Source organism: Onychomys torridus, chromosome 10 (assembly GCF_903995425.1).
Source record: "Onychomys torridus chromosome 10, mOncTor1.1, whole genome shotgun sequence".
Classification (NCBI taxonomy): Eukaryota; Metazoa; Chordata; class Mammalia; order Rodentia; family Cricetidae; genus Onychomys; species Onychomys torridus.
The window spans coordinates 83886187-84030365 of record NC_050452.1 but is presented as its reverse complement, the minus strand read 5'-3'; the positions used below and the strand labels follow the sequence as shown (position 1 = coordinate 84030365).

Sequence of the window (144179 nt, the reverse complement as noted above, 5' to 3'; positions counted from 1 at the left end):
ATACACATGACAGCAGATTCCTACACAGTACAATCTACCTATATACACGACAGCAGATTCCTACACAGTACAACCTCCCTATACACATGACAGCAGATTCCTACACAGTAGGACCTACCTATACACACGGCTAGACAGTGGACCTGCTGTACTTCTTTTAACTCTCCCGTGGCCCCATGTAGATGATGTTCCATCTCTATTCTCAGAATGAGAAAATAGATACAGGCAGGTTGTCAAAGCAACCCAGCAACATATGATTAGAAGCAAAGCTGGTACTGAGACACAAAAACCTGTTACCTATGCAGGCTCATAACCCATTAACCCCTGCTTGGGACCCCCAGCTTCATCTCTATTGAAACCAACAGAAAGTGATGCATTTGCTGGGGCATTGGAACACTTCTCAAGGCGAGCCATTCAAGGGGTGCAGGAGTTGGGATTAGGTCTATGAGAGAAAATTCCTTTGCCTGCTGGGACTAGATCTTGCACTAGAATGGAGAGCCAGGAATGGCGGGCAGCTCAGTGGCTAAAAACAGAGTTCCCAAAAATCTGTTCTGACTTGAAACCTGTCCTCTCCAGATGTAGTCTGTGGGAGCAAATGAGGTCTGATTGTTTTGGAATGGCTTCTCAATTCAGCAAGGCAAGGCCAGCATATTACAGAATGTCAGTGCTGACCGGCTCCTGGGTGTTGTGAAATCAGGCTGAAGAAGCAAACACAAGAATGCAGGTATTCTTTGATGAGTCATTTCGTCAGTGGAAGTGTTGAAATGAGGGTTCGTTTATGCGGTCTCTCCTTCTGAGGGAAAGACAGGAAGAAAGGAAAAGAAAGTCGTGGGTCAAAGGGAAGCTTGTCAGTCCCAGATGGTGGCCAGTGGCTATTTAGGCATGAAAAAGGATATGGTAAGGGGACCAGCAGATAGCGAGCTGGGGTTAAGATAATAATGTTAGTCAATTGTATGGAGCAATTAGATATACCCCAAGAATAACAGCCTCAGGAAACAAAGGTTTATCTGGACTCAGGGTTTGAGTTTTGGGTCCGTGGCCACTGATTCCCTTGCTTCTGGGATGTGATAAGGCAGAGACCCAGGGCAGAACAGGGTGAGAGAACAAAGTTCCAATTGCATTTATTTAACAAATGTTGGGGGTGTAGATTTGTTGTTGAGACAAGGTCTCTGTACCCCGAAGCTGATGTCAAACTCACAATGCAGCTGAGTGTGGCCTTAATCTATCTGATCCTTCTGCCTCCACCTGACATTTGGGGATTAAAGTGTGTGCCTCCAGGCTCTCTGGTCTTCAAGATAAGCAGAGGTAGAGGCTGAGCATGTCTGGTAGAGGTGGCTGTCTGGTCAGGCAGCATCATGTTGAACAACACTTTCATTTTGTACATTGTATCTCCTCTCCCCCTCCTTTTTTTCCAGGAGGCATGAACGTCAATTATGTTTACCCAAGTAGGCCTTCTTATCTTTGTAAAATTGATAGGAGAATGCCCGCGGCTCTTCCCTCCCGTCAGCCTGCCTGCAGTCGGCTGCTGGCTGTCTGAGTTGCTGTAACACAACCCCCTAAACCATGTACCTTACAAACAGGAGAGAATTTACTTCCTACAGCACCAAAGGCTGGGAGTTCTAAGATCAAGGTGGCTCAGGTTTGTTTTGTTTTGTTTTTAATCTGGTGGTGGCCCAGTTTCTGGTTCATAGATAGTGCGTTCTACTGTGTCCCCACATAGTTGAAGGACTTGCTAACTTTCTTAGACACCTGTTACAAGATCACTAATCCTTCATGACCTCTGTCCTTATGACCTCATTACCATTCCAAGGCTTTCCCTCCCAGAACCTCACTTTAGGGGCTGGGGAGGGGTGTCAGGACTTCAACATAGGAATGGGGCAGAACACACAAACATCCATCCTTAGAGTACTTAAGAATGGTATATTGGCCAGGTGGTGGTAGTGCACACCTTTAATCCCAGCACTCGGGAGGCAGAGGCAGGCGGATCTCTGTGAGTTCAAGGCCAGCCTGGGCTACAAAGTGAGTTCCAGGAAAGGTGCAAAGCTCCAGAGAGAAACCCTGTCTCCAAAAAAAAAAAAAAAAAAAAAGAATGGTATATTGATCAGTTTATTGCTGTTGTCAATTATCTGAGAAAAAAACTTAAAAGAGAAAAAATTTTATTTTGGCTCACTATATCAGAGGTGTCAGTCTGTGGTCACATGGTTCCATTGTTTCTGGGTTACAGTGAGGCAGAGAAGCGATGGAGGGACTAAGGACAATGTCACCCCTCAGGCTTACTACTGTGCCCATTTCCTAGGAGCACAGTGGCCAGAGAGAAAGAACTCAGTGTTTTTATTTGCTCCTAGGAACCTGTTTCTTCCAGCTAAGCCTATCTTCCCAACAGCACATTCAGCTAGGAACTCCTCAATGAATTCATCTGCCAGGGGAATTAGAGTCTTCTCTAATTCATGATCCAGTCACCTCTCTAAAGTCCCACCACTTTGGGAACAAGTCTTCAACACATGAGTCTTCACGGGGAACTTCTGTCCACGCTATAATAAATGGTTGTGGTATTACTGACACTTGCTCAGTGCTGGGCACTTTCAAATTTTCATCTCATTTAATCCTTAAATCTTCTGTAGGAGGTACTATTATCATCCCCATTTTATAGCTGAAGAAATTAAACCCCCGAGAGGTTAAATAATATGTTTGCTGTTTTAGCTTTGTCACAGTGGGTTCGCTTAAAGCTATTAGCACCTGGCTACTAGGGCCGTAGCCTAGGGGGATTTCTGTCCCCCCAGACAGTGGCTGTAGTTAGAGTTTTTCTGCCTGGCCCACAGTCAGGACAAATCTCTCTCACCAACCAGGCCCATAGACGCTCAGACCCAACCAAGAAAACACACAGAAACTTACATTGCTTACAAACTGTATGGCTGTGGCAGGCTTCTTGTTATCTACTTCTTCTATCTTAAATTAACCCATTTCTGTTAGTCTATACTTTGCCACATGGCTTGTGGCTTACCAGTGTCTTTACATGTTGTTTCTCATGGCAGCGGCTGCCAGTGTCTCTCCCCTAGCCTACCACTTCCCAGAATTCTCTTCTCTCTTGTCCCGCCTATACTTCCTGCCTGGCCACTGGCCAAACAGCATTTTATTTATACAGAGCAAAATCCACAGCACTTACCCTTTTCTTTTTTTTTTTTTTAAAGGAAGGTTTTAACTTTTACGTAACAAAATTACATATAACAAAACAATTATCAAGCAAGAATTATAGTTACAATATCTAGTCTATTTGTTTTGGCAAAATTAAACAAAATATTTTATCTATCCTATATTTATGAGTCTAAGGTTTTCATATCTAACTTATCTTTTATCAGAACTGAGGAAAATTATAACTATCTAGTCTTCAACCACATCAAAGACCTCAGAAGGATATAATATTACCTGAGAACCGGGAGAAGGATGCAAGTAACTTTCAGGAGTCTTGCAGGGTAGACAGAGACAGCTGGCAGCCGCTGCCATGAGAAGCAACATGTAAAGACACTGGTAAGCCACAAGCCATGTGGCAAAGTACAGACTAACAGAAATGGGTTAATTTAAGATAGAAGTAGATAACAAGAAGCCTGCCACGGCCATACAGTTTGTAAGCAATATAATTTCTGTGTGTTTACTTGGTTGGTTCTGAGCGTCTATGGGCCTGGTGGGTAAGAGAGATTTGTCCTGACTGTGGGGCGCCAAATGTAGATGTAACCATCTTGTTAAATAAGAAACACAGAGCCAGTTGCAGAGTTAAAAACCAAGAGGTCAGAGCAATAGCTGAGAGCCTTACCCTTCACTGCTTCTGCTCTCTTTCCTCTCTGCAAGAGACCTACTTCTATGTGTCCTGTCTTTTTTATAGACTTTCTGTTCTGTTTTCTCATTGGTTGTAAACCCAGCCACATGACCTCCTCATCACTGCCTGTCTGTACAGACCTCCAGGTCTTCTATGGTTGGTATTGAAATTAAAGGCATGTGTCTGTCATGCTGGCTGTATCCTTGAACACACAGATATCAGCCTAGCTCTGCCCCCAAGTGCTGGGATTAAAGGCGTGCACCACCACCACCCAGCTTCTGCTCTGGCTTGCTCTGACCTCATTGCAACTTTATTAACATACAAATAAAATCACATTTCAATACAATAAAATATCACTATATAGAAAAGCAACTGGCTAACTTTTTCTCTTCACTAGCATCCTGGAGGCCACTCACCTTCTACACTGCCCCCCAAAAAACCCACTGTAAGCTCCTCCTCCCTGCCACTTCCTGTCAACTAGTTGCTAACCCCATCTCTGAGTCTAGTTTATTTTTATTTAATTAGGGCAAACACAACACATCTTTACATTGTTATGTTATGCCCATGTTGAGAGACACCCCCCACTCCCCACCCCCTAACCCTCCCACCCCACCCTGAGCAAGACCACCACAGAGCCAATATCCGATGCAAAGCACACAGGGGTTTACTGGTAACAAGCAAGCTTGACCTTGGTCGGATTCCAACTGTCGACACAGTGGATGGAGTAGGACGGCCCTGAGCTCTCAGGGTGAAGGGGTTTTAAAGGGAAAAACCGCAAGCAGGGTGGTACAAGCCTTTGCATCATATGATTGGGTGAGGGTGTGTATTCTTTGCATTTACTGGTTAGGGGCTACAGTTATCATTTTTGGGCAGGCCTGGACAAATCCCAGGCTTTGTCCTTGAGCTGCCATGGAGGCTGGGCTGGCCTCACACGTTCACACTGACCCATGCACGGAGCTCTAAGATGGTGAGGGGTCCCAGACAGTAAACAACTGGCTGAACCTTGATCAGTCAGAGTACGTGCAGAAAGGGAGCTACTGCAAGGACTGTGTCTTTTGTTCATGGCCCTCCCCGAAACTGCGTGCTCAAGTCTCGGGACACTGAAATTAAGGCCTGATCTCTGAGAAGACTGAGCAGCCTGTTATGGCCTCTGCTTGGTCCTTTGAGTGAAACAAATTCAGCATAAACAAATGCAACACATCTTTACATAGTTAAACAAATTCAGCATAAACAAATGCAACACATCTTTACATAGTTAAACAAATTCAGCATAAACAAATGCAACACATCTTTACATAGTTAAACAAATTCAGCATAAACAAATGCAACACATCTTTACATAGTTAAACAAATTCAGCATAAACAAATGCAACACACCTTTGCCTAGTTAAACAAATATTCCACAACACTTGCTGCTGGTGAAACAGCCACTAAGGTGTGGAATCATGAGTCAAACACAATCAGGCTCCATGATTCACTTAGCGTTCCGGATTTTATCTGGCATAGGAGTGTACACTTGGAATTCCAGCACTCTGGAGGCTGATGGAAGAATCATGAGTTTAGAGCCAGCCCAGGCTACGTAATGAGACCTTGACTTAAACAAAGAAACAGAAGCAAAACAAAATATTGAATTGTATCTGATCAACGGTTTCATGTTTCCTAGGCTGCCCTCCAACTGACTATGTGGCTCACAATGACCTTTAACCTCAGTACCGTTGCTCTCCCTTCGGAGTGCTGGAGTAACAGGCCAGCTACCATCCTTGGTTGTATGTGGTGTTGGGGATCAAGCTCAGGACATTGCAAGCTGCAAACATTCTATCAGATGATCACTTTCCCCCTGTTGATACCCCAAACAAATCATCCCGATACATCCTGCCTTTTGTCCTCATATCAAATCATCCAATGAGGATAAAGCCCCTAATGTAAAACCAGTCTGAGGAGTCCTAAACCGCCTCCAGCCAATGCTTCTGGTCAAGCGGGCCACCTGCTAGCCTCTTACTACCACGGGTCCAGCTGCTCAATACCTAAAAGCCCATACATAGGAGGTAAATGTTGGTGGAAAGGGGGTCAGATTTTCTTTCAGGGGCTGGTCATGAGAAGGTAGCAGGGCTGTCCTCTTCAAAGAGCCATCTTAGGAAGTTCAGGGTTTCAAAGGGCTTTTGGAGGCAGGGACAAGGGGAACAGGTGCTGCTGTGCCCAGAGGAATGTCATTCAGGTCAGTGTCCCCCTTGGTCTCCGGATTTAATATCACCCTGAGTCTTGATTTCCCGGGGGCCAGTCACAAGACCTTACTTTTCAGCAGATTAAGCATCACCTTCTTTTACAGGCCTTGTGTTAGTTAATGCGTAGGATTAAAGAACAGGGAACACAGCGCGATCAGAAGGTGATCAGAAGTTATGAACTTGTAAATCTAAACAAAGATTATTTAGCAGTTGACATCTTAACAATTCAGGTGGAGCTTTTCTTTAGAATTTAGACTGCCTGGCAAAGAAGGGGAGGCAAAAATTACTCCGCCAAGCAACAACTTCCAAAGAAAGGGCCACTGTTATGCTCACATCCATTTCCAAACATTTTACCCACAGTAGAGAAGGCAGAGCCTGAGGAGAGCACAGCAGGTAGGTACACAGAAAACTAAGAACTTGAAAACAGTCTATGAAAGCGCTTACTCCTGTAACCCCGGCTCTGGGAAAGCTGAAGCAGAAGGACTGCCACCAGGTTGAGGCCAGCCTGGCCTATCCATGGAGTCCAAGGCCTCCCACAACTTAGCAAGACCCTGTATCAGGCAAGCAAAGTTGTAAATGGAGTGTTCTCAGTGGACGCTGTAACTGAGTTTACAATGCTTCCGTGCATTTTCTACACATCACTGAGCGTGTTCCAGAGCACAGGAACTAGTAACACTCCTATCTGGGCCTCACAGAGTTCATGCCCAAAACAGAGCTCAAGTCCGGTAATATTTCACCCTGATGCTCTGTGTGTAGAATTCCTTACTGAAACACACTGGATGGATGAGGCTGGGCGGAGAGGGAATATTCTAGACTCTAGAATAGAATGGGATCTGGAATGGGATCTGGAGCATCAAAAAACACTAAGCACAGAGATCCATGACTCTGACTAAAGCATCATTTCTTTTGAACACCTAATTGCTCCCCTAGCTACACACACACACCATGATGGAGATTTAACCCAGAGCCACATGCATGGTAGGCAAGCACTCTACTACTGACTCTATCCCTAACCCTCAACTATCCTCACCTCTTACCTAGAATCCACACTCCTAAAGGCCTCTGTCTTTAGTATTCAGATTTCAGCCAGTACTAAAAACCTACTATGGTCTAGAACCTCACCCAGCCACCACAGAAACAATCTCATGGTTGAAACTTTCCTGTGCTTTGGTTTCTTCTCCACATTTTAGTAGACCAGGTAATAAACACACACACACACACACACACACACACACACACACACACACACACACACACATAGAGTAAGAATGGCCTATCCTCTTTAGCATGATTTTCCATTTCCAGTAGAGAAATCTGGAGACCAGACAGCAAAGTATCTCCATCTTATTTTCTTAATTCTACCATATCTGGTTACAGTAGTATCTAAGATGTCACTCTTGTCTTGTTTTGTTTTGTTTGTCTGAGAGCCAAGAATATTGGAAAAAAAAACCAAACCAATGCTTTGCTGTTGGTTTGTTTTATTTTAGGGATACTGTGGGATTAAATCCAGGGTCTCATACATGCAATGAAATTATTGCACCATTGACTTCTATCCCCAGCTCCTAAAGCTAAGTATTTGTATAGTGTCCTTTAGGGGGAATTGAAATTAATCTCTTGGTTAAACTAAGGAAAATATTGAGAAAGCGTGAATGAGTATCAACAGGCCATCATTGGAGCTCTTCTGTGTAACTATTTGTTTCTTGCTGTTGCTCTTGTTAAAGATATATTTGGGCTACACAGAAAGAGAGACCACCACTCTTTATTTTTGAGTCAGGGTTTCTCTATGTAGTCTTAACTGTCTAGGAACTCTCTTTGTGGACCTGGCTGGCCTTGAACTCACAGAGAGGCACCACACCCAGCACACATTTACTCTCAAGGACAGAGAGTGCATTGTTTTTACTCTAATGCAGATGGTGATTGTGTCTCTCCCATTGGCTAGAACCCAACCTCACAGTCTCTATTGGGTCTGCTAGTTTGAAAATAATGCACACACAGGGAATGGAGGAAGTTGGGCAAAGACCACTGGAATACAGCAGTGGAGTTCCATGTAATGAGGGGAGGTGAAACATTTTCATGAAAGTCTTTTAAGTTAGGAGAGATAAACATATTTGAATCCCTTGTCTCAAACACAAGTTTTATATATTTGATATTAAAAAGTCATACTTAACATTTCTTATATTCTGCTTTATTGTAAAACTTATGGTTTATATCATGGCTCAAATCATTTCCTAGGTTGGGCTTTCACTTTGCTCAGCATATTTCTACCCATCATAGTTATCATCAGATTTTAAAATAGTGGTTCTCCACTTGTGGGTGGAGACCCCTTGGGGATCGAATGACCCTTTCAGGACTCGCTTCTCCATCAGCTGCAGCAGTGGCTGGCTGTGTCATTGTATGGCAGCCTACAGGGGCACACAAAGCACGCCTGCGCATGGGCTCGGCAGTGGCTCACCCCACCTCCCTGCCCAGATGGACCTGCTGGCACCCATTTTCCACTCTCTCCAGCCTCGCCTACTGGCTTTACCCTGGGATTTCACTTCTGCCTCTGAGACTACTTAGCCAAATTAGCCTGGATGGGGGAATGCTGCCATAGAGTAGCCATCTTTATGGTGTTCTTGGAGGATGGGCAATCCAGAAAACACAGGCCAGAGAAGAGGCAAGGAGATGTTTACAGGAAGGATACAAATCCACAAAGAAAGAAAGGGGAAAAAAGGTTTTCCTGGCTGTGGTGGTATAAATGAGAATGGCCCCCAGAGGGGCATAGATCGGAATGCTTAGTCATCGGGGAGTGGCACTATTTGAGAAGGATTAGGAGGTGTGGCCTTGTTGGAGGAAGTGTGTCACTGGGGGTGGGGCTTTGAAATTTCAAAAGCCCAAGCAAGTCCCAGTGTCTTTCTCTCCCTGCTGCCTGCGGATCCAGATGTAGAACTCTCAGCTCCTTCTCTAGCATCATGTCAGCCTGCATGCCACCGTGCTTCCTGTCATGGCCAAAAATGGGGTAAACCTCTGAAACTGTAAGCCAGCCCCAATTAAATGTTTTCCTTTGTAAGAGCTGCCATGGTCATGGTGTCTCTTCACAGCAATAGAAACCCTGACCAAGACACTGGTGCAGTAGAGAAAGAGAATCTCCTTTATGGCCACCCATCCCTGACTTGATTTAGATCATCTACTATAGCAAGCTTGCAGCCAGGTGTGATAGCACATGCCTATAATCCTAGGGCTCATAAGGTCAGAGAAGAAGGATTAAAACGGGTTTGAAGCCAGTCTGGGCCACATAGAGAAGAGGAGGAGGAAGAGGAAGAGCGGGGACCAGGGGTGGGAGGAAGAAGAAAGAAAGGCAAGAAAACAACTGATAGACTATAGTCAGAACTGCCTTCTCTACTCTGTAATGCAGGGGTTCTCAACCTTCCTAATGCTGCAGCCCTTTACTACAGTTCCTCCTATTGTGGTGACCCCCAACCATAAAATGATTGTCATTGCTACTTCATAACTCTAATGAATCATAATGTAAATATCTGATATGCAGGAATGGTCTTAGGTGACCCCCCAAAGGGGTCACAACTCATAGGTTGAGAACTGCTGTTGTAAGGTATATGCAAACCTTAAGAGCCTTTGAAAGGTCTTTGGCTGACTTTACAGTCCTGAAATGTCTTTTCTCAAGTATGAACCATTTGCCATAGAATCTTGAGAAAAGGTTGTGCCATTTCCCAGTTTCTGTGGGAGAGCAGGAACCCAACTTGCAGGTGCCAGGGCTCCAATTTTAAAAACTACCTTCTGCCTTTTTGGTTTTTCCTTTGGAGAAAAGTAATTAGCAACCACATCAGGCTAGTGCAATTGCCAGGTGCCTTTAGGATGAACTATGTGACAAATGGTGCTGGTGAGTCCTGTTACCCGAGGAGATGTGTGTCGGGAGTTTATCTGCTTGGGTATACACTCCGATTTCTTTCTGTCTTTGCAGGCTCCTTAGCAGATTTCCTGTGTTGCTCCTCAGGCTCAGGTTTAATGCTTATTCAGTCAAAAAACAGTTTTCTTCCTCATCTGCCCAGGTTTCCTAGAATAGTAGGAGATCTTTTCCTCCTAGTTTCTAAAGATTGAGCCCAAGACACTATATATGCTAAGCACACATTCTACTGCTGAGTTACATCCCCAGTCTTGGAAATGTTTATTTTAATGACCTTTCCCCAACATCTTTAGGATCTGGGACCTCCCAAGGCAAGGTAGCTGTCCAAAGATCAAATCTGAATGTCCTGGGACATGCCAATCATCTGTAAAAGCACACCAGAGATACCTTGCACAGCCTTGATGCAGGAGCAGGGGCTTGGACCTGCCTCAGCTGAATGTACCAGACTCTGCTGACTCCCCATGGGAGACCTTGACTTGGAGGAGGTGGGAATGGGGGGTGGGTTGTGGGGAAAGGCTAGGGGGAGGGAAGAGGGGGGAATCTGTGGTTGGGTATGTAAAATAAATAGAAAATGTCTTAATAACTTTTTAAAAAGTACAAAAAAATAAAAAGGAAAGAAAAAACAGGTCTTCTACTCAGCCGAGAAGATGGGCCAGATGGTGTGCCTCCTCACATTAATGTGCACATTGTATAGGTGGTTCTGGGTCACATCCATGTTTGGATGCAGTTGGCGCACACGTGGGCCCAATAGATTATTTCTAGCAGACTCCAAGGTGGTTCTGATGCTCCATATCTTAGGAACACATTTTAAGTAGCAAAGAAGAAGTAGAAAAAGAGGAGGAGGAGAGAGCAAATGAGGAGAATGAAGCAGGAGCCAGAGGCATGGGGCAGGGGACCAAATGTTACCACCTGCTCCTAGAGCAGCGGTTCTCAACCTGTGGGTCATGACCCCCTTGGGGGGGGTTGCATTTATATTATGATTTATAATAGTAGCAAAATTAGTTCTATGAATTAGCAATGAGATGATTTTATGGTTGGGAGTCACCACACACGAGGAACTAAGTATATTAAAGGGTCAGAAGAAGGTTGAGAACCACTGTCCTAGAGGACCCTGCTGCTGGTGGTGGTGTTCCTTGCTCAGGATCTGGAGAGAATACTAATTCTGGATTGTACAGGGTCCTTCTGTCTTCCCTTAGCACACAGACTATTTATTCTCCTCAAGACTCTCCTCTTGGACTTCTGGCTAATAGGACTACATGAATGCAGGTTTCTCAGCCACTTCATAGGGTACAAAGAACCCAAAATCATCCAGAAATGCACCAAGGACACAGTTTGTTTCCCAGAGACTCTGTGTTCCTGAGCACTGCCTGTATTTGGAGAATAAGTGGATGAGTTTCTTGGAGGTTGGTGATGAGAGACCAGGAGATCTGTGAGTTCAATAAATATAGTGCCTCCTGGAGGGTCATTTCAACCCTCAACTATAGGATCTCCTCACTGGATAGGACTCACATGGTTCCAAAGCTGGACTGTACGAAAAGGTGGCTTTTGCCACTAGGCATCTGCTTCCAGCCCCCACAAAACCTTGTCTTTCATGCTAAGCAAAGCTATAGCTTTGGAGTATTGCAGATAAGCTTTGAAAGTGGCACAAAATTTTTGTCTGTCTGATGTACCCACCTGTCTAGATTTGATCATGCTGGAAAGTGTTCATATCTTTTTTAAAAAAAGATTTATTTATTTATTATGTATACAGTATTCAGCCTGCATGTATCCCTGCAGGCCAGAAGAGGGCACCAGATCTTATTACAAGTGGTTGTGAGCCACCATGTGGTTGCTGGGAATTGAACTCAGGACCTCTAGACCTTTGGAAGAGCAGTTGGTGCTCTTAACCACTGAGCCATCTCTCCAGCCCAGTGTTCATATCTTGATGGTCCATTTCCATGCATCAGCCTTTCATCTGGACGCTTTCCCACCTGCCTTTCTTCTGAGCCTTAGTTTAGAACTCATGGCTGCTGTGGATATTGCTCTGTACAAATAAAATGCTGTTTGGCCAGTGGCTAGGCAGGAAGTATAGGTGGGACAAGAGAGAAGAGGATTCTGGGAAGTAGAAGAAGACTGGGGAGAGACACAGCCAGCCACCGCCATGAAAAGCAACATGTAAAGACACTGGTAAGCCACAAGCCATGTGGCAAAGTATAGACTAACAGAAATGGGTTAATTTAAGATAGAAGAAGTAGATAACAAGAAGCCTGCCATGGCCATACAGTTTGTAAACAATGTAAGTTTCTGTGTGTTTACTTGGTTGGGTCTGAGAATCTATGGGCCTGGTGGGTGAGAGAGATTTGTCCTGACTGTGGGCCAGGCAGGAAAACTCTAGCTACAAATGGCGCCCAAAGTGTTGGCAAGAGTTTCCACCTAAAACCTGAGAAAAAAAATTCTAAAACAGAGCTAAAAACAGCTTCCTAGTTGTCTCCCTCAAGTTAGCGACAGCCTGCAGGTTTGAGCTACTATGGCGGGTTCCTGGCGTGTGCGTCTGACCTGCAGTGTGGCGGAAATGAGGAATCGACAAGCAACACTTTACTCTGCTGCATGGTGGTTTAGCCTTTGCTAGTTTTAAAAAAAAAAAAAAAAAAAAAAAAAAAGGTTTCTGGGCTATGCGCTGCTTTAATAGAACTGCTTCTGATAGTTGATGGTACACATGGCTCCAGACCCAGAGCTGGTGGTAACTGTACTGCCGCCATGTTGGGAAGCTGAGGTGGGCGGAGCCAGCAGCCACAGCAGCGTTTCAGGCTTACAAAGATGGATATTACACAGAGAATCTGGTTTGTCTTGTCTTTGGGATTTTTAACTGCAAAAAAAGATTTGACCGTAAAAGCTGTTGAGTTAAACAAATATGTAAATTTTAAAGGTACCTTGACTTCAAAATTTGGATGTAAGGATATGTTGCTTTGGAAAAGAGTCTCTGCTTTTGTTTCCACAGAAAGCCAGAGGCTGTGGATTTGTTCCAGATTAAGACACATCAGGTTTCATCAGCCAAGACCACCTGAAAGGTCTCCAATGACACCATGGCCCAGATGATCCAACATCCAGAATGGTTTCAAGGCAACTGGCTCAGAGGTTCACCCTAATGGACTACTCCATAATCCTAAAATTTTCTGTGTCCCCATAAGATACAGCGCCCCCCTCCAGCAGGAAGTAGTAAGAGAAACTACGCCCACATTCCCAAAATGATCAAGCTGGCTTTGGAGATGGAATTGGCTCACTCCTTCTCTAAACCCAGACATATTGTTAAAAGAAAAGGTCAAGAGTTTCTTGTGTCCCAAATCAGAAGAGCCCTCTGGTGTGGGACAGAGAAAAACCAATATTTTTATTTAAAACAGGTTGATTATAAATGTGATCTCTTTCTAAAGAAGAAAAGGGGATATGATATAGATATAATAGGATGAAAGGGTAGATTAAGGAGGAACTTACTTCTAAAGAGCAACAACTTGTTCAAAATGTTTTACATTGGTATAGATTTTAGTTTATTGATACAAACTTAAAGTTAATTTTGTTATACTATGTATATATTTCTACTCATGTTTAAGGTATTATGTTTGTATAGCTCATTTAAAATTGTAATGGATAATTAAAAATAGATTAATAATTAATCATCTGTGATAATCATACTCATAGCCATGTTAGTTAAGTCTTCTGGGTATACATAGAGATATTTCAGATAGATAGGTAATCTTCAAATACTTCAAAGACCTTCAGAATATGGCATTTAAAATATTTTTAAAATTTAGACTTTCTGGACAGTGAGACATGTCTGCTCCTGGCAACACCGATTTACTTCAGAGACAAGGATGGGCATTGAAGACACTTCATATCTTATCTTCACCTTGGCAAAAATAGCCATTTGGGCAAGAAACTGTTCTTGCCTGGACTGCTTGATTAACTGGACATGCAGGACCCATAGAAAGGTGACCACTGAACTTTGCTTGAAAAAATGGTCCTTCAGCTTCCTGCTTCACAGAGGAAACTGCCAGACATTCTACAGGACACTAAAAGAAGTGACCAAGAGATTCTAGCCCTGTGGGCTGAAGACAAATGCCCCAACTTTACAAAGGAACATTAGGTGACTGTCCAGGCTGCCAGCTGTCTCTGTCTACACTTGCAAGACTCCTGAAAAATGCTTACATCCTTCTCCTGGTTCTCAGGTAATATTATATCCTTCTGAGGTCTTTGATGTGGTTGAAGACTAGATAGTTACAATTTTGCTTAGTTATGCTAAAAGATAAGTTAGATATAAAACCTTAGACTCACCAATATAAGATAGGAAATCTTCTTTAATAATGTAACTATAATTCTTGCTTGATAATTGTTTTGTTATATGTAATTTTACTATGTAAAAGTTAAAACCTTCCTTTAAAAAAAAAAGAAAAGGGGAAGTGCTGTGGATATTGCTCTGTACAAATAAAATGCTGTTTGGCCAGTGGCTAGGCAGGAAGTATAGGCGGGACAAGAGAGAAGAGGATTCTGGGAAGTAGAAGGCTGGAGAGAGACACTGCCAGCCGCCGCCATGAAAAGCAACATGTAAAGACACCGGTAAGCCACAAGCCATGTGGCAAAGTATAGATTAATAGAAATGGGTTAATTTAAGATAGAAGAAGTAGATAACAAGAAGCCTGCCACGGCCATACAGTTTGTAAACAATGTAAGTTTCTGTGTGTTTACTTGGTTGGGTCTGAGAATCTATGGGCCTGGTGGGTGAGAGAGATTTGTCCTGACTGTGGGCCAGGCAGGAAAACTCTAGCTACATATGGCTATGAAGACTACACTGCTTAGCTAGGGTGTGCTCCTCTGTGAGGTTTTCTGTCCCCTGCCCAGATAATGTTTTCCTCCCCAACTCAGACCTTGCACTTCACTAATCATCTTGTGCTATGTGGCGGTGTTGGAGTAAGTGAAAGACCAGACCAGTCCTGTAGATTTCACTACTCAGCAATGACTGAACAGTGTTTACGTGCATACATACTTTGAGCTTGGCACAGTGATAGTATAACCGAAATGACTAACTCTGTTATTGGGCGATGCATGGCTGATGTATAAAGTCCTTGGAGCAGAGACTAATATATTGCGAGAATTATTTACCTTTTAATGAGAAGGTAGAGGCCTTGAGAGGATTTTAGCAGTAGTAGGAAAAGTCTGGGTTTGTGTTTTAGAGCCCTAAAGAATCTGAAGGACCCCTAAGCCTTTTGGTGTTGATAGAAAACTGTGTGGCACTCTTCAGCATAAAAACCAGAAGGCAGAAAAAGAGTAAGGAGAAGGCAGGAGCGATGCCGCACTGAGAAGGGCATAGGAAGGGCTGGAGGCTGGCTCTGGACACTTGTATTTTGTGTCTCCAACCTTCAGACAGCCTGTGCTCAGGCCCCCAACCTTGTACTGGGCATTTGCTAAAAAGGGTTTGGTGTCGAGTCCAGCTCCAACCTGTCAAAGGGTTTTCGGGGCAGAGGAGAGAGGAATGAGGAAGTATTAGATAGAAATATAGGCAGAGACAACAAGAACGACAGAGACACAGGATAGCTTTGGGAGGGCCCTGTGTCAATACCTAGCTGCCCAAAGTTTTATCCCAATGGGCTTTTTATACAATGCCAAGAGGAGAGGTTAAAGACCTCCCCTTTCAAAATCAAAGCACAGCATACAGCCAAGTGTAGATCCTTCAAAACAACTGGTAACTATACCTGTGGCCAAATCATCCCATTATACAGCCCTGCTGGGTAAAGCAAGCTCAGATCCTCTGACCTTGAGTAAGTTCTTACCAGGGAGCCTCTGTGGGCTCCCACAGTTTGGTATGGTAGATATGTATGTCTTGTAACTCTGCAGCATCTCTTGGGCATCTGAAAGCCATTCCCTGCTGTGGATATGTTCTGTATGCTGAGAGTGTGTTGCTCTGATTGGTTGATAAATAAAATGCTGATTGGCCAGTAGCCAGGCAGGAAGTATAGGCAGGACAAGCAGAGAAGAGAATTCTGGGAACAGAGGAAGCAAGATGTAAAAGTATTGGTAAGCCACAAGCCATGTGGCAACTTATAGATTAATAGAAATGGGCTAATTTAAGATATAAGAACTAGATAGCAAGAAGCCTGCCATGGCTATACACGTTATAAGTAATATAAGCCTCTGTGTGTTTACTTGGGTCTGAGTGGCTGCAGGCCTGGTGGGACTGGAGAAATCTCCAACTACAATTCCCCCAAAAAACGGCTGTGTAAATAAGTCCCCTGCCTTGGAGATGCCAGTGAGAGCAGAATCCTAAGTCGCTGCTGTCAGCCCACAAACAGCCCAGCACCTCATGGCTCTAACCACTCCTTTGGGTTTATTCTCACTTCTCCGACTCTTCTGAGTCTCCCCCTTTCCAACTATTAGGCACTTAAAAAGTAATGAATTGCTCACTTGGGATCCTGGGAGGCTCCTTGAAGCATGACATGATGGGTTCTTCCTACCTTAAAGCAGGTATCAGAAGAGGCTTGTTCATAAAGGAGTATTTGTACATGTATGTATGTATGTATTTTCATATATTATATCTAGGGAATAATATCCACCCCACCCCCTTTTTATAAACAAGATTTGATGAGAAATGCCAACTCTCCTACATCTAGTGACCTGAGGACTATAGGTTGTCCTGCCCAAGTATCCTACATTTAGAGATTGAGGGCTATGGGCTGTTCAGCCCAAGTATCCCTGCTGTGGATATCACTCTGTATAAATAAAATGCTGATTGGCCAGTAGCCAGGCAGGAAGTATAGGCGGGACAAGCAGAGAAGAGAATTCTGGGAAGGGGAAGACAGAGGAGAGACACTGCCAGCCACCGCCATGACAGAAAAGAAATAAGGTACTTGGTAAGCCATGAGCCATGTGGCAAAGTATAGATTAATAGAAATGGGCTAAATATAAGAGTAAGAGCTAGACAATGGTAGGCCTGAGCTAATGGCCAAGCAGTTTAAGTAATATAAGCATCTGAGTGATTATTTTATATGTGGGTTATGGGACCGCGGGGGCTTGGTGGCACCTGGAGAGAAGATCTCCAGCTACATATCCCTATATCTAGAAATCTGAGGGCTATGGGCTGTCTAGCCCAAGCATCCTACATCTAGGGACCTGAGGGTTGTTCAGCCCAAGCATCCTACATCTAGAGAACTGAGGGCTATGGGATGTCCAGACCAAGTATTCTACATCTAGTGACCTGAGGGCTATGGGATGTCCAGACCAAGTATCCTACATCTAGGGAACTGAGGGCTATGGGAAGTCCAGACCAAGCATCCTACATCTAGGGAACTGAGGGCTATGGGATGTCCAGACCAAGCATCCTACATCTAGGGAACTGAGGGCTATGGGAAGTCCAGACCAAGCATCCTACATCTAGGGAACTGAGGGCTATGGGATGTCCAGACCAAGCATCCTACATCTAGGGAACTGAGGGCTATGGGTTGTCCAGCCCAAGCATCCTACATCTAGGGAACTGAGGGCTATGGGTTGTCCAGCCCCTGCCCCATAGGGAAGTAGTGAGGACAAGGATGAAGCCACTAGCCTGCTGGAGAGCCGAGTGGCAGGTATAAGTACTGTCTCTACTCTCTACCCCTGGGGTCTCAGCTGACTCCAGGTGAGCACCCAGACCACATTTAAGCTTCCTGCTTATTATATAACACAAGGTGCACCTGTGATGATTAACCCTCCTATTCTCTCTGCAGGAATCCTTCCCATAATTGAATTTTCATATGATAGGGTGTATCACTAAAGACAGGAATCATATTTGCGAAAGGGGAAAAAAATCCTCAGAGCATTTATATCCATACATTTCCTTCTCATCTGTCTCCATCCTTAAATTTATCCCAGGATTTGCATTGATTTGCATTTGTTTCCATATGAAATAAAAGCATTTTGAAGTGAACACTTTAGTAGCTGTTAGTACATTCTTGGTTGTCAATCAGCGTCTCTACATGGTTCCAAAACAGGTTCTCACCATCAAGGAGGAAACTATGTACCTACTCCCTGAAAATGAAATTCTGTTTTCTGTCCCCAAAGATCTCCTTATTTTATATGTTTCATATAGTGTGTGACCTTTTGTGTCTGGCTACTTTGAATTGGTTACTGTGGGCAAGATATACCCATGATGTAGCATCTATCAATACTCACATCCTTCTGTTGGTAAATAATATTCCACTGGATGTTGATGCATATGTATGGGCATTGGGTTGTTCTCACCTTTTAGCTATTTTGAGTGCATGGTTTATTTATTTACTTATTGCTTGTATATGAAGGAATGGAGTGACTCTTTAAAATAACTCACATCTTTCGAATCGATCTCTAGTTTGAATCCAAACAGAGAAAAACCTTTCCTGGGGTACAGATACCATCTCTGCTCCTTTCCCCTGGGGTCCCACCTGGTGCCATGCATGGGCCAGCACAAGGTAGGTTGCAAGGCAGTTGAGGCTCTCACTAATCCTGAAGACTCTGTCACAGTCTTCCTTGAGGCTGAGAGAGTATTTCTTCATCAAACAACAGGATCTCCCCCATTCCCATCCCTGTCTACCTGTGGGGGAACCTGCCCCCACTTTTTCCCCAGGGTGCTTTTGAGAGAGAGATAAGAGATACTAGGTGGAAAGATAGAGGGGAGAGAAACAGAAACACAGGATTACCTCAGGAGGGCCTGGATCAATATCCACCAGCCCCTCCTGTCTCTTCTAAAGGTCCTTTTATAAGAATACCAAGTGGTGGAGCAAAAGACCTCCCCCTAGCTCAGCCAAGTGAAGACCTTTCCAATCACCTGGTAACCACACACATGGTCAAGCAATCCTCTAATGCAGCCCTGCTGGGTAAAGCAAGCTCAGATGTCACTAGGAAACCTTTGTGGGCCTCCACATCTACCTCCTGCCTCCTTTTCTCCTTCTCTTCTTTTGCTGGGGATTAAATCCAACCCGTGGATGCTAGGCAAGCACTCTACCACGGACACAAATAGAACTAAAAATGTGCCTGAGCAAGTTTTAAAGTTAACTGAATACAATCTTGGTCAATACAGGAGGTTTGTGGGTAACAGTAAGTGCCGGCTCTTGTTGTCTTAGTCAAGGTTTCTATTGCTGAGAAGAGACACCATGACCATGGCAATGCTTGTAAAGAAAAACATTTAATTGGGGCTGGCTTACAGTTCAGAGATTTAGTCCATTATCATCATGGCAGGACACAGTGGTGTGCAGGCAGACATGATGCTGGAGAAGGAGCTGAGAAGGATCCTACATCTCGATCCACAGGCAGCAGGAGTCTGTGTCCCACACTGAGTGTAGCTTGAGCATAGGAGACCTCAAAGCCCGCCCCCACAGTGACACACTTCCTCTAACAAGGCTGCACCTCCTAATAGTACCACTCCGGATCGAGGCCATTTTCTTTTGAACCACCACAATTACTGAGCCAGGGTTATCTGATTACGGGAGAAGTGTCAATCAGGTTGGGTCAGAGGGGTCTCAGCAAGACTGAGGCTGAGGCAAGTTTGTTGCAAACAATTAGACTTATCCCATCATCAGAATACAATGGCAGTTGCCAGGATACAATGATGTTTGCAGGCTATACAGGGGACACAAGATTAATGTCTAAAACTAATTATTCAGCCAAATTTGGAAATGCTTTGCTGACTTCTAAGGAATGCAGAGAAACTCTGGCATCACTGCCTAAGGAGGTATCTCAGTTTCTCAGAACCAAAAGGCACATAGTGCCCCAGAAGCCACCGACTATAACCTGAAGCACCTATGATGAACGCCTCTCAAGGCAGCCAGACCAGGCCAACTCCATGATTCCCTGCACATTCCAAAAAGGCTCAGGGAATGTGGTCAGAAGACATCGGGAAGGTGCAGGTCCCATTTTCTGTGTCGAACAATGCTATGATTGTGTATGGATTGCCTCCCTCACCCTCCAAAGACTCTTGTGTGGAAGGCTTAGTCCCCAAAGAGTGGCATAACCAAGAGCTGAGTGCATCAAGAATAACTTCCCAGCAGAATGGACTCTTAGAAGATGGGACCTGACAGAGGAAATTGAAGAGGCCTAACTTAACGTTAGTGCAGACAGGCTGCAGACTAACAATACTGGGAACTGGGCCTCATCCTTACAATAACCAGGAAAGGCCACAGGCTGTACCCTGCAGGGGACCAATCAGAACTGAGACAAAGTGCTCTAGAACATGAAGGATAGCTTACATCACTTGTATACAGGTTGCCAATTTCCTCACAGCAATGCCAGTTCCAATTCCTGTTTGACAAAGTTTCTGTTACCTCACTCCTGCACCGTCAGGAGTTCAAGCCCTATCTGAATCCAGAATTCCCCTACCCCCATCTTTTACTCCTTAGAAACCCTGCCTCAACTGAGCTCAATGCTCTCTCTGATCCAACCGCTATGTTGGAATGGACAGGAAACCCAAGCTCAAGCTTGCAATAAAGGCTCTTTGCTTTTGCATATGAACTCGGACTCCTGATGATTTCTGGGGGACTCATGACATGGGCATAACGTGAGTGTGTCTCCCTGGCTCCGTTCTCTAGGTGTCTGGGCCTTAGCTGCCAGGTGAGGAGCTCGCTCACAGCACCTTTCTGTCTCATGAAGGGTTTGGAGAGATTAAATTGCTTATCCAAAACCAACAGAGACCTGTCATGTGGGCTATTCAGGTTTAAATCATTTTATAATGGTCACAAGAAATTTGTTTTATTTTGGAAAAGGGCCTGTAGCCATTGAAAAGGATTTTTTGATTGTTTGATTTGACTGTGTCTGGGATTCCTACTATGCTTATGTCACGTAATGAACTGATAGAAGGCAGTATTTGAGGAGCACAGGCTAGACACTGACGCCACCTGATGAAGCCCGACATGGCTTGAAGAACAACGAAGCAAGTATGTGTGACCAAGGCTTGCTTTTTCTTACGTCTGAGTGTCCTGGTTCCATTCCCTAAGTCCTAGAAACTGAACCCAAATTTATTTATTTATTTATTTATTTATTTATTTATTTATTTATTTATTTATTATGTATACAGTGTTCTGTCTGCATGTGTCCCTGCAGGCCAGAAGAGAGCACCAGGTCTCATTACAGATGGTTGTGAGCCACCATGTGGTTGCTGGGAATTGAACTCAGGACCTCTGGAAGAGCAGTCAGTGCTCTTAACCTCTCAGCCACCTCTCCAGCCCCTGAACCCAAATTTAACCAGCATTTGTAGAATTCCTTGGCAGTTCCCACGTGCTGTGGTCTGAATACTTGTGCCCACCCCTTTAATCTGTTGATATCCGGATCCTGACCCCAAGGTGATAGATGGTATGAAGAACACCATTGATCTTAGTCCTTTTCTGTTGCTATAACAGAATGCCTGAGACTGGGCAACTTATAAAGAATAGTGGTCTATGTTGGTCTGTGGTTCCAGAGGCTGCAGTTTCAGAGCAGGTAGCTGCATGGTGAGGGTCATATGGTGTTTTAACTCATGGTGGAAAGAAAAAAGGAACTGCCAACCCCCCAGCAGTTGAATGAGCAGAGAACTGGAGTTCAGTTCCAAGCACCCATGTCAGGCTGCTCACAACCACCTCAATTCCATTTCTAGGGGATCTGGTGGCCTCCCCAGGAATATACATATGGACAGAGAGACAAAAGTAGACACATAATGGCAGGCGGCAGTGGCGCACACCTTTAATCCCAGCACTCGGGATGCAGAGCCAGGTGGATCTCTGTGAGTTCGAGGCCAGCCTGGGCTGCCAAGTGAGTTCCAGGACAGGCTCCAAAGCTACACAGAGAAACCCTGTCTCGAAAAACAAACAAACAAACAAACAAACAAACAAACAAAAAGACACACATAAATAAAATTAAAATAAATCTTAAAACAAAAAGCAATAGCCATTCAGTAGCTCTAAAGGAAGCGTACATCATCATTGCTTCTGTGTTGTTTAAAGTGGCTTGTGTCTGGCTTTTTGTTGTGGCCAGCATTTCTGGTAACCCTTCCGGGTGTGACCTTCTCCCTTAGCCTGGGTCTAGGAAGTACTCATTAAGGAGGTGTTTGTGTGTTCCTAGCTAATTTTAGTGTTCAGCTAACCCAGAAAGGAGACTTCAGTGGGCAGCCTCTGGAAGGAATGCTTCCCATGAAATCAGGACTCTGAGAAGTCGCAAGCAAACATAAAATAGAAACATACTCTCCTGTAAGTGATGTTTACGGGAGACCTTGCTTACCAGGTCGGCAGTATGGTAACACTGGGTGTGCCGAGCGGTTTGAAGTTGACGAATTTAAAAACACAAGAGTTGGGCGGGGAGGTGGTGGCGCACGCCTTTAATCCCAGCACTCGGGAGACAGAGCCAGGTGGATCTCTGTGAGTTCAAGGCCAGCCTGGTCTACAGAGTGAGTTCCAGGAAAGGCGCACAGCTACACAGAGAAACCCTGTCTCGAAAAAACAAACAAACAAACAACAACAACAACAACAACAAAAACACAAGAGCTGGAAGGGACCCTGGCTGGACATCATTTGGTGGCTAGATACAAGTGCCTGAGACAGAGGAAGTGCAGAAAGCCTCTGCCAGTTAGCTCCTGTTCTCTCTCTGTCTCTCTGTCTCTGTCTCTGTCTCTGTCTCTCTCTCTCTCTGTGTCTCTGTCTCTCTCTCCCTCACTTCCCTTTCCTCCGCCCCTTTTTTCCTCCGCCCCTTTTTCCTCCTCTCTCCTTCCTCTTTGGTTGCTTCTCTGCAGTAAATATTTATTTAAAAACCAACGAACAAAAATCCTCAGGTCTCCAGTAAATTTCTCGGTAGGAACGCCCCTTTCCACCAGGAAAATCTGACTAAACCGAGGTCTGAATCCTACCCCCTCACACCAGTTGCACACAGGAGAAGGTCAGCGCACCCCCTGTCCTGCTGGACGCCCCAGTTGGGACTAAGTGGGCAGGTCCGGGCAGAGCAGGGCTGTGCTGGTCTCCTAGCGACCTGGGAAGCCGTGCGGGGACGTGCCACCCGCGACCCGGCAGGGGTCCTGCAGCCGGCGGCGGCGCCATGGCGGCGGAGCGTGGGCAGAGGCTCCAGCCCACGACTTTGGCTCCCGGGCTGCTGCAGGAGCACCGGAACCGCGGGCGGTAAGCGCGGAGCCACCGGGGCTCACGCAGCAGCTGATGGGAAAGCCGGGATCCCGGGGCTGGGGCCAACATGGTCCCTGCTCCTTGAGAAAGGAGATGCCTTTCTCAGTGTCCCCATTGCAACAGAGTAAAAGGCCCAGTGCTGGGTCCCCTGGCCCGCAGAGGACACAGCCTTTCTTTCCTGTTTGATTTTTGCCACAACCCCTAGGAGATGTAGTTGAAAGTTCCCAGGCCAGATAGGAAAGCAGCGGTGGCACACAGTGGCCACTAGGGAGGCAGTCGTAGCCCAGGCCCTGAGCTCCTGCCTCCAGCACACTCTTGGGGGTAGTCAGCTCTCTGAACAGATGCTCTGGGACCCCTGGTTCAGCTTAAGGCATTTGTGACGTCTGGAGTCTTTAGCCCTCCAGCTGGAGGCTCCGGTCGAGCAGAACCCTTGGTGGGAGATTGCTTGAGGTCCTGGGAAGGCAAGTCACTACTTTGAAGGGTTTGGTGGGGCAGGAAAAGGAGGATTTTATTTTCTCCTTGTTTAAGAGTAAGTTTTAGCTGGTGAAGAGGCGCTTCAACGTGGTAATGGAAATAAGGCAGCAAGCCTAAACTCAGAAAGGCTAGTAGCTCAATATGTAGCCTAGGCTAGCCTTAAGCAGGCAATCTTCCAGCTGTTCACAAGCATTTAGAATATGCGTGCATAAATGCTCTGAGCATGCGTGCCGGCAAAGGTACAGCTCCATCCAGAACAGTGGTTGACTTAAGCAGGCGATGGGAGCAGGCTGTGAGGACACAACAGAACACGCAAGGAAGGGGCTTGTGGAGCATGATTAATTCAGCCTCCTGTGACCCCCTCTTCCTCTGCTTCGCCAGTCCCCAACCCCCACAATAGATGGAGACCAGCCTTCTTATACCCTCCTCCCACCTAAATCCCGGGATGGGCATCACCTGGCCTGTTTTCTTCCAGGTATCTGGAAAACCTGCCTTCCAAGTGTTTCACAAAACACAAGAGGCTGAAGTTCCTGGGATCCTTGAACAGCCAGCGCTGGGTGTTCGTGAGAGAGGAACTGGATGACTTCAGGAAACGCTGCTCCCCACACCAGCACCCCAAGGATGTCTTTTTGCCTCATATTCATCACAGACTTCCCCAAGCGACCCCCAAGAAGAGGCAGGATGGGCTGTCCAAGGGGGCAGCCTTGTCCAAGCTTTCACAAGCTAGGAAGGCATTCCTCGAGGATGGGGAAGATAACATGGCTCTGCACCCCCTGGCTCTCTGCCGGCATCTGCAAGAAGCTCTGCCTGCTGAGGTGATTGGTCTGGGATTGAGGGGGGACCTCTTGCGGGGCCTGAAAATAATTCTCTCCGGGCGCCCAGGAGACCCTGGAGCTCATATTCGTAGGAGAGGTGGTTGTACCCCCAGGTGACAGTTCTTAACTAGCCCTTCCTTTTTTCTACTGAGGAAATGCCAATGGTGGGACACACAGCTGTTTCCTTTGCTTCCTGTGCAGCCATCAACTCACCAGAGTGTCCAACACGGGCACTTCCGGCTCACCCCCTCCCGCGCTCTCTGTTGACTTTGCCTTGGTACTTTCTAGGTACAAGAAGCCATGCAGGGAACTGCCCAGTCTCGCTTATGTCTGTTTAGCCTAGGACAAAGAGATCTCTGTAGGAAGCCACTAACAAATGGATGAAGAATCTGAACACCATGGGCATGGGGGTTGCAGCCCACCACAATGCCCAGGCCAGGCCTGAACAGGAACTCTGCTGTGTCACCATGTCCAGGGCTGCTCCTGATTCATCTCCAGACCCCTCAGCACAGTTACCTTGTTTTTATATCTCAAAATGGCACCAAGTTTGTCTTTCCAACAAGGAAGAAATAAATGGCTGTCTTTTGGGGTAGTTTTCCTGGGAGTGGCTTCTTCATTTGACCTCCCCTTCCTGCTAGAGAACCTAGAAATGGTTTCTTACTTGACCACCATAGCCTTAAACAAATCCTGGGCTATGTGAGATCTGAGGAAGAAGGCAGAACGGATGAGGCAGGGCGTGAGCAGGAGTGGCTCCCCACCCCCACCCCCGCAGCCTGTCCAGGGCTGAACAGGCAAGTCTGGGTGCACCGTTCCCTTGCTCAAAGCCCCCTCTCCCTCTGTGAAGCCCAGCCCCTGCCTGGCCCTGGGGACCCTCTAGCCTGCCACTCCCCCAGCTCTGCGGCCCAACTCCTCTTCTCCCATTCCACTCCAGCTGAAATTTCTGATCAGTGATTTTCTCCACAGCTCTTTCCTTACTGGGTCTGGCAAGCCAGAGGGTCTGAGTCTCAGATAAAGAGGTGATTATGCCACATCTCGTGGCACATGGCCACGGCACAGGAGCGTGGCTCTCACTTCCCTGCCTGACTTCCCCAACTAGGTCTCCTAAGCTTTGTTTTGAGGCAGGGTCTCTTTATGGTGCCGAGCTGGCTGCCTGCATCTCCAGTTTAGGTTTGACTTTAGAACTTCAGCAAAGACACGGCACTTCTTTTTTTGTGTGTGATCCCAGAAAAATCCAATCCCGCAGTCTAGATTCTGTGGGTCCACTTGATTCATGAGCCTGCTGCATCCTTGAGTTAGTCACTGTGGCTCTGGTGTGGTCTTCCCGAGAATGGAGGTGAGGTGAGGTCAACCAGGACCAAGTGAATGGGGGTGAAGGGAGAGCTGGCTGTGTGTGTGTGTGTGTGTGTGTGTGTGTGTGTGTGTGTGTGTTGAGATGTGTGTGCACGTGGTGCCTGTGTACTAGAGGAAGAAGACAACCTGATCTGTTGTTCCTTGGGTGCTGACCATCATTTTATTGAGACAGTGTTTCCTACTGGCCTGGGACTCACTGAGCTGGGTAGACAGGTGAGCGTCGTATTTACCTTAGCCCTAAGATTACAAGTGTGCACCACATCCAGTTTTTGTTTTTGTTTTTGTTTTCTTAAGTTCTGGGGGTGAACTCAGGTTCTCCTGCTAGCAAGGCAAGCACTTTACTGGATGTGCTATTCCTCACAGCACGTGAGTGAAGTGGTTCTTCAGAGGAGAATGCAGACACCATATTCATAGGGGCATGAGAGATGCCTGAGATACCAGCAGTCAAGAACCACAGAAGTCCAGAAGAGACACTCCAAGCTCTGGGGCTTTGGGGGCCTGGCAGAGGTTCACAGGCATGTTCTGTCTAGAGGAGATGGAACCATAACACAGCCTGAGCTCCCAATATCCAGGTGACAGACAACCTGCAAGGGACCATAACACAGCCTGAGCACCCAATATCCGGGTGACAGACAGCCTGCAGGGAACCATAACACAGCCTGAGCACCCAATATCCGGGTGACAGACAGCCTGTAGGGGACCATAACACAGCCTGAGCACCCAATGTCTGGGTGAGAGACAGCCTGCAGGGGACCATAACACAGCCTGAGCACCCAATGGCCGGGTGACAGACAACCTGCAGTGCAGGGGACCATAACACAGCCTGAGCACCCAATATCCGGGTGACAGACAACCTGCAGGGGACCATAACACAGCCTGAGCACCCAATATCCGGGTGACAGCCTGCAGTGCAGGGGACCATAACACAGCCTGAGCACCCAATATCCGGGTGACAGACAGCCTGTAGGGGACCATAACACAGCCTGAGCACCCAATGTCTGGGTGAGAGACAGCCTGCAGGGGACCATAACACAGCCTGAGCACCCAATGGTCGGGTGACAGCCTGTAGTGCAGGGGACCATAACACAGCCTGAGCACCCAATGGTCGGGTGACAGCCTGCAGTGCAGGGGACCATAACACAGCCTGAGCACCCAATATCCGGGTGACAGCCTGCAGTGCAGGGGACCATAACACAGCCTGAGCACCCAATATCTGGGTGACAGACAGCCTGCAGGGGACTATAACACAGCCTGAGCACCCAATGGCCGGGTGACAGACAGCCTGCAGTGCAGGGGACCATAACACAGCCTGAGCACCCAATGGCCGGGTGACAGACAGCCTGCAGTGCAGGGGACCATAACACAGCCTGAGCACCCAATGGCCAGGTGACAGACAGCCTGCAGGGGACCATAACACAGCCTGAGCACCCAATATCCGGGTGACAGACAGCCTGCAGGGGACCATAACACAGCCTGAGCACCCAATGTCTGGGTGAGAGACAGCCTGCAGGGGACCATAACACAGCCTGAGCACCCAATGGCCGGGTGACAGACAGCCTGCAGTGCAGGGGACCATAACACAGCCTGAGCACCCAATGGTCGGGTGACAGCCTGCAGTGCAGGGGACCATAACACAGCCTGAGCACCCAATGGTCGGGTGACAGCCTGTAGTGCAGGGGACCATAACACAGCCTGAGCACCCAATATCCGGGTGACAGCCTGCAGTGCAGGGGACCATAACACAGCCTGAACACCCCAATATCTGGGTGACAGACAGCCTGCAGGGGACCATAACACAGCCTGAGCACCCAATATCCGGGTGACAGACAGCCTGCAGTGCAGGGGACCATAACACAGCCTGAGCACCCAATATCCGGGTGACAGCGTGCAGCACAGTGCCCATTGCAAGGCTCAAGAATGGCGTTTGAAAAGGAACATTAGAGAAGCGACTTGGTGCATTTTGTTATAGCCCTGGGGCCCCCTTTCCTGCAGTCTTCCCCCTACCCTACTCCAAGTCTGCTTTCTCTTTGTAGCTCTTCCTGCAGGTGCTGGAGGCACTGGACCCTGAGAGGAAGCTGGAGGACACGTGGGCTTGTTGTCAGGATACCAGGAAGTTAATGAAGGGATCCGCAAAGCTGGAAGAAAAACGCCCTTCTCCAGTGTGCCCGTGAGTACTGCTGCTGTCTGTCCCCTGACAAACATTCTAGGATGGCCTTATCATCTTTAGACTAATCCTGCTCATTTGGGATTTTTGTTTTGCTCGTTTAAAAAACAACAAAACAGAACAAAAACCTCTCAGCCTCACTTAGGCCAACTCATCATGGATGCCAGGGTGACCGAGAGTGCCTGATCTGCCTGCCTGCTTTCCCAGGGCTGGGATTTTAGGTCCGGGCCTCCACCCCGGTATCTAGAAGACTTTAAAGAAGCACTGGCAATAAAGACTTGCGGAGGAAGACAAGCCTTGGCTCCCATGGCTGTACAAACACGGGCACCCATCTAGCTTTTCTTTGACAAGATGAGGGCAAAAAGCCCCATGAATTGACTTTATTCAACATGGCAGCCCAGTGGTTGGTTGGAAAATCATATGCATGTGTATGCATATGTGCATAACATAGGGAATTGTCAAAGACACACTCGCTAGCCTTTTTTTTTTTTTTTTTTTCTATTTTGAAACAGGGTCTCAGATAACCCAGGCTGGCCTGAAATTCTTCATCTTCCTGCCTTGACTTCCAGAGTGCTGGGATTACAGGCTTGGGCTACCACACCTGGCTACCTGCTTGTCATCTAAAGCAATCATAAAATCTTCTGTTTGGAAGCCCTGCTCATTTTTGCCCATATAAACCATGCCCATAATTGCTTCCTTCTCTGAAACTTTCCAAAGCGTGAAACTTAGTAGAAACTCTTTTGTATCACACCCTTGCTCCCCCAAACCCATATTATTTAATAATATAAATGTCAACATAAGTTAAGTATTGACATAAATAGATTTGGGATACATTTACTTATGAAACTGGATGAGCTCCCCAGTGGGTGCTGAGGAGGAGGGTGACCTAGAGGCCTTGGGTGACAAGGATACTGTTGTTGCATTTCTTGCTCTCTGCTGTATCTGGGGGGAGCTATTCACTTCATTTCTGCTCTTCTCCCATTGGAAAGGGGGGGGGACCTGTGGGAAGCACAAGTTCTTCTCCCTCTCTGTGCTGGTGGGAGAGTCATCCCTGGTGGGGACTGGGTAGGAGAGCCTGCGGTTTATGGCCATCAGTGAACAAGTCCTCTTGGACCTAACGCCACATCCTCCAACATGGCAGCCACTTGTTACAGAAGTGATGCTTTGGCTTCTGTCTTCACTGTTTATGTTGTCTTGCAAGCTGCTCAGAACCTGGATGTGGAAGAGAGGAACACTGGATGTAGAGATATAATGTACAATATTGTAAGGTGATAAAGGCAGCATCTGTCTTTCACTGTGGACAATTTACATGGTTAAAACCCAGAAAAATCTCTAAGGCAGTGGTTCTCAACCTTAACAGTAAAACCCTTTAATATCCTTCTTCATGTTGCCATGACCCCCCAACAATAAAATTATTTCACTGCTATTTCATAACTGTAATTTTCTACTATTGTGAACTGTAATATGAATATCTGATACGTGAGTCCTCCAAAGGGGTCACAACCCACAGGCTGAGAACCACTGCTCTAAGGTCAGACATTGCAAACAAGTGGGAGTTCATTACCCACCCACTCGGAAGAGGTCCGACAGTGATATATTAATATGTTAGCACATCATAAAGGAAATGTGCCATTTCACAGAGGTGAGCTGGGCTGTTAGCATATGCATTCCTTTTGATAGACAATTACACGCTTACACGGTTGGGCTTGCTGCGGGGAACCGCCTAACTATTTCCGGTGTAGAATAGCCATCTCCGGGTCAGACATCTCGCGGGACCAGGACTCTGGCCTTACGTGGTTGCGTAAAGCGCGCGCAGCCATGTAATCTACGCGCATGCGTGGAGTACACACAGGAGTCCCTGTACGCATGCACGGCCCAACCTTTAAAAGGCCAGCGCCATTTTACATGAGCCCCCTTCTCTCCTCATCCATGTGTGTTTCACCCAGGCCTGTCACCTCTATCCACTTTAATAAAACTCTCTCGTGGTCTTGTTGTGTTCGGGACGTGTTTCTAGCGCCAAATAACTAACACCTTTCCTTTGGCTGCTGTGAAATTTTAATGCAAATGGTGTCTTAAAACAGTGGAAGTGGTTTTTTTGTTTGTTTGTTTGTTTTTATTTTTCGAGACAGGGTTTCTCCGTATAGCTTTGCACCTTTCCTGGATCTCGCTCTGTAGACCAGGCTGGCCTCAAACTCACAAAGATCCGCCTGCCTCTGCCTCCCGAGTGCTGGGATTAAAGGCGTGTTCTACCACCGCCTGGCTAACAGTGGAAGTGTTTTGACAACATTTAATAACAGCTCTGAGGCATACAGTCTGAAATGACTTGTAGCTAGAGTTTTCCTGCCTGGCCCACAGTCAGGACAAATCTCTCTCACCCGCCAGGCCCATAGACGCTCAGAACCAACCAAGTAAACACACAGAAACTTACATTGTTTACAAAATGTATGGCCGTGGCAGGCTTCTTGTTATCTACTTCTTCTATCTTAAATTAACCCATTTCTATTAATTTATACTTTGTCACGTGGCTTGTGGCTTACCAGTGTCTTTACATGTTGCTTCTCATGGCAGCGGCTGACAGTGTCTCTCCGCCTCAGCCTTTACTTCCCAGAATTCTCTTATCTCTGGTCCCGCCTATACTTCCTGCCTGGCCACAGGCCAAACAGCATTTTATTTATACAGAGCAATATCCACAGCAATGACTGTCACAGCTGAAATCAAATGTTAGCAGGGCTGTGTTCCCCCCAGAGGCTGCAGGGAAATTTGTTCCTTGGCCCCTCTCGTCTCTGGTGGCTGCTTGTGTTCCCTGGCTTGTGATGACATGGCTCCAAACTTCAAGGCCAGTAGCTCTGTGTCTCCATCTGGTGTCCTCGAGTGGCCCACTCTTGTGTGTCAGCTTTCCCTCCTGTTCTTCAAGAACACCGGTGATGGTGTGTATGACCCGGCGAGATAATCCAGCATAATCTCCTGGTCTCAGAAGTGTGGATGAATCACACCTGTGGAGACTCCTTGCAAGGAGAGTAACACAAGCTCTGAGGATTAGCACCTGATCTCTTCAGAGGCCTCCATGACCCTACCAGAGCGTGAGGTGACACCACCACTCTCAAAAATAAGTTCCCTTGGCCAGATCCTCTATCCTTTCCTCTGAGAAGAACCTTTGAAGGAGGCATCCAAACTCACTTCCCTCTTAATCCCACAGCAGTCAAGCTTCCTTCAGTGACCTTGCCCTTGGTGAAGGTCACATTGACACCTCTGCTGCCACATCAGCAACATTGCCTATTGTTCTGACAAAATATCCAGCAGAAGCAGTGTAAGGGAGAAAGGATTTATTTAGCTCATGGTTCGAGAGGGTACAGCCCATCATGGCGGGGAAGACATGGGGGTAAGGCAGACTCACAGCCAAGGCAACAGGAATGTACTCCAGCTGCCTGTCACCTGAAGCCCAACAGGAAGTAGAGAGCTTGGGTCAAGAGTAGGGTCAGGCTATATCCCTCAAGCCCTGCCCCCCACAGTGTCTTCTACCTTCCTTTCAGAAGTTCCATACTCGGAACAGCTCCAGCTATCGACCAAGTATTAAATACCCGAATTGACGGGGTGCATTTCCCATTCAGACCCTAACAGTTACTAAACAAGTGTTCACTGACCACCACGTTGTCATCGAGGGTACCATGAAGCACCAGACTGGACCGCTCCATGGGTAGAAAGGTTTAGTGGGGTGCCAAACTACCAAAGCTATCTCTGGGGGGCGGGGCAGAGAGAAGAGCACAGTGGGGGGCAAGCAAGTGGATTTGCTATGACAGCGAACAGGATGGGGGCTTTGAGTGAATGCAGGCTGCTCAGACTGACTGGGAACTAGATGTCCTTCTTGCCAGAGGGGGTCTCCCTTTGGGGCTGGCTAAAGGAAAAGAGATTCCTGCTGGTTTAAAGAAGGTTCCTGGTAAACAGTAACTGAATCTAGGCCTCTGTTTACCTAACAGTCCTTCTGTTTACCTGGCCAAAGTCCTTCTGTTTAGGACGTCGTCACCAGCACTATCATTTGGAGACAGGGGCTCTGCCTGGGACCCAACACACTAACACACAACTGTTTCCGTAGCAACTGACACAATTGATGACCTCACCTTTCCCATAACACTTTCCTTTTTCTTTCTGAGACAGGGTTTCACTATGTAGACCAACCTGGTCTTATGAGAATCTTTCAGCCTCTGCCTCCCCAGTGCTGGGATTACCTGTGTGAACCACCACACCCAGCCTCATGACCTTTCTTCCTTTAGCTTCTGGAACATTCTTTTCCCTTAGTTTCCTCCTATGTCACGGTCCTCTCATAGTGCTTTGACTGGTTCCTCCATTTATTTATTTTTATGTCTTTATTTTGGTTATTTTGAGACAGGGTTCCCTATGTAGCTCTGGCTGTCTTTTTTGTTTTGCTTGTTTTAAACCTTGAAGAACTTCAGTCTCTGATGTTTTCCCTGTACATTCATACCCAAGTGATGATCTTGGCCACTTACAAGTATGCAATCCGGGATTTGTCCTTGGACCTGTGGTGAACATCACAGACTCTGCAGATGGCAACCAAACTCCTTTCTCCCCTCTGCCTTTCACAGCTCAGTAAATAGGAAGTAAACAGGAACCAGTTGCTTCTAGAACAACAGCAGTCTGCCAACAAATGGCAATGGCGGTGTGAAATCGACTCTATTTTACTAGTACTACTAGTATTACTAGTACTACTAGTCTATTCCAGGAAGTCACTGTCTATTGTTTGTATCATCAAAATAGCTGGTTCACTTGTGCGGCAGTCTGAATGAGAATAGCCCCATGGCCTCATATGTTTGAATGTTTGGTCACTAGAGCTTGGGAAGGGTTAGGGGGTGTCACTAGGAGTGGGCTTTGAGGTTTCAAAAGCCCACACCATGTCCATTCTGTCTCTGTCTCGCTCGTCTGTCTCTCTGTCTGTCTGTCTCTGTCTGTCTGTCTGTCTGTCTGTCTCTCTCTCTCTCTCTCTCTCTCTCGTGTGTGTGTGTGTGTGTGTGTGTGTGTGTGTGTGTGTGTGTGTGTGATAGGGATGACCATGCATGCTAAAGGCAGACATACACATGGCAGAGGACAGCCTCAGGTGTGGGTCCTCACCTTCACCCTGTTTCAGGCAGGGTCTCTTGGTTGTTGGCAGCTGGCTTGTGAGCTTCTGGGTAGTCTCCTGTCTCCACCCCCTCCCTCCCTGTGAGACTCGTACTGCCCAGCCTAGCTTGTTGTTCCTTCTGAGGATTTGAACCTCTTTTTGATGTTAATTTTATTAAACATTTTTTTTTGTTTGTTTGTTTTGTTTTGTTTTTTGATTTTTCGAGACAGGGTTTCTCTGTAGCTTTGGAGGCTGCCCTGGAACTCACTTTGTAGACCAGGCTGGCCTTGAACTCAGAGAGATCCACCTGCCTCTGCCTCCCGAGTGCTGGGATTACAGGCGTGTGCCACCACCGCCCGGCTTAAAAGTTTTAATTTATTTTAGTCTGTGTGGGGTATGTGTGCCACAGTGTACACATGGAGGTCAAAGGACAGCTTGTAGGAGTTGGTTCTCTCCTCCTCCCACGTGGGTCCTGGGGATTGAACTCAGGTTCTCAAGCCTGGCCAAAGGCGCTTTCAGCTGCTGAGCTGTTTACCAAAGTCTGCTTGTCACACAGAGCCTGAACAGATCCTCTCACACACTTGGCTGTCACTCCTGTGCCCAGCCTTCCCTGGTACTTCCTAATGCAGACTAACATCACACTGGTCTACATGTGTCGTGTATCCACTTTGATATTTGATATTCGTCCACTTTGCTATCTAAGTGGTCCCGTGCTTTCCCCTTCGGGGTCTGTGCTCGGTGTCGTTTAGCAGAGAGACTTTCTGTAGAAATGAGACGCTTTCCTGCATCCTCGCCAGCCCTTTCCCTCAGTTACTATTTCTTTCCACTGTTCATGAGCATCTTGTCTGCCCCATTCAATCTGTCCATCTTGCTCAGTTGAAGGCATGTGAAGACAGGGATTTTGGCTATATTTACAGTTGAATAGTGATTCCTAATGCCTAATCTCCAGCACATATTTGGTGCTTAAGGAATATTTCTGAACTGGATGGACGACAAGTTGATACATGGATATCTGAGGAAAAGGGTAGGCTCAGGGGCCATCTTGTGGGAATGCCTTCCTCAGGAAGGGATATGTAAACTGGGGTTGTAGCTCAGTTGTTAAGAGTGCTTGCCTATTGCACACAAAGCCTTGGGTTTAATCTCTGAGACCAGATAAACAGAATTCGGTGGTATGTGGCTGTAATCTAAGCTCTTCCGAGGTACAGGAAGGAGGAACCGAAGCTTAATATCATCCTCTGCAGCGGCTCCCAACCTTATGAGTTGGATGATGGGTGACTGTGTTTGACATGATCAGACTCATATTTAGCAATGAGCCCTTAGCCTGAAATTTAAATAAAGGATTTGGGATTGGGAGGATAGATAGAAGATACAGAAACTTCAGTGAGAGCCTTTCACAGAGAATCAGACAGCTAAAATCGACCAGACATCGATGAACTGGACATCAGAGGGGTGTGTGTGTGTGTGTGTGTGTGTGTGTGTGTGTGTGTGTGTGTGAGGGGGGGGGAGGAGAGAGTGAATGTCAGAGAGAAAAGTGTGCTGCCAATGATTCTCTGTTTTCGTAAGGTCAGCTTCAAGTGCAGTGCCTTCTGCATGGTACTTGTATTAATACATGGCACTCGTAACTTTAAAAGCCAACATGACACTGGATTTAATGTTCTGAGGTTTTGATCAGTATGACTAGCCATGACACACTTGTCTTTCTAGCATGGCAAGGGGAATGTGATCTTTGAAGCTATAATTCACGTGACCTTTTAGAGACCTTGAGAGGTCTGATCTCATTCCAGGGATACCGGTTGAGATTCACTGGGAGTCATCGATCCCTGTCTCTAATTCTTTGACGATCTCATTGTCTTTAGACCCAAGAAGATGCCGGTGTCACATTCAGGCCAGTGGCTTTGTGAAGAAAAGCCAAGCCAAGCGAATTCCCCCTGTAAAGACAGTGTCCTCCAGGACAACATACGCAGAGGAATCCGAGACTTCTGCAGCTGGGCCACAGCTTTTGTAAGTTAGCAGAGATTCCGAAAGTTACTGTTGCTCAGTGTGCAAGAGTCCGAACTCAGTGCATGGGGGAGGCCCTGGGCTCAGGCTCAAGTGCTGAAGAAACTTATCCAGCTCAAAGTCGCTTCTAGTAAATATTGTTAGAGTCATTCGGATTGGAATCGGTCTGTACCATCATCGGCAGTAGAGAGTTTTGGGAACAGGCAACTTTTGCAAAGTCTGTAAGCTTCGGAGCTGATTGGAGTATTGATGTTTCTATCTTCACGTGGAGGTGGCTTTGAAGCTTCCCTTCTCACGTTAGTGGCAGGACTCATCCCCATCCTTCATTCCCGGGTTCTGTCCTGGGTCCTCTGCTCCATTAAAAGAGAGAGAGAGAGAGAGAGAGAGAGAGAGAGAGAGAGAGAGAATAAAGTCAATTTCTGGAGAAGATAACTGTTTCATGGGATGACTTTCTCCAAAACGTCTTTCTAGAAATCTGATCTAGAGCTTTGACTTTTTTTTTTTTTTTGAGCTGAGGATTGAACTTGGGGCCTAAATCCCTAACCCGAGCTTTGACATTTGAAATGCAACTCCTTAGTTCTCATTCATTCATATTCTCTCTCTCTCTCTCTCTCTCTCTCTCTCTCTCTCTCTCTCTCTCTCTCTCTGTATGTGTGTGTGTGTTGTATGTACATGTGTATGCATGTGTGCATGATGTGTATGTGTATGGTATGTATTCTCACAAATGTGAGAGGTCAGCCTCAAATGTTGCTCCTCAGATGCCAAACACAATTTTATTTGACACAGGTCTCTCACTGGCCTGGGGGTTGCTGATTAGGCTGGCCTAGCTGGCCAGCAAGCCCCAGTGATCCATCTGTCTGCCCACGCTGGGATTACAAGTGCACACACACCAGCATGCCTGGCTCTTCTCCACGGGTTCTGGGGACTTAAGTCCTTATGCTTGTGCCGTGGCAGGCATTTGCCAGCTAAGCTACCCTCCACTCCCCAGTCCCGGCAGCCCCTTCAGTGTTGGCTTACCCACAGCTCATCTTCACAGCTAGCTGAGTGGAAGAAGCTGGGAGGGTTTGAAGAAACCCAGGTCATTAACGTTCTTTGTATAATGGGAAAACAAAACACCCACCACAGGACCAGCCTGGAGACGGCACTTCGGCTGCTCTGCCAACTTGCTGTGTTTCCAGTCTCAGTGACCAGAGTCCTGCATGTCCCTAATTCTCCTTAGATGGCGTGGGTCTGTGGTGTGAGTCTCCAGCACCAACTCACACTTTTCCTTCTGATTTTTTTTTCCATGTCATCGATTGTGCCTGCTGTTTCTTCTCTGGCCCTGCTATGTCCCTTCAAGGCTCTGGCTGATTCATGGCTCCTCTCCGTAAATACTACTTCATCTCTGACTCCAGTTCATCCTTTCTGTTTCCCAATTTTTACCTCCCAAAGTGAAATTCTTCTGACTGCAGTTTATCCTTCAGTGTTAGGCCACATCACAGGATAACAGTCACCCTGCTGAACCACTCAGTGAGTCCGTTTCAATCCCTCCCAACTGTCCAGGGGGCAGGAAAGGACAGGGTTACTCTGAGCACAGAATTATCCTTGAAATGGCATATTTTATCTGGGTCATGGAGAGACCAGCTGTCCTTAAGAGGGCCAGGACAGATGGCTCAGTGGCTAAGAGGACCTAGGTTCATTTCCCAGTACCCACATGGCAGCTCACAACTACCCACAGCTCCTGCTCCAGGGCATATGGCGCCCTCTTCTGCCCCCTGAGGACAACTGCACAGATGGCATATAGCAGCATACACATGTACCTTTTTTTGTTTTTTAAAAAGATACATCTGGAAAGTATTCTAGGAATGTCCTTGCTACAAAGTGCTGGAGAAATTTGCTTTTGGTCACACAGTATTTCCCCGAGGACTCATGACTTCCTGCAGGTTCTAAGTGGTCTCTCAGGTTGCCAAAGCCATCCTGTCTCCTGGTACTTTGGTCCCCAGTGAATGCTCCTGAAGCATTGTCTTTTCCTCCAAGCTCCCTGCTGCCCAGGAGTGGTCAGCACCTCCTGAGATGAAGCTACCTGCTCTCCATTCATGCCCTGCATTGTCCTTGCAGGGAAGTTCGCCCATCGATGAGGAGTTCATTCTGCAGCAGTTTGACATTGACTATCAGACCAGACGCAGCTGTGACGCACTTCCTGTGATGAGGCAAAACCAGGTACATTGAGAGCTGAAAAAGCATTTGGGACTAAGTCAACTGCAGGAGGCAGAGTTGTGCCATAAACCAGACCATGAGAAGCGACTTCAGAAAACCCAGGCGACCACAGGAAAACAAGCAAAAACCTAAAGAAACTGAGTTGTGTTAAAGTGTTCTTGACTTCTGGTCCTCTGGGGCTCTGGCCTTTTCAGTAGACCTCTCAGAGTATCATCATACTAAATAAATATTTGATAAGAGAATTAATATTTAATATCTATGACAGTGGTTTATATGAAGAAAATATATCATTTGGAATTGTTACTGACTACCCACTTCCAGAGAATCTTTATGTGTTTCCTATGTTAAAACTGTAACATCTATAGGAATATTAATGAGTGCTTATTATTTATAAGCAAGAGTATTACAGTAATGATTGTGAACACTGTAAATCTTATGCCCAAAGAGTTCTTACTTGAATCAAATTGACCACACATCATTTTTGTTAAGAATTTTTAAAAATTAATTTTAGGGGTGTGTGTGTATGGATATATACACATGGGGGGGTGCCTGTGGAGGCTGTGGGCATTGGATCCCCTGGCATTACAGGTGGTTATGAGTCCATGTCAATCTTCTGCAGGACAAATTCTTCTTGGATGGTCAGCCTTCCCTGAGAGAACATAGTGGATGCTGGAATGAACCCCTGCCCTCTGGAAGAACAGTAAGTGCTTTTAACCTCTGAGCCTCTCTCCAGGCCATAGCACCTTTCCTGATCACATTCTTGCCCAACATAAACGAATGTTGCTCCAAATTTGGAAGCTGGACAAAGAAGAATTGTAGCAGGATTTTGAAGAGAAGTGTCATGGGGAGCCCCAATAATACGGCCTTTTAAACTTTCTGTTCAATTGCCGATGCAAACAAACGTACCTGCCTCATTGTGTGAGTGAGCAACAGACTTAAGTACCTGTGTTGAGTGGGGAGTGTCTTCCCTCAAAGTCAAAACCAGCACATTATCTCTAATTAGCTCTGAATCACCTGCAATTTTTTTCTCCACACGTCTTACCATGTAGTTTTAGTTCTCTGAAGAGAAAAACAGAATCGAGTGTGTGCAATTTTAAAGACTTCTCTCAGGGTGAGGCGATAGCTTGGAAGGTAAAGTGATGTGTAAACATAGTGAACTGAGTTTAAGTCTCTAGAACCCATCTAAAGCCAGACAGCGGCATGTATCTGAGACCTCAGCTCTCCTGTGGGGACATGGTGGCATCAGGGTGTGTGTGTGTGTGGGGGGGCGTTCCCAGAAACTCAGAGCCAGATAGCCTGGCATCTCAGCAGTGGGCAAGAGAGACCCTCACTCAAGTAGTAAGGACTGGCGAAGAGTTGTCCCTCGGCCCTGCACATGTGTGCAGAAACATGTGCACTTCCACCCACACGCATGCACGGGCACACACGCACGCACGGGCGCACACGCACACACACACACACACACACAGTCACACACACACACACACACACACACACACACACACAGTCACACACACACATACACACACATACACACAGTCACACACACACATACACACACACAGTCACACACACATACACACACACAGTCACACACACACACATACACACACACATACAGTCACACACACAGAGTCACACACACACACACACACACACACACACACATACACACACACACACACAAACACACACACAGGGTGCTTTGTGGGTACAGAATTCTAGGTTCACAGCTTGTGCTTTTGTTTCAGTATCCTGAAGCTGTTGCTCCACTGTGTTGACTGAATTATTTCTGATGCATCTTACGAGATGCTTGACCTGTTCTTTTGAATGTGCTGTTTTCTTTGGTCGCTTTAGATTTTTCTTTTTGTCGATACTTTTGAACACACATACTCACTCACACCTTTCTTTTCAGATTTATTGTGCTGGGGTTCACTGAGCCTCTTCGATCTATGAGCTTATAATTGCCATAGATTTTTTTGTTTTGCTTTTTAAAATTATTAGTATATATTACTTGTACAAAATAATATATGTGTTTTGACATTTTCATACATGTGTATAATGTTTTTCTTTCTTGACCTTTAGAAAAAATTTTGACCATAAGTTCTTCAAGTTTGTTTTTGGTTTTTTGGTCTCTTCCCTACATTTGAATTACACATGAGGAGGCTTAAAGCTGTGTCCCGGCTCTATTCTTCTGTTCAAGGGTTTTCTCCATTGTTTATGTTTTTCTGTTGATAGGTCTTTAAATTCTGTGACTTTTCCCCCTGAAACGTTTGTGGTTTCGTCTCCTAACTACAATCTTCATGTCTAGACATCCATGTGCGTCTGCTTTCCACACCTCCACTTCATCTTTGGGAACGTATGAGATGCTGTTTCAGAGACTGCTCTGCCATCTTCTCCTCAGAACCCCTGTATCTGCTGTGTCAGTTCCCACAAACTTGTCCATTCCTCGAGATACACTATGATTTCCTGCATGTCTGGTGGCTTGGGGAGTGGATGCTAGGCATTGTGGATTCCACTGTGATGGGTGTTTTGGATACTTATGCATTTTTATAAATATTTTTGAGACTTGTTCTGGGATTCAATCAAGTTATTTGGAAAAGTCTGGTCTTTGGGGGTCTTGCTTTTAAGATTTGAGAAACAACCAAGGGCTATTTACTTCCTAGTACTGAGCAAGACCTTAAGTGTGTTCTTCCCAGGGGTCCTGTGAACATAGAAGTCTTCCAGGAGGAAGAAGCTACTGACCCCAACCCTATGTGACTACTAGGCACTTTGCCTCTATGCCTTCAGTGGGTTTTTCTCTTGATCTTGGGTGGTTTCTTGAGCATGTGCAGAGAGGGGACGACCCCCACCCCACCTCACCCCTGCCCTCTGCAGCCTGTTCTGCTGTGAGCTGTGAACTTCCGCTGCCTGACTCTTCCTGAACTCCGGTTCCCGTTTCCTCAATTCAGAGAGTCCCCCAGGCTGCTTCTGGGCTCCCCATGCCTGCGTGCCCTAGGGACTCGTTCTCTGCAGTTGGCAGGCAATTATGGCACTTATTTTGTTTGTCCCTTTTCTCCCAGGAATTACTGTCCTGGTTACTGGGGCCCAGTGCCTTGCAGGCTATTGTTTGTGTGTGTGTTCCAAATGTGGAAAGTAGGAAGGAGAGTCAGTCTGTACTCTGGAAATGCAAGTCCCCGTCTTTAGTCTCTATTGCGCATGAAGATCACAGCACTGCTGTACTGACCCTCTGATAGTCTCTAGAACTGGTTTTCCCTCTCCCACCTTAGCTCTGCTCATGGATTTGTCTACCTGAAGCTCCCTTTCCCTGTGGGGGCCTCTGTCTCCTTTTAGACGAGGGCATATGTTCATTTTTGCTATGGAAGTTTTTTCCCTCTAGGTCCGTTGGCCGAGATGATCGTATTCTGGCTTTCCATCCCTCATAGCACCATGTGCTCTTTCTTACTCTTCCTTTTTTCTCTTCTGTTTGCCGACTCATCTGTCTGCTTATGGATTCATTCAACAAGCATTTCTGAGCATCTGTGTGTTCAAAGGTATCGGTGGCAAATGGCACAGACCTGGAGTCCTACTTCATACACTCGGGATTCACAGTCCAGCAAAGTCAACAGGCAATGTTTAACTGCAACCGTGTGATGTCTTGTGTGTACACATGTAAGGAGAAACGGTCGATCCAGCAAGCACAGAGTGTGGGCAGCTTCGTTAAAGGCTTCAAAGAGGAAATTATGCTTGTGCTGAATTATGGGAGGTCACTGGGAAATGAACAACTTCTGTTCTTCAGTTGGGACCCATCCTTCTGCCCACTCTTTTACCCCATCCTCAGTTTCCCTTCTCTTAAGTCAGTGGTTTTTAGCTGAGGGAGATGTTGCACCCTCTCCCTCCCGCCCAAGGATATTTAGCAATGTTTGCAGGCGGCATTTTGTGTTGTCCTAACTCAGTGGCTGCCACTCGATTCTCACAGAGAGAGACCAGGAACATCCCACTGTGAGGAGGCCAGCCACCTCACCTCAGCAGAGACTGATCAAATCCCAAATGTCAACAGTGGCAGAGTTAAGAAACAGCACTGTAATTCAGCAAATATTTGTAGAGCACCTGCTATGTCCTACGTGGCCCAGATGCTAGGGAGATACAGTGGAGGGCAGCCTCTAAAGCTTGCATTCCAGGGGCGCAAAGAGATACAGACAACGACAATAGACATAGCTCAGAATGGGACAGTGGCCAGTGCCGCTCTGAAAGCCGAGGCAGGCGAAGACGACAAGGTGCATTGTGGGGTTTGCAGAGTTTTAAATGGGGTGGTCAGGGCAGACACTACCAGAAATAGCATGAACTAGGTACAGGAACCTGCAGTACAGGAGGAACCAATGCAGGAGTGTGATGTGTGTGTGTTCTGGAATGGGGACGGAAGTCAGGATGCTTGGAAAGAGGGTGTTAAGTGCAGCCCTAGGAGGGTCTGCCCCCCATCAGCTGCCATATTTGACATTTTAGACAAACCGTGTAACTCCCAAACATCCCACACTTTCCATTACATAGTTTAAATGTGGATAACAGGAACTGGAGAGATGGCTCTGCTCTTCCAGAGGACCCGAGCTTGGTTCCCAGCACCGACATCAGGTAGCTCCTGACTGCCTGTAACTCCACTTCCAGAGAAACTGATGCCCTCTCTAGCCTCCTCAGCACCAGTCCTCATGTGTACATATCGACACATACACATAATTTAAAGCAAGTCTTACACACACACACACACACACACACACACACACACACACACACCCCTAGAGAAATGGCTCAGTGGTTAAGAACACTTGCTGCCCTTGCAGAGGACCCGAGTTCAGTTCTCAGCGCCCACATGGTGGCTCCCATCGATCTGTGACTCTAGCTTTAGGGATCTAATGTCCTCCTCAGCCTCCACAGGCATTAGATACACACACCTACACACATGCAGGCAAACCCTCACATGTGTAAAAAAAAAAATCTTAAGAACATAAATGTGAGGACAGAGACAGAACTGTGCCGCCATGATTCTGAGCTCCCCCCAGGAGTTAAATCGATATTTGTGATAAGACAGCTTGCAGCATTGTGTCCACAGCGTCTGGCTGGGGGCCAGCTTGAAGTTCTCTTTACATCCTTGGAGCACAACTGTGGAAGCAGGAGAAAAGAGAGTGAGGTCTTCCATCACACTTCCTCTTTCCACTAAAGGGGTGGAAGCTTAGGGATAGGAAGCAGTCTGATCCCAGGTAACACAGTGATCCCTGGGCTCAGCACAGTGCTGGGCCTCGTAAGTTGAACTTAGTAGTTTGGTTCACTTGGGTCTTGTTCATCAGCCGTGGGTGACACACGTGATTTTTACTTGATTTCTACCTGCTTTGCATATGTTTGCTCCTATAATCCTCAGGACACTCTTATGGGGTTAGTACCTGTTATCTCTGTTTCACTGAGAAATAGTTTAAGTGGTGTGCCCATGGACTCGTAGCTACTGGATTCAAGCCTAGGTCTGTCTGCGTCCAAAGGGCATGTTCTAGGCATTACTCTGTTTTCCTACTTTATGAATACTTTATGCTTCTTTTGTAAAAAATCCAAGCACAATGAAACTTTGTAAAATAATTGGCAAAGACCAGCTACAAGTTCTAAACAATGATATGCCTTATAAGATGAGCCTTACATTATGGAAATGTCCAACCAACCAATAAACAAGTAAGTACTGGCAGCTGGAATTATGTTATCTTCTCCAGAATCCTCGTAAGCCAAAGCGGGTGAAGATGAGGTATGGAGCCTGGTATCTGAAGACCAACTTGTGGAAAAAGCGAAGAGCAGATGAACCTTTGGTGGACCCCAAGACCTCACACAAAGCCCAAGATGCTGACTTCAAAAAGCATCTTCAGGAACAGGTATGTACACATGTTGAGATTTGATTGTCTGAGCCACAGATGATCACTGCCTGGTTGGCCACAGAGGTCCCTACAAAGTCTCAGTGTGTGTGTGTGTGTGTGTGTGTCAAATTCAGGAAAAGCAAGATGAACTGTGGAGAGCAAGCACATAATGAGCAAGACTTGAGTTCTGTCTTCATGGTAGGCACCAGAGCCTCTAAACTGGGGCAGCACTCCTGGCATTATGTGTTCGAGACAGGATCTCACTGTGTAGCCCTGGCTGTCCTAGAACTCCATACATAGACCAGGCTGACCTCAAACTCACAAAGATTCCCCTTGCCTCCTAAGTGGTGGGATTAAAGGTGTATGCCTCCGCCTTCAGCCCACTACTACCATTTTGAACAATGTGTTCTATGAATAAAGGCTTAAAGGGCAGGTGACCAGGTAGGACCACCACAGTGCTCAGAACTGGTGTCATGGCATGATGTTCCCGGAAACTAAGTTTAGAACTTGTTTCCTATCAGCCAGAGATAACAAAGAAGCCAAACCTGCACCTGGGAAGTTTCATTACTAGAAATCAGTTGCCACAGAATGGCTAAGACAGGGGACACGAGTTAAACACTTGGATGTGACAGAGCAGCAAAGCCACGCCACTGTGGCCCTGCTTCACTGCAGATAAGCTGCGTGCTTGTCTGTCCCTTGTGTACATGCATGTACGGGAGCAAAGGTCATCGCCGTCCCTCTGGAAACAGGGAGGTGTTGACACATGCTTCACAGGACTCTGATGAGCACTTTTTTTTTTTTTTTTTTTGTTTTTTGAGACAGGGTTTCTCTGTGTAGCTTTGGAGCCTTTCCTGGGTCTCACTCTGTAGACCAGGCTGGCCTCGAACTCACAGAGATCCGCCTGCCTCTGACTCCCGAGTGCTGGGATTAAAGGTGTGCACCACCACCGCCCGGCTTGATGAGCATGTCTGTGGATCTCTTCTCATTTACAACAGACCAGAGTATCTCTGGATACTAGGTGGGAAACACATGCAAAAGTAAAACCGTGTACAGATGTGGATGTTTCATTAGTAATTGTCTGTCAAACTGCTGTGCAGACTGGAAAGCTAGGACAGCTGGTGGGTAGACATTTTTCTGTTTCCCAGTGCTGGGTATAAAAAACTGTTTTTTTAGGAGTGAGGCTTGTCATAAATCTGTAAGCACAACATGCTTGAATAAACTTCAAAATAATACAAATGACACTTAGTAGAATTTCTGAGTGCATGAATTTAGGAGTGCCCAAATGTGTGGGAATTTAATTCATCACATATTTTATTCTGACAGCAAAAGCTTTTTATGGTGCCTGTCAGCTAATGAAATAGTATCTTTTATACTTGGGCAATATGGTTGATATAATTATTACACTAAAAATTATTCATTAGGAAATCTAGACACAGGGAGGAGTCAAAATTATAGAATTGTTCTACATTTTTTTTGGAGGCCTAGTCTTGCATATGTAGTCCAAGCTGGCCTAGAACTTATGATCCTCCCAAGCGCCAGGATGACAGGCATGCTCCACGATGCCCAGCCTGCACTGTTGTTGATAAGTCACGCTTTCATAATGCTGAAGGGAGAGGATTTTAGCTAGTGCACAAAGTACTGGCTGCTATCGTGGGGTGTTAGCAGGGGACAGTCACTGTGACAGTCTTGCCAAGAACTCAAGAGTTTTCACTTTGACTGACTGGGTTTGGATGGTGAAATGGCCTTGAAGAATTGAATTGCAGTATGTAAATTTCTCCATCCACTTTTAGAATTCAAATAAATGCAAAGAAAACACCATCAGAGGGGTGCTTGAACATTCCGAGGGTCTGGAACCGAAAGCAAGTCTGTTTTCATTGTTGTGTCCTTTGTAATTGAGATCTATAAATTGTGGGGCTGCTGAGATTCCCTTACTAGGTCAATATAAAAAAAATTAAAAGTTCAAATCTATAAGTTGTGGATAGATTCTCTCAAGTTAGATTCTTGATCTCCCAAGTCAAAACTTTTCAGTTGCTAAAATCTGTTGCTTATCCTTTATACAAGTGTAAGGGGAAAAAATGGGCAAGAGGGTGAAATCGGAAGTCTCTGAAAGCCCTCCTTCCTTACCTGATGAACCTCAGAGTGAGAAGGAGGTGCCTGCAGTGAGGCCCGCAAGCACAGTGGCTTCCCACCAACGTCTCTTTAAACTGCTCTTTTAGGCAGAGCTGCTGGCAGGCCTGCACGGAACCACCGCCTTTAAGGACTTCATTCTACGCAGGGGTTACAGGATGCCCAGGGTGAGTGAAGAGTCCTTTTGCAGAACTCTGCTGAGGGCTTTGAAGAAGACAGCTGTGGATGAGAAGTAACCTGACATAACCAGATAGTCCTCTCCCAGCATCCATAAGCCTCCAGAAGGAGTGGTCAAATAAAAACTCAATGTTATGAGCCTGGTGGTGGTGGTGGTGGCATACGCCTTTAATCCCAGCACTTGGGAGGTAGAGGCAAGTGGATCTCGGAGTTCGAGGCCAGCCTGGTCTACAAAGAGAGTTCCAGGACAGTCAGTGTTGTTGCACAGAGAAGCTCTGCATTGAAAAACAAAAACAAACAAATTCATCATCACTTTCCAGATGGAGCCCTTTGTGTGGTCTTCCTGCTGCTTTGAAGTCCACCCTCCTTGGGACCAAAGGGAATGGAGTCCAGGTGCAGAGCAGGTGCCCGGCACAGCCTGTTACTAAGACATTCTGAGTTCTTCAGGAACTCTTTAAGTCTCCTATACTTTCAGGATGAAGGACAAAGTTACGCAGCATGGGTCAGCATGAAATGGAGTTGGCACTTAGAATGTGTCACTATAGTGTGAGCTCTGTTCTAACAGAAACACAGAGCGGTTAAAGTTCTATCCAGGGGCCTCCAGGCTTCTGTTCTGCCCTCTCCCTGTTCCAGAAGGTTTGACCTGTCATGTGTAAAGGGCACTCCAGCCTTCTCCCACAGTGTGCAGGTTCACACACACACACACACACACACACACACACACACACACACACACACACACCCCTCCATCTTGAAGATCACAGTGGGAGGTCAGCTGAGCAGACTGCACAAAGCTGTACACCCAGACAGCTGGACATAGGCACATGGGACCAAAGTCACAGCTAATAACAGGCTGTGCCCAGCCCATCATCACACCCCTCAGGCTCCTCAGAGGACAGAAGAGCCAAGGTGCTCAGACATTGTTAGGACCACACACTGGATTTCTTTTTGCTTGCTTGCTTCTTTTTTCTTCCCCAACCCCCATGGTTATTGTTTTGAGATAGGGTCTTATGTACCCAAGCTAGCCTCAGAATCACTATGTACCTGAGGCTGGCCCTGAACTTCAGATCCCTCTGATCTGCCCTCACACCTGACTTGGATTTCTATTTCCCAAGTAATAGAACTAACAGTGGCTTATATTTAATGTCATATAAATGAACATGTTGAACATGCGCAGAGTCAGCCTGGCTTTAGGTAAGTTTATAGCATGAGACAGAGACTGAGAATTAAAACAATCATAGAGTTCAATGGGATGTCACCTTTAGCCCTGAGCATCGGTGACAGACTCACTAGCTGTATTTACTCTGTACTCTCTCTCTATATATATACTCTATACATACTGGGCTTGACATACTCGCAGTAGCTCCTTAATCTGCATATAAAGTCCACATAAGTTTGTTTATTTATATGTAGGGTATGTAAGGTATGTTTAATACTTTATTATGTTGTGCATTTTATATACTTTTGTGTATTATAGAAGTGTATATATATATATATATATATATACATATATATATGCTTTTATTTAATTTTGGTGGGTTGTTTTGTTTGTGATCTTGAACTTAAGATCCTCTTGTTTCCAATTCAGTGCTGGGATTATAGGCATGTGACACTATGCCTGTTATTGTGTAATATATATGTGTATATATACATATATACTATTATTATATAATATATATTGTTATTGTATAATATATTAAAAATATTTTTAAGGGTTTGTGTGTGTGTGTGTGAGAGAGAGAGAGAGAGAGAGAGAGAGAGAGAGAGAGAGAGAGAGAGAGAGAGAGAGAGGGAGGGGGGGGCTCACCGAGGCCAGAGGAGGACATTAAATGTCTATCACTCTTTGCTTTATTCTCTCAAGACAGGGTCTCTCACTCACCTTGAAGCTCACTATTTTGTCTAGGTTGGCTGGTGAGCTCCTGGGATTCACCTATTCCAATGTCTCCCTCTCCAGTGATGGAGTTCCAGGCATGCCGGCCCAGAGGTCATGCTTGACTTTTTCCTGTGGGTGTCAGCAACTCCAATCCATATTTTTGTGCAGCAAGCGTTCTCCCTCCCTGAGCCACTTTCCCGGCCTGGGCTGTATCTGTCTCACTACTTACACCGCAAAGCTTCCTTCTTCCATTCAGGTCTGTCCCTGATGCGATACTTCATTCTCTTGATGCAGACATAGATCAACTGGGGACAGACAGGGAAATCCCTGACACACTGGCTGTACTCTCTGCTGCACGAACTCCAAGAGATGGTGTCCCTGGAAAAAGCTGACATCTGAGGACACCTGTCCCCCAGACTCTCCCACTTTCCCTTTTTCTCATATCCTATAGCTGTTATCTTACCGACAACATTTCATCTAAAAGAGAGGATCCATTATAGAAAATGAAGTCAGATGTGGCCAACAGTTGGTATCCCAGCACTCAAGAGGCTGAAGCTGGAAATTGCTGTGAGTTCAAGGCCAGCCTGGGCTGCAGAGTGAGCCCGTCTCAAGAAAATGAAAAAAATAATTAAATGTAAATTAGATACATAGGCATACATGCACACAAAACATATCTATGTGTATGTATTTATATGCTGTCACTTAAATATATGTGAACATTCATTTTTTTCCTAACCCATAATGTATGTGAATTCTGTGTATACATGTATTCACATATGTCATAGGGTGTAACACGAATTGCTAAATGGCCTTAGAATTGCTAAATGGCCTTATTAATAAAAAAAAAAACAAAAAAACCCAGAGCCAGATATTGGGGCGAAAGCTGAAAAGATCAGAGGAATAGAATAAGCCAGCTACAAGTTCTTACCTCTAGGAAATCCTCAGCCCAAGAGAGCTACTTCCTGTATACTTACACCTATATACCTTTCTGTGCCCTGCCATCTTACTTCCTCTCTCCGCCCAGCTACATCACTTCCTCTTTCCACCCAGCTACATACTTCACTTCCTGTCTGTCTGTACAGACCTCCAGACCTCTATGGTTAAATAGTGCTGGGATTAAAGGCATGTGCTAACACATCTGGGTCTGTTCCCAGTGTGGCCTTGAACTCACAGAGATCTAAATGAATCTCTGCCTCCCAAATGCTAGGATTAAAGGTGTGTGCTACCACTGCCTGACCTCTATGTTTAATATAGTGGCTGGCTTTGTCCTCTGATCCCTAGGCAAGCTTTATTTGTTGGAGCACAAATAAAATATCCCCACAACAGGGGACCATGTTCTTATGTACATATACCAGTGTCTATTCATTGTCCCCAGTGACCCAGATAGATCCCAGGCCTTTAACGGCATAAGTCTTTGCTGAGCTGAGTTAGGCTGGGGCACAGGATGAGGGTGAATTCAGTCAGAGTATTTCTGATGCTGAGCATCTCCTTCCTAAAGACCAACATCGAGTTATCAACTTAAAATTTTATCTAGTGTAAGGAAATCTGTGGAAGTGAAGCTTTTAAGCTGGGGTATTATAGCAGGAGGGTTATACAGCTTTTGTTTGGCTTTCTAATGAGGAATTTTTTTTCCTGTAGTTCCTTGAGAAGATATATGCTGAGGAGAAAGGTAAATCTGAACATATTAAGATCCCTAAAAACCTCATGCCAACAGAGAGGAACCCTGGGAGAAGATGAGGCAGCTTATATTGACTGCGAACTTAGGCATTGCTTCATTATTTTAATTATTAAGTAGGATATGGTAAGTGCCCACTATGGAAACTTCATCCTGGCAGCATCTATAAATATAAAACCTAACACAAATATTTCTAAATGGCTTTCTAAATACTTTAATCAATTTTTGTATTATTTTTTATTTATGTATAGTTGTGTATGTCTGCATGTGGCTATGTATGTACACGTGACTGCAGAGGACCTCATAGGCCCCAAGTGTTGAGTCCTCTGAAGCTGGAGTTACAGACGGTTGTGAGCTACTATGTGGGTGCTAGGAATTGAACCTTGGTCCTCTGGAAGAGCAGCAGGTACTCTTAACCCCTGCCTGATCCATTTCTCTAGTCCCCATTAATCAGTGTTTTGTTTGCTTGTTATTTGTTTGTTTTTCAGGTTAGGCCTTCTTCAGGCAGAGTTTCACTATGTAGCCCAGGCTGATGTCTAATTAGTCATCCCCCTCAACCCCTCAGGGGCTAGGGTTACAGTTGTCCACCAACATACCTGACTTAGCATTTTGTGTATTACCAACTATGGGATCAGTATTCATGTACAGTCTTCTCACAGTTTTGTGTTATGAAAATTGCATAAGTGTATTAATTTTTTGTAAAAATAAAATCATGACTAAAGGCAAAAATCACTCTATTTTTATTGTTATGGCTTTTTGAATGAGTACCTCTTTCTTTACAGGTTTGTTTTCTTGCATTTTGAGTTAAGCTAACTGGGATGTTTTTTTCTCTCTTCTTAGGCATATTAGTCTTGCTAATAAATGTATATTTGCAGTGGAAGGTCAAAAAGCTTAAAAGAAAATCAAGCTAATGTGTTTTATTACTTTTTAGAGATTCAAAAAATTATTTGTGTATGTGTGTGTAAACATGCACATGGGTATCCACAGAGGTCAGAGAGTATGTCGGATCCTCTGGAGCTGGAGTTACAGGCAGTTGTGTGTTGTGTTATGTGGACAGTAGGAACCAAATTTAGGCACTTTACATGAGCAGCGAGTGTTCTGAAACCCTGAACCATCTCTCCAACCTCTGCATTTTATAACTTTAAAAAAAATTACTGGAGGTGGGTGGGGTTGGAGAGCTGGAACAGTGGGTAAGAGCACTGGCTATTCTTCCAGAGGACCAGGGTTTGATTCCCAGCACCCACATGGCAGCTCACAACCATCTGTAACTCCAGTTTCAGTGAATCTGACACTCTCTTCTGGTGTCTGTGGGCACCAGGCACACATGTGGTACATTGACATGCATATAGGCAAAACACCTGTACAAGTATAAAATAAAAATTGAAATTGAAATAAAGAACTTTAGAAATGAAAATAATTATTATTTTTGTGTACATGCTTATGGTCATCCATGTTGTGTGAAAGGTGCATATGGAGGCCAGAGATGTTCCTCATAAGCCATCTTGTTTTCTGAGGGAGGGTCTCTCTCTTGGATCTGAGCTCATCAACTCAGCTAGGCTGGCTAGCCAGTGAGCTCTGAGACCTGCCTATTTCCTCCTCCAACACTGAGGTCACAAGCCAGGCCAACATGGATTTCTACCTAGGTGCTGGGAATCAACTGTGGGTCCTCAGGCCTACACAGCAAGCATGTTGCCAACTCCCCAAGTCCATCCACTTGAATCTTAAGAGTCTTATACAGAATTATGTTTTAAATTTGACTGCTGGTAACACGCCTTTAGTCGAGAAAGAGACAAGAAAAAAGTTTTTGAAAATGTGTACACATGACGTGGCAGGGAAGAAAATGCATATCAACACAGCGGTATTCATGTCTACAACTGGTTAGGAGGTGTGATTTCTGTACAGTTTCCTCATCCATTTCCCACTCCATATGCTTGCTCCCTTCAGCCCACCACTTGGCTGATGGGAATCACTTGCTCAGTAGAATGGCCCAAACTTTTATTCACAAAGGGCCTGAGCCTCCATGGCTCTCACACTGGGGTTTTTATAACTAGACACGGTAGAAGCCCAAGGGACCCTCTGATTTCCACGACTTTCTTGTCAATCATTTTCCTCATTAGTGACATCTCACTGCGACACCAGAGTGTTCTTCCCAGTTCTTCAAGTATGAGGAGGCCATACTGACCAGGTGGTACTGCCTGCTGCTAAGTCAACACAAGTGTTTTCTGCCAGGGAGGGGGGTGACTTTTCTCAAGCTTTCCTATGCACAGCTCAGCCCTGGGGCCTTTGAGGAACAGTAGTTCCAGTGGCCATTACGGAGGTGGTCCTCCTGATGTCACCCCTTGCATTCACTCAGTCCTGCATATCCAGAGAACGGCACAAAGAGCAAGTGTTGGTTCAGGGTGGACAGCCATTGCTCAGTGTCTGTGTGGCACTGGCGCCAGGCTTCTCTGAAGTCTGCTGATGTGCTCGAGTCCCTTACATGAAATGACAACGGGTCTGCATATGACCTGCCATGTCCCACCCCCCACCTGTAATCATCACCACATCACAGTGCAACGCAAATGAAGAAATGGTTGTTACTCTGTGCCGAGTAGGGAGAAGGACAAACAGTCCGTCGGTGTTCAGTAAGGACAAAAATTGCCTGACTCTTTTCAGTTATGTCTAACCAGCAGGGTGCGGAACCCACAGGCATGCACTTGGAAAACATTGTCTCTCGAGTGGAGTTTGGAGTCTGACCTACCGCTTCTATGTGCACCAAAGTGTCAGGATTGCTTTCTCGTTTACTATAAAAATCATCCCTGCCTGTATCCCAGAACTCTGGAGCTGAGGCCGAAGAAATGCCAGGAATTTCAGGCTAATGTGGTCTGAGGGTTGGTTGAGACCTTGTTCTGTTCCAAATTGCCAAATGATGGTGACAATGGTAGATCAAATTAGTTTCTTCCTGAGAGCCAGTGTCGAGTGGGAAACGCTGGTGGTGAATAAGCACTCAGTAAGTCGATAAATGTTCATGTGGGTGGATGTCTGCTAAGCAAGGTCAGCAAATCTAAACCCAGAAAAACTCTCAACAAAAGATAACTCATTGCTTCCTCCTGAAGACTACTTCAATTGCAGCCATTATGGTCCCTTCTTCTTCCCCCACTCTACAAGGGTCACATTTCCTAAACGCACTCATCAAATAGCCTCACATGTGTGGAAGCCCACAGGTGGCACCAAAGGACAGTGGGTCTCCTGAAAGCCAGTGGAGGAGGCATCCAGTCCTACCTTGCGGGACGGGATTTTGGCATTCGGTCCTCAGATTCTGGCATGTAGGTGATGAGCTGCAGGTGGTGCGGGCTGTGCCGCTCTGGAGAGAATCCACGCCTTTCTGGGGCGCCTTGTTCCTGGCTTTGCTGCAGTCAGGTCTAGTCCATTTCAGGGTCCCATGACCCTGTCTCCAGGTTTCTATTGCTGTGATAAAACACCATGATCAAAGCAGCTTAAGGAGAAAGGTCTCATTTCAGTTAGTAACTCTCAGAGGGAAGTCAGGGCAGGAACTCAAGCGGGGCAGGAACCTGGAGGCAGGTGCTGAAGCAGAGGCCCTGGAGGAATGTTGCTTACTCCCCACGGCTTGCTCAGCCTACTTTCTTTTAGTGACAGGACCACAGCCAAGGGATAACACCTCCCACATCAACCAGCAATCAAGAAAATGCACCACAGGCTTGCCCACAGGCCAATGTGGCGGGAGCTTTTTCTCAACTGAGGTTCCCTCTTCCCAACCAGATGACGCTAGCCTGAGGCATGTTGACACAAAACTCGTGAGCACACAGCTGAACATGCAACAGAAGCAGCCACCAAATTGGCTGTGATGAGGGAAAATCCAAGTTGCTGAGGTCATATATAGTCTGTGTTCACGAGGCACTGGGCAATATTGGGATGTCTGTAGACAAAAGTGGTTGAAATAAAGAAAAAAATATACATATATATGAGTACAGGTGCCTTCAGAGGCCAAGAGAGGGCTCCCTTGGAGCTGGACTTACAGGTGGTTGTGAGCTACACAATGTGGGTGCTGGGTACTGAACACGGGTCTTCTCCAAGAGTAGTACATGCTCCTGCTGAGCCATTGGGTCAACTTTTCACTGGTTATTGAATTCTTCCTGTAGATTGGAGCCTTTTGATGGTGTCACAAAGAATGAGTCTCTCCCCTCTCTCTCAGACATTCCTGTCACTAGCCTTGCCAAGTCTCTAGCTACTGAACTAAACCACTGGTGATTCCTGACCCACAGGCCATTGCTCATTCAGATAGAGTAGCCAACAGGGTCTGTCATCTTGCTTTCTGCTGCCATCCTGAAGAGCACAGTTGGGGAAATTTTCTAGAAATAGTTTATTCAGCTCATGAGTGGATTAAACAGGATTGCACATTCCTCTCAGAAAGCACCCAAATTCTGTCAGTTTGAATGCATTTATAATAAGCTCTGAGCCACCAATAATGCATAGATGTTGCAGTAAGGAAAGAATGCATTTCCTCTCAGTGTCATTTAATCACGGTCGAGCCCAGATTTGAATTCTCTAATTTATGCATTCTGTCTTCCATCCTCTTCATTGCCTGAAACTGACTCTGTCATGTGACTCTGTCCCAGTGTTGGGCTGAGTCCGTGTGTGTGTGTGTGTGTGTGTGTGTGTGTGTGTGTGTGTGTGTGTGAATCTGTCTGTAACAGAAGGCTTTCTTCTTATGTATTGAACAGCATGGAAAACATCTCACAGGGAAGGAATGAGGGACACTATAGACATCTTTAACAGAGTTCTACAAGAGATTAAGTAACTGATTCCAATGGACCCCAACTGGCCCAGATAATAGTACTACAAATGTCATTGTTCATTAAGCCATATATGAATGTTGTCTTCAAGATTTATGGTGGATATTCAATTTTATAAGATTGCTTTCTACCACTATTTTGCTGTTTTCAGCACATGATACACATGCAAACACACATGCATTACTCTGGGTGAGGGCATGGAAGAATACATAAAATTGCATCTATGCATTAGCTTTGGTAGTAAAGTTGATTATGTGGGAAATCCAAGGCAAGTAAGGTTGGCTGTTACATTGTTTTCTTTTCTTTTCTTTTCTCTTCTTTCTTTCTTTCTCTCTCTCTCTCTCTCTCTCTCTCTCTCTCTCTCTCTCTTTTTTTTTTGGTTTTTCGAGACAGGGTTTCTCTGTGTAGTTTTGGTGCCTGTCCTGGATCTCACTCTGTAGACCAGGCTGGCCTTGAACTCACTGCCTCTGCAGTGCTAGAATTTAAGTCATGAACCACCATGCCAGGCTACAAGGCCATTTTTCTAATAAAGTCATGGAACTATTGGGTTAGGACCCCAGTTTTATGGCCTCATTTAACTCTCAAACGTCCTGCCTCCAAATTCCAGCCTGACTGTGTTTCTACCCTCTTAAAACCTCACAACAGACCCTCAATTTAAAGATAAGTCTTATTAGGAGCTTCCAAATCATAGAAGGATAAAATGCTTAAAATTCTGGAAAGTTTCTGTCCTGATTTTTCAGCACCGCCCTGGAACTGGCTCTTCACTCAGTTAGTTGGACTTAGAGAATATCCCAGGAGGAGAGAGAAGTAGGCTGCAGAAGGCATCACAATCGTACGAATACACACTGTACAACTGTGTCTTCAATCTCTGCTCAAACCCATCCTATATAGAACTCTTGCAGGGGCCCGAGAGAAGCCAGGTGATCAGGTGATTCGATGTGGGAATTTGCATCAAGGACCCTGGGTTCTAACTGAACTCTGGCACTTACCAGCTGAATGACCGGACACTCATTTGTTACCCTGTCTGCTCTGGTCATCTCATCTCCAGCAGGAATAAGCTCAGCAATAACAGTTCCATCTCCAGCGATGTGGCGAGGATTAGGGAAATGTTACAAGGGCCGAGAACAGACCCTGGCACATCCCTCACACGTACTGAATGTTAGCTGACGTCCAGGCTTGGTGGATCAGATAACCCCAGCCTGGTTCATGAGGAGCACCTGTCACATGGCAACCACCTGTCTCCGGATCAGCCTGCTGTGTTTAACTCCTGCCCAGCAAGAAGCCAAGAGAACACTTTTGAAACACCAAGTCTGTGGCTCAGCTGCAGCACACCAAGTGCCCAATCTAATACTCTACTACTCTCCCTGGACTTGTTAAAAACTCAATTCAGAGGCCTGCCTGCTGCACATGCTTCAAGCACACTAGCTCCATGGGCTTAGTGGGGCTAATGTGCCTTTTTGAGTGACATGCTGGGCTCAAAGCTGGCAGCTTCTCAGGCTAGTGAATGAAGGAGCAGGGACAGCATATCTAAACTTAAACTCCTTGTCACTTTACAGCCTTTGGGCTAAGAGCAAGTGTAATTCTGGTCTCCGGAATCCAAACAGAGGGGCAAGCAGCACACCATTATATATATAGCATTCCCAACGTCCAGATGAAGTAGACATAAATAACCGGAGAGAATAATATTAAGTTGTTGAGCTAGGGAGAGGTGAGATTTTTACTCATTGTCTTTGACTATCAGCTACTTAGCTGAAGTGTGTGTAACTGCATTTTAGAAATGGCAATATGCACCAGCCAGCTCACTAAGTTCCTTAACGGCTTTGTGAATTGGCACCCTGTCTCTGGAACATTATCGATCCTAAGAGGCGAGGCTATGATGCACATTAGCAGTGAAGCCTGGAGACAACAGTTTCCTCTCTCTCAAAGCTGTTTCCGCAAAGTTCATGCCAGAGTCTTCATGGAAGCTGAAGAGGCTTCTGTGTTGCCCAGGGGTCGGGGCATTCTGTGGTAAAGGAAAGAGCTCTAGTTCAGTTGGCTGGGAAACAAACAGGAAGGTGGGATTAGATGTCCTCAAGCCCAATTTAAGGACAGGTGCTGGAAAGCTGTAAGATGTGGTCTGATCTCGGGAGAGTGAGAACTGAAGTTAAAAACAAAACAAAAACAAAAACCTTGGCACCAACTCGAAGCCTTGTGGAACACTCCCAATATTTCTAGGTCTCCCCATGTAGCCAGGTGGCCTGCAGGCTTCGAGTGCTGAAGAGGGCTGGGTGCTGGGGTACATGCTCCGTTCCTTTCATGCAAGGCTTCCGACTGTGCCCGTTAACGTCCCGTAAGTCCCGCCACATCTTCTTGCTAATGTTTGCTTCTGGGATAGAATCAGACTCCTTCTTTGAATTTGCCTTTTCTGATTACCAGTGGCTCTGTAATCTGTTCCTTCGGCCTCTGAGTGCCTGTTGTCTGCTCGGTCCAGACGTGCCGAGAAGAATGGCCCTCAAGTCATTTTCTTGTCAATGTGCAAGAGCTTGTTGGGAATCTGGCCGTTAATCCTTTGTCTGGTTGACGATACAGCTAGCTCCCTGCCCTTGTCTGGAGCTGTCTGATATCGTTGTCTAGCGTGCTCCATTGGATGTGATTCTATCAAAATAGCCCCCTGTGTTAGGTACCATCACTGTGGCAGTGTCTTGGGTTTTGTTACCTCAGCGTTGCACTTATACCATTTTCATTTAGGGCTTTTATTCCACCCGAGACCTACTATTCAATGCAGCACACCTAACCCAGCTTCCCCTCCTCCCCCTTTCTCTATACAGCGGGCTAGCTCATTTGTCCAACACAGTTTCTCAAAGTTTCATCATTACCAAGCTGCTCAGCCTGGAGTCCAGCCGGGCGCCAAGATGAGTCAGAGGTTTGTGAACAGTTGCAGTTAGAAAATGTCTCTACGAAACCTGAGGCTGGGCGGCTCCAACGTGACTGATCCGCAGAGAGGGTTTGCCTGCGGGGAATGTCATGTGGAGACACAGGCGCAGAGTTTGACAGAAATGGACAGCTGCTGCTGGTACCTCCCCAGAGAGCCAGCGCTTGGAGAGAGAGGGATTAGAAACCAACGAACCAAGCTACACTTTAGCAGCGTGCTGGAATATTCCCTAAATGCCCCTCTGATAACACATATCCAAATTCACACGCTCACTTCTAAAACACATGTCTTGAACCAAGAATGTGGTTTAAGCAGGATTTGGTGTAGCTAGAGGCTCAGAGCTGGGGTCCTGGGGTCAGGATGCTGGGTTCCAATCCTAGCCTGGTCGGCTATCCGCTGGATGACCTTGAGCAGATCTCGCCTCTGAAGGCGTTGTATGAGATAATCCCAATGAAGCACCAGCCAGGGGCCAGCCTCAATTACATCAATTAGGCATGCAATAAAAAGCAACAATATGAGGGTGTATTAGGTGATAGACTTGGCATTACATGGAACACAAAGAATGAACTGCTCTGACCCCTAAGGGATTTGTGAGCTAAAGAAAGAGGAGACAAGTTCCAAAAATAAATATATCATAAGAGAAAACCTCAGATTCGTATGTTCATATCATAAGAGAAAATCTGACTTTGCGCTAAGAAAGTTTGGATGTTCAGAATTCAAATAAAAGAATGGCCTCTCAGTTTGAGGAAGGCGGAGGCGCTGAAGTGGAATTCTGAGCCGGGGAAGGCAAGGCCAAGCTTTAGGGAAGATTTTGAGCAGGGCTGAGAATAGTTGGAGAATAGGGGCAGGGTGCACCAGAGCCCAAGCCAATGGAGGTACACAAATGAGGCCTGTGGGTGCAGACACTGAGACTGGTAACTCAGAGGTCAGAGAGAGACCCGGGCTACTTTCTCCTCCTCTCAAGAATCTCTCTCCAGGTGGCGAGACTTGGTAAGTAGGGAGAGGTGTTTTTCACACCAAGCAATTCTCCAACTCATAGACATCAACTTGATGTCCTATAATTTAACACAGTTCTAACACTCTCTACCTGAAGTCAGTTTGGATCCCATAAGTTAAAGGGCTCAATGTAAGACTCCCCATCTCAGAGGTTAGGCTCAAGTCCGTGCATTTCCTGCTTCTGATTAGCTGGTTAGGAATCAGGGATCCTGCGACTTTTTCCTTGGGTTTTATAATTTGCTAGAATGGCTCACAGAACTTGGAGACCCTGGGCTTATGCTCAGTGGTTTATAATGGAAGGTACATGTCATGGTCTGGATGATCACGTTCACCACTGAATCCTTAATTAGTCTAAGACAAGAAATGCATTTGACAAAGAACACCCAAAGTCCTATGTAAGTTGTGCTTGAAGTGCATGTAAGATCTATGTAAGTTGAGGAAGCCGCTGTGGGTGGAAAGCCAGAGGTCATGAGGACGGGGTTTGGCTGTGAGATGTAGAGCCATTGAAGAATCTCCCGTAGAGGCTGGACATGATTGCGGTGGTATCCTCTGACACTTAGTCAGGCAGCCTGTAGGGGCTTGTGATTTAGTTTAGCGGGCAGTGACATCTTCATCTAGTGAGCTGGACTGGGGACATTCATTAGGCAATTCCTCCTTTCTCTTCTAATTAGGTTTCTATATATTATCAGGGTACCTCTCCCTAGGCCGCCTGTCTTTCATCTGTCCGTTAGTATTCTGACCCGCCCCTTGGTACTACCCTGCGTCCTGATGTCCTGACATAAAAGCCACATTTTGGGGAAAGGCCCCTCCCCTTCCTCTCTCTCTCTTCCACTTTCCTCCCAGGAGGTCTGCACTCTCGACCCCCCCCCCCTTTCTCTTCTCTCCCTCTTTCCTATGGCTCTCTTCATCTCTCTATTAAAATAAACCATTTTGCTTGGATGCAGTGTCTGGGTTGTGAATGAATGTCCACCGATGCCCCGCCACTGCATCTGCCCAGCACGGCAGCATGTTTCCCTGCACATGCGGAACACACTCTGGGTCCCCTGTGCAATACATCACAACACTATCTCTGTCTACTTACCTGCCTACTTTCTTACCTATCTTCCTTTTTCGGACCTTAAATTATTTTAAAATTTTTTATTAATTTTTTATATATTTTGATCATATCCTCTTCCCTCTCTCCACTCATTCCAGATCCCCTATCTTCTTACTACCCAGCTTCATGCTCTCTTTCTTTCTCAAAAAAAGAAAAACACCAAACACCAAAAGAACTGAAAATCAAGGCACCAACTTGAAAAAAAAGAAAGAAAATTAATAAGACAAAAAAAAAATCAAACGAAACAACACATGTTGTCTCCTGGAGTGTGGCTGATACTCCCAGTGACTCTCCCTTGGAGAAGACTGATTTCCGTCTCCCAGCAGGTATCGATTGCAAATAGCTTCTTGGTTAGGGCGGGACTTTGTGGTCTTCTCAGCGCTGGGTTTTGTCCGGTTTGCACTTGAGCAGGAGGTTGTTCACTCGGTCATAGTCTCTGTGAGTGTCTAAGTGTCTCAAGTTCTGCTGTGTCTGCAAGACACTGTTTCCGTGGAGTCTTCCACCACCCCTGGCTCTCAGACTATTTCTACCTCTTCCACGTAGCTCCCTGAACCTTGAGGGCAGGGTTAATAGAGCCGTCCCATTTGGGGCTGGGTGCTCCCAAGTCTCTCACTCTCTACACTTGGTCCAGTTGTGGGTCTCTGTTAATTACCTTCTACGGCAACAAGCTTCTCTGATGAGGGCTGAGTGATGCTCTCATCTATGGGTAGAGCAGTATTTAATGTTAATATTCGATAATTTAATAATAAGACAGGAGTTATTTTATTGCTGCGTTCTCTACCTATCTACCTTCTATCTTAGGAGTTGCAGCCTGCACCAAGATAGGAGCAACCCACCAGGAAGTGCCTGTCCAGAGCTCTTGTGCGATCCCAGTAAGGAGAACTGTGGAGTGATTGATCCTCCCACAGGGAGCCAAGTTGGCAATAGCTCCAAGGCACACACTTTCCAGCTGTGGCCTTAGCAGAGGATTGTGGGAGGATGCATATAAGGGAAAGCCTCCAGAAATAAAAGGCCCTGGCTCGTTAACCTGGAGTAGGTGTGCACATCGACAGAGTAGTGTGGTCAAACTTCCTCCATAGGACTTCTAGTGCATGAGAATCAATTTAAATTCATACACAAAACACTTTTAAAAAACGATGCTTGATAAAGGGTCGCTGGTTTATTAATATTTACTTGTAGGGGCTCCACCCCTGGACAATATCCAGTTCAGATTGGGTGGATGTCCATTGTGCAGCAACACACGCAACAAAAAGATGTGAAAGAATCGGGATGAATCAGCAGGATCTTGAGTTTGAGGCCAGGCTTAGATGTATAAAGAGTTCTAGGCTAGTCTGGACGCTTCTTTTAAAAAGGAGGGAGTAGGAGGTTCGAGGAGGAAAGGGATTGGTTGAGGTGGTGAGCCTTTAAGTAGATTATTACATAGAAAGAAGGCTATGCGCAGCTGGGAACCTGAGCGGAGCTTCCTCTAGGCCTTCACGTCCGTCCTCCCAGCCAACCCCGCCCTCTCCACCCCTGCGTGACTAAGGGTCCAGGTTCCTAAGCTCGGAGCTCTGGGAATCCCTTGCCCTGGCTCGGTGCTGTGCGCAAGCGGGCTCTTTGGATGAGGGATCCAGTGGCGCAGGACCCAGTGGAGCGGGACCCCGAGGTGGGCGGGGCGATGGGAAGTGGGCGAGCTCCCAGCTGCGGGACGGGGCGGGGCGGGGCGGGGCCGGGAGTTCGCGGCCACCGAGGACTGGCTGGCCACGGTGGAATCGTAAAAAGCTGGGGCGGGCGGGGTGGGTGTGGCCGCGCGGGTGAGCGGAGCCCTGCACCGGGCCGGGTAGTCTCCCGCAGCCTCTCAGCCATGGGCGCCGTCTGGTCGGCCCTGCTGGTCGGCGGGGGTTTGGCCGGAGCGCTCGTCTTGTGGCTGCTGCGAGGCGACCTTGTGGCCCCGGGGAAAGACGGGGGTGCGAAGCCGCAGAAGGACGTACCTCCAGGGGAGGCTGCGGCTCCGGGAGGCGGTCCGGGTGGCGGTGGCGGTGACGGCCTGAGCCCCGGACCTTCCGAACGGGTGCTGGTCTCCAAACCAGGTATTCTTCCTCCCCGGGGCTCGGGGCAGATGTGCCCGGTGTCTGGAAGTTCACTGGGGAAGGGGAAGACAGCTCTCCAGGTGGGTCCCTGTGGACCAGCTTCCCCGACCTGGGACTGAACCCTCCTCGGGTCCCGTCGCGTTCCCGGGCTGTACGGTCCTGGAGAAGCCACGCGGGTCCTCCGGAGGCCGCGCCTAGCTCCTGCCGCTCCTGCGGGCACGGGCTCCTCCGCCTGGCTGCGCTTGGCGCAGGGCGAGAGGCTGGTTTGGGAGAATCTCACAACCCTCTCCAGTCTCCGATGGAGCTGGGAGGGGCATCCTCTGAGTCTCAGTCCCATAGCTTCAAGCCCTGACACCCCACCCCCCTTCTTAGATATGAGTTTAGAGCAATCGACCGTTGAACGCTCACTTCCTACTGTCCGGACAGTTCTTTCAGAAAGTAAAATTCAGCTTAGACGTGGGTCGTGAAAGCCACTGCAGCTGGGGCTGTGCGCTGGCCGTGTGCACTTACAACAGCCCAGGCGGCCTAGTAGGGAACCAAACTCTGATGGGAATTGTCCTATAAGTTTAGATCTACGTTCTAGAGACCCCGCACCAGGCAACCAGTGCGCACTTTGCCCTTCTTTGGCAAGTTGTCGTTGCCTGGCAGAACTTATTTTTAGTGGTGGTCATTTGTAGCCATGTAAAAATCTTTCCCAAGGCTGATTTTCGATAAACGGTTCATCTCATGTTTTCAGCTGGAGATCGGGAATTCAGAGTAATATTTGTTGACCTCTCACTCTGAAGCTCACATTTAAAAAGAGGCGAAATGAAGCACCCCTCTCCCCCGTGCTGAGTGTAAGAATTCAGGCTTTGGGAGCTATTTAGGTAGCCAGGAAAGAAACCAAGTCTTTAGGGGACCTGGATTGTGGGCTCTTAAGAAAGTTTTTAAAGTGTGTATAGTATGTGTTGGGGCTGGGGGAGCTCACGTGTCTTTGAAGAGATTTCTCTCCCCTCAAGTTCACCCCAGCGCTACTCAGTCATGCTTGGTACTCCTGACATTGACCACGCTGCCTTCCAGAGCTGGCCCCTGCCCTGCACTCTCTTCCAGGGAGTACAGGTGTGCACTCAGGAGCAGGGTAGCATGAGCAGGGTAGCATGCAGTCCTTTGTCCCACACAAGCCACCGTGTGTGTGGCTGGGCCTCCTGCTAAGCGCCTGCCCTAACCCCTGGACAGCATTTTTTTTTTTTTTTTTTTTTAAATGACAGGAGCCAAGTGACTTAACTTTGGATCTCTGCCAACTTGGTCTGGACTGTGGTAGACCTTGCAGCCTGCCACTCCGTTCTCTTTCGCACTGGGCACCGAGATTCCCGAGTGTGTTTTGGTTGTTGGCTCTACGTGCATGCTCTTAGAGCAGTGTTGGGAAGGTGCAGACAGGTACTTGATTCCTACAGAACTTGAACTACACATAGAAACGAAGACAATAGCAATCGATGATATCAGTTTTCCTTGGTGAACCACCTAATGTTGCTACACTTTCCTCTCTTAGAGCAGTTTCAAGAGCGCAATGGCCATTTGCTTTCCGAGACCAAAGATCCTGGTGACCTGCAGGGAGCACAGAGACTGCAGAACGCTGGAGCAGACTGCGGCAATGCCAGAGAGTATGTTCCTGCTGCAAAGATTCTAGACACACACTCCAGGGCCAACCCAGAAGTGTCAAGGAACCAATGCCCGGAAGTTCATGGAGGAGAAGGGAGACCCTGCAAAGGACAAGAAACAGCTGGGAGTGTGGCAGAGAGGCTGCCCTCCGGCTGCCTGCTCGGAGACATAGCTAAAGCAGCCGGCCTTGCGCAGGCCAGTCAGGACCCGGCAGGCCACGAGGACTGGGAAGTGGTGTCTCGGCACTCATCTTGGGGGGATGTTGGTTTGGGTGGCAGTCTTGAGGGCCTAAGGCAGGGGATGGATGATGGCAGAGGCACTCTTGTGGGAGGAAGAGGCTGGGAAGCAGATGGGAAGGCGGTGTCTCTGGAACCTCCGAGGGTCAGCATCCAGTTCCAGGTGCACTACACCACGAGCACCGATGTGCAGTGCATTGCAGTAACTGGAGACCATGAGAATCTTGGGGGATGGACCACCTACGTCCCCCTCCACTACTGTAAGGATGGGCTGTGGTCCCATTCCGTCTTCCTGCCTGCAGACACGGTGGTGGAATGGAAGTTTGTGTTGGTGGAGAACAGGGAGGTCACTCGCTGGGAAGAATGCAGCAACAGACTCCTGCAGACTGGCCATGAGGATAAAGTGGTTCACGGGTGGTGGGGGATTCACTGACTCCCTCTGCAAAGCATCCGAGAGGCTGCGGCAGACCGTGGAAGAGGCTAAGGCCGCAGCGCACACTGCATAATTTAAAGGCAGTGTGGTTCCATATGTAGCCATCAGAGTTCTTTCAGAGTTGCTAGTGTGGCTTTTGTCCAAAACGTAGGAAGATGTATGCATGCAGTAGTGCCTCCTGTGAGCTGGGACTTGCCCTTGGTGCCTTGGCTGGTTTGTGCTGACACATCATTACTTGACAGATTGATCTCCCTGGTTAGTTGGTTTGGCTAAGATTGAGGCATAGACTATGGGCAAGGAGAAACTACCCAACCGCACAAGTACAAGGCAGAGCCTGTAGGAGCTCTTAGAACAGGGAGGTGTCAGCAAGCCTCATTGAATACAGCTAAACAACGCTGTTTACATTAACAATGACACCATTTCGGAAATGTTACCAGTCAGGACCTGAGTGATGCTGGAAGACTCCCCATTAGTTTTTGTTCCATTTTAAGTGCTGAGGGTGGTGCAGAGTTAGCACGCATGTCTTTGTCTTGACGCTTTCAAGTCTTAGTTGGTCATTCAGGAAGTGGAGCATGAGTGGGTTGGGTGTGAGGCAGTGAGGTGGCCTGAAGGGGACACCATATTTCTTTGAGGACTGGGGGTTAGAGGTCCAAGTCTGGCTCCAGCAGCGGGTGCATGCACTCTTTACCCACAGTGCCTGTCAGACCATCTCTGTTCACTTCCGAGTCCCAGTCCTGCCAGGTCTCACAGGTGGGCTGCCCTAGAGAGGGTTTTCCACCTGTCACCTCTTCACTGGCCTGTCTTACCAGTGAGTGAAAGTCTATGTAGGACCATGATACAGAAGGATATCCTTGCTCTGAGAAGAAGTAATTATTAAGCTTTAAGTTATAACTGGATAATAAATCCTGAGTTGCAACATCCTTATAAAATGTCTGAATTATTTGTTTCAGTTTTAGCACCATAACCTAGAAATAAAATAACAGTATAATATTTTACATATAGAGAAAAGCAAACATCAAATTATAGCAGATGAAATATGGAATCTATTTTCCTTTTTGGAAAAAGTTCTCAATATTTTTTAAAACTTTGCATAGACGGGAACTCAGCAAGCTGGTATTTAAAGATGAAATGTTTTTGAGGGAGGGTTTCTTGTAGCCCAGGCTTACCAAAAAATTCACTATGTAGCCAAGGATGCCCTTGAAACTGCCCTCCTGTCTCCAGTCTCGCAGGGTGCTGGGATCGCAGGGTGCTGGGATTGCAGACACATGCCACCACACCCAGTTTTATGCAGTACCAGGCAATCATTCTACACGAGCTACATCCAGTTCTTTGTTGTTACTTTGAGACGGGATAGCCCAAACTGGCCTGGAACTTGATCTCTAGCTAAGGATGACCTTCAACCCCTGATTGTCCTACTTCTACCTTCTGAGTGCTTGGATAAAGTGAGTTTTTATGTGTTAAAACGGAACAACATCTATTGAAAGAACAGTATTCAATTCTAGCTACAGCAGCATCAGACAATGCTTAGCAGGCTGTTTGCAAGCGTTGGGCTCCCAGCTCTTTGGGATGAAATTCATACATTCTGCTCTGTCTCTCATAATGAGGTCTGCAGAAAGAAGGCACTGGCCATTGCTTCACAGTGTTCAAGAATCCCCCTGAGAAGTAAAGCAATTTAAACAAAAGTCTCTAGAATTCTATCTATAGTCACCTGATGAAATAAAAGTTAATCTTTCACTAAAGCCAACTGACTTAGGAAACAGATTCTGCTATGTATATAGACATACATTATTTATAATTAAATGTACATCTATTTTAGCCATCCTTTGAAGTTGGATGTGCTTAGAGTGCTAACTGTCATTGCGGGAGCATGCCACTGACTGCTGGGTCAGGGCTCCTGCTGGCACCAGGTAAGAAGGTAGGAACCACACACACCCACTTGCCCCAAAGTCTGGGCAGCAGCTGCCCTCCTTGTAGAGTCCCCCAGAACCCCTTCGGCCCTGTGGTACCACCATCCTAACGGCCCTCTCCATCCTCTGCATCCGGCCTGTGGGAGGGAAGTAACTCAAGAAAAACCACACATGCAGTATTAACACCTGGACCTGAAGTAGCACACGGTTCTCTGTTTATCTTCCTTTCCACCCGCGAGAACTGGTCAGGTGACCGCCCCATAGGTGAGGGACACAGGGCTGCAGCACGGCCTCCAGCGAGGCAGCTGTGTTCCCATGACAACTGTGTACCAGGGAGTGGAAGATGAGATTCTGTGAACAGCTTGCCACTGCCACTTCGTCTCTCATGTTTTGGCCCCAGAAACACTGCTGTGACTTACCTGTCCTCCTTGCCTCATTATTTCAGTTTGCGCTCAAATATGCCCCAGTTTATTAAAATTTCATGAAGGTAGACTACATTAGTTCAATCTAGAACTTACTTATTCATTTTAAAGAGTGACCAAGTATTGTCTTTCTTTAGTTTTATGTAAGGAGAGAGATTTCTAAAAGTTTTGTTGATTACTGATATCGACAGAACAAACAGTGAATTCAAGGTCACCAAAGAAGGCTGGTGTTTGTCCAGCACGCTGGAGTTTGTCCTGTCTTGGCACTGCGCCCCTTTACACCATAGGAACACTCTTTTTTTTTCTCTTCAGGAATTTGTTTAAGCTGAAAAAAAATGGCTCTACTATCTCAGAACCAGTAAAATAATTTAAAACAGCTATACCAGTTAGCATAAATCAATACAGTATAATATATGAATACTCTCAAATCTAGCTGGTAGTGTTCAAAGTTTTACTGTGAGAGCGTTCAAGAAGTTTATTTCAAAATAGAGTTTACAGGACAGGGTATCTTTTATTAAATTTTCACATAAAAAGAAAAAGTCCACAGGGCACTAATTATAAGTAACATCACAATTAATCAGGTGTTAGCCCTCTGTAGAGAGCAGGCAAGCAATGTGTCATTTTAGTAACATTTTTTCCTGGTCTTTCACTTTCTGAATTCTCTTTTCTTGATTTCTGATCATTGAAGACATTGCTGAAAATAACAAAGAAACAAAGTTAGATTGGAGAGTCATCTCTGGTTTTAAGCCCCTCCACACTTGTCTTTAAGGATGAGCCTTTAGCATGCAGAACAGCCTCACTCAGCCCAGAGGTGTGTAAGACTTCAGTGCAGTGCACTTTTGTAAAGGCCGTCGTGACAGCAAGCTTACAGCCTCCCTAAGCAGGAGGAGACAGAAGAAGCAGAATGCAAGCACCTCCAGAGGGTAGGCAGCAGAGGAAAGCCTCCTGACCTGCCTTCTCAGGGGTCAGCAGTCATTACTGTATAAATAGTGTGGGAGATTTCTCTTCTGTGCATGTACACAAATGGAAACTGTACACAAATGGAAACGTGTGTATGGTTTTGAATTTTGGTCATGCTGGGATTGAACCTCCAAACTATTTGTTCAGAACTTCAATAGCCACCCTACTAGTCACTGCTTCTAGTCCAAGGTAGTGTTTCTGTTAAACAAATGCCAACATCTCCCGATTAGATGATTCTAAGAGGACATGAGTAGACGACCTCAGAAATAGAAATCGAAGTGTGGGGGAAAGGTGGGCCAAAAGCCCCCCAAAACCTACATTCCTTAAAAAAAGTGCACAATAATATAGGCAGCTCTAACTATATTTGGTAGTTAAAAAAAAAAGATACAGAGTTGGGTGGGTAGGGAAGGAAGGGCAGCTCTGGTAGGGAGAGAATGCGATCAAAATAAATCATATGAAATTCTTCAACTATGCCTTCGGAAAGACTCAATAATCTAAAAGGAAATGTGTTCTTACTGTTTAGGGGACTTGGGATTTCGTTCAACAGCGATGTGGATTGACTTGGTGTGTTAGGAATTGCAAGGATCAAGTCCCAGCTCTACCGTTGACTAGGAGACACAGGACTGGCGGTGTTGTCTTGTGCCCTCATTGTTATGACAACAGTAGCAGCTCCCACACTCCCGTGCTGTCCTGAAGGCCCCATGAAGACAAGAGCAGCACTGGATTTAGGGGCTGCACACAGGTGCAAGCAGAGCCTATTATGACTAGACTTACATTTACTGTACATATGTCTGCTGTTACAGAAACATTTAGTGTGCGTGCGTGCGCATGTGTATGTGTGTGTGTGTGTGTGTGTGTGTGTGTGTGTGTGTGTGTGTATGTGTGTATATATCTTTTTATGAGTTTTCCCCCCAGTTCTGAGGACTGAACCCAGCGCTTTTGTTAGTGAGGAAAGCGCTCTATCACTGAGCTAACCCCCCAGGCCTGAGACCTCTCTGGACGGTACCTTGGTTCTTCAGCTGTAAATCTTCTACCAGGGTTTGCAAACTTTCCAGTCTGTTCTGCAGTTTTCGGCATGTTTTTCCTGTTGTTTCTAGTGACGGAGACTGTGAATCTATTAGGAAATTGCTTAGATGTGATATTAAAAGTCTATTCAATATTGCTTTTAGAAATCTTCAAATTATGTGCTAAACAACTTTTCCTAAGAAAACTTTGAAACATTATTTGAAAATGAAAAAAAATCCATTTAAGTGTGGCAACACTAGCTTACTTGGTTTTGTTTCAAATCAGTTTGATTTACTGTTATTCAACCTCATAGTGCTGAGCAGGACTCGTGAGAAAAATACTTCAAGTTAGTGACACTTTGTCCAGCAGTCATTTTCACACAAACTGAGCAGATCCTCACTGAATTCAGACCCTGGCCCACTTTCCCACGAAGGGCTGTCACCTGAGTGTGGATGGTCTATGTGGTGGGCAAGGGCTGTATGGAGGCTGGCACAGCACGGCAACGCTAGGATGTGTGGCAGTAACTCATGAGGCCCAAGAGGCCTGAACGCTGTCTTCAGTAAGTGTGTAAGTTCTGTCCAGTTTTGAAGTACTTGGTTAGCAAATGGAAGAGGTGAATTTTGATCTTAGCCCCCAAGTAGATGAATAATTTTGAAAACATTTTTGCTTACTTTTTATTACCAAATACCCTTTTTGTTGTAATTATAGTATTAAAAATAATTATCTAGGGGTTGAGGATTTAGCTCAGTGGTAGAGCGCTTGCCTAGCAAGCGCAAGGCCCTGGGTTCGGTCCTCAGCTCTGGAAAAAAAAAAAAAAAAAAGACAAAATAACAAAAATAATTATCTAAAAGGTTTTCAATTTAAGAGGATGAGAAACAGCATCTTAGAAATATTTGAACAGAAATAGTACACAACATGATGCTTGGTAAGGATCTGAAATGGGGGAAGATGTCCTGTCACCGTGTGGCCTTTTGGGTACTGCCCTCCGCCCAGCTAGGTGGTTTTGCACTTGCTTGCTGTCTGTTCGCCGCCTTTGAGGCAGGGCCTCACTGTGTGGCCAGGGATGGCTCAGAATTTACATGTAGAGCCCGGCTTGGACTCTGGGACCTCCTTTCTGTGTCTCCTGAGTGACTAGATGACACAAAGAGCTTGGGAACAAAAGGCACAGGACACAACTCACACAATAAACAGTAGAGTGTGGCCAGGCGGTGGCGCACGCCTTTAATCCCAGCACTGGGAGGCAGAGGCAGGCGGATCTCTGTGAGTTCGAGGCCAGCCTGGGCTACAGAGTGAGATCCAGGAAAGGCACAAAACTACACAAAGACCCACCCTCCACACCCCCCCCCCCAAAAAAAAACCAATAGAGTGTACTCAAATGTGGCTAGATCTTGATGTTTGTAGCCGCTTTAGATTCTAGAAATAGGAATGGCATAGACTCTGGAAAGACTCAGAAATGTTTTGACAGAGACACAGCACCTTGTGTGACTTATGCCTCATCAGTGAGAATGAGTCCAGAGTGCTGGGCTGGTTTTGTTTGTTTGTTTGTTTTGGTGGAGCTGAGGATCGAACCCAGGGCCTTGCACTTGCTAGGCAAGCGCCCTACCACTGAGCTAAATCCCCAACCCTGCTGGGCTGGTTTTGATCACTGTTGTGTAGAATGAGAAACATTTCAAGTCCGATTCAACATACTTATAGGTAATTCAATATTCTAAGGCACTTACTACAAATCACATTTTTTAAAATTATAAAACAAAAACTGAACTTAAAAAGTTTGATGAGATTTTTTACAAGGTTGTATAACAGACATCTACACTTAAAAGGTGTTGGCTGAAGGAGAGCCATGTTTTAACTAAGCAAGAGTGGAAGGTCTCAGTACGTAGATACAAAGTATTAAGAAAAATAACAGAAAATAAATTCATTGTTGATGGCAGACAAGAGTAGAAAGGCATTTATACACACGGCCTAAGCTTCTATTATCCTGATGCATAAACAATCGCTGTCTAATTTAAAGACCACATACTTACAGCGCCAACTGCAGGCTGTGTATGAGAAGAGTGTGCAGAATCTTGCAATTCCCTGCTGTGAGAAATCAACCCCATCAGCCACATGAGGCCATCCTTACCTTTTGTAGAGTTGGGTGAGTGGATGGGCTTGGCGGAGCGATACTGAGATGTGGAGCCCACTGACTCCTCAGCAGAACTAGTCAGGAGGGAGTGTACTGGAGACTTCTTCGGGGAGGAGGTGAATGACCGGGAGGCTGAAATCTTCACCGATGGACTTGCTAAAGTCGTGTAAGGACAAGGGCAAAAGATAAAATTAGCCAAAATTAGCATAGTGCACTTATAAAAAACATCAAGCCTTTCACAAGCAAACACCTCCAATGACAGGGATGGAACAGTTACAGTGGGTTTAGTTTTGATACTGCTATTACCTGGAGACATCAGTGTCTTCACCCCTGACTCTCTCTCCAGCAAGCCTCCATGCCTCAGCCTTGCACTGAGGTAGAATCATTGCCCCCTGCTATTAGCTTGCAGATGGACTTGTAGGACTACCCAGGCTCGACTCATCTGGAGAACCCTGGTTTTAGGAATGAGAAGGTGTAGGACCCTGAGATCCAGAGTTCTCCATTCAGATCAGATCTACTGCTCATTTGATCAAACTGGTCTGGGACTGTCAACACCTCAGCTGTCTACAAAAACAAAGCCACAATGAAGTGTCTAGAAGAAGGTAACCTCATCCAAGTCTCACCCCGGGTGAGATGACATGGTAGATGACATGGTAGATGACATGGTAGATGACATGGTAGATGACATGGTAGATGACATGGTAGATGACATGGTAGATGGCATGGTAGATGACATGGTAGACAACCAAGAGTAAACATGCAAAGAGCAGCTCATTGGTACACAGGGAGACCAGACAGTGGGGCTGTCAGGCAGGGACTTCCATAGATTCAAACCCTGTGACCTCAAAAGCCGGATGTGCTCTACTCGTAGAAAGAAAATGGATGCATGGTTAAGAACTGCTAAAACAAGCAAGCAAACAAAAGGCGAAAGCATATTCCATTTAAATATGCGTCAGTTAAATTTACAGCTGACTTCACAGCAGACACACCAGGAACCCTAAGTGGGGGAAATTACCCACATTAAAAATGTGGTGAAAAGCCGGGCGGTGGTGGTGCACACCTTTAATCCCAGCACTTGGGAGGCAGATCTCTGAGTTCGAGGCCAGCCTGATCTACAGAATGAGTTCTAGGACAGCCAGAGCTACATAGCAAGATTCTGTCGCAAAACAACAACAACAACAACAAAAACCCCAGAACAAACAAACAAACAAATAAACAAAGCCCTGTCCTGTTTGACTCTGTCAGATAACACAAGCTACAGTCACCTGAAAGGAAGGAACCACAGTTGAGACCTGTGGGCAAGCCTGGGGTGCACTTCCTTGATTAATGATTGATGTGGGCAGGCCCAGTTCCCTGTAATGATGTCATCCCTGGGTCCTGAGTTGTACAGGAAAGCAGGCTGGGAAGCCATGAGGAGAAAGCCAGTAAGCAGTACTCCGCAGTACTCCTCCCTGGCTTCTGCTTCAGTTCCTGCCTCTAGTTCCTGTCCTGACTTCCTTTGATGATGGACTGTGCTGTGGAGCTCTAAGCCAAGCAAATCCTGTCTTCTCTAAGTTGCTTTTGGTAACCATGGTTTGTTGTTGTGTTTTTTTTTGTTTTGTTTTTGTTTTGTTTTTTGTTTTTTGTTTGTTTGTTTGTTTGTTTTTTTGGTTTTTTGAGACAGGGTTTGTGTAGTTTTGCACCTGTCCTGGATCTCGCTCTGTAGACCAGGCTGGCCTCAAACTCACAGAGATCTGCCTGCCTCTGCCTCCTGAGTGCTGGGATTACAGGCGTGTGCTGCCACCGCCCGGCAGGTAACCATGTTTTATCACAGGAATAGAAAGCTAACTCAGACATAACCAACTGTGTTTATATTTGTAATTACGGAAAGTTGGATACTGAATGGGGTCAAAGTATTCTAAGGTATTCAGAATATGTGGAAACAGGCAAATGCTCTAATTTAGAGTACTCTAAGAAGGCAAGACTTTTACTCTCATGTCCTGACTAATCATTAGGATAAAGGACAAAGGGCTGGAGAAAGAGCTCAGTTGGAAAATGCTGGTTGTGTGAACAGGGGCACCTGAGTCTGAAGGCCGTGACCCATACAAAAAGTGGTGGCATAAGATTGAAACTTCAGCATTGGCAGTGCAGAGGAGGAAGAACCCCTGGGGATCCCTGGCTGGCCAGCCTAGCCTACTTTGTGAGTTCCAGGGCCAGTGAAAAGCTCCATGTCATAAAGCAAGATGGATGGCATCCTGGAGCATGACACTCAAGGTTGACCTCAAGTCTACACACACACACACACACACACACACACACACACACACACACATGCACTTGCATATACACACAAAAGCATATAATGTTTGATTTTAACTATATTAACACTTCTATAAATGAAGCTCTTCTCACATTATACTTTAATTTTCCCTATTTACATTAGGACTGGCCAGATTTATAGCCATGTTTTTATTGAGTAACCGTCATTTTCTTTCTTTCTCAGTGACTTTCTCTTCTGTAAGTTAAGTAGCTAACTCTCTTGCCTTTGCTTTCTAAATCTAACATACTCTCTATAATTTTCTCCCTGTTAAACGGCCTTCTGTGATTTGTTCTTTGGCTATGTTTGAAGTCATTCTCTAACATTTTTCTTGCCCTTTCCCATTCTGAGTCTGAGTCATGTGACTTTTAGACAGTCTGTTGTTCTTCCCATCTCTCATGGCTCTTCTTTTCAGAAGCTTGTTTTTATGGAAGTCACTTTGTAATTCACTGGAAATGACACAGAGAGCCTCGATTCTCCTTTTTTATTCCAGCCATTCAATAAGCATTTAATTAGCAGCTGCGTTGCCTCAGGAAGGGTCTAGATACCTGGAGCGGATCAGGAAGTTGAAGACTGTAGGGCTTTACTTCCCAGGCTGTGCCAGGGCTTCCAGTACAACAGGAAGTAGTGAGTTACACGGTATGATAGAGGATGGTGTGTATGTATGGTGTGTATGTAATCCAAGTGGAAAAGGTAAGGGGAACTGGACAGTGTGGGCAGTTGTGATTTTTTTTTTTTAAGTAAGTGGTGAGTGTTAAGGGTTGCTGGGGAAGTGACATTTGAACACAATACTACAATTTGAATACAATAAGGCCATGTTTGCGGCAGTAGAGATGTAAAAGCTTCAACAGGGAGACAGCCTAGCAGGTTCAATTACCAGTTCCGGGTAGGTTGTAGGAAGTGAGACCAGAGCTAATGGGGCTTCACCACTGCTGTGGTGACTGGCTGCCTTCTCTTGGAGTGAGGACCCTCTGCAGATTTTCCTGGAACTCACCTGTAGACGTGAATGTGAAGCAGCTAGACGGATCTTCCAGGTCTCCTGTGTGCAGTGTGACCGGCTCTCTGGAACATAAGAACAGTGTGCTGGTTAATTCCGCCAGTTCGACTGGACTGAGCAACACCTAGGCGATTACCAAGGCAGAGCGCTGGGCTGGGGTGTCTCTGATGTTTCCAGAGATGTTTGCTCATGCAGGCTCTGAAGAGATGATGCTGGAGGAGGAGGAAGAGGCGGAGCCTGGTCATGAGAAGGAAGCTGATGGGCTTGGCTTTGAGGATCCCTTCCAGCATTCTCCCCAAGTCTACTCTGCTCCTGTCGTAGAGTTCTGTCCAAGCACAGCCTGAACCACCACCACAACCAAAGTAAAGCCTTCCTCTCTCATGTTGTTTTGTTCAGGTAGAAGAGTTAGAGAAGCTGATACAGATGCCAACGCAAAGATCTCCTGTCTGTGTGTATGACTGCAGGCCAGAAGAGGGCATCAGATCCTATTACAGATGGTTGTGAGCCACCATGTAGTTGCTGGGAATTGAACTCGGGACCTCTGGAAGAGCAGCCAGTGTGCTCTTAACCCCTGAGCCATCTCTCCAGCCCCCAAAGATTTCCTTTCTAAGGCATAGTACAGATATATGGACCAAGGCAAGCCAATACACATAAATGTGATGGCTTGAAATATTAACTCGAGATACCTGATCATAACTGTAATTTGTAGAGATTTTGAAATATTGTAATGGGAATTAATTTATGTTACAGTTTTGCATTCAGTACTCAAAAATATTTTTTTTCCTTTTTGAGACAGCGTCTCTAGCCTAGGCTGGTCTACAGCTCCCTAGGTAGCTGAGGATGACCTTGAACTTCTGAATCTCCTTTCTCTACCTCCTGAGTGCTGAGGTTAGAGGTGTGCACCACCATGGCCAATTTATGAGGGGCTTTGTGCATGTTAGGCAAGCACTCTATTAACTGCTGAGCCATATCCCCAGTCCACTCACTACAATACTGTAGGGCAAATTATATTAATAGAATCTTGGTTAGAAAATTAATTTTTGTGCAATAACAATTATAAATCCAAGTCATCTTCTCATGTGTTCTATAAGTTGCAATTTTAATCACTCATTTAAAAGCGAAGAAACCAGCTGAGTGTGGTAGCACACACCTGTAATCCCTGCACTTGGGAGGCTGAGGCAGGGGAATCTGAGTTCCAGGCCAGCCAGGGCCACGTGACAAAGAACAAGGAAGAAACCAAAGAGAGTAACAAGAATTTCGCATTGGAAATTCAAGTTTACCAGAGGCAGGTGGATCTCTGTGAGTTCGAGGCCAGCCTGGTCTACAAAGCAAGTTCCAGGAAAGGCGCAAAGCTACACAGAGAAACCCTGTCTTGAAAAACAAAAACAAATAAACAAAAAAACAAAACAAAACAAAACAAAAAAACAAAAACAAAAAAAAAAGAAAGAAATTCAGGTTTACAAGATGCGGCCACATTGGTAAGCTCTGGGTCGGGTCTGAGGGTGGCTGAGCTCACAATGACTGTCACTGTCACACAGGGACGCCATTAGCTCCATTTCATTGCTGTGCAGTGTTTTAATCACAGGAGTCGTTATGCATGATACAAATGAAAGAGATGGCCGACAGAAGTGCAATGCTGGAGGTTACTTTACCAGTTTCCTAGTAATTTTGAAGCAGGGCAGAACTGGAGACCAACAGTGTTAGTTAGGGTGGATGTCTAAGAATGTAACTACAGCAAAAGAAACCGTGTGAGGGCAGCGGGTAGCTCCGCAGGGGAAGGCGCTTGTTACCGCCTTGGTGACCTGAGTTCAATTCCTGGGCATACAGTGCAGGGAGAAAACTGGCTCACAGGCTGTTCCCTGATTGCCACATGTGTGCTCTGGCGTGCACACACACACACACACACACACACACACACACACACACACGCATAATGAATGTGAAAATTTTGAAAGGAAAAATGACTTCTTAGACACTTTGCAAGTCTCAGTCTCTGAAGGCCAAACAGTGGAGTTCCCTGGAGACTGTACTGGCAGTTGGTTATCACAGTATAGTTTATGCAAATGCAGATGTGAGAATCCAGATGTCTTTGTCTGTGCTTGTCATTCAGTTGTAAAGCAATATCTTCTCAGTGACTTTTTCATAATAAGTATTGACAATTTCATTATAAAGAAACAGATTTTTCTTGTCACAGAGAAACTCCAGGGGAGCTTTGGTTACCTCAGGAAATAACTCTGCCCATGCCTGTGACTGGCATCTTCCCGGGTAGTCCCCAGAGTCCTCAGAGACAGTACACAGGAGTGGCCACAAACACACACTTTGAAGCTCGAGTTCAATGTGGCCTTCAGAGTTTACAAGTTGAATGACCTTGGCAAATGGCTAAACAATCTGGTTCTTCATTTCTAGTCTAAATATAGGAAAATCATAGCCTCCGTATAGATTCATCAGACAAAATGAGTTAACTCTAAAGCAAGTAGAAAACAGAAGGGATGAAATGATAATGTAGTTATTATTCATAGGTACAGAGTGGTACTATATAGCCAAGTAAGGAGGAAATCAGCACATCTTTTCTGTTTAAAAGACACATTTACAAAGATTCAATGTGTACTGTGCTCAAGAAGCAGACACAGAAAGCCCATATGACATTGCCTTTATTCGGTCACTGAAATATATTTACCGACTGGTTACTTGGTAGGCATTGTGCTCCAGTTCTGAGGACACAGGAAAAAGGAAGCCTGTCCTTAACTGTCTTAGGGTTATTACTGTTGTGATGAAACACCATGACCAAAGCAACGTGGGGGGGAAAGGGTTTATTTGGCTTACACTTGCACATCACAGTTCATCATCAAAGGAAGTCAGGACAGGAACTCAGGCAGGGCAGGAACCTAGAGCCAGGAGCTGATGCAGAGGCCATGGAGGGTGCTGCTCACTGACTTGCTCCCTCATGGCTCGCTCAGTCCTCCTTCTTATAGAGCCCAGGACCACAAGCCTTGGGATGGCCCCACCCACCATGGCCGGGACCCTCCCCCATCAATCATAAATTAAGAAAATGTTTCACAGGCTTGCCTACTGCTGGATCTCATGGGGGCATCGTCTCAACTGAGGCTCCCCCTCTCTGATGACCCTACTGTGTCAAGCTGACAGAAGACTAGCCAGAACATCAACTACGATTTAAGCAGGTCAAAGGGTGTAATCATTTTTGTACTCTTAAGACACAAAGATGGTTTAGATAGCTCTATTTTTATGGATCATGAAAACAGAAAAGATTAAAGTAAGGATTTTCTATATATAGTCTATAAACACACATAATAATTTTATACAACTGGAGGATCAGAACCCAAGTCTGTCTGCTCAGTGTTATCTATTCCAAGGGCATAGGGCAGCACATCGTACAGTACAGAGCTCCAGTAAGTGAACAGAACAAAAAGGACATTTTGTAACTTAACGACAGGGAAATAATTTCTCACCTGCTAAGAGTTTCGCTGGACTTGCTGCCTTCAGTGGATTCCCTCAGGGAATTGTTACTTCTGTTGGTAGAAGAACAGAGAAATTAAAGACACAATGTTATAAAGCTGGTCAGCGTGGCCTAGGCCTTTAATCCCAGGCTTCTGCGAATTCCAGGCCAGCCTGGTCTACATAGTGAGTTCCAGGACATGAGACCCTGTCTTGAAAAAATAAAAACAAAACAAAGATAGAATGTTATTTTCTTCTTAATATAACAAAAGTCTGTGAGAGAAATAATTTACTCATCGTTGGAGGTAGGTGCTGGAAATTGAGCCCAGGGTTGTGTGCAAGAACGCGCTACACCCTAAACTCAATGTATTCTTAACTGCCGCCAGCTTTACGGGAAAGCAGTTGCACCAGAGCACCGATTGGGGCAGTTCCAGACACACGGTGGAGGGTGAAGCTCACGTCCAGTCAAAAGAAGAGAGCTGTGAGATGCTCAGCAAGAAAGGAGCTGCCAAGGCCAATGCCTGCATTTGATCCCCGGAGCCCACACGGGGTAAGGAGAGAAGGGACTCCTGCACGCTGTCCTGTGGCACTCACATGAGTGCACACCACACACACACACCACACACACATACCACACACACATAGCACACACACACACCACACACACACACTCACACACACATACCACACACACACACACACCACACACACACACACACCACATACATACACATACCACACACACACTCACACACACACACTCACACACACCACATACACACACATACCACACACACACACACCACACACACACACACCACACACACCCACACACACCACCCACACACACCACACACATAAACACACACCACACACACACACACACCACACATACACACACACCACACACACACACACACACCACACACACACACACACACACCACACACACACACACACCACACACACACACACACACCACACATACACACACACACACCACACACATACACACACACACACACCACACACACACACACACCACACACACACACACACACACACACACCACAAATAAATACATGTAGGAAAACTATTTTAAAGGGGGAAATGAACCATTGGGAACTGAGAGCAATCAGCTGGGGCCTAAAGACAGCTTACTTAGTACAGTGCTTGCCTGTGGGTACAAAGATCTGGGTTTGCTCTCAGCACCACGTAAACTGGGAACGTGGCCCCTGCCTATAATCGTAGCAATCAAGTGGTGGAGGCAGGTGGACCAGGAGTCCAAGGTCACCGTTCCTGGCTGCGTACAGGAGAAAGAGGACTAAGCTGGTCCAGGCTGTGATCAAACACCATGACCGGCAGCAGCCCTGAGGAAAGTATTTATTTGCTTTCACATCACAGCTCATCCTTGAGAGTCAGGGCAGGAACTCAAGGTAGAAACCTGGAGGCAGGAACTGAAGCGGAGGCCATGGAGGGGAGCTGCTTACTGACTTGCTCCTCATGACTTGCTTTCTCAAACAACTCAGGACCACTAGGGATGGCTCATCATCATCATCATCATGAGCCTCCCACATCAATCAATCATTCCTCAAGATGGGCTTGCCCATAGGCCAGTTTTATGTGGCATTTTCTCAGCTGTGGTTTCCTCTTCTCAATCAACTCTCATGCTATCAGGTTGACTTAAAACCAGCCAGCACAGGCTAGCGCTACAAGTCAGGGAGTTTTCACTGTAGCAGGCAGAGATGAGGGAACAATGGGTTTGGTGTCTTCTCTAATAATGGATTAATATTAGACTTTTTTTTTCTTTTTTTGCTAACATTTTTCTCAAGAATTGTCCTCTGTAGGGTTTTATAGAGTGCTACAAGTTTTTTTCATGCTATTTTTTTATGATTTCATTTAGACTTCAACTTTTCAATTATTGATGAATATAGGATTATCTTTAAGTAAGAGTCTTACAATCATACATTGATGTTGTTGTAACTTCCTTCTGGATCACCCTTCAAAGTTACAGAAACCACTGTAAATATGTGTAAATGTAGACAAAGTACTTTGGTATGGAATACAGTTCACATGGATAAACATCAGTGCTTTTGTCTGGATGCTGAATGTCCTCCTAAATCCTGTGAGTTAAGACTTTGTCCCCAGCATGGAACTACAGCGGAGCCTTCAGGAGGTGGGGCCGTGTGGGCAGTTCTTAGGTCATTGGGTGGGACATCCAAGGGAGCTGTGATCCCTGGCCCTTCTCTGCTCTGCTTCCCAGCGGTGAGGTGAGCAGTTGGCCTCAGTCACCTTGCCTTTTGCCTTCTGATACCTTCAATGGAGTCCCAAAGCTATGGGTATACCTGACTGTGGGCTAGAACCTTCGGGATGGGGTGGGTGCACATCAACTTCTGCTCTGTTAAGTTTCTCAGACACTTTGCTATAGTGACAGAAAGCTGAGGGCCACAATCAGCAAGGTTTAAAATAAGCAAAAAAGGAAAGGAAAGGCTTTCAGTTGATTTCTAGACCCTGAAGTCCTTTTTAGAGTTAAGCATTGAACAGCTTTCCTTCTCTGAGGCCAATATGCACATCAAGTTCCATGAGAACTATGCAAACCCACTTCCCAGCTTACCAGGCCACAGAAATCATTCTTGGATAGTGAATCCGACCGAGTCTGATGCTCTCACCTGTGGCAAAGTTCTGATCTCAGGCTCGATTCCGTGATGCAGTCTCTGACTCTATCATCTCTGTAGACAGATAAACTCAGTTAACTGCAGACACATGCATTTCTGCATTCTTAGTCTGTTAGAAAGAATCACTCACTTATGCCTAATTTTTCTTTAAGTTACAACTATATTTTAAGCAACCAAGCAAATTTAACAAAAGCCAGCTAGTGCTGGATTCAGCTCAGATAATGCTTTCTTCCAGGGATGGTTTGGGGGTTTTAATTTATTGTTGTTTTTGACAGATTGGAGCTGTATAGCCCTGGCTGGCCTGGAACTCATTATGTAACCAGGCTAGCCTCTAACTGGCAGCAATGCTCCTGTCTCTGCATCACAAGTGCTAGGATTCCAGGCATGCATCACAACAAGGGCTTTCTTTCATGCATTCTTCAGCATTGGGCAGATGTTAGATGTTAGTGACAAGGCCGTTTGTAGGGTTACAGAAAATTGACCCAAATTCTCACCAAATACGTTTTTTGATACAGTCCTGATACAGTTCAGGTGCAGAGATGGGAACGGACAGTGACTGATGGGAAACCATGGTACCCTGTAGGCTCTACAGTGTCACATCATGAGTGCTCAGGACAGAGCTTGTCCTTCTGGCATTATCTCTTAGCTTCATCTTAGGTCAGTCTATGCCAAAATGTATCGCGTGTCAGCTGGCCTCACAATACCGTCCTGCCACAGATGGCCATCAGAGTTACAAGAAAAGTGAAGTGCCCAGCCACATTTGATGTTGAGGCAGGAGGATCAAGAGTTCAAAGCCAGCCTGGAATACATAGGAACACTCTGTGGTAGTGCATGCCTTTAATCCCAACACTCAGGAAGCAGGGCCGGCAGATGACTGTGAGTTTGAGGCCAACCTGGTTTACAAGGGAGTTCCAGGACAGCCAGGGCTACACAGTGACGATGTCTTATTCCCCCACACACGGAAAAGAAAGTGTTCTGCAAGTCAAAGACTTCTCTGCTGGAACAGCCAATAGAACATTTCTGACATTTTACGACTGAGGTAACACAGTGTCATGATAGGTGATCAATGTATTCCTAATGTTTTTATTATTAACAATTAGACAAATTCAGCTAATGCTGGCATTTGGGTTAAATATACATTCTCAGAATATCTTAAGGAACTAGAGATAAGTTATATAGAGATATTTCTTCAGAAAAAATTACTTTCAGATATTTGCCATATAAACACATTAACACAAAAATAAGATTAGTACCAACATAGATACCACATTAAATTCTTCAGTAGGAGTTAATTTAAACGACAACATAGAGCATTTGAAAAGCACACAGGAGCCTCGCTGACCTCTGCTGATATGGGCAGGAGGGCTGGTGAGCTCCCCTGTTTTGTATGACACATCCTATTAATTTGTCAGGACTAGCCAGAGACCTCGGCTTTTCCTATTAGCTTATTCCTTGACAGTGTTCGTAGTTCCCAGTGTGTATAGTTCTAGCTTCACAAGGGACTGGGTGCTGCCCACAAATCAGCTCTTTGGGGTTTGTTTTTCATTTGTAAAATGGGATAAGACACATTGTTCCACCCTCTCACAACTGGCAGTGCACCCTTAATATGATACGGTCATGCGATCTCTTGGGAATCGTAAATCACTACAACTGAACACTGACCAGCACTGTGTTCTGGTCTCTTTCTGGACTGACTGTGTGTCCATTTGCCTGTTGGGGGTTGGCCTCTTTGATTGGCTTAATCTCTCCACCTTCAGGCTGCTTTCCTGGTGACTTCACATTAACCCTTGACCTTCAGATAGGAACATGTGGATAACTCAGCGGTGGCGCCCGAGAGCAGCCCTGCCATTACAAGCATGTAGTCTCACACAGCCACCTACAGTGCTCCCAGGGACGCTGTCCTTCCGTCCTCCTCCGTCTTGCTCAGAGGCATGGCCGGCTCCTCATTGATCACACTTCTCAGCTCTTGGAGAAGCTGCTTCAGGTCCCTGGTCGGGTCTTCCTTCAGGGTGTTGTTTTTCATGGAGTGCTGGTTGAAGCAATGCACAGAGACTTAGTGTTTCCTATCTGTACCCTACATTCTCTTCTGAAATGAATTCGGCTGCTTAGACTTAGGGAAGAGCAGCGTCGTGATGGTTTACTCTGCAGTGCACAAGTCCATTTCAACTGCTAGTCACATAGATGGCACCGAACTTTATTAAATAGTACCTGCAAGGGTTCTGATGAGCCTGTGCCACCCTGAAGACAGGACTTTAAAAAGTAAGAACATGAGTCTTATAATTGACAGAGGGAACAGGTCTTTTCCTGTTTTGTCTTTCTTTGTTAAGGGTTAAGCTGGCTTCTGACTATAAGGAATTTGTACATCTTCAGAGAACGCCTGAATTTATATTGTCCGTGTGTGTGTGTGTGTGTGTGTGTGTGTGTGTGTGTGTGTGTGTGTTTTGAAAGTATAAAAAGTTAAACTAAAAATTTTACCAAGCTACTAACATTTTAGTTAGTAACCAGGGGGACTAAATAAAGGAATTTTAGGGTTAATGAAATATTAAAAATAAGTTTATTAGGAAATGCTATAAAGCCAACAGTTTTTGTCTTGGTGAAGTATTAAATACGCTGCTATACTGCACTTAGCATGTGATAGGCTATTTACTTTACCACCTGTGTTTCTTTGTTATATGAAACATGCTTGTGCTGGGACTAACTGGAGAGCTGGATCTAATGCAATTAAATAATTCACTTTAATATGTTCTCTTATCATTAATCCCAATGACTTTTTTAATCTTTTCTAAGAAAATAACAGGGAAGGAAATATTTTTTTCATATGGACTCCATCGGATTCCTAGGAAATTGTATAAATCTGAAGTCTAGTCATTGAAAATGCTAGGTATAAACATTATTTCCATAAGTGACTTTTTTCCAACTTAAATTACTCCCATATTATGCCATTCATTTTATGGATTACATGATAGGTTACTAACATGAGACAGGAAGCTGGCCGTAGACTGGGAGGATGGTACATTAGAATGAGACCGAGCTACGGATGCCTGCTGGAGAAGGCGAGGTTTCATTGAAGGGTTAGAGGTGTATCCAGGGCCCTGAAGTTCCTACAGGCAATGCACATGTGAACAAAGTAATAATGTTAACCTACAGCTACACAGAACTGTGAGATCAACTGTTTTTTAATTTCACAGGCAATATCTACTATTGAAACTTTAAAATACTGAGTAACTTAAAATATACTTCTGAAAAGATACACATTTCATTATAAAAGTACTTTTTAAAGAAAACATGTTTTGTTATGTAAATTATTTCACACATAAGCCAAACATTGATCCTTTGGGTCTTTGTTTAACTCGACATCTGTGTGGAAAACTCTTTCCTTACCTATTCCCAAGGCAGGCCCTTGTGGAACACTGTTTCGCTTGCTTATTGTCAACTAAGACTAAAATGTGATGTTTCGGTGTTATCCTATATGAAAAGTATGGGTATAGTGGGTAGCCATACTTCTACAGACTGTATAAATATAGCAGATGGTACAGAACATATATTTAAATGTAAAATATATAGGGACCTGGGAAGCTGGCTCAGATGGTAGAGGGCTTGTTGTTCAAGCATAAGGACTTCAACATCCAGTACTTTAGGAATAAGCCAAGTGTGGTGGTATGAGTCTGTAATCCCAGTGCTGGGTGGTGGAGACAGATGGGTCCTGGGCCTTGCTGGGCAGTCAGCCTAACCTAATTAGTGAGTTCCAGATTCAGTGAGTGTTATGTGATATTTTGTGTTCTGACAAATAAAGCTTGCCTGGAGATCAGACGGTGGAGCTAGCCACTAGTTAACCATAGAGGCCAGGTGGTGGTGGCAGACACCTTTGATCCCAGCACTCTATAAGGCAGGTGGAGACAGGATCAGCCTCCCTTTCAGTCCGAGGATCTGGGGAGGTAAGAAGTCACTAGTGGCTGCTCCTTTGCTTCTCTGATCTTTCAGTTATTACCCCAATATCTGACTCCTGGTTTTTATTGATAAGACTAATTAGGTTCACGCTTCAGGTGAGAGATCCTGTGGAGTAGTGACTGAGGAAGAAACCTAACACTGACCTCTGACCTCCACAGTGCTCACTTTAAAACATATCAATATGTACACGCATTCACATGGTGGGGGGGCGCACACACGCGCACACACTCACTCACACACACACACACACACACACACACAGAAATGTACATAAAGAAAATATCAAAGAGTATCAAGCATAGGCACTGTTTCTGCTCAGATCATATATGATGAAAACCCCCTTACTTTCACATCCAGAGTGTGCTGAAGTTTTAGACGCACTGATTCTTGCTCCTGACGCTGTATGATGTCCTGGCATTCTGCAAACTGCAAAGACGCCTACAATCAAGCAACCATAAGTGTTTATTCTCTATTCTTTATGCACGTGTATTTCCTTAACCTGTAATGTAGAGTTTCCAGCACTTCAAGGAAAGCCACCCTCCACCCCGACACACTATTCCAATGATCCATTTATCTGCTGCATTCAGCCAAGTGGCCTATTTTATCCAGTTTATCCTCGGCAAACACACAATAATTATTATGAGTGAGTGAGCAAAGGATGAAATTAGCAAAAAGCTTTATCAAAGAATAAACTTCATAGGCTGGGCTCAGAGGTCAGGCCTGTAACCCTAGGACACAGGAGGCAAAACCAGGAAAACCAGGTTCATGCTACCCTGGCTACTGAGCAAGTTTGGGGCCATATTCAAAAATCCAAAACTACAGCTCAAATTCAGAAGAGCATGTTTCAAGAAACAAGGCTGGCATAGTCAGATCACAGATTATTTTATCTAAGCAGAAAGGTCTGATTTCTTAGGAATTAATGATTGGGTTTGATGCAGTTTCCGGTTTTCAGGGTTTGGGAGTAACAGGGAGGCGGTTTTACCCTGTGTAACAAATGACCAACACAGGGATGGGCTCCTCTCCTTTCGCCTGGTTCCTCCCTGCCCTTTCCAGACCCAACACAGTGTCAGACATCAGCACTATCACCTTATTACCGTTTAAGAGGCCGTATTCCGACCAAAGTCCAGATTACTTCTGATGGTACGTTAGGTGCTCATGAAGGCATGTTACTAAGGATAGCAAGGACACATTATCCACTGCTCCTCTGACTTGTGTTAGCCTGAAAATGGTTATTTTTCTGGGGAAAAAAGTTTTCTATTATGACTGGAGTCTAAAATGTTCCTCACAGAGCATGGAAGCTTTAGGAGGTGGGCCCAGCAGACAGAAAGGCCTCTAGAGACAGGACAGGCCTTTCCTGACTCTAGCTTCACACTTGGCTCCCTGGTCTGCCATGATGTAAGGTGTGGCTGCCATACTTCCCACTACCGTGGGGGGCTGAAAGAAACATGAAACTGTGAACAGCCACCCTGAGCACCCACTGCATATGCGTGGCTGTGAGTTTTAAACTGAGTCTCTTCTTAAGTGACAGCTTGCCTCTGCTGTAAGATTGGGATATGATGAAAGTTGGTGGCACAGAACTTCCGCTGAGAACTACCCTATCTGGCTGTTATCTGGGGGCTAACCCCATCCGCTCAGTCAATAACTACCTTGTCAAGAGCGACTTCCATGTTCGCAACCTTCTCCTTCAAGCGGCGTTCCTGAGACCGCAGCACTTCGAGCTCCCCGGCCATCTTGTTTTTTTCTGTTGCTACGGTACTCAACTCCTGGCTGAGCTTACTCTTCTCCTCTTTCAAAAAATGTTTCTCCTGTAATTACAGAAGAGAATGTAGCAGGGATAATTGCTGAAGCCTAAAACGCCCATCAAAGGTCTCCGAGTTAAATACATTTTCATCTCTGCTAGTCTTACTTCCTAGGGTCCACAGGTCTTTCCACACATCTACACAGTACGAAGCAACCGTGCATCACAAAACAAAGCACTTTGGTGCAGTGGGACTGAATAATGCATACTAAATTTCACTGAAGTTTACCTTAAATAATTTAAAGAAGATGCATTTATTTGAAAGTCTCATGGTTTCAATCTCGCTTCATGGTTGGCTATCTATTTTATAAATGTTTACTATTTTATAAATGTAGGCTGTGTGAAAAAACAGCCAGGACAGGCAGCTCCTGCCCTGAAGTCACTGTCAGTGGAATGGTGACAATAAACTTGCTAAGACAGTGCCCTTGACATTCAACGACAATGTCATTCAATTTAGTTTTCTCCTTTAGAAAAGCACTGTGGGACAAATACAAAAACAGGGAGCGGTTGACTGTCAAGGTCAAACACAGGCATCACGTTCTCTAGTCTGCTTCTTTGTATATTATTTTTCATAATGAAAACTCTTGCTATGAATGCGTCAGAAAGTGTTGTCATGGCAACACACTTGATATTGCTTTTTTCTCCTTTCCTGATTGGCTTGGGCAGGAACATCTGTAGAATGAAGGATGATGGGTTTGCTTTACAAGTCTCCTCTTGTTCTGTTTGGGAGATTTCTCTGAGCTGAGGGGACACCTGTTTTACGTGGAGGCAGGTGTGGGCTGAGGGACACCTGTTTTACATGGAGGCAGGTGTGGGCTGAGGGACACCTGTTTTATGTGGAGGCAGGTGTGGGCTTACTTTAGGCAGTAACTTCACAAAGCCCTAATTACCATCAATCGAGAAAAGCACTACTTTAAAGTTTCAAGGGGAAATAGGAGAAAGGGAAAAGGATATATTCAGGAAAAGAGAAAAGGAGGAGGGAAAATGGGAAAGAACAGAGCAGAGAAACAGGTAGGTCCATATGATGAAGGGGCATACAAATGTATATACCTTCTAAAGTACTCCAGGGGCTCATTGTTGGCAATAAACTAGTTAGTAAACTATAAATAATAAATATAAGTAACAGATAAAGTAATTAATTTAGTAACTGATTATTTTTACTTATACCATTTTTAAATTTGTAATGATTTATTTTATTTTACGTACATTGGTGTTTTGCCTGCATGTGTGCCTGTGTGAGAGTGTCAGAGCCTCTGGAACTAGAGCTACAGACAGCTGTGAGCTGCCATGTGGGTGCTGGGAATTGAACCTGGGTCCTCTGGAAGAGCAGCCAGTGCTCTTACTGCTGAGCCCTCTCTCCAGCCTCCATGCTATTTCCTTTGCATGTTCATTTCGGTCAGTTCTGTTACAAATGTGAAAATGTAAGTCTGTGTCAAGCTGACATCAGATAGCATGAACATAAACGCACAAATTTCATGTTTGCTATTGAACATTTTTTATTCAATAATAGTGAAAACTCCATCTGAATAACCAGAGCTGTGTAGGAATACACCAAGAGCCCCCACATACGTTCTTCAAACATATGTAGCAGCTACCTCAGTTTACCCTAGATGATGAACATTTGGTCCTTTACCCCTTCACAATAATGTACAGTTTCATGAGCAAATTCCAGTTCTCTTTTCAAGATAAGGCCACCTATACCGTAGTGTGTGTGTGTGTGTGTGTGTGTGTGTGTGTGTATTTTCATTTTCTTATCTGGGGACCAAAACGGGGCCTTGCCCTTGCTAGCTAAGTAGGCAAGTGTTCTGTCCCTGAGCTAAGCCCCGGCTGCTCTAGTACTGGACAACTTCATCCATGTCAATCTGTGTTACTCTCTATGCGCTCCTCCAGAACTCACTGTTCCTCTAAGTCCGGCAGTATCTATTGCATAATTCCTTACATCATCGTTTTCAGAAGACATCGGACGGCATTGAGTATATGTTGTTTATGACTCTTTCCTGCCTCTACCAGCAATGTCCCTTTGACCATCCTGCACTCGACACTGGCTGTTCTGTAAGATCCTCTACAGGGCCTGGAGGTGGCTCAGCGGTTCAGAGCATTTGTTGCTCTTGCAGAAGACCCAGGTTTGGTTCCCAGCTCACAACCACTCCATTCCCGGGGCATTTGACACTGTCTTCTAACCTGTGCACACACATGGGACACATACACAAATACATATATATGGGCAGGCCAAACAGCCATATAGATAATAAATCAAAACCTTACAGTTAAATTTAAAACTCCTCTCTGACGTTCCTTTGGGAACTTACCCTCACTCTCTCCACAGAGTTCCCTGCTGCACTTCCTGCACTGTGCCCTCTGCTGCCGTGGAGTGTGTTAGCAAGCAACTTTGCTGCTTTCTCAGGACAGAGACTCACCTTGTTGGCACTTGTTATGGCCTCTTCTAGAAACTGTACCTTGCTCTGCAGGGCATCTATCTGACCCCTCTTGGCTGTGATTTGCTTCTGCATGCCCATTGCCACCTTCATAGCTGTGGGAAAGATGCAAGTCGTACATTTTGAGAGGCTACTGTAATGTATGACAAGGTGACATGTGAGTCACTGAGGCCCCAGAAGTGTCAACTAAAATATCAGGGAACAAAGTCTCTAGGGTTACATTGCCATTGCTGCAAGTGCCCACAGATTCCGAACTAGAAAATCTATGTGGTGATGTGCTGTGGGTTCTTGGCTATTGGAGTTAATTTCAATGACTGCTATTAGTTACATGTTTTCATTGGTAATAATCACACTGAACAAATTTATATACAAATAGGGAACACACATAAAAACAGTCATATATGTTTGACCAAGATGATTTTTTTCAGAAATCCTCGTTTAAAATATCATTTAAGACATGTACTATTAACAAACTTTTAAAAGACTCCAGGGATAACACAAGCATTTCATTCTCCGAGTTATTGTCACGTGCTAGAACTCACTACAGTCTTAATAGTAAAAATGCCACAGAAGCACAGAAATGGTTGTTTTGGGAAAGCTGAGGGTGTTTTAATTTTTAAAGATTTATTTCTTTAATTTTATATGTTGCCAGGCGGTGGTGGCACATGCCTTTAATCCCAGCACTCCGGAGGCAGAGGCAGGTGGATCTCTGTGAGTTCGAGGCCAGCCTGGTCTCCAAAGTGAGTTCCAGGACAGGTGCAAAGCTACACAGAGAAACCCTGTCTCGAAAAACCAAAAAAAAAAAAAAAAATGTTTTATATGTAAGAGCTTTTCTGCCTGCATTTATGTGTGTCTGGTGCCTGTGTGGGCCCGAAGAGGGCATCAGATCCCTTGGAACTGGAGTCATAGGCTGCTGTGAGACACTTATGAGCTTGCTGGCAATCACACCCTGGTCCTCTGCAAGAGCAACATGTGCTCTAAACCACTAAGCCATCTCTCCAGGCCCAGATGAGAATGTTCCACAAAACCCTTAGGACATGGTAAGTCACTGAAAGGACAGGGGAAGGCTGTCTTTACACAGAATTTTAAAGTCAGAAGACCTTATCTTTGATTTGAAAGTCAGTTGAGGGAATAGGTTCAAAACTAACATTGCTTTGAGTCAGACCTGGCTATAAATTAGAGGTTAAAAAGAAAAAGGAAAGTATAGTATTTGTTCAAAACATCAGAAAAATCCTGAGATTTTTTTCATTAACAACATATGGTTCTTGTTAGGTGTGTTGGGCATTCCTTTAATCCCGTACTCAGAGGCAGGTGGATCTCTGTGAGTTCGAGGCCAGCCTGGTCTCCAAAGTGAGTTCCAGGACAGGTGCAAAGCTACACAGAGAAACCCTGTCTCAAAAAACCAAAAAAAAGAAAAAAGGAAAAAAAAAAGAGCCCAACTGCCAGGAGCCCACAAAGCCCAGAACACTTTAGAATTGTGGGTCCTCCATGCACAGGGTGGCCTAATCCCCGTGATCTGGGGCTGTGTGCTGCCAGAGTCAGGAGTGGTGGCACGGATTTGTAAGTTCAAAGGTCATCTCAGCTACATAGCAAGTTGGAGGTTAACCTGGGTGACCAGAGACCCTGCCTTAAAAAAATCTGTGCTGTTGCCCAAGCATAAATGAATCTTCTAATTAAAAACAAAACAGACAAAAAAACTCTTAGGAGCCAACAAGACGGCTCAGTAAGTAAAGGCACGTACTGCTAAACCTGACAACCTGAACTTGATTCCTGGACCCACATGATAGAAGAGCCAATTCCAGACACGCGCGCGCGCACACACACTACACACACATATATACACATATCACACACACACACACACACACACACACTACACACACACACACACACACACACATATATACACATATACACACACATACACACACACACATACACACACACACACTACACACACACACACACTACACACACACATATATACACACATACTACACACACACACACACACACACATATATACACACATACTACACACACACTACACACACATATATACACATATCACACACACACATACACACACACTACACATACACACACACACTACACACACACACATATATACACACATACTACACACACACACACACACATATATACACACATACTACACACACACTACACACACACTACACACACATATACACACACATCACACACACACATACACACACACTACACATACACACACACACACACACTCACATTCACATATGCACAAATAAAAGTATGAAGTATTTTTTAATGTTTTAAATAACGAAACGGGGGCTAGGAGATGGCATAGATTTAAGGTGCTTGCTGTGGAAGCATGAGGACCTGATGTTGACCCCAGCACCCACAGCAAAGCCAGGCATGGAGCACCCACATGTACTCCTGTGCTCTCTGGCCCGGTAATCTACAAAATCAGGAGCTCAGGTCCAGTGATGGAGGAAGGCCCTGTCTCAAAAACTGAAATGGGGAACAATGGAAGACAGCACCTGATGTTGACCTCTAACTCTAAACACATCCATTCATGCAAACACATACCAAAAAAAGCACGCAAAACAGAAACATAGGTTTAAATTTGATAAATACTAATTTTTTTTTTCGTGAGACGGGTTTTTCTGTGTGTTCTTGGCTGTCCTGGAACTCATTTTATAGCCCAGGCTGGCCTCGAACTCAGAGAACCTCCTGCCTCTGCCTCCCGAGTGCTGGGGTTAAAGGCGTGCGCCACCACTTGACTAAATACTAATTCTTATGGTCAGCCATTACAGCTACGGTCAGTCCACCCTCACATGACACGTGCACAGTCAGTCCACTCTCACATGACACATGCACGGTCAGTCCACTCTCACATGACACATGCACGGTCAGTCCACTCTCACATGACACATGCACGGTCAGTCCACTCTCACATGACACATGCACGGTCAGTCCACTCTCACTCACATGACACGTGCACGGTCAGTCCACTCTCACTCACATGACACATGCACGGTCAGTCCACCCTCACTCACATGACACATGCACGGTCAGTCCACCCTCACTCACATGACACATGCACGGTCAGTCCACCCTCACATGACACATGCACGGTCAGTCCACTCTCACATGACACGTGCACGGTCAGTCCACTCTCACATGACACGTGCACGGTCAGTCCACTCTCACATGACACGTGCACGGTCAGTCCACTCTCACTCACATGACACATGCATGGTCAGTCCACTCTCACATGACACGTGCACGGTCAGTCCACTCTCACATGACACGTGCACGGTCAGTCCACTCTCACTCACATGACACATGCACGGTCAGTCCACCCTCACTCACATGACACATGCACGGTCAGTCCACCCTCACTCACATGACACATGCACGGTCAGTCCACCCTCACATGACACATGCACGGTCAGTCCACTCTCACATGACACGTGCACGGTCAGTCCACTCTCACATGACACGTGCACGGTCAGTCCACTCTCACATGACACGTGCACGGTCAGTCCACTCTCACTCACATGACACATGCATGGTCAGTCCACCCTCACATGACACGTGCACGGTCAGTCCACTCTCACATGACACGTGCACGGTCAGTCCACCCTCACATGACACATGCACGGTCAGTCCACCCTCACATGACACATGCACAGTCAGTCCACTCTCACATGACACGTGCACGGTCAGTCCACTCTCACTCACATGACACGTGCACGGTCAGTCCACCCTCACATGACACATGCACGGTCAGTCCACTCTCACTCACATGACACGTGCACGGTCAGTCCACCCTCACATGACACATGCACGGTCAGTCCACTCTCACTCACATGACACGTGCACGGTCAGTCCACTCTCACATGACACATGCACGGTCAGTCCACCCTCACATGACACGTGCACGGTCAGTCCACTCTCACATGACACATGCACGGTCAGTCCACCCTCACATGACACGTGCACGGTCAGTCCACTCTCACATGACACGTGCACGGTCAGTCCACTCTCACTCACATGACACATGCATGGTCAGTCCACCCTCACATGACACGTGCATGGTCAGTCCACCCTCACATGACACGTGCACGGTCAGTCCACTCTCACATGACACATGCACGGTCAGTCCACTCTCACATGACACGTGCACGGTCAGTCCACCCTCACATGACACATGCACGGTCAGTCCACTCTCACATGACACATGCACGGTCAGTCCACCCTCACATGACACATGCACGGTCAGTCCACCCTCACATGACACATGCACGGTCAGTCCACCCTCACATGACATATGCACGGTCAGTCCACTCTCACATGACACATGCACGGTCAGTCCACTCTCACATGACACATGCACGGTCAGTCCACTCTCACTCACATGACACGTGCACGGTCAGTCCACCCTCACATGACACATGCACGGTCAGTCCACTCTCACATGACACATGCACGGTCAGTCCACTCTCACTCACATGACACGTGCACGGTCAGTCCACCCTCACATGACACATGCACGGTCAGTCCACTCTCACATGACACATGCACGGTCAGTCCACCCTCACATGACACATGCACGGTCAGTCCACCCTCACATGACACGTGCACGGTCAGTCCACCCTCACATGACACGTGCACGGTCAGTCCACCCTCACATGACACGTGCACGGTCAGTCCACCCTCACATGACACATGCACGGTCAGTCCACTCTCACATGACACGTGCACGGTCAGTCCACCCTCACATGACACATGCATGGTCAGTCCACTCTCACATGACACATGCACGGTCAGTCCACCCTCACATGACACATGCATGGTCAGTCCACCCTCACATGACATATGCACGGTCAGTCCACTCTCACATGACACATGCACGGTCAGTCCACTCTCACATGACACGTGCATGGTCAGTCCACCCTCACTCACATGACACGTGCACGGTCAGTCCACTCTCACATGACACATGCACGGTCAGTCCACCCTCACATGACACGTGCACGGTCAGTCCACTCTCACATGACACATGCACGGTCAGTCCACTCTCACATGACACGTGCACGGTCAGTCCACTCTCACTCACATGACACGTGCACGGTCAGTCCACCCTCACATGACACATGCACGGTCAGTCCACTCTCACATGACACATGCATGGTCAGTCCACTCTCACATGACACATGCACGTTCAGTCCACTCTCACTCACATGACACATGCACGGTCAGTCTACTCTCACATGACACGTGCACGGTCAGTCCACCCTCACATGACACATGCACGGTCAGTCCACCCTCACATGACACGTGCACGGTCAGTCCACCCTCACTCACATGACACGTGCACGGTCAGTCCACCCTCACATGACACATGCACGGTCAGTCCACTCTCACTCACATGACACATGCACGGTCAGTCCACCCTCACATGACACGTGCACGGTCAGTCCACTCTCACTCACATGACACGTGCACGGTCAGTCCACCCTCACATGACACGTGCACGGTCAGTCCACCCTCACATGACACGTGCACGGTCAGTCCACCCTCACTCACATGACACATGCACGGTCAGTATGGCCAGCGAGTCCACAGGTACAAGTGTGATAAGCCCCTCATCTAGTTGTTCTGTTATCAAATCCCATCTCATTCTTATCAGAATCAAGAGCTGCCAATAGTCATCGATCTCCAGTTTATATAAACAATCTACATGTAAGAAATATGAGGTTGAGTGACAAGTGTCAGTGGCTCACATTTCTATCCTTGAAAATACGGAGAGACAATGAGCTTTGCTGGAAATTACTGAGTAGCCATAGGGAGAAAAAGACAGACGTGTTTTCAGACATGTCAGGGACTAAAGCACGTGGCAATGTCCCTTAAAACACAGCAGAAACACTGCTTAGTAACGCCCTTCACTAACGCCATGTGTACTTCTCCCATGACCTGGCTCCGTGACGAGGTGGACAGCAGATCCAGGTTTGTGTTCTAATGAATCCAGACACGGGAATTAAAACAGAGGAGGGAGGCAGGGAGGAGGGAGGAGGGGGGAAGGGAGGCAGGGAGGAGGGGGGAGGGGGGAAGGGAGGCAGGGAGGAGGGAGGAGGGGGGAAGGGAGGCAGGGAGGAAGGAGGAGGGGGGAAGGGAGGCAGGGAGGAGGGAGGAGGGGAGAAGGGAGGCAGGGAGGAGGGAGGAGGGAGGAGGGAGGCAGGGAGGAGGCAGGAGGGAGGCAGGCCGCACCGTGGCCGTCGGAGCCTTCCATGGTCTTCAGTGTGTTCCTTGTTTGCTCCAGCTCAGACTGGGCAGACTTCAGCTGCATCTTTAGTTTGTTCGTAGTGGTCTCCATTTCTTCACTTTTGTTTCGGAAATTCCTCTTCAAGACTTCATAGTCCTCTATACAACATAACATCTGTAATTAGTAATCATCTTAGATTGCTATCTAAGATGTTATTAGCAGAAGCATGTCAGAGGTGGGAAGAAAACTCACTCATCAGCCCTCATGTGTTGCAGGCCTGAGATGCACACACACGCATCCCAGGTTTCTGCTGCACTTTGCTTTTAGCTGGCTCCTCCTTTACCTGCCTTCATTCAAGCTCCTCCCCAGCCTTTGTAATTAGCTCACGTCTGTCACGTCTTTGTTGTGGGCTATTTGATCACACTGTGAAACCCGGGACTGTGTTAATAAAATCAACCTTGGATTGGGGTGGGAGCCAGAAACTAGTTGACAGGAATTAGTCATAGGGAGGACAGAGGAGCCAGGAAGATGGATAGAGACATGCAGAGGAAGGAGCAGGAAGGGGCTTTGAGTTTCGGTTACTCTTTGGTTTGGGATGCCTGGAGAGCTGCTCTCTCATTGGCCAAAAAGGAAGGTCACTGGTTGCTTCTCAGCCTCTCTGAGCTACCAGGTTTTCACCCCAACATTGGACTCCTGAGTCTTTACTGGTAAATAGAATGATAGAGACGGAGTTAAAAACTACATCTGTTGGCAGGGACAGAGCCAGTGCTGGCAGGGCTGTGACTCCCACTGGGGCCTTAGTGGCAGGGACGCTGACGGTGGCCTTGGGGCCTCAGATAGTAAGGAAAATACCAGTAGATTCCCGTGCAGCCGCTAAGCCAGCAGAAAAACAAGTCTTCTTGGCTTGTCTGGTTGGTTGGTTTTGGGGTCAGTCATCTATCTATCTAGAGACAGGAGCTCACTAACAATGTAGCTCTGCCTAGCCTGGAACTTTCTATATAATTCCAGACCAGGCTGGCCTTGAACTCAAAAATATCGACAGGCCTCTGCCTCCCAAGTGTTAGGATTAAAGCCATGTGCCACATGCCCAGCTTTATGTCTTTTTCATCTTAAACCTTCTTCTTGGAAGACTCCAATCTTCATGACACCATAAATGACTTAAGGCTCCCATGTGCCTTTTCAAAATTTATTTTTCATTTGACTTCCAAGTGTCTCACCTTCCTCCCACCCTAAGGCACTACACATTGAACCCAAGGCCTTGCCGGTATAGGCAAGTACTTTACCACAGAGTTACACCCTTCATTTATCTAGTTATCTATATATTTATTCACTATCTACCTAGTAACCATCAGTCAATAGTCTATCATAAATGAAGGAAGAAACTCACAAGGCCCTACTCACAGCTGAGGAATGATTGACAGTTGACTGCTGCTGAGGGAAAACTGGTTTTTTTCCCAGGGGTGTGGTCTTAGTAGGTTGTCTATGTTTCATTGAAGGAACACTAATTGGACTCAGTGGGTTATAAAAAATAAAAAGAGGGCATGAAGTTGGGAGATGGAAGAGTGTTTGTTCCAAGAAGAACAGAAGGAGAGTGACCAAAATACACTATGTACTGTCTGAAAATCTCAAAGAATAAACACATTAAAAATACTTGCCATAAACTCACCCAGCACACACTCTATTTACCTATGAGTACATGATAGAAATTTTGAGAAGGTAAGACAAGGTCTCATGTAGTAGGGCGGTCTCAAACTTACCACATTGCCAAAAGTAACCAAGAACTCCTGATTCCCCTTGTCTCCAGCTCCCAAGTACATCACACTGGGCTGTGATACAAACTTACATACAAAAGTCCAGCTCCACGGCTCCCAAGTGCATCACACTGGGCTGTGATACAGACTTACATACAGAAGTCCAGCTTCTCAGCTCCCAAGTGCATGACACTGGGCTATGGTACAGACTTACATACAGAAGTCAGCTCCACGGCTCCCAAGTGCATCACACTGGGCTATGATACAGACTTACATACAGAAGTCCAGCTCCACGGCTCCCAAGTGCATCACACTGGGCTGTGATACAGACTTACATACAAAAGTCCAGCTCCACGGCTCCCAAGTGCATCACACTGGGCTGTGATACAGACTTACATACAAAAGTCCAGCTCCACGGCTCCCAAGTGCATCACACTGGGCTGTGATACAGACTTACATACAGAAGTCCAGCTTCTCAGCTCCCAAGTGCATGACACTGGGCTATGGTACAGACTTACATACAGAAGTCAGCTCCACGGCTCCCAAGTGCATCACACTGGGCTATGATACAGACTTACATACAGAAGTCCAGCTCCACGGCTCCCAAGTGCATCACACTGGGCTGTGATACAGACTTACATACAAAAGTCCAGCTCCACGGCTCCCAAGTACATCACACTGGGCTGTGATACAGACTTACATACAGAAGTCCAGCTTCTCAGCTCCCAAGTACATCACACTGGGCTGTGATACAGACTTACATACAGAAGTCAGCTCCCAAGTGCCCCACACCGACTACTTTTGCCTCACCTTGCTCCCACACCTGCCTCTTCCCGAGTTCCCTTGTTACTCGTTGCTATTGTTTCCCAATCTCACAAAGTAAAAACCTAGAAGAAAGGCTCCAGGCACTAAGTTCTACTGATGCAACCCCTTTGTCTTGTGGGGATGTGGAGGTGTGCATGGTTTTTGTTTTGAGAAGGATCTCATTATACAACTCAGGGATGTCCTGGAACTCACTGTATAGACCAGGCTGGCTTTGAACTCACAGAGATCCATTGCCTCTTCCTCCTGAGTGCTGGGATTAAAGGCGTGTACCACCAACTACCACACGGGCCCAAAGTAGTCTTAATTCTTCGCTCCTCTTCCATTCTGGCTGCCCCTGCCTCTGTTCTAGCCCTCATCATAGGGATTTCCCTTTTCGGTAGTTTCGCATTGTTCTATTTATACATGTCAGCTTATTAAACCTTTCATCAAGTAATGTGACTCAAAGGTTGCAAGATTCCCATTTCCATAAAAGCAAAACTGTCAAACAACGTGATTTCTGCTGAACAAACACCCCAGGAGGCCTGGAGTCTGGACACCTCCCTACTCTTTTGGAAACTGAGGAGTGAGTAAACATGGTTAGTAGAACCACGACGCAGAAGCTCTTCCGGAGCACTGTGGGCCGTGCACATGACTGGGGCAGCACGGCTACCTGCATTTGTCATGTGAGGTCGCTCTTCTTCCTTACCCGTGTGGGTGCCCGTCTGGACTGCCCGCATTTACTAGAGTGCACACTGGAAGGACGCACCTGAGAGACTGTTTAACTCGGTCCTGCTAGTCTTGACCTCGTTCAAGAGCTGATCTCTCTCTTGTCTGATGTCCTTCACCGCCCGGAGCCGCTCGGAGCCTGCATTGACCAGCTTCACCTTTTCCAGTTCTAAGTCACTCATTCTGGCTTCAAGTTCCCGGATCTTTGCATCTTTTTTATCTTTTAAAATCTGTTCAGGACACATACAAAGCACAGCAAACGGAGTAAAAGAATATGTCCATGTATACCAAACCAAACCTAGTATCATTACAATTCTACCTACTTTTCATTTTTTCAGTCCTTCTAGGATAATTATATAGTTTTCTCGCCATATAATACCCATGAGAAGCAACCAAGGTACATGGGGGGGGGTGGTACTTTGGCTCCCCGTTTCTGAGGATACATCATGACAGGAAGGCATGGTAGCTGCAACTTCTCAGTCCACAGTGGCAGAAACATGTACACATCTTGGCAGATCACAGAGCAGAGAGCTAAGGCCAGAACCCAAGGAGTTATTACATTTCTTTCTTTCTTTCTTTCTTTTTTTTAAGCTGAGGATCGAACCCAGGACCTTGCACTTGCTAGGCGAGGGCTCTACCAATGAGCTAAATCCCCAACCCGAGCTATTACATTTCTGCCAGCTAGGTCCCACAGGCTTTATGGCCATCAGAAACATCAAGATCAACGGGGCGCAAGCACTCCAACTGTGAGCCTGCAGAAGACATTCCAGATGCAAACCTTAACGCAGAAGGAAGGACAAAGCCCGGAAGACCTTCAAATACTCGAGCCTGCGGGGCATTTTACACTCACTCAGTAGAACATCACTACACCTGGATTTTACCATACAACACCGAAGTAAGTGGTAAAGAGAGAGAAGAAAGGAACACTTCACCATTCCTTTAGACTCAGAGGTCTGTCTCCAGGTTCACTTGCCATAACCCGTAATTATTTCTATTCTCTACTCATTTATGCCGCAGTGGGTACTTTTTCATATGCCGGGGACACACAGAGAGCCAGGACTGAGTGAGCATGCACATGAGGTCTCTGTCTCAGACTTCTCTTGCCTTACCCACGTCCCGAGCCTGGATACCACCCAAGCGACAGCTTTGGCCTCAAGTCCTCCTTAGTGAAGGGAGAGACAGGGAACAGCTGTGCGTGACATACCGAAAGAGACTGACAGTGGAAAGGGAAGGGGTGTGAGGGAGGGGTGATGTGAGGACAGGCTGCTACTTGAGATGAACTGGAGTATAGAGAAGTGTTCACACAGCAGGCCTGTTCCTGTCAGGTCTGCTCACAAGGCTGGTCGGTGGCTGGCATTTAGGAATTCAGGAAAGCTGTAGTGGTTTGGAAGAAAATGGCCGCAAAGGGAGTGGCACTATGAGGAGGTGTGGCCTTGTTGGAGGAGGTGTGGCTTTGTTGGAGGAGGTGTGGCTTTGCTGGAGGAGGTGTGGCTTTGTTGGAGGAGGTGTGGCTTTGCTGGAGGAGGTGTGGCTTTGTTGGAGGAGGTGTGGCTTTGCTGGAGGAGGTGTGGCTTTGTTGGAGGAGGTGTGGCCTTGCTGGAGGAGGTGTGGCTTTGCTGGAGGGGGTGTGGCTTTGCTGGAGGAGGTGTGGCTTTGTTGGAGGAGGTGTGGCTTTGCTGGAGGAGGTGTGGCTTTGCTGGAGGAGGTGTGGCTTTGCTGGAGGAGGTGTGGCCTTGCTGGAGGAGGTGTGGCCTTGCTGGAGGAGGTGTGGCCTTGCTGGAGGAGGTGTGGCCTTGCTGGAGGAGGTGTGGCCTTGCTGGAGGAGGTGTGGCCTTGCTGGAGGAGGTGTGGCCTTGCTGGAGGAAGTGTGTCACTGTGGGGTGGGCTTTGAGGTCTTCCTTACTCAAGTTGTGCTCAGTGTGGTACACAGTTCACTTCCTGTTGCCTGTGGATCAAGATATAGAACCATGTTTCTTCTCCAACACTGTGTCTGCCTGCATGCCGCATACCCACCAGGATGACAATGGCCTGAACCTCTGAACTGTAAGCCACCCCATTAAATGTTCCCTTTGTAAGAGTGGTCATGGTGTCTCTTCATAGCAATAGAAACCCTGACTAAGGCAGACAGCCAGCTGGTAAGAGTGGCTCACTGGGTCTAAACTGCTCTTGAACTGAGTGGTCATGAAGAAGACCCGCTTCCCTTTCTGGACACAGGAAATTGGACCCTGCCCGGTAGGGGGCACATAGATCATTAGCCGCCATAAAAAGCCTTGGGGACCAAGTCCTCCATACCTTCTCTGTGGGCAGCATTTGAGTGCTCACAATTTTCCTGCACTGCACTAGGAAGTGACTCCCGGAAGCTGGTGTTCTTTGGGCTCCCCCCCCACTCCCCGTTGCCTTTCCCTTTGCCTACTGTTAGGGTTGACTCTGGGGCTCCCTCCATAGGCTCACAGTGAGAGTACTTGTTGCCCAGCCAGTGGTGCTGTCTTGAGGGTCTCTGAAGCCTTTAGGAAGAGGGGCCTACTTGATGGAAATAGATCACTAGAGCAAGCCTTTGAAGGTCACACCCAGTCCACTGTGCCTGCTCGTCTATGTAGTAAGTTCCATGGTTACATAGTGAGACTCTCAAAAGAGAAAAAAAGGAAGAAAGGGAGGGAGGGAGGGAGGGATGGGGAGGGGAGGGGAAGGGAAGGAAAGGAAAGGAAAGAAGGAAAGGAAAGGAAGGAAAGGAAAGGAAAGGAAAGGAAAGAAGGAAAGGAAAGGAAAGGAAAGGAAAGAGGAAAGGAAAGAGGAAAGGAAAAAGGAAAGGAAAAAGGAAAGGAAAGGAAAGGAAAGGAAAGGAAACACAAGGCCAGATTTAGTGTTATGCGATTCATGCTTGGAATCCCAGCATCTGACAGAATGATCATTGCAAGTCTGAGGCCAGCTTGAGGCCCCATAATGAGTTCTATGGGACCTGGCTTCCAACAAAACAAAACAAAAACAAAATCCCATAAAGACATGGGGCAAAACCTACAAAGATGAATAAGGTGTGTGCCCTGCTGTATGAAGTCAGCCATGCAGTAAGGAGACTCGGCATTTAAACACTGACAGTGCAACTCGAGAGTGAGTGGGGTAGCAGGAGGGGAAAGAACTAACATCACACAGGCCAGGCTGTCTTGGATGTGTATTTTCTTAGTCAAGCCTCACAATAGCCCCATAAAGTTGTGGTGTTCTGTGTGCTTGTGTCCTGTTTGTGCACACACACACACACACACACACACACACACACACACACACACTGTCAGAGAACAGCCCAATGTTATATAGTTATTACGGGGTGATGGGGGTCAAACTCTGGGCTAGGAACATTTCAGAGAGAGGCTGGATTCCTTGCTATTTTCCTTTTGTACCCATGATCCTGAACCATTTTGGTGCTACACACTCCTTCTAGAGAGTGAAAGGAGAGGTCTCTTCTCAAAAACGTGTGTGTAGCAGCTCAGGTGCTTTCTCTTCTGGGGCCTCACAGACAAAGAACCATTTCAGCTCTTCCCAGTATATTATCAGGCCATTGCTGCTTTGAGAACAGAAAATTCGGGAGCTAACCCACCCAAACCCCGCTCAGACCTTAAACTCCTGCAGTTCCAGCTTCCGGTCATTGATCTCCTTCTCCAGCTGCGCCTTTTCCACCTGCATAGCGCCAGCGGTTCGCCCATGCTGGCCAACCAGCTGCGTCATGTTCTCAATCTGCTGCCGCAAGATCTCAATGACCTTGTCCTTCTCCGCCATCTGGAGTTTGAGCGCCTCACACTCCGTCTGCACATTTCTGAGGTGGTCCCCCTCATTCTTCAGGTGTTGAAGCTCCTGTAACTTCAAGTCCACCCGTGAGCGGAGCTTAGTGATCTCTGCATTGGTGGCCTCGATGGCTCGTTCCTTCTCCTGGAGGGAGGCTGTCAGGTCGGACACGGTCCTCTCAGAGCTCTCCAGGGTCATCTTCTTGGCCGTCAGCTCTTCCACCACCTTGCGCAGCATCTCCTTGGTGGACTCGAGCTGTGCAGTGAGGGAGGACACCTTCTCCAGGCTCTCATTCTTTCCCTGAATGGCTGCCATCTGTGGTAAAAGGAAAGTTTCTTAGTTGTGGGGGAAGGGTGGGGGGCGTGGGCCAGTGAACTCAAAGCGTGGACCTTGACCTTGGACAGTCCAGACGGCCTAACTGAAATCATTTTGCTGTCAGAACTTAGGGCACAAAGGACAGCTTCCCCCCACGGAAGGGGCCGCCCGGCAATGGCCCAGCTTGCACGCTCTCACCTGCCGCTCCATCTGGCCCTGACACTCGCTCTTCATGGCCTTGAGCAGGGCCTCCAGCCGCTGCACCTCCATGTTCCTGTCATCCAGCTCCCGCCGCAGGTGGTCGATGGTGATGCTGTTGCCGGTGTCTCGGTCCCACAGGCGTTTGTTCTGCTCCTTCTCCAGGCTCAGCTCCTTCTCCCGCTTGTGTAGATCTGCCTAAAAGAAGCGAGGAGGCTTTCTCCCATCCAGTCACACCATCAAGACACATTCTTCCGTTTGCCTTACACGGTCTTGGAGTTGGTTATGGAAAAGAAGGTTTTTCAATAGCTGACTAAATAAAATTGATTATTTCCTAGAAAAATACACTAATATTTTGCTTAAGCATCTTGGTTTAGGAGTGGCTTCTCACACCTGTAATCTCTGCACATGGGAAGTGCATGACATGTGTTTCGAATGTCATTTTGGGACAAAATGAACATACCACAACTTGAATTTAGTAGATAGCAGTCCTAATTAAAAGACTATGGCTACTTGAAGATCTACCCTATCCAACATGTCACAGCCACGCCTAAGGAAAAAGACACAGATATATAAGACACTTAAAGTACACAGAATGATATTCCATGTGCATGTACAATATTTGGTAAAATCTCTAATTTTATAATGTAATCTGGTTTGTGAAATGTACTGAACATTTCCCCAGATCCCAAATCCCGCATTATAGAGCATGATCTCACCAGCAGCTTTTGGAGTTGGTCATCCAGATTTCCTGACTCCTGACTGAACTGGTCCCGCTCTGTGCGCGCCTCGGTGAGCTCTGAATTGGCAAGGACTAACTGCTTCTCCAGCTCTTCTATCTGGAAGAAAAGCTCAAATCAAACAAGGCAGCGCGCGTCGGTCGGGTCGGTGGCGCCAGAATGCGAGGCCTGTGAGAGCAGCCGGTGCTGCAGTAGAGGCGAAGCTGATGGGTCCTAGATGTTTGCGGCTTTCTAGCCTTCACATCTCCGGAGGATTTAGCACAGGCATTGGCCAAAATGGAGTTTCCGGACACAGCACACTGTGCTTTGTGCTTTTTCTCCTCAGAAGTTATCATATATATATATATATATATATATATATATATATATATATATATATGATATATAGAGAGACATATCCTATAATTAAGGGGATCTTCTGGTGGCATAAATAATATGCTGTGGACCCCAAACAACTGAACTTCGGAATACTGAGAAGAGCTATCTTGCTTGAGAATATCAGTCTCAGCAGGGCACAGTGATGCACACCTTTAATCCCAGCACTCAGGAGGCAGAGGCAGGTGGATCTGTGAGCTCAAGGCCAGCTAGCCTGGTCTACATGGGAGTTCTAGGACTGCCAAGGCTACACAGTGACACCATGTCTTGAAAAAAGCCAAACACAGTATATGTGTGTGTGTCTATGTATATATACATATATATACATATACATATATATGTATATGTATATATATATACATATACATATATATATATAATCAGAGTCTGAATAAGACAATAAGATACTGAATACAAAAGAATGATAATGATAGTATTATGGTGGCATACTTCAAAATGAGTGAATAACTATATTTAAAGTTAGAATATAATGTTGGACAATTTAAGCATTCAAAACTCTATTTTCTTCAAATATGAACAGTAATGAGAATCAATTTTAAAGAATATATTTTTCCTTCAGTCGAGACAACTATTTGTTGGAACAGAGAGAAATTTAGTTCACTAAACCAAGGATATCACACAGATACCATTTCCTTTCACAAACTCAGCACGTAGCAGGTCTGTAGGACTCAGGCTGATCCAGTATTGCAAGTGTTCCTATGGCCCTCAACACAGGTTGAGTGGGGACCCCAGACCATGGAGACTTCGGGCTTTGATTTGGGCTGAGCCACACAGTATCAAGACTTAGATAATGAACCATTTCATAAGAACATGTTAATACTTAGTGTCATGCAATGAAACCACCTATCACTGTGACTATTTTATCATTCACCTTCTAGGATTCAGAAAGTTTTCATATTGGCAGAAACATTAGACATTTCTTCCTCTTTCTAAGGTATATTCAACAGGCTTGAAACTTTGTGTCAAGAGTAAAGTTTAGTTTGGATGTGATCAAACCTTCTTAACTGGAAAACATATGACCAAGACAAACTTTTTCTTAATAACTTTTTATTTTTACTTGAAACAGATTCATTTAAAACTCTTCATTTATTAAACTAATATATAATCAATAATCACATTATATATTTAAATATACATACACACATATGTAACTATCCCCTTGACAAATAATAAGCCTAAATGTGTAGGGCTTCTATATCTGTTTACATGTACACATAAATTCCTTAAGAAAATGCTTATATAAAAATATCATACAGTTATGCACTCATCTATAATGTAGTATCAGTGCATACAGGACTTAGGACATAAATTTAAACATTTACATTGGATATACGTTTAAGTTGGCTTTATGTGATTATGTTATATATTAAAAAGTATTTCACAGGATTAAGTATTCATAAGGGTTAAGTACATAAAGTTTTAGATTCTAATTATATTCTAATGATACAAGGCATTCTCACAAGAATTAAGGACACATGAAACATTAGATTATAGACTGTATTTGATTTTAGGTTGCATATTAAAAACTACTTGACAGGAATTAATGGATTACCCGCCTGCACTGTTATACCTGACTTAAGAAGTATTTCTGAGCTGGAGATACAGCTCAGTGGAAGAGTGCTTGCTAGGTTTGTTCCCTAGTCCTACCACGACCACTAATAATAATGATAAGAGAAAAACAAAATCAGTAACAAAATGAAAAACAAAAAATCCTTCATTCTTATGCTCCTTTGGAGGCACATATACAGAGAAAACATAAAATCTATCCTCTGTAATGTAGGTAACTTCTGAGAAGATGAACTATCATTGATAGCATCTTTTCGGTCCTATCCTTATTAGGAAAGCCTGAATCAGCACACTGAGATAAGAACCAGAGCGTTTCACTATGGTCACACAGCACTTCTGCTGGCTGGGCAGGATCAGGTAGACTGCATTGGGCTCTGGTCGAGGTTCTGTAATATGTGCCCTGCCTTGATTTTGCTAAGGTACAATTTTTTTAAAGAGGATTCCAGATGGTCTCTCATGACCCTTTCAACTCTGTTGTTACTACTTTTCAAAAAATGTTTTTACTTATTATTTACGTTTGTCATAAATTATAAGAGCAGCATCAAAAAAGTTTAGAATCTATATTTTCTACTCTTTTGGGCTCTAAGTTTAACAAGAACCTTTCAGTTTCAATTTTCATGAGTAGAGCAAGCACTTTCTGCTCCTAGCTTGGCACAGGCCATTTTCATCCTTGAGCAAATAACTATTTGTTTATGTTCTTTAAAAATAGGTCTGTTGGGGCTGGAGAGATGGTTCAGAGGTTAAGAGCACTGACTGTTCTCCCAGAGGTCCCGAGTTCAATTCCCAGCAACCACAACCATCTGTAACGAGATCTGACGTCCTCTTCTGTGTACATAATAAATAAATAAATCTTTAAAAACAAATAGATGTTTTAACTGCAAAAAAAAATCAGTGTGGCTCTTTTATAATATCAAACTTGACAATAACATCTGAAATGGAGACTGGAAGGAGAGAGGCAGGAGGGAAGAGCACGTCTTTTCTAGTTGCCCACTGTCAGAGTCCCTCCAGACCCCCGTGGGAAGACCCTGCGGGAAGACCCCATGGGAAGACCTCTGCGGGAAGACCCCACGGGAAGACCCTGTGGGAAGACTAGTTTTGTATTTGTCAGTACTGACTCAGCTGCTATAGCTCTGCTTTTACCTTTCACTTTTTAGAGTAAAAACATTTGTATGAATTAATCCATAAAAAAAGAAATGGACAGTGAAAGGGAAAACCACTGAAGTAGCAGCTGAGCTGGTACCCACAGCTATAAAAAGAAATCCCTGCACGGGAAAGCCTTGGAAATGTCCAGGAGGCACTGATGTCTGACAGACAGTGAAGGTGGCTTTCTCTCCTTTTTACATAGCAGCACTGGTTTTCCCTTTCACCATCCATGAACAGACTTTTGGGTTTGGATCAATACAAATCCGTACAAGGGTTTCGTTCTAATTTCACCGATTTTAGGAGTATTAGCCAATCACATCGAATCATATTGGATCTGTGCTTTAGTTATTTTTTTATGGTGGTGTTTTTGCTTTAATTCTGTGCTCAAAATGACACAGATGTGGCCCAAGGAGGGAGCTGTGTGTCAGCATGAAGCTGCACGGAATTCTGGGAAGCCTTTGCATACTGTCCCAGCATAGTGGCACCTTCAGCCAGTGCTAGTTAATCTTCACAGCAGACTGGAAATCCAGCCCCAGCAACTTTCAAAATAGAATAAGCTTAGAATCAAGATCATGATAGATTTTTGTTGTCAAAAAGCGAAAGTTAAGAGTAAAGCCAAATCTACAGAGCCAATAGTGACAGCTTCTACTGTTCCAAATTCGTAAAGGGGAATTCTGGAGGTTCTCCTAAAATGGAAAGAAAAGAACAGAAGACAGCATTATAGTTAAACACTTTGGTCAGCTTTGAAAAAGCTACATCTAAGATTTTCTTAGAAATACAATTTCTATTTTCACCAATATGAAATACTTTTTGTTAACCTGAAAAAAATTGCCCTCTGTAATGGATTTCCCTGAATTTATACACTCTAGGTAGAAAAGTTTTGTTTAGGCTATGAGAAAAAAAACTTTGTTTTTAAGGCAGGTCTCACGTACCCAGGCTGGTCTTAAACTCACGATGTGCCCAGGGATAACTGACTGCCCTTCCCTACTCCCCGGTTACTGGGATTTCAGGCATGAGTTAGGTATGTTTGGGGGACCCTGGTGCTGGGGGTGGAGTCAGGATTTTAAGTATGCTAAGCAGGCACTTCCCCAACTAAGCTCCACCTAACCTTTATCTTTTATTTTCATTGATTTCCCCTTGATTTTTGAACATTATACACTAAAATCTGCACTGAAACAGTGAAGGGGAAAACAGATTTTTAAATTTTAGCAATATAAACTCGTAATATATGAAAAGTGAAACAAAATAAGCACAAGAATATGCTTTTTAAACCCTACATACAAGTTTCCATAACAAAAACATCTCACAGTAGAGTATTTGTATCCCTCCAAAGCAAGTCCTCGTTAACTTGTTTAATCTTTGTTGCTCAGTTACACCAAGAAAGTTCAGGCTAAAGTGTACTCAACTCTATATTAACACGTGTTAATCATAATAATAATAATAATAATAATAATAATAATAATAATAACAACAACTAAGGTAATAGGAGCTGCTTCCTCTTAAGAGCCTAGCTAACCATCCTTAGGTTCACTATGACAGGTTTTATCAGCATTTCAATGATCTGGATCGAGACTAGTATGTCCCTTTCCCTTTCTTGAGATAGGGTCTCACAATGTAGTTGTGGCAGGCCTCGAATGTGTGATCCTCTAAATCAGCAGCCTCCCATGTGTGGGCTGTCTTCCTTATGTCTATCAACTGTTTACTATTTAAGACTGTCAAAGTTCTTGTGAGCCATTGTTTATGTTACAGCACATTAAGATGGTGGCTCTAATATGTTAACATGATACATTAGACCAGATTTTAAAAAATAAGCAAACTAGATGAAGCTTATGAAGAGATCACTTTTCTAAGCTTGATATAATGAAGAGCCACAGTAATTACAAATTATATAAATAAACCCAAGTGACCTGCACTTGATTTAGGAGTTTTGTGACCTTCCAGAATCTGGTATCAATAAATATTTGTCTTTTCAAAATGGCTTGAGCCGGGCGGTGGTGGCGCACACCTTTAATCCCAGCACTCGGGAGGCAGAGCCAGGCAGATCTCTGTGAGTTCAAGGCCAGCCTGGTCTCCAAAGCGAGTTCCAGGGAACGCACAAAGCTACACAGAGAAACCCTGTATCGAAAAAAAAAAAAAAAAAAAAAAAAAGAAAAAAAAAAGTCTTGAGTAGTCGTGAATAACAGTTGTTGTACTGGTCTATAATACAATTACACTACTTTGTCTATCAGATTATAATACAATATCCTCCCAGCCATAATGTACTGAAGCCAAGACCACCCCTCTGTTCTGGTTTCTGTAGGGTTCACGTCCTTTGGATAAGGTAGGTTTGTCTACAAGAGAGTGGACAATCATCAGGCGGAAAGTTTGTCCTGAGAAAAGAAACTGGAACACAAAAGTGAGCTTCTCTGTGCCGCTCTTAGACTAAGAGCTATACAAGGTGGCATAGTTTCAGGTCCTGGGCTACTGAGCCATCTCCAGCCCTGCCCTCCCCAAAACAGTAGTATCTGCTTTTCAGAGGAACTATGTGATGAAAGACGAAGACTTACATTCCTAATTTTCACTTTAATTATTTAGTGCAATCTTAAACTTTTGTTTCTAGCCACAAAATGATTAGGAGTTGAAGAGATGAAGTAGGTCCCTAAAACATTGGTGGTAGAAATAGACCAGCTGGTACTGAGTATTTGTTAAAGCAAAGCCTTACAAATAAATAATAACATAGTCCTATTATTTATTTTATTCTTTATTTATTTGTGTGGTAGTAAGGATTTATCCAGGGGCCCAGGCATGCTAGACAAGTATTCTCCCACTGAGCTATGCTCTCTGCTACTCTATTTTTTAGAAACTTACTTGAAAAATATTTCCCAATTTTTACAGTGAATTTGAACATGCAATTTAAATAAGAGTTTATAACAACGGATAATTTAGCATGTTTGCACACCAACTTACACTGATTTAAAAAATTTATTTATTTATTATGTACACAGAAGAGGGTGCCAGATCTCATTACAGATGGTTGTGAACCACTGAGTGGTTGCTGGGAATTGAACTCAGGACCTTTGGAAGAGCAGTCAGTGCTCTTAACCTCTGAGCCATCTTTCCAGCCCTACACTGATTTTAAAAATATTCTCTTTTAATTAGAAATTGTTTTTATTCTTCATTTTCAAACAAACTGTCAAAAATACATTATTGATCAGTGTGTAAAACAGTCCTCGGAAGTGAAGTCTAAACTTGCCTTATCTTCATACATCCTCTTGGCTTCCCTCAGTTCAGAACGAAGCTGAGAAACAGTAGACTCCAAGTCACTGAGCTGGCGCATGTACATGGAGTTCTGGTTCCTTGCTTGTTCTCTAAGAAGGGTTGAAAGGGTATAAAAGCAAATGTCGAACTAAGAAGAAGCATGATACCTCAAGGGCCACTCACATCTCTTAGATACTATCAGGAATTACTTTATATGGTACAATTGGAGCATCTGTCTTTCATACATAAACACACACACACATATATACACATATATGTGTGTGTAGGTATTCATTACACTATTCTCTACTTTCACATAGGATTAAAATGTCTGTACTGGGGGCGAGTGGCTCAGTGGTTGGGTGTTTGCTATGCACCCATAAGGACCACAGTCATGGCCCCAGCTCCTACGTAACAGGCTGGACATCCTGAAAATGCCTAGAAGTACAGCTCCAAAGATTCCGATGTCCTCTTCTGGTCCCCACATGCACACAGGTGCTTGTATCTGCACACACAGATATACATACACTCAAACAAACACAGTAAACCTTTATAAATAAAAAAGTCTATGATAGTCTTAAGCATCAATTCAAGTTATAAAATTTCATATGTATATATTTTATGTATGTACTTGAACATATGTACCTCTGTATAACTATGGTTGTATATACAAATATAATTATATAGATACACATGTAATTATTTATATACAAATATTCATAACACATGTGTGGCATGTCTTTGTCCTGTCATTTGAATGAACAACTCAGTGAATTCCAGGAGCCTGAACACTTGGCAATAATACTTGGTACATGGTGACACAAAAAATATTACTGTTATCTTTTCTGTTCAAGTATTGGAAAAGTTTTATCACTTCCTCAAGGAATCAATTACTAAGTAATTTCAAAAAGATATTAGGACAGCATATTAGTCAAAATAATAGTTTTTTTAATCATTATTTCACATGTCTGAGTTTTGCAGGCATGTATGCACATGCACCATGAGTATGTCTTGTGCCCACAGTGGTCAGAAGAGGGTGTTGGATCCCCTGGAATTTGCAGAAGGAAAAGTTCTCATGCATACAGATAAGTGCTGGAGGAGGCAGGAACCGTTAAACACGCAGGCTTGTTAAAGATGTTCCCCTGTTCTCCTGGAATGCTGGGACAGAACGTAGTTTACAACCTGCCAATCCTTTGCTGTCTGATGAGCCAGGCTCCCCCTGTGTCCCCCAGAATTTATGTTTTACTTACCCCAGACCTTCCCCCACTCAATCCTGAGCACTGCTTCTAGGCCTTAAAAACCCATCCTTGTGAGAGATTTCATTTGTGCTTTCCAGCAGTCTAAGTGGCTTCTGTGTCATCTTAGGACAGGCCAATCCTGACACCCACAGGCGTTCCCTTTGCCTCAGTCAAGCTCCCTAGACCCTAAGTCTTGAGAACTACTTCTGAGTCAACGGTACCCATTCTTTTTTTTTTTTTTTTTTCTTTTAGCTGAGGACTGAACCCAGGGCCTTGCGCTTGCTAGGCAAGTGCTCTACCACTGAGCTAAATCCCCACCCCAACAGTACCCATTCTCATGAAAGAAGCCAGATGTACTTTGTAGAGAATCTCAATGCAAACATGTCTTAAGCTCTGCTATACTCAAAGGACTGAGTTAAATGCTATCAGAAAACTTTTTTTCAAAATTGTGCTGTGCTTAAATATGGCTAAAATAAGCCAGCTGGTGTCAGACTCTGGAAGTTTGGCTCAGCACCGGCTACCAAAGTCAGGCTGAGCCAAGTTTCATTCTTCATTATCCAGATGGTTTTTCTGCTGGCCATAAAGCCTGCAGGCCCCTCCCCTCCAACCCCCAAGCACACAAGAACCAAAATCACAGATAACAGCAGTGAGTCGCCAGATAAGGATTGGGACTCAAACCCAGGTCCTCTGCAAGAGCAACAAGCGCTCTTAACTGCTGAGCCACCTCTCCAGCTTAAAGAGTAGCTGTTAGGTGACATCCACTTCAAACCACTAAGGCACACATACTGAATGATTTCCATTTGACTCTGGATACTGTTGGCTTGGCTTCGAGCACTGCTGGCTTTCTCCGTAAGTCCTGTTATTTCGACTTCATGTTCACTGATCAGTTGCTCAATCCTACGGAGAGAATGTAATGACTGTTAGGATACAGGACATCCTTACCTATGTCTTCTCTCAAAAGTTCATGCTTTTCAATACCTTCAAACTTAGTACTTTGTTTCAGTTTTACACATGCTACTTTCATCTGTTTTTTTTGAGACAGACTTATGTAGTCCTGGCTGGCCTTGAATTTGTAGGCAATCTTTCTGCCTCTGCCTCTGCCTCCGAAGTGCTGGGATTACAGACCTGAGCCACCAAGCCTGGTTTTGTAAACATTACTCCTTTTCCCCCGTTCTGTCTTTACAGAATCTCTCTTATTATGTAGCTCTGGTATCCTGGAACTGGCTCTGTAGACTGAGCCACCCTCAAAGTCACAGAGATCCACCTGTCTCCTGAATGCTGGGACTAAAGGCATTCACCACCACACCTGGCAATGCTACTCTTTTAATAACAATTCTAGAACCTTTACTTACAACTAACTAGGTGTTCAGAATTCAGAATATGAGTTCCAGTGTCAATGAACTATGAGAATCAAGCAAGGCATGTGCCTTTGGTCCTGCACTTGAGAAGGTGCAACAGGAGACCATTGGGTTACAGGAATTCAAGGCCAGCCTGGCAACAGTAAGGCCCTGTTCTCAAAAGAAACAAACACCTTTGAGTATTATGAATAATATATATTACATGATGTGAGTACCACATATTACATGATATCTCCAGGGAGACTTAGGAAAGGGTCCTATCAACAAAACACATTATGAATACAAGTTTACAAATATTTATACTAAGTCACAGACTATTAAATGCTTCATATTAGCTAGTCAGCAGATATGTGATAGATCACTCGTAGGCCAACTGAGGCTGTCCTACCTAGGCTTTGACCTTGACCACTCTGGTTGGTCTTTGAGCCAGGCCAACCACAGCAAGAATCGCCTTATTCTTGCCATCTGATCAGTCCTTGACAGCTGATCAAGTTGCTTATCCTTCAGCTTACAAATCTATATCCATGGCTACCTTGAGTAGGAATTTTCAACCTTTTTGTGAATAACGTTCCACCCACCAACCCCTCACCTTCTTCCTTGGTTAGAAATCTCCATTTGTCCTTATTGTGTTGGGAGTTGAACTTATTTTCTCTCCCTATAGCAAAACTTACAGTGCTAATTTGAATGAAGCTATCCTTACAGCTTCAACAGGTGTCAGAAAAAGGTAACCTAAGTTTGCTATGGCTTGATAAGGATATTTTTTGTTGTTGTCTCAGAGTCTGTAGACTGTGGAACTTCAGGGAGAGAGATTATAACTGGAATAATTTCACTGTGACTTTCTATGCCTCAGCCAGACACCTACCGGTCTTGATGTTGTTGAAGTAATAGTTCTATTTTGCTCTGTGATTCAGATTTCAGTGTTTCAAGCTGATCCTCTACCTGGTTTTAAAACAGAGATATTAATTTGGGTGCTGGTAATTCTAAAGCTTAGAAAATGCAGTGTTTCTATGAAAGGAATGCTTGATAGAAACAGAAGTAGAAAGAGTACAAAAATAAACTCTATGCCTGTATTTCACAGCACCTGTGCTCTGGCTATACTTATATAAGCTGTACTGGCCAATAGCTAGTTTCCTGTCAAGAGAGAGCACTGTGTATCATCTCAGAGAAGAAAATGAGACCCCGGCTTATCTTAAGGATTTTATAAGCTATCTCTCAACGTACTGTAATATAAAGTAGTGTACTGTAATATAAAGTAGTGTTCTCACCACTTACTGGAAATATCCTCCCTTTAAGATAAGAGATTTCTGTGTCTAATTCTCTTAGGATTTTACTAATAGCTGAGCCCAGGCTGCGGAAGTGCATGGTAGACATGCTGTCGTGTTCACATATTTTCTTGCCTGAGGCTTCTTCAAAGTCAACTAAGATTGATCGGATTTCCTGAAGCACACCTTCGTGGCTAAGCATCATTTTTCTTAGCTGCTCGATCTGTGTGCTGCTGTCTTTCAACATGTCCTCCTTGAGGCGCTTGGCAGTTTCAAGCTCATGAACTGTATTTTGAAGCTGATTTCTTAAATCCTCCTGGGACTGACTCTCTCTTCGTCTGTGAAACAAACGAAAGAGAAGAAACAGCATGGAGAAAACTCATTCTCACTCACTCTTACTACAAAGAGAAAAAAAAGATACAGAATTTTGCTATCTATCCCAGGCTGGCCTTGAACTCACAGCAGTCTTCCTGAGAGTACACGCATATGGGACTGCGCTCAGCATTAAGACTATAACCATGGAAGTTTCTGGGCTGGGGCAGAACACTTGTCTAAGTGCCCAGACCCTGGCTTCAATCTCTAGCACTGCTGGAGGAGGAAGAGGAGGAGGAGGAGGAGGAAGTCAGGGAACAAATCCTAACCTGATGTCAGCCATGGCATCTCTCTCCATTTGCATTTCTTGAAGTTTTGTTTGCAAATCAATGACTGACTGTCTTAAGTAAAACTTTTGCTTCTCATGTAATTCATTGCTCTGAAAAAAACAAAACAAAACAAAACACACACACACACACAAATTAATCTATACCTATATTAAACCATCAAAACATAGTTCCTCTAGAAGACACTAATTTCCCAAGGATTGTGGGTTATTTATTGTTATGTATACAAAAACTCCCTCACTGCTGAAGTTCAGAGCCAATAATTTCTCATCTAGATAACTAGAAGACATCAGCAAGTTCCCCTGGCTTGGCCTTTTCTTGTCCATTTTCTGAAACAAATATCCTACCCAGCTCAAAGCAAAAAATGGGAAAATGTTTTGTCCCTTAAAACTGGAAACCTGCTTGAAATGATATACGCAAAAAAGTCAAACTGCCTTCAACCCCCTTCAATTCTTGGCAACAGCCACTGCCATCTGTAACTCTAACGGGGGGTGGGGGGCTGGAGAGATGGCTGCGGTTAAGAGCAATGGGCGCTCTTCCAGAGGTCCAGGGTGATTCCCAGCACCCACAGGGCAGCTGACAACTGTCTGTAACTTCAGTTCCAGGGAATCTGATGCCCTCTTTGAGCACTGTGTGCATATACATACGTGCGCGCAAAACGTATATGTATATATATATATATATATATATATATATATATAATTAATTTTAATGTAAAAATAAGACTCTGAAGTGCTCAACTACAGAAAAATGCAGAGATTTCCAAAGCCAGGCACTGAAGCATCTCCCAGCTAATAGCTGATGACCAGTATAGGATGAACAGCTTTTTAACCACCTCATCTTTGAGTCTGAACAGAAAACAAACCGCTGAAAATGAGAAGCTTCTAAAATACAAAAATAGAGAGTAAAATTAAGCAAACAGGAAAACCAAAAAAAGATCCAGAGGAAACAAAAATAATGTAGGGATGTCATCCTAACCCTAACCCTAACCGTGTGCGTGCAGAGATTCTAGTACCATATACAGAGATTACAACCACACAGAAGAGGACGTTGGCTGGGGGTAGCACATGCTTTTAACCCCAGCACTCAGTGAGTTCGAGGCCAGCCTGGTCTATAGAGTGATTTTCAGGACAGACAGGGCTACCCAGAGAAACCCTGTCTTGAAAAACCTTTAAAAACAAACAAATAAAATAGAAACAAGAATAGGATGCTAAGGCTGGCCAGTGGTGCACTCCTACATTCCCAAAGGTTGGGAAGCTAAGGCAGGGAAGCCAAGTTGAAGGTCATCCCGGGCTACACTGAGACCCTGTTTAAGGAAGAAGACTAAAGAATGGAAGGCATGGGCTGGAGAGATGGCTCAGTGGTTAAGAGCACTAGCTGCTCTTCCAGAGGACCCAGGTTCAATTCCCAGCACCTACATGGCAGCTCACAACTGTCTGTAACTCCAGTTCCAGGGGATCTGACATCCTCACACCAATGCACATAAAATAAAATAAAATAAAATAATTTAATAAACAAAGAATGGAAGGCACAAAGATGAAGGGAGGAAGGGAAAAGGATGAACAGCTGGCAGTAGTCCTTGCTTAGTGGTGCATGAGGTCCTGGGCCAGTGGTTCTCAACCAGTGGGTCATGACTCCCTGGAGCGTCAAATGACCCTTTCATAGGGGTCACCTAAGACTATTGGTAAACACAGATATTCATATCCATAACAGTGGCAAAATTAGTTATGAAGTAGCAACAAAACAATGTCATGGTTGGGGTCACCACGGCATGAGGAACTGTATTAAAGGGTCACAGCATTAGGAAGGTCGAGAACCACTGCCCTAGGCTTATGCCTGGCACGATCACAGGGACAGAGACAGTAATGTGTCAGATGCTGCAAGTCAAGTTAGAAAAGGAACTCAAGAGTCATGTAGCTTGTAGGTTCATCTCCTAAAGTCTTCATCTAGTCTGATGAGGCAGAATAACATACTGACGGATACAGGAAGATGTACAGAACATGTACAAACAAGACTTGCACAGAGAACACCCCGAGTGCTGTCTGGAGCGAAGGCTTCAGAGAAGGGGATGGATGAAGAGAGCCCTGACAGATAACAGGAGTCTCCCGCAGCCAAGTAGAGAGGCATGGAGATCCAGACCACCCCAGTCCACCAGGATGAGCAAGTGCCTCAGTATGGCTGGAGCAGAGGGCACTTACAGGGGATGTGACTGAACAAGGGGCATGAAGCTCCCGGACATGGCGGTAAGAAGTCCGGCTTTTAGAAAGCAAACTACTAGAGCTCACACCCAGCTTCATTCTATGAGACCCACTTGAGGTTTTTAGCAAACTCAATTCTATTAACCAGTCTATACGTGCATATATATAAAATCCCACTTTCTACCACTGCAGAAGAAGCCAGGTGCCAGGACAATAGGCTCAAACCAATTATCAACTGCTTATCAATGTCATTAATAACATTTTGAAGCATTCAAATTTTGCTAAAATTATATCCTGAAACCGAGACATTATCACCAGAAAAAAAATGGTATGTAAACTTCTCATTATCCCAACAGAAAGGAGAGGTCAAATTAACAGGTTTAACTGAGAGACCCATGGCTAATGTTTTCTTTCAGGGGGGTTAAGTTTTACTTCAGGACAACATGTCTCCTTGGCCTAGTGGTGCCAGATGCTAGAAAAGAACGCAACTCACTTCGTTTAGTCTTTTCTGCAAATCTTTAACTTGATGTGAATATTCTTCCAAAACGCGTTCGATGTGCTCTTTCCCAGGATAAGGGGTGACCTTTCTATGAGAATCAAGTTCCACTTCATATTTAGGGAAAAAAGGCATTTGTGTTAAGGTCCCAGTTGAAGATGGATTTTCAATTACTGTACCACGAATAGATGACACAAAAAACGGGCTTGGAGAACCTAAACAGCAGAGAATTCATTAATTAGCCATAAAAGGACTTTGTAGGGGTTCCTTTAACAAACCCTGAAGGGGTTTCCCTCATGGGAAAGCAGGCAAGTTACAATACATCTTAGAGTGCTGAGAAGGCCAGCACCCGCCGCCGGAGAAACAGGCTGGGGAGTGTGTGATCACGTGCCCGAGACCTGAAAAGCCTTGGTGTATGCATGCATGAGTGGTACCAGTCTGGAGAAGACGGGGCATTCAAGAGTGGAAGCACCATATAAGGCCATTGGGCTCAAGACAGCTGGGACGTTCTGGGCAGAAGAAAAGCTGCTGCCACACATGAGGGTGAAAATACAGGGCATGAGGGGCCTTGCAGTCCTGTCAACGAGCTTGGATCTCACCTAGTATGGTATAGTTTTGAAACTGGAAAGAGAACCAGCCACAGGAAATATTTCTCAGTGGCATCAGGACCCTGCTGAGGTAGGAGACTGACTATAAGTTGCGGCCTGGTGAGAGATCCATAGCAAAATCTTCCAGCAGCCCAGGCCCCAAATGGAGGTGTTGGCTAGGCTGATGAGCATTTGTGTTCCTGGGAAAATGCAAATGATAAGGGAGAGGGCACAGGTGAGTGAGTGGCTGCACACACACACACACACACACACACACACACACACACACAAGGGCACTGGAGAGTGAGTGGATGGACACACACACACACACACACACACACACACACACACACACAGAAGGGCACTGGAGAGTGAGTGGATGGGGACACACACACACACACACACAGAAGGGCACTGGAGAGTGAGTGGATGGGGACACACACACACACACACAGAAGGGCACTGGAGAATGAGTGGATGGACACACACACACACACACAGAAGGGCACTGGAGAGTGAGTGGATGGACACACACACACACACACACACAGAAGGGCACTGGAGAGTGAGTGGATGGACACACACACACACACACACACAGAAGGGCACTGGAGAGTGAGTGGATGGACACACACACACACACACACACAGAAGGGCACTGGAGAGTGAGTGGATGGACACACACACACACACACACACACACACACAGAAGGGCACTGGAGAGTGAGTGGATGGACACACACACACACACACACACAGAAGGGCACTGGAGAGTGAGTGGATGGACACACACACACACACACACACACACACACACAGAAGGGCACTGGAGAGTGAGTGGATGGACACACACACACACACACACACAGAAGGGCACTGGAGAGTGAGTGGATGGACACACACACACACACACAGAAGGGCACTGGAGAGTGAGTGGATGGACACACACAGAAGAACGGTAATTTAGGAATAAATAGCAGATGCTGTAATACCTGTTGTCAATCTCTGTACTATATTGGGATCACTTGAGAAACTTTAAAATAATAATACAGTTGTTATTAAACTGAACCCCGCTTGGGACCTACTGAATCAGAATTTGCAAGTGTGAATCTACAACATTTAAATATTTAGAACCGAAAAGGCTGGGGTGGGTGGGGCAGCGTTGACACGGATCACGGTTGACAGCCCCTACTTTGGGTAGGCAGGAAAACAGAAGCTCCACAGTAATGACACAGGAGGGCTGAGGGAAGAGGCTGGCTACAGTCCAACACTTGTGAACAGGATGTGTGGACAGGAAGAGGATGGGGCTGGAGGGATGACTCGGCAGTTAAGAACACTTGTTGCTCTTGCAGAAAACCCAGGTTTGGTTCCCAGGCCCCAGATGGTGCCTCACTGCCATCTGTACCGCCAGATCCAGGGGATCTGCTGCTGTCTTCTGACCTCAGAGGGCACCAAGCACACATATGGTGCACAAACATACCTACAAGAAAAACACTCATACACATAAACTAAAGTCAATCTTAAAAGCTAACTAGGTAAATAAACCCAAACTGTAGAGGTCAAGAAGCTGTGCACCTAGGATCTCGACGGGCCACCCATGAGCCAATAGGAAGAAGAACGATGTTACATCTAAGGAGGAGAGACGACCTGACAGGAGCCGAGTCTGACAAGAGACATGGAGGACAGGAAGGTAGGAGGGACAGCGGGAGAGGCTGAGCTCAAGTGCCTCAGCACAGAAACAAGTTCAACATCAAAAAGATAATGAAACATGCTCACACCAGATATGCTCCGTTAAAATGCTTGGTGAACTCTAATTCAAAAGCAGAATTGTCAACAGCGTAGTGGACATTCACAAGCAAGTTCTGTGCCTTGCAGTTAGAAACAAGGCGCATTATAACCCTGGAACTGAGATGGCCATCATGACGATGGTTTAATCTCATTTCCCTCAGTTTGGTTTTAAAAGGTGCATACCTCCATTAGATGCGATGCCACTTGGTAAAAGATCTTCAGTATTTGATTCACAAGCTTTTGGTTCCATACTAACTATTTTCTACCTCTTCTTAGAGATCTTGAAATGCGAGTGCTTCCCTGTTTGGATCCTCCAGTTCTTGTCTAGGAAAGATAGAGTATTCCATTTTATTATGTGTTAGGTGACAAAGCTCAGTCAACAGGAACTGACCTTTAATGCTTTTGAAATTTTTCCTCCAGAAAAAATAGCTAGGTATACAGAAATATTTTATTGTTATATAAAACTAATATGCAAGTCAATTTTTACTATAAAACTTGATCTTAAGACCAAAAGGGTTTTGGTTTGTCTGTCTGGCCAGGGCCATCCAGACAAAGCAAGGTATCCTTGGATGGCTTGGAAGTCTCACTTTACACCAGGCTGGCCTTGAATCACAGAGGGTCAGGTTGCCGTTGCTTCATTAGTGCTGGAATTAAAGGTGTGCTCCACCATGCCCAGCTTCCAAAGGTTACTAAAGATAAACTAAGATTTAAAGATGAATACTTTATTTTGGTAACTAGTGCTCTGATTGGAGGCTCTTATTCTTTCAGATCTCTTATAAAATTACATTGCTAAATAATAGAACTTATCCCCCTTACAAGGATCTCAAACCAGCACATTATATGTCATTAATAAAAGCTGAAAAACTTATTTGATGTTAATATTGCTTATGGTTTTATATTTTGGTCAAGAGGGTGCTCCTAAGTTTGGAAAATAATGGTGATGGTCTAATTCCAAATTTCTTCCTTTTTTTTTTTTTTACTCAAGCATAAACTCAAGATGGAAAACCCAACAGAATTATATGTAGTCCATGCTGTCAGAACCCTAAAGACAGAATACCTTCAAATACCTAGAAATGGGGGCTTCTCCCTCCCAAGGCAGTCCCTACATCCTGCTGGGAGCTGCTGCTGCTGCTGAGACATGGGGAAGCTGAAGAGACTCAAAGGAGCAGGGAGGAGCCACACATGCCAGCGCAGACCAGTGCATTCCCAGAGTCAAACCACAGAAGCCAGAACACTGGGCAACACTGGACCTTCGCAGTCCAGAGCCCTGAGTGTGGCCTAGCAGCCTTGGGGAAGCCATGTGAGGAGAATTACGTTTCAAAAGGGAGGCTTTCCCTGGAGACAGTGTGCTGAACGGAAGAGAAGATGGGAAAGGAGACATGAAGGGCCCCGTAGGAACCAAACAGAAGTAAGACATCCAACCTCCCCTCTAGGCCTCCCACCCCACCCCCACCGTTACCATAGAGAAGCTACATGGGAAGGGGGCACATGTAACCCAGGAGCCCTGTTCTGAAATGAACAGAATAAACAAAGGCAGACATCTTCATACAGAACACAGGCAAAATGTCAGATAATATGCCCAAAATCTTTTCTCCTGGTCAAGTCTTTGCCAAACAAACATGAAGCCTAAGAAAATCTTTCCATGATACTCCAAGGTGAACATTGGAATGCCATGTATATAAACACATATGAACATATGCTCAAACAAGTATGTACACCTTTGTAAATGACAAAGTGATTTTAAAACAAACAGGAAAGACAGAGTACCAAGTAAGCAGCAAATATAAAACACCTAATAATTACAGAGAAACATTACTGTGATGAGCAGGTGACAGGATTTTAATCAAACAGCAGACATGACTAAGGTGGAGGAGACTGTCCTGTTCACCGGAAAGATTTTCAGACTGGCCCATAGACCATTCCCTGAGGGTTAGGAGGGTAATGGACTTGCTAGTTTAGCATACATGAGGTCCTGTGGAGCCCAGCACTGCAGTGAGCAGGGGATGGGACAAGCTCTGGGCCTTCTGCTGAACAGCACGTGTGGGAAATGATGCTTCAAAACTCCACACACATGATCTGTGAGCTTTAATGTAGCTGGTCACAGGTCATTAACCCCGTATTCCCCCTCCCAATTAGAAAGTGCCTGCTTGGCAAGTGCAAGGTCCTGGGTTAAACCCCAGTACCACACTGCCCCCACCCCAGAATAAAGGCCACAGCATAGGATTGGGGTGTTTTTACTGAATTGTAAGTGAAGAGAGGCACATGCTGGTTCATGGGGAAGGTGGGCTTTCTGCCAACCGAGTCCCAAGTGTACATGTGGTGGGCTCATCCGTGTGTCCACTCTGAGGAGCTCACTGAGATGACAATGTCTACTGGATGCCCTCCCCAAACCCTATGATTTCCTACCGAAAATGCTCAAAACAACACTTCTCGTGGCAGATTTCAGTTAAGAGCAAATGAAAAAGAGGACAGGCCTGCCTCCGGCAAGTCATTTCTAGACAGAACAATGCTTGCTGCGCCCCAAGCACTGTGCTCGTTGAGGGCTTGCATCTGCACTGAGCTTTTCAGTCTTCCTAGCAAAACCTCTTCCACTTCAGTTTAGAGGAAAGAGATTCATGGCCATATTTCTGGGCAATGTACATTGATCCCATGATCTTGAAACTGATGTACTAAAAAGAGAAAGGATATGCCTCTGAATAAAGAATTTAATTGAGCAACTATATTTAGAACACAAATATAGTTTATTTTCTCTTCCCACATCAAAACCGGTAAGCTTCAAGTAAGTAATTCCTGCACATAAAACATCTTACACAAAGCCTGGCACAGAGCAGGCATTTGATAACAATTTTTGTTAGTGGCATTTGGGTAGTTCATATAGTTTCTATTCATGCCAAGGATAGAGCTGTCTTAGATCAAGACCAATCAAGTTTCTACCTTGTGAACTTATAATGGGGAAGAGAGACACTAATGAAGAAAACACTCGAAAGTATGTATTTTTCAAATTTTCAGTTGGAGCCTGGCTGGGAAAGCTGAAGGAAACAGTACAGAACAGTGGCGCATCATGAGATGGATTAGGGCTAATTAGGGGAGGTCAGTGAAGGAAGGCTTCCTGAGGTGACGTTCGGTTTGAATGATGTTTCTTAAAATAGAATATACAGAAGTGAGACCTTAGCACCCACTGCCAGAGAGAGGGCAAGTGAGGCGTCACCGTGATCATGGGACATCACAGGATGTCCAAACCACACATGTCCAAACCGGCTCCGTCTGGATTACCATGAGGAAATCAGCAGGCTAGGGTCCATGGGCTCCTTCGAGGGCTCTGGGATTTGCTGTAACTACAGTCACTGAAAAATTTTAACCAGAGGCATATGCTCCTTTAGCAGCTGTGTGGAGAGGGTCCAGGGGGGTGTGAGGCCTGTCAGGAGGCAACGGAGTAGTCCAATGAAGGGACCCCAATCTAACTCTAAAGTTTACCCAAGACCAAAAGGAGCTAGGACTGGTGCTGGGTGGGCAGGAGCCAACCACCAATGGGAATGAGGACTCCTTCTTGGGTGATGAACATCTTCTAAAACTGAATGGTGTGGCTAAAAACTCTGTAATTGATTGGAAATACCTGGACTGTACATTTAGAGTAGGTAAAGTGTATAATATGTACGTTATATCTCAAAAGGCAGTCTCAGGATGACTTATGAAGAGCGGGAGTGTGAGAGAGCTGCCTGGGTCCCAGAAGTGGATCAGCTAAACTGGAGCACTTTTTCTGGAACCCTAGCAACGACGAAACGTCTTCATCCCAAATGTCTTGGCGAGACTGCTCTTGGTCAGGTTGCCATATCCCTCCCACAGAAGCACTCTGCCCTTGTGTACTCATCTGTCTGCAACTGACTCTTTCTTTACATGCACCTGACAGCAATCTAATAAGCGATAGGAAGCATGCCTATGCTAAATTTTAAACATTTCAAATTTTTTACATTCTTGATAATTTCATAAGCAAGTACAAAATTTAAGTAATTTCTAACTCCCACTCCCTCCTCCAACTCCTCCCATGTTCCCCCGGCTCCTCTCAGATTCATGACCTCTTTAACTATTATGCATACACACGTGCATATAAATACAGCCTGCTGAGTCCATTTGGCATTACGTGTGTGTGTGTGTGTGTGTGTGTGTGTGTGTGTGTGTGTGTGTGTTCAGGGCAGACCACTCAGGACTAGAAAAACTTATCGGGGGTTCACCCCCGAAGACTGATTGTTCCCCTCTAAGCAGCCATTAGTTGCCTGTAGCTCTTCATCTGGGTGGGTGGGGGGGAGCTTGTAAGAATTCTCTCATCCACACTGGCATGTCAACTGGTGTTATCATTGAGCAGGTCTTGTATAGGCAGCCATATTGTTGAGATTTCATGGAAATAGCTTCTCTGTCACATACAGAGGACACACGATTGCAGCCGACATCCTGGTCCTCTGGCTAGTCCAATCTTTCCACCCCTCTTCATGGATCTCCCGAGCCTTGGGTGTGGGAGTTGTACTGGAGATGTGTCAAGTGGGGCTGGACAGCTCAGTCAGTTGTTTTCTGCATTTTGACTGTTTGTGGCTTTCTGTGAGAGTCTCTGCTACAAAAAGAAGATTTTGATGAGGGGTGAGCACTATGCGTATCTGAGTGTAAGACAAGCATCTAGAATGCAGTTCAAAAGTACACTGTTTTAGGAAAATGCTAGTAGTGGGCTCTCCACTAGGGTCCAGGACCTCACCAGCCTTGGGTAGCTGGCTAACTTACAGTAACAGGCATGAATTTCCTTTTATTGGATGGAAGTCCAAGTAGACAGTGTTGGTTACCCCAAAGATATAAGTGCCACTACTGCACCATTGGGTTATTTTGCAATGCTGGTCATTGTTGTGGTACACTGCATTTTCCTTTGCTCTCTTTAGCAAGAATAAACAGTGACATATCAGTTGAAAAATAGGTCTTAAAAATGGGCTTAAGCGGGGTGGTGGTGGCACCCCTTTAATCCCAGCACTCGGGAGGCAGAGCCAGGTGGATCTCTGTGAGTTCGAGGCCAGCCTGGTCTCTAAACTGAGTTCCAGGAAAGGCGCAAAGCTACACAGAGAAACTGTCTCAAAAAGCAAAAAAAAAAAACAACAAAACAAAAAAAGGGTTTAAATGCCAGACTACCTCCTCATTATGCATCTCCATCTTCTTTCTTACAGAATTCCTTATTCACTATCTTAAGATTTATAGAATTCAAGAAAACATACAGTGCCTCCATTACGACACCCACTGCTACCTCAGCTGCAGTTTAAAATGTTCATCCATGCAGGATTCTATATGATTTAGGAGCACTGTGTATTCGGAGTCCATGGTGGCAGGACAAATGACCACAAACACAGCCACTTGAAACCACAAACATCTTCTGTATCAGTCTCCAAGAGCTTGAACGCAAGATGGGCAGGTTCCCTTCTCGAACCCATTTCTCATCTTTATTGGTCACCACCATTCCTGGACTTATGGCCACATCACTCTAGTTTCTTTGTAGTCTTACCGCCTCCCACTTCCTTCTCCTTCTCTTACAAGCCTCAAGCAGACATTTAGGGCAAACTGATAATTCATGATAATCCGACCCAAAAAGATCTTTGACTTTGGGTCTGGAGAGATGGCTCGGTAGTTCAGAGCACTTGTTGCTCTTGGAGAGGACCTGGGTTTGGTCCCCACACCCACATGATGGTATACAACCACCAGTAGCTCCAGCTCCAGGGGCTCTGACGTCAGTTTCTGACCTCTGTGAGAATCAGACACTAACATCGACACATATATACATGCAGGCAAAACACTCGGGCACAGAATCAATCTGAAAATTAAAAACAAACCCTTGACTTAAATCACACATGCAAACTTTTTTCCCTCATAACATTTACAGGCTCAGGGATTAGGGCTTAATTTTTTAGATGTCCATTATTATGCCAGAGTTAATACCATGCACTTTGAAGACAGGTGGCCAGAAAAAGGCCCTTTTAAATAGATGCTATAGGTTTGTTTGCTTGCTTTTGGTTTTTTGTTTGTTTGTTTGTTTGTTTGTTTGTTTTGAGTCAGGGTCTCTCTACATAGCCCTGGCTGTCCTGGAGCTATCTGTGTAGACCTCGCAGAGATATACCTGCCTCTGCTGTAATTTCTAGGTGTGTGCCATCATACCCAGCTTTAGAGTCTGGAGTTCTAAAGTGGCTCACCCTAATACAGAAGAACAGAATCATTCACATTCACACACACACACACACACACACACACACACGCACGCACGCACGCACGCACGCACACACACACCCCTAGAACAGCAAGCAAAGGCTTTGTATACACTTTGTATACAACTGCTATTCTCATTTAGAAGGTAAACTAGCACTGTGCCGTGAAAACTGTTTTACACATGACTAACATAAACAGGTAACTGTGTTAAAACTTAAAAAGCAGGACTGGGAAGACGGCTACGCCTTACGCGCACTGGCTTCTCCTGCAGTGGGTCCAGTGTTCAGTTCCCAGTACCTCCATGGCTGCTCCAAACCTCTAACTCCACAGGCACCCGACACTCACATGGTGTACTTACACACAGAACACCAGTGTACATAAAATACAAGCACATCTTTAAAAGCTAGTCATTGTGGCGCAGAGGTGAGTTTCAGATCTCTGCCACAGCTTCCCCACTCTCAGACACACATAAGCAGTCCTGTCTAATTCACCTCTAGGACTGTTCAAAGCTCTGGACTTTTTTTTTTTAATGTGGGAAATAGTGGTTACCCGTCAAAACACCCTGGGGAACAGCTCACATCACTGGTCCTCTACATTCCCATGACCTTAACGCCAGCATGACATTTAACAGAAACACGGCCGGGCAGCTGCAGTGGGGACTTCCGCCAGACTGGTGGGAAAGGAAGGATGGAGACTTGCTGCTGGGGAACATCTAGGACCTGAAGGGGATTACCGAGAGCGCTCAAGTCCCACAGCCTTTAACGTGTGGGATGGAAGACGGGTGGCGGCTGTCCGAGGCTCCACGCCTGTCTGCCCCACATTTCCCCGTCTCGTCCTGTGGTCCCAGGGGCCAGGCGCGAACGGAAGTGAACAGTCCTTTGGGCCGAGGAACTCTGCACCGACCCCGGGAAGACCCAGCGTTCCCGCCCCCGACGCTGGCCAGCTTGGACTCTCCTAAAAGCTATCGGGCCGGCACCACGTGGGAACACAAGGCCATGGAAGGTGCCAGGGGTAACAGGAGTTGGTCCAGGTCCTCCGGAGGACAACCCAGCCCTGTCCCCGGGCACGCATCCCGTCCTCATACCTGCTACCTACACCTCGTCCTAAGAGACCGGCCGCGTGTCCGTGGGGGCGGCGGCCGCACCTGCACGACCCCGGGACCCGCCGGCTCCCACTGCGCCCCGAGGCCGCGGCCCGCGCAGCTGCCCCTCGGCGGAGGCCGACCCACCACCCCCGCGACCGCGCGCCGCTCGCTCCCGCCGCCGCCAGCTGCTGCTGCTGCACGAGCCCGGGCTGACGGTTGGTGGCCCGGAAGCCATGGAAAGCGTGCGGAGGAGGGCGGGGCGTGAGGGTGGGCGGGGCAGAGAGAGGGCGGGGCGCGCGGAGGAGGGAGGGGCTTGAGATGCCGAGGGGCGGGGCGTGCGGAGGAGGGCGGGGCTTGAGATGGCGAGCAGGGGCGGGGAGGGGAGGAGGGCGGGGCGTGCGGAGGAGGGAGGGGCTTGAGATGCCGAGGGGCGGGGCGTGGGGGAGGAGGGAGGGGCTTGAGATGGTGAGCGGTGGTGGGGAGGGGAGGGGGCGGGGCGTGAGGAGGAGGGCGGGGCGTGAGAGCGGGCGGGGCGCGCGGAGGAGGGAGGGGCTTGAGATGCCGAGAGGCGGGGCGTGGGGAGCAGAGAGGGGCTTGAGATGGGGGCGGGGTTTGAGGAAGGGGCAGGGCACAAGAGGGGGCGGGGCGTGAGGAGGAGGGCGGAAGATGCACGAGATAGGGGCGGGGCGTAAGAGGAAAGGCGAGGCGGGTGATATGCGAGACCACACCCCCGAACTCCTGCGCGCTTCCCCGCCCCCACGCCGTCGCCCAGGCAACCTGGCGGGCTTGGAAGGCCACTTTTCTTCACTTTTCCTATCCCCTGCAACCCGACTCCTCGCCTCACTCATGTCATTCTCACAGAGGCCCCACAAAGATCTTCCAGATACCAGTTGGCACAAATCCTCCTCCCCGGGACCTGCGCGCTGAGGAAGGGGCAGGCTGACCCTGTCACTCACCCTGGCAGTCCTGTTTCCCCGCCCCCTCGGTTCAAGCTAGCAGAGTAACTCCTATTTTGCAGCCTGTCTGTGCTTAGCTTGTGCGTTTATGCTTTACCTCCTTCTGGAATGTTTTTCCAGATTTAGATGTGTTCTCAGGATAGCTGACCCTTCTGCCCCCGGAGAGCTGTTTCCTCCGCCGTGCTTCGGTTACTCTGTCGTTAACTCTAACGTGGAATTTGTTAGCTTGAGATTGCACACTCCGACTCCTGTGCTGTTCAAATTAGTATTCCAATAGAAGAGTTCCAGAGAGGCGGGAGTCTGAGAGATACAACCTGGAGGGGTTTTTGTTGTTGTTGATGATGTTTTGAAGACAGAGACTCTCCATATAGCCCAGGCTGGCCACAAACTTGGGATCCTTCTGCCTTAGACTCTTCTATTACATGCATGCACTGGTCAACACTGGCTTTGTGATGTTGAATTCTGTTGACTATCAACGTTAAGCAGACTACAACAACAAATATATAATGTATAAATTGACTACGAGTATGAATAATGCTACTTTGTGTAATGCATTATAACGTGTAACACTTTATGAATCACCATTAAGACTTTTTTAAATCATACCTTCAGTTTTTCCATTTACTGCCTTAGAGACAGAAAGGATTACAGTATCAAGTACAGAGATGGGGAATTAAATCATAAACATTTCTAGGCTCTGTGACTAAACAGAAAACAATTTCCAGTTAGTTTCTTTTTAATCTTTTTATTTCTATCAAAACGTAAGTGTGCTCTTATGGCACAAAAATATCTTAATTGCCTAATAATAAATTTTATTGGTGTCTCATTTTTGTTTATACCCCAAATAAAGGATTTTTCCCTTTTTCTTTTTGAAGTCTTGACCAGGTTATTTGAAGCAGCAAGACTCACCCTGATTGTGGGATCCAGCCTAGATAAAAGTGAGAGGGAAATTTTCTCTGCAGGTGAGTTCGCTGTTGCCACCACCATCCTTTGCTGCTGCCAGAGTTCAGTTTCTTCTGCCTTCCCATGTGGACTGACAGCCCTTGTGCCAGACTAGGATTGCTAAGACACCCAGCCTCATGCACTGACTAGCCACCGCGTTCTCAGCCTCTCCAGTATGATACAGACCTTGTTGTGAAAGCCAACCTAATAAAGCCTCTCTTAAATATATATGGACTCTGTGGGTTCTGTTCTTCTGGGCCAGTGGGTCTCAACCTTCCTAAGGCTGCGACCCTTTAATCATTCCTCATGCATGTTGTGGTGACCCCCAACCATAAAATTATTTTCGTTGCATAACTGTAATTTTGCTACTGTTATGAATTATAATGTAAGTATCTGTGTTTTCTGATGGTCTTAGGTGACCTCTGTGGAAGGGTCAATTGACCCCCAAAGGGGTTGTGACCCACAAGGTAAGAACCACTGCTCTAGAGAACCCTAACTAATATGATAAAGGTACAAGTGGAGTTCAGAGGTCAGTGTGGAATGTCTTCCTCAATTACTCTCCCTTAGTTTTAAATTTTTTATTTATTTACTTACTTTCTTTATTATACGTGTGTGATGATGTTGGGGGGCACTCATGCTATAGCAAACATGTGGAGGGCAGGGTACAACTGGAGACCAGAGCCCTCCTCCCTTTTTACATCAGTTCTGGGGATCAAACTCAGGTCATCAAGCTTGCCAGGCAAGCCCCTTACCAGCTGAGCCATCTTGCAGGCCCCACCTTAGTTTATGAGATAGGATCTCTTACTGAGCCTGGAGCTCACCAATTGGCTAGGCTGACCCACTAGCAAGACACAGGGAGCTTTCTGCCTCTGCCTCCCAGCTTTTTAAAAATGTGGTGCTACTGGAGACCCAAACTCAATTGTCATGCTTGAATGGCGGTCAGTTTGCTGAGCCATCCTCCCAGCCCCACGTTTTTTTCCCCCTTCTGGAGCTGAGGACCGAACCCAGGGCCTTGTGCTTGCTAGGCAAGCGCTCTACCATTGAGCTAAGTCCCCAGCCCCTAGGGTACTTTTTAAAAAAAATTTATTTATTTATTATGTATACAGCATGTATGACTGCAGGCCAGAAGAGGGCACCAGATCTCATTACAGATGGTTGTGAGCCACCATGTGGTTGCTGGGACTTGAACTCAGGACTTCTGGAAGAGCAGCCAGTGCTCTTAACCGCTGAGTCATCTCTCCAGCCCTGGTACTTTTTTTTAAAGACCCAAATTTAAAAAAACAAACAAACAAACAAACAAACAAAAAAACCTTCTTACTTTTTAAAACAACGAGTTTAAAGATGAAGGAAGGGTGTAGTTGGAGAGTTTCTCTCCAGGTTCCACCAAGCCCCCATGGTCCCACAACCCACGTATAAAATAATCATACAGACACTTATATTATTTAAACTGCTTGGCCATTAGCTCAGGCCTACCATTGTCTAGCTCTTACTCTTATATTTAGCCCATTTCTGTTAGTCTATACTTTGTCACATGGCTTGTGGCTTACCAGTGTCTTTACATGTTGCTTGTCATGGCGGTGGCTGGCGGTGTCTCCTCCCAGCCTTCCTGTTCCCAGCCTCCTCCTCTTCCTTGTCCCGCCTACCCTATCCTTTCTGTCTGGCTACTAGCCAATCAGCACTTTATTTATACAGAGTGATATCCACAGCACTTCCCCTTTTCTTTTTTGTTAAAAAAGGAGGGTTAACTTTTACTTAGTAAAATTACATATAACAAAACAATTATCAAGCAAGAAATACAGTTACAATATTAAAGAAGATATCCTATCTATCTTATATTTGTGAGTCTAAGGTTTTATATCTAACTTATCTTTTATCATAACTGAGGAAATTATAACTATCTAGTCTTCAATCACATCAAAGACCTCAGAAGGATATATTATTACCTGAGAACCGGGAGAAGGATGCAAGCAACTTTCGGGAGTCTTGCAGGGTAGACAGAGACAGCTGGCAGCCTGGACAGTCACCTAATGTTCCTTTGTAAAGTTGGGGCATTTGTCTTCAGACCACAGGGCTAGAGTCTCTCGGTCAATTCTCTCAGTGTCCTGTAGAACGTCTGGCAGTTTCCTCTGTAAAGCAGGAACCTGAAGGACCATTTTGTCAAGCAAAGTTTAGTGGTCACCTTTCTATGGGTCCTGCACATCCAGTCAATCAAGCAGACCAGGCAAGAACAGTTTCTTGCCCAAATGGCTATTTTTGCCAAGGTGAAGATAAACTCCATATGAAGTGTCTTTAATGCCCATCCTCCTCTCTGAAGTAAATTGGTGTTGCCAGGAGCAGACATGTCTCACTGTACAGAAAGTCTAAATTTTAAAAATAATGCCATATTCTGTAGACCGTTGAAGTGTTTGAAGATTACCTGTCTATCTGATATCTCTGTGTATACCTGGAAGACTTAACTAACATGGCTATGAGTATGATTATCATAGATGACCAGTTATTAATCTATTTTTAATTGTCCATTACAATTTTAAATGAGCTATACAAACATAATGCCTTAAACAAGAGTAGAAATATACACACAGTATAACAAAATTAACTTTAAGTTTGTATCAATAGACTAAAGTCTATACCAATGTAAGACATTTTAAACAAGTTGTTGCTCTTTAAAAGTAAGTTCATTAATCTACCCTTTCATCCTATTATATCTATATCATATGTACTTTTTTTTTTAGAAAGAGATTACATTTATAATCAACCTGATTTAAATAAAAATATTGGATATGGGTCCAGGATTCGTTCGGCAGCCATCCATTCATTGCACAAACATCCACAGGCGCCATGGTTAAGTGATAAAGAGCCTTGTACTTCTTGTGTGGTTTTCAGTGTTTTAAATTTTATGTGTGTGGGTTTTTTGCCTACATGTAGGATTGTACATCATATCTGTGCAGCGCCCAAGGAGGCCAAAAGTGGATGCTGTATCTCTTGGGACTGGAGTCACAGATGGTTGTGAACTGCCATGTGGGTGTTGGGAATCAAATCCCAGTCCTCTGCAAGAGCATCAAGTGCTTTTAACCCCTGAGCCATCTTGGCAGCACTACTACTGTGTATTTATATATATTTTTTCCTGTAGTGCTAGGAATCAAATCCTAGACCTCACGCATGCTAGGGAAATGCTGTACCACTGTTTTATATACCCCAGCCCCAACAATGTTATCTTTTAAATGTACTTTAAAAATGCTATTCTAAACAGCTTTGTTGTGTTAAAGTATACATAAAGTGATCATTTTCACCTTTTTAAAATTACATTTCTTTACTTGTTTGTGTGGGGCACATGTGGAGGTCAGAAGACACCTTGCAGGAGGCAGTCCTTGCCAGCCACTGGGTGTGTCCCTAGGATTGAATTCAGTCCACTGGGTTTGGCTACAAGTACATTTACCCACTGAGCCATCTCCCCACCCCATGGCCCCATTTTAGGAAATTTTAAGTATGAGTGGCACTAATTATTTTGATTTTTTTTATTGTTTTTATTTTTAAACGTATTGTTGTTGTATGCAACCATCATCACTATCCATCTCCGAAGCTTTGTTTTCTTCCCCGGTTGAAACTCGGTGCTTATTAAACACTAATTTCACATCCCTCTTCCTCCGACCCCAACCACCATCATTCTATGTTCTGTGTATATGACCTTATCTACGATAGGCACTGTGCATGTGTATAAATGCATCGTGTTTTTTAAGGTTTCTTTTATTTGTATGAGTGTTTTTCCTGTGTGTCTATATGTGTACTGCATGTATTCCTCCTGGTGCCCTTGGGGGCCAGAAAATGCCATTGACGCTCCTGAAATTGGAGTTACAGATGGTTGTGGGCCACCATATAAGTGCTGGGAACTGAATCTGGGTCTTCCGGAAAAGCAGTAAGTACTCTTGATGGATGGGCCATCTTTCTGCTCCCAGTGCTTGCTTTTCTGTGTCTGACTTAGTTAATGTACGTTGGAGGTTTATTTCTACACACACACACACACACACACACACACACACACACATACACACACTTCACTCCTTTTTGTTTTGTTTTGTTTGTTTTGAAATGCAGTCTTGTGTAGCCTAGGCTGACGTCAAACTCAATATGTAGCCAAGGATGACCTTGAATTCTTGATCCTCCTGCCTCCACCTCCCAAATGCTGGGATTACAGGTGTGTAATCATACCCGGAGAATTTCATTCTTTTTTTTTTTTAAGGGTAAATAACAATTCATCATGTGTATATATTGCATTTTAGTTACTCATTTGTTCCTAGAATCCTGTCTGGTTTTTTTGTGTTGTTTGTTTGTTTGTGAGACAGTAGTCTCTCTACATATCCCAGACTGGTCTGGAAGGCCATATGTAGCCCAGCGGGCCTTGAGTTGGCAATACTCCTGCTTCTGCTGGCTGAGGGCTGGGATGGCAAGTGTGCTATTCTCAGATGCCTTTTTAAAAAACTAGCATTATTGAGGCAAAATTTCCTCTGACCAAACTGCATCCACTTGCAGTGATCCATCTATGAGTTGTGGCAGATTATACACCTATAAAATTGCTGTCTCAATTATGATCACCTTTGATCTTTTCCGAAAGATTTGGATTGACCATGCTGCAATGATTTTGTGACAGGCTTGACTATAAGACGCTGTGCATTGCCTACTCCATGCTCCCTTCTTCATCCTCGATGAACCCCAGTTATGTGGAAGTATTCAACATAACACTGTAAAGTTCTGTACTTCACAGAAAGTTCTAGCATTGAGATCCTATTGGTACAAGCTAACTGCTGCACCTTCATGCCTCTTCCAAGTGACTTTTTTTTAGGGCAATGTGCAGGCCACTTCTTGGCCTTTCAGAGGCAAGGAGATGTCATCTCCAAAAGTTGTCATCTTAAGAAGAGCCATGAAGAGGTGACACTTTTTGTCTTTGAAATATTGTGTAGAGAAATATACAAACTTTAAAAAAGGTGGGTTTTGTTTTAGATTGTTCAGAGAGAGCCTAAGACTTAGTAATCTTTCCAACCTATACTTCAATGTCTTGTCTGCAATGACTTTAATGATTAGTGACCCAGACGTGCCACTAGATGTCACCCTGGCTTCATAGTTCAGAGATGTTGGAGCAGTTAAAAACAAAAACAAAATCCAAGGCTTTGAAGATTAGCTAGAAGCACTGTCTTTAGTCCCAGCATTTGGGAGATGGTAGCAAGGAGATCTCTGTGAGTTTGAGGCCAGCCTGTTCTACATATCTCTGTCAGGCCAGCCAGGCTATATAGTGAGTGAGACCTTGTCTCAATAAAACAAAAAAGAATGGAAAGCACATTAGGAATGTGAGCAAAAATAAGGGCTGTAGCTTGATCTCAGAGCTTTTGTCTAGCATGTGCAAGGTCCTTGGTTAGATACTATACACACACACACACACACACACACACTAGCAGAGGATACTATGTAAAATTAAAATCAATAAGTGAAAACGTCACAAAGAACAGATTTGGTTTTCTTTACACAGTGTTAACAAATAGAGGCCTGTGGTTTCCAGGATGTCACAACTGTGACTAGGCATCTAAAAGAGTTGAGTGTGGGAATACCTGGCGGGGAGCAAGGTGTTGTGGTTGTTTCTCCTCTGTGGACACACTGTGAGATCTGAAAGGAAGAACTTGATTAGAAACAGAATTTTTCAGATATACACTGAAGTCCAGGCACCACCTGATCGGATGTGTCTGCTATGAAAAGACTTTCTATTGCTAGAGTAGAGGCAATTCTAAGCTAGAGGCAGAGGGAGGGTGCAGTAGAAGGTGAGAAAAGAGATGGTAATGATTTTTTTTTTTCTGAGACCTTTCTTTCAGACCAAGAAGAAGCTGGTTGGGTTCCGTTGTGTATAGTTGTGACCTGACTCTGGATGGTTTGCTGGGGGTCAGCATTTATGGAGTTAGAGGAAGGTTAAGGTTCTTGCCTTCAGACCTGACAGACAACCTGGATTTGACCCCTGAGACACTCCCATAAGTTGTCTGTCCTCTGAGCTCCACAGGCACACCATGTGCTCCTCCATGGCTGCCAGGTCAAGTTACCTCTACAGCAAGATGACTATGGGAAGGCCTCGTGAAATGCAGGGGGGGGGGGGGAAGCCACACCATAGCGTGTGTGTGTGTGTGTGTGTGTGTGTGTGTGTGTGTGTGTGTGTGTTTGCATGTATCCTTGGGGTGCACATGCCAAGTTGCTCACGTGGAGGTCAAAGGTCAATATTAAATGCCACTGCTTGCCTACTGCCTTGCTTGAGACAGGGTCTCTGGCCACTGCTTCATACAATTGGCTAGTGGAGGGGGGAGGGCGGAGAGATGGCTTGGCTCAGCAGTTAAGAGCACTGGCTACTCTTCCATATGACCCAAGTTCAATCCCAGCACCCACACAGCGGCTCACAGCTGTCTGTAACTCCGGTTCCAGGGAATCCAATGCCCTGACACAGACATACATGAAGGAAAAACAACTGGCTGGCTCGCCTGTGAGCTTCCTAGCTGACTTACAAGCTTTTGTGTTCTCCATCACATCTTCGGCCTTCCCGCAGGAGAACAGGGGTTACAGACACACCCACCACTTTCACACAGGTTCTGGGGATTTGAACTCACTGGCACAGCAGTCCTTAACCCGTTGTGCCATCACCCCACCCTACTATTTTTAATTTATTTTTGAGACATACTATTGCTATATCACTAAGGCTGAACGGTATTAGAACTCACGATCCTCCAGCTCGAGCCTCCAGAGTAGGTGGGACCACAGGCACTCACCACTGTGCCCAGCTCTACTTTTACTCTTTACTTAAAAATTAAGCTGCAAAAGGAAATATCAATTTAAAAATCGCCTAAATTACCCTTAAGGATTTACCACTTTCATTTGGCATACCTATGTTTCCATTAGAATGCTACCATTATATAAAAATGATACACATCTTTTTCCTGACATTGGGCCCTTCGAGGAGCTACTACTGCAAATAAAACAATGCATGCCCCGTGCTGTACATTAGATGTTAGTCTTTTGAGGAGGGAGGGTGGTAGGGTCTCATATGCCCAGGCTGGCCTGAACTCTCTGTAGCTATGGATGACCTTGACCTTCAGATGCTGCTGATGCAGGGCTAACCAGGGCTTCCTGTAGGCCAAGCAAGCACACCCCCGCCCCCAGCCTCAGCATCACAGTCGTTTTAGTTTATGTATCTATTTATTGTGTGTATAGGCATCCCTGTGTATGGTGTGTGTGTGTGTGTGTGTGTGTGTGTGTGTGTGTGTGTGTGTGCACACTTGTGCCATGGTGTGCATGTGGAGGTCAGAAGATAACTTTGAGGATTCAATTCTAGCTTTCTGCCTTCTTGAGCTGGGGTCTTCCGTTGTGTCTGGGGCTGTGCTGTGTACTCCAGGCTATCTGGACCTTGAACTTCCAGGCCATTCTCCTGCATGGGCCTCCCACCTTAATGTGGGTATGTTGAGATAACAGGTGGGAACCAATGCGTCTGGCTTTTTATGCAGGCTCCAGGAAGAGGCGGCTAGGCTTACACAGCTTGTGTGCTTTTCCTACTAAGCCGTTTAGCGGGCCCACTTCTCCTGCTATCCCAGTAATATCCCAGCTCTTACTTGCTTCAAAGTTTCTACTTTTCATTATGTATAAATAAAAACACCAAAATCACATTGTTCTCACAACCCTATAGTTTTTAACTTCAGTCTCCAAAATTCAAATCCATCTTACCACACATTTAAATAGAAAACTTTGGGTAAACATATTCCTTGAAAATAATTCTAATTTGTTCCAATAATTTTAGATTCTGGACAAGACAAAAAGCTATCGTATACTGCTCAAATTCTGAGTGGAAAATAATGTTAATTGTTATATAGTAGTGTTACAAAGTTACAGTAACATTCAGCCGTGAGTGTACAGAACAGTGAGGAACAGGCTATCTTGGGGTCAACCACAGTCAAAGGCAGAAAAGGTCTTCCTCAGTTTGCATAGTGAAGCAATTTCACCGGAGAGCCGGGTCCTCTGTAGCCTGTGGCGTATTCTTCTGATGAAATCAACAAAGCTCTTGACACTTGAATGCTAGCCCAAATCGCTTAGGCACAGTTTCTCGGACTTGGCTGCCCAGCAGAAGTGCTGGGAGGAATTTTCAAAATACCAACGCCTGCCCGAAGTTCTGCTTTAATTAGTAAGAGGCGGGACTCTTCTGGTAACTATGTCTAGCCATCTGTACCGGATTTTCAGCTTCCTCGGTGTTATCGTCTGGAGGCCAGCTCTCCTCGCCAGGTCTTTGTTGGCTGAATTCTGCAGAGCGCGCTCCTTGCGCCCCAAGGTCGCGATGCCGGCCTCTGCCATCCGCTGCGGCTGCAGAGGGACCGACCACCGCTAAAAATGCCAAAGAAAAGAAGCGCGATGCCATGCTGAGATTTGGGGGTGGCTTGCCCCGCCCTCCACTAAGAATTTACGCGTCCCAACCCGCCTCTTCCCTCTTGCAAACCTCCCCGATCCCGGGAAGCAAACGATGAACTTAATGCTTGACCAAAAACAAAAACTAAAACGGGTACAAAGTTTTCTGCACAGCCTCTCCGCCCCCGGGGACACGATCGAAAATTCCGAAGGCAACAGGAGCGCCACTAGCGCCGCTTTCTTTAAGCGCGGTTTCTGCGAAGGGCGGAGGCTATTGTCATGGTAAATTTCACTCGCAGAGGAAGAAAGGGTGGATGATCAATCAAAAAGGAGGTACTCCTTTGCGGTTCTGCCGCTTTCTTCCTGCACCGCGGCGTGAAAGGCTTTTTTTTTTTTTTTTTTTTTTTACTTTTCTCGGTTAAAATAAAATAAACCACAGAAAAGGCTCTGGCGCGTGTGCGAGCCTACCGCAGTCTGCGGTGACCCTGGAGGACGTCCGTGCGAACGCAGTGGGCAGACCCCACTGGCGACTTCCGCGAGAGCCCCGAGTTCCAGCAGGTCTACCCAGAGAAGCGCGGACGGCCAGGTCCCCGGTCCGCATCCCCGGGGAGCCGCGAGCCACGCCGCCCCGGCTGCGAAGGCTTCTCCCCGCCCGCGGGCGGCGCGATCTAACCCCAGCAGGGAAGCTCCGCTCGCCTCCATCTGGGTCAGGCACTTTAAAAACGGAAGCCGGCTTGAGCATGTGTCGGGCGTGATGAGGACCCCCGAGAACTTGGAGGAGCCTAGCTCCACGCCAAACCCCAGCAGGACCCCCCAGGAGAGGTTCGTTTATCTGGAAGCGCTCCTAGAAGGAGGGGCTCCCTGGGGCTTCACCCTGAAAGGTGGCCTGGAGCATGGAGAACCGTTAATCATCTCCAAGGTAAGTTTTCTGCTCGGTGTTGTCTTCCACGAACTTGTGTTTTGTTTGCAACTTTGAAATTGTGTCAGATTTTGTCGGAAACTGGGGGAAGAAAATAATCCCGGGCATTGCCTGAATACCACTTACTACTTATTTTGTTGTTTCGTGCATTTCTGATGATGTGGAAATGTTTTTGGATAGCTTAGTGTTTGGAAGGAAATTGTGTCCAGCTCGTTTGTTCTGTGAAAGCCCCAGGAGAGTGTGCTCATTGGATGGCTAATCGTCTCTTTTTGTGTATGAAATGCTAGATCGGTTCCCACATGAACCTTCTGTTATAAACCAGGTTCAAGATGAGCAACATTAGAAGGTCGTGGCATCCATAATTCACGGTCAGGAAGACCTTTCGCTTCAACCGAAAATACCTAGCTTTAAAACTATTTTAAATGTTCTTATAATTTTAGACCCTCAGCCCAGGGGTAGTGGTGCATGCCACCAAACCCGGCAGGAGACACAGAGGCAAGATTTTCAGCCCAGAGCAAGTTAGCAGAACTGTCTCAAAAAGCAGCCAAACAAATATTTCTGGAGAATTGCTCGCTTTACACACAGAAGGAATTAAATCAGCTTTTAGTATAGACAAAAACCCTCTTCTGTCCTATGTATTATTACAGGTCTGATTTTGGAACCAAGTGATCCTGCAATATGACTCAATCTTCATTGATCTTTTGGGTTTTTAGGCTTTAGGCCATGTTTCTCTGATACAGCAGACATTCATATTACTTGCTGTAATATTTATTTTGAAATTACAGGCTGGGCGGTGGTGGCGCATGCCTGTAATCCCAGCACTCGGGAGGCAGAGGCAGGCGAATCTCTGTGAGTTCGAGGCCAGCCTGGTCTACAAAGCGAGTTCCAGGACAGGCTCCCTGAGACAGAAACCCTGTCTCAAAAAACAAAAACAAAACAAAAAACAAAAAAACAAAAAAACAAAAAAAAAAAAAAGAAATTACAGATTAGTAACAGTTGAGGGCAATCGGGTGTTTAAAGGCTTTCAGGCAATTACATACCCCAAGGAGATATTTGTAATTGAGGGAGGAATTCTTTTGAGTTTGAGGGTGGAGGAAGAAACACTGTGTTGAATTTGAACTCTGATATCTGGTAAGGTTATCATCCCTTCCCCCAACACATCTGTGTGTTTTGAGGAAGACCAGATTAACCTTAATGGGGGTGAGCCAGGAGGAATTGGTAATGACAGCACTTGACTCTAAGTATGAAGTATACAGTGCAAGCTGTGTGACTTTCCCAAGGAAAATAGAGGATATATATACATATATATGTATGCATATGTATATATGTATGCATATGTATATATGCATGTATCTATCCACTAGGGAGGATCTCGGTTATTGGAAAACTAAAGCCCATTATCACAGCCCTCAGGAGAGATAAAGTCTCATCAAGAAGTCTAGATAGAAGTCAGCTGTTTGGCATGGAAACAGCTTAATCAAATCAAGAATTCCACTTAGATCTTCCATTTGCCATTCTTATTTGTGGCCCTTTTTCCTCGTGGCTGTATGGTGAATGCTGCCCCTCCAGCATTGCGTCTTCATTCCAGGTTTGTAGCTTTTTGCTTTCTCATCAGACTTTTGCTTACTTCTCATTGGCCAAAACCACACTGCATAGCTGTCCCGTAGATAGCAAAAGGAAATTAATGACCGTGACTAGTTTAGACTGGCTAGGGTTTCCCTCATGAATTCTGAATAGGGCCCTGCCCTTCTAGAAGTCAAGGATTCTTTGCTACTATTTGAAGAGAAAGAAAAAGTGGTTCTTTTTATGAATGAAGCAGAGTTTACTGTTGGGTAAACAGCTGAGACTGCCTATAGCAAATGTGTTTTGAAATGTCTACATCTTAGTCAGTGGTGCTGGCGCACGCCTTTTATCCCAGCACTCGGGAGGCAGAGGCAGGTGGATTTCTGTGAGTTCGAGACCAGCCTGGTCTACAGAGTGAGTTCCAGGAAAGGCGCAAAGCTACACAGGGAAACCCTGCCTCGAAAAACCAAAAAAAAAAAAAAAAAAAGTAAAGAAAAGAAAATGGCTCCCAAAGGGAGTGGTACTATTAGGAGTGTGGCCTTTTTGAAGTGGGTGTGGCCTTGTTGGAGTGGGTGTGGCCTTGTTGAAGTGGGTGTGGTCTTATTGGAGTGGGTGTGGTCTTATTGGAGGAAGAACATCACTAGGGGGTGGGCTTTAAGGTCTCATCTCATATATGCTCAAGGTACTGCCCAGTGTCTCAGTTCATGTCCTGTTGCCTTTGGATCAAGATGTAGCATTTTCCAGCACCATGTCTGCCTGCATGCCGCCATATTCCCAGCTACCATGCTCCCCAACCATGATGACAGTAGACTAAACCACTGAAAATGTAAGCCCTCACCTCAATTAAAAACGTTTTCTTGTATAAGAGTTGCCTTGGTCATGGTGTCTCTTCACAGCAATAGAAACCCTAACGAAGACAGAAGTTGGTACCAGGGACTGGGGTATTGATGTGATAGGCCTGACCATGCTTTTGTTTGGAGGAATTTGGACTTTGGTACTTTGGGTTTGGACAGCAGTGGAATGCTTTAAACACTGCTTAATGGGACATAATAACAGGAGCATGGAAGACAGTGGTGCTAAGAGTGATTTGAACTTCGAGGGGTGGCTTAAGAGGTTTCAGAGCTGAAGAATTTTAGTATGTCGCCTAGAGATCGTCCTGTGATATATCGGTAAGAAAGTGACTGCTTTTGCCCTTGTCCAAAGAGTCTGCCTGAGGTGAAAGTGAGGAGACTTGGATTAATTCCCTTGGCAAAGGAAATCTCAAACAGCCTAGTATTGACTCTGTTGTGTGGTTATTACTGGTCACTCTGATACAGACTTATAATGAAAAAGAGCAAGAAAATGTAAAATTTGAGGAGAAAAGGAGCATCAGGAAGTAGAATGGGGCTAAATTCTGAGTTCAGGGAGATAAGATTTGAAATAAGGGAGTGGTGGTCTTGGGGAAAGACCCCACCCAGCTAAATCTTCAACGTGTGAAAGGAACTAAAGAGAAGCTTGGAGCTGAGTGTGGTGGGGCACGCCTTTAACCCCGAGGCAGAGGCTGGCAGGTCTCTGGTTTGAGGTCAGCTTGGTCTACAGAGCAAGTTCCAGAACAGGCAAGCTCAAGCAGTGAAGGTAACCATCAAAAACAGAAAGCTGGTGAAGATGTATTTGAATGAGGGGACCATGTTCCAGCCCCAGCAAGTGGAAGAACTTGGCAGCTTCAGTCACGTGGTTCTGGAGTTAAGGATAGAAGAAAAGGGCTGTGGAATTTGCCTTCATGACTAGGGAAGGCCATTGAGGCCAGGCATGTGTCAGAGGCGTCCCTGAATGGAGGCCTAGAGAAGCCATCGTGTGAAGCTGTGAAGTTGAAGCCTGGATTGCCTTGGAGACCCCAAGATGTTGGAGATGCGGGAGTCATGGGATACCTGCTGAGGAGAACTAACAGGGAGTGGAAACAGCCCAAGAGAAAGAAATGTGTTGAAAGAAAATGGCCCCCAAAGTGAGTGGCACAATTAGGAACTGTGGCCTTGTTGGGGGTGAGTATGGTCTTACTGGAGGAAGTGCATCACTAGGGGATGGGCATTGAGGTCTCACATATGCTCAAGGTTCCACCCAGTGTCTCATTTTACTTCCTGTTGCCTTTGGATTAAGATGTAGAACTCTCCAGCACGCCAACTAAGACAGGATGCATAGTGGCTAGGGAGAACCCGCTGTGGTGACTCTGGCTTGCAGCACACTTGCTCACATCTCATAGTGGCTAGGGAGGCCCCCTCCCCCTGTGGTGGCACCGGTTGGTAGCATGGCTTGTTTGACAGGCCAGAAGGCAGAGAACCAGAAGCTGATGTCGACATCAAGACCCACCCACGCTCTTCTAGCTAGCCCACAGTCCCAACGGTTCCATTAACATCTCAAAACAGCTGAGGACCATGTATTCAAACACAGGATCTGTGATGACAGTTCACATTCCAGCCAGAATAGGCGGAGGTTTGCATCTATTTAAACAATCACAGCATTTATATTTCTTCCACCTGACAGTCTAAACATAAGCTGAACTGGAAAGTAGCTCTTTACATCACCAGATACAATTTCCTTCCATTCTCCTACCTCCACCCCAGAGCGATGACCACTTGTTCCTGTGTCTAATTCCCAGTCTGGAGGGAAAGAGGAGACAGTGTAGTCTCAGCAGAAGTACAGTCTGCTTCAACCTGCATTGACCAATATGGCCGCCAACAGCCATCTATCTCCATTTCGACTTCAGTGAATGGCAACAGAAAATGAAGTTTAAAATTCTGCCCCTCACTTGCACTATCGACATTTGAAGTGTCACCTTGCACCAAAATGTTAAACATCTTTCCCCACGTTGTGCAGCAAGCAAAGCCCTGCTCATCCACACCTCCTCCTCAGATTTCCCTGAGGTCCCGGCTCAGTTGCCTGGTCTCTCTCCAGTACTCCTGTATCACATGTTCATCACACCAAATCACGATGTCTTATTTTTGCAGATTAGCTTGTAGAGGCCAGGGTATTTTCTTCATTTTTGTCATGTCTAACCAGAGCCCATAATAGGGGTCTAACCTCCTTAGAGGCTCTCTGCCTACTGTTTGAAAACAAATCCTGAGTAAATGATCGGCCATGGCTTTATCTAACTCTTCTCAAATGATCAGGACCCAGCACAGTGCCTGACAGTTAGCATTTAGTAGCTTCTGCTGACTCAACCAGCAAATGGCAAGGTCAGGCGGGAGGCAGTTTAAGCAGGGAAATGGGGTTCCCATGGGATGGAGAAAGCTAGACAGAGTTCCAGAGTTTAGGTATGTGTCTGTTTCTTATTGCTGCTGTAACGTATTACCCCAAGTTTGGTGACTTAACACAATGCAAGCTTACCAATCTATAGTTCTGTGGGCCGGAAGTGAAACACAAGTTTCACTGGGCTAAAATCAAGCGTCCGTAGGGCCAGACCCCCTTCCGAAGGCTTCAGGACAGACTGTTTCCTCTCCCTCCCAGTTCTAGGGGTCCACATTCCCTGGTGCCCAGTCCCCTTTCTTCTTCAAAGCCAACCACACAGTTCATTTATCACTCCACTCTCCAACTCTGCCTCACTTCGTTATTTAGTTTATTTATAGTTCTGGGAATGGAACTCAGCATCCTGCATGCCAGGCAAGTGCCTCTAACCCCAACCCCTTTGTGAACTTTTCAAACCCTTGTGATTTCATTGGGCCTACTAAGATAATGTTCCTATTTGAAAACCAGGTGATTACTGGCTTGAATTCTGTTTGGCTCTTCCTTTGCCAGATAGCCTAACACAATCACAAGGTCCAGGGATTGCAATGTGGATGCCTCTGGGAAAAGAGGGTGCTCTTTTACCTACTCCAGGGTGTTTAAGCATTAGTGAAAGTTTATAGAATGAAGGCAGAACCAGGGAAAAGTCTAGAGCAGTGGTTTTCAACCTTCCTAATGCTACAACCCTTTAATACAGTCCCTCATGTTGTGGTGACCCCCAACCATAAAATTATTTTCGTTGCTACTTCATAACTGTAATTTTGCTACTGTTACAAATCATAATGTAGATACCTGATTTTCAGGCTGTCTGATATGTGACCCCCTGTGAAAGGGTGTGTCCATCCCCATAGGGGTCGTGACCTACAGTTTGAGAACTACTGGTCTAGAATGAAACTTAGTAGCTGAGACTGATTACAGATCTTCTTTCTGAGCCAGTGAAACACGTGCCTAATGGACTTAGGCACTGCTGAGCGGATGCCCCCATGCTGCAAAGGTAGGGTGGTTCCCTGTTGCAGGGGATGGGATGTGGCAGGGGACACTGAGTCTCAGGAAAGGCACGTACACAATATGCACACAGTTCTAAGCAGCCAGGTAGCAGGTGACTGTGTAATGCATGATGTATCATTTTTCTTTGGGTACAAAACAAGACAGGAAAACGAACGGGGGGGGGTGACTACAAAGGGGTGGTAATAAAAGATCATTTTCTAATTGCTTTCTTTGGGATTTAATGTCCTTGAATGGGAAAGGTGGGGCAGAGAAACGAGCCTCTGTAATCCGTGAGCTTCAACTATAAAGGGTATACCTTTAAAAAAGCGGCGGTTGTAAGGGGACGCTCAGACAATTGAACAGTTCAGGAAGTTGGCGGCCTGATTTGATGATGAGTCATTTGCTCAGTGCAGGAGCTGGGAAAAGCAGTTCCACCTGATGCAGGGGTGCACCTGCTCCCAGGGCTCATCGCTAAAGCGAGACAACAGTAACAGCAAGCAGCCACTGCTGGCAAGGCGAGCCGAGAGCCTACTGTGCTCAGGGCTCTATCCCAAGACATCTCCCTGTGTTAATCATTCCCGTTCCATGACCCCGCCCGAGCAAGGGAATCCTTGTGCCTCAGTGAGCTCCATGAGGAACTGGAGCACAATCCGAGTAACTCTGAGTAGGGTGTTACCATCCCTCTGAGCCTCACCCCATGCGAGGTGCCCTTATGTTATCTATTAGTCACAGGATGTTAGGTTTGACACAGAGGTGAGCAAGGAATGGCTATTTTGGGGGCGGGGCTAAAGGTTGCCCGAGATAAAGTGTTACTAGACTCTAAACTTGCAACGTTCCATCCTCTGCACCCCTGCAGTTCTCATCCATGCAGCGGGCTTCGGAGACACAGCTTCTTTCCAGGAATTCACAGTAGTGAGCGGCAGAACTGGGGTTGAGGACCCGTGAACGGAGGGGATCACTTACCACTTTGGGAAGTGTTTTCATGGGTCTATTTAGCTGGAGAATTACTGCCTTGGCTTTACGAACATGGGCTTTGGAGTTGGAGGAGAAATCATTGGTCCCACCAGTGCTCGTCGATGTGGTGGGCAAGGCCGGCTTCCCCTGGCTCTCCTTTGTGACCCGCTTCCCTGCGCGGCATAGTTCCTCCAGCTGGACTCCATCTCGTGCAGAATTCCTGTGCCTTCCTCCACTCACCGTTCTTCACTGAACCCCTTTCTCCACCGGTGGGCTCTTCTTGTGAGTCCAGGTCAGTCTCCTTGGGCATGGTGCGCTACGGCTTGACTCATTCACCCTGCCCCAGCCCTGCCTTTCCATTAAAACAAAACTGTAATGTGTCTGCTAATGTAAAGCCAGAGGCACCCTCACATACACGCTCCCAGCTTCCTGCGGACAGTATTCACTTTAGAAAGGATTTACTCACTGCCTTCTTCTAACGTTGTGGTTCTCCTTACAGTTCTGCCCCTGTAGAGAATCATCTAGAACATTCCAGGCAGCCTGCCATTTGAAAGGGAAACAAGTGGCTTCCTTGTACTGTGAGACACAGTGGACGTGTAAGCAGGCCAGGAACTGAGGCTTCTGTGGGTGGGAACGGAATGGTCCGGGGGACTGTGCGACAGTTATTGTTTCTGGATGTTCTCTGTCTAGAGTCAGCACCTTTTGCCTTTCAGCTTTCAGGGCAACCCTTGCTTCTGCACACAAGCCTCGGCCATAAATCTCTTGGTAAAACAGTGTGTAATTACCAACCATGGTCCCCGAGTTCAATTTGAAATGATTTTTAAGCATTGTAGCTGAAGTTTTCTTGGTCCTGCCTGGCCCACAGTCAGGACAAATCTCTCTCACCTGCCAGTCCCGCAGCCCCTCAGACCCAAGTAAACACACAGAGGCTTATATTATTTAAAAACTATAGGACCTAATAGCTCAGGCTTCTTCCTAGCTAGGTCCTACATCTTAAATGAACCCATTTCTATAAGTCTATACCTTGCCACGTGGCTCATGGCTTACTGGTGACTTTACATGTGGCTTCTCATGGCGGCGGCTGGCAGCGTCTCCTGACTCAGCCTTCCACTTCCCAGAATTCTCTTCCCTTCTTGTCCCACCTATACTGTACTTGCTGCCTGGCTACTGGCCAATCAGCATTTTATTTATTAACCAATCAGAGCAACACATTCACAGCATATAGATATCCACAGCAAAGCATTTCCTCAAAACTCTGGGCTGATTGAATTAGCTCACTGAGGCCATCTTTTTTGTTTCCTTCTAAGTGTTAAATG

General features: G+C 45.7%; 3 protein-coding genes across 8 annotated transcripts; 2 read left to right on the top strand and 1 right to left on the bottom strand.

Moving 5' to 3' along the window:
* The first annotated feature begins 22796 nt into the window (after positions 1–22796).
* Fam47e (family with sequence similarity 47 member E) lies at positions 22797–49579 on the top strand. Of its 3 annotated transcripts, XR_004946057.1 has the most exons (10): positions 22797–23037; positions 23990–24329; positions 27713–27846; positions 34810–34954; positions 37049–37150; positions 37767–37847; positions 42874–43029; positions 45228–45305; positions 48827–48989; positions 49352–49579. XR_004946057.1 is itself a non-coding variant. In XM_036201040.1 (9 exons), the coding sequence occupies exons 1-9, from the start codon at positions 22958–22960 to the stop codon at positions 48923–48925; spliced, it is 1215 nt and encodes a 404-aa protein (XP_036056933.1). In that variant the 5' UTR covers positions 22797–22957; the 3' UTR covers positions 48926–49226. The 3 variants fall into 3 exon arrangements, 2 of the variants coding, with proteins under 2 accessions (XP_036056933.1, XP_036056934.1); XM_036201040.1 differs by lacking the exon at positions 49352–49579 and having other exon boundaries at positions 48827–49226; XM_036201041.1 differs by lacking the exons at positions 48827–48989; positions 49352–49579 and adding an exon at positions 47483–47733.
* A 10883-nt stretch (positions 49580–60462) lies between these two features.
* Stbd1 (starch binding domain 1) lies at positions 60463–63945 on the top strand. Its single transcript, XM_036201173.1, has 2 exons — positions 60463–60728; positions 62257–63945. The coding sequence occupies exons 1-2, from the start codon at positions 60503–60505 to the stop codon at positions 63033–63035; spliced, it is 1005 nt and encodes a 334-aa protein (XP_036057066.1). The 5' UTR covers positions 60463–60502; the 3' UTR covers positions 63036–63945.
* A 2036-nt stretch (positions 63946–65981) lies between these two features.
* Ccdc158 (coiled-coil domain containing 158) lies at positions 65982–117816 on the bottom strand. 4 transcript variants are annotated; one of them, XM_036201236.1, is made up of 23 exons: positions 117750–117816; positions 115189–115406; positions 112480–112589; positions 111849–112176; positions 111439–111515; positions 110005–110115; positions 107972–108090; positions 101618–101733; positions 100899–101096; positions 100218–100700; positions 96652–96841; positions 93336–93488; positions 87039–87151; positions 84470–84628; positions 83169–83261; positions 81851–81976; positions 80756–80904; positions 78870–78929; positions 76215–76274; positions 72745–72812; positions 69452–69610; positions 67331–67438; positions 65982–66058 (listed from the first exon to the last, which is right to left on the bottom strand). In XM_036201236.1, exons 1-23 carry the CDS (start codon positions 117814–117816, stop codon positions 65982–65984), a joined length of 3342 nt encoding a protein of 1113 aa, XP_036057129.1. The 4 variants fall into 4 exon arrangements, with proteins under 4 accessions (XP_036057129.1, XP_036057130.1, XP_036057131.1 ...); XM_036201237.1 differs by having other exon boundaries at positions 101618–101737; positions 107976–108090; XM_036201238.1 differs by having other exon boundaries at positions 83169–83249; positions 101618–101737; positions 107976–108090.
* Between the last annotated feature and the right edge of the window lie 26363 nt (positions 117817–144179).

Excerpts from the sequence above, each read along its gene's own strand:
- Fam47e (XM_036201040.1), top strand. The coding sequence starts at position 22,958 with ATGGCGGCGGAGCGTGGGCAGAGGCTCCAGCCCACGACTTTGGCTCCC. Across the intron at positions 34,955-37,048 it reads GCAGCTGGGCCACAGCTTTT|GGAAGTTCGCCCATCGATGA; the intron begins GTAAGTTAGCAG and ends TTGTCCTTGCAG. Across the intron at positions 45,306-48,826 it reads GGGGTTACAGGATGCCCAGG|TTCCTTGAGAAGATATATGC; the intron begins GTGAGTGAAGAG and ends TTTTTCCTGTAG.
- Stbd1 (XM_036201173.1), top strand. The coding sequence starts at position 60,503 with ATGGGCGCCGTCTGGTCGGCCCTGCTGGTCGGCGGGGGTTTGGCCGGA. Across the intron at positions 60,729-62,256 it reads GGTGCTGGTCTCCAAACCAG|AGCAGTTTCAAGAGCGCAAT; the intron begins GTATTCTTCCTC and ends TTCCTCTCTTAG.
- Ccdc158 (XM_036201236.1), bottom strand. The coding sequence starts at position 117,816 with ATGGAACCAAAAGCTTGTGAATCAAATACTGAAGATCTTTTACCAAGT. Across the intron at positions 110,116-111,438 it reads CTTCAACAACATCAAGACCG|GATTGAGCAACTGATCAGTG; the intron begins GTAGGTGTCTGG and ends TTCTCTCCGTAG. Across the intron at positions 108,091-110,004 it reads AGTCAAATGGAAATCATTCA|AGAACAAGCAAGGAACCAGA; the intron begins GTATGTGTGCCT and ends AACCCTTCTTAG.